Source organism: Idiotropiscis lumnitzeri, chromosome 3, assembly GCF_059441095.1.
Source record: "Idiotropiscis lumnitzeri isolate Australia: NSW breed Sydney's pygmy pipehorse chromosome 3, RoL_Ilum_1.0, whole genome shotgun sequence".
Taxonomy (NCBI): domain Eukaryota; kingdom Metazoa; phylum Chordata; class Actinopteri; order Syngnathiformes; family Syngnathidae; genus Idiotropiscis; species Idiotropiscis lumnitzeri.
Window position 1 is genome coordinate 26,375,388 of NC_142393.1, and position 144,179 is coordinate 26,519,566.

The 144,179-nt window shown below is 40.0% G+C and overlaps 3 protein-coding genes across 4 annotated transcripts; 2 read left to right on the top strand and 1 right to left on the bottom strand.

Moving 5' to 3' along the window:
* Positions 1-32,922: 32,922 nt before the first annotated feature.
* On the top strand, positions 32,923-84,830 carry opn7b (opsin 7, group member b). The gene is made up of 6 exons (XM_088291725.1): positions 32,923-33,224; positions 66,202-66,289; positions 69,828-69,990; positions 70,476-70,603; positions 81,743-82,077; positions 82,703-84,830. The coding sequence occupies exons 2-6, from the start codon at positions 66,202-66,204 to the stop codon at positions 83,198-83,200; spliced, it is 1,212 nt and encodes a 403-aa protein (XP_088147851.1). The 5' UTR covers positions 32,923-33,224; the 3' UTR covers positions 83,201-84,830.
* A 37,916-nt stretch (positions 84,831-122,746) lies between these two features.
* Positions 122,747-128,799, bottom strand: spata2 (spermatogenesis associated 2). 2 transcript variants are annotated; one of them, XM_088291779.1, is made up of 3 exons: positions 128,686-128,799; positions 127,017-127,821; positions 122,747-126,634 (listed from the first exon to the last, which is right to left on the bottom strand). In XM_088291779.1, exons 2-3 carry the CDS (start codon positions 127,365-127,367, stop codon positions 125,279-125,281), a joined length of 1,707 nt encoding a protein of 568 aa, XP_088147905.1. In that variant the 5' UTR covers positions 127,368-127,821; positions 128,686-128,799; the 3' UTR covers positions 122,747-125,278. The 2 variants fall into 2 exon arrangements, with proteins under 2 accessions (XP_088147905.1, XP_088147906.1); XM_088291780.1 differs by lacking the exon at positions 128,686-128,799 and adding an exon at positions 128,363-128,453.
* Positions 128,800-132,484: 3,685 nt separating this feature from the next.
* Positions 132,485-140,076, top strand: rnf114 (ring finger protein 114). Its single transcript, XM_088292159.1, has 6 exons — positions 132,485-132,670; positions 135,667-135,817; positions 137,562-137,668; positions 138,391-138,505; positions 138,587-138,694; positions 138,772-140,076. Exons 1-6 carry the CDS (start codon positions 132,534-132,536, stop codon positions 138,835-138,837), a joined length of 684 nt encoding a protein of 227 aa, XP_088148285.1. The 5' UTR covers positions 132,485-132,533; the 3' UTR covers positions 138,838-140,076.
* Positions 140,077-144,179: the final 4,103 nt, after the last annotated feature.

The window sequence follows — 144,179 nt, forward strand, 5'->3', positions numbered from 1 at the left end:
TTATGTTTTAATATCGGCTGCTTTATGTTTGTTTGAAATGTTGTGGCCAGTTGTTGGTAACTTGTCGCCCTTCAAGACCGAAAAGGACCTTAACTTTGGAACGATCTACCTCCGTGCTTTCGCTCTGCCTCATCTCTTGCGTGTTTTACGTCTCTCTTAAAAAGGCATTTCTTTGAAGTGCCGTTCAACATGAGCTGAGTTGCATATTTGCATCTTAATTGATTTAAAATGTACTTTTTTTCTCCATTGCGTTTTTTTCAGAGTGTCATTGTGAATATGTGCGACACTTTGCTTTGGGCGATGTTTATGTCACCCAGCTGTATTTAAATGTGCTATATAAATAAACCTTTACCTTGAATAATAAACCCTCAAGGTTTGTATTGCATGAGTGTTAGCTGGACTTTTAGCTTTTCTGCCCCTGCTTCTATAGATCCAGTATGCTGCTTCTGCAGTAATGGAAGAGCATATTCAAATGCAAATTGATGGACAGATTCTTTAGGGGATGAATTTGGAAAATGTATCATTTTCACACAAAGACTTTACATTCTCCGCTCACTGAGGCTGAATAGTGTAGCGGGCTTATGATGGTGATGGCATATCCGCTGTTGTGTGACAACATTGACCACTGCAGCTGCACATCTCTCCTGCATATTACGAAAGCTGAACTTGTCTGCATTCTCCGTGTGGCTGATTTGCATTCAATATTGTCGGCTAGATGTATTGACGGTGATTTGAATTCGGCACCATGGCTGAAGCCTCTTTCATATGAGCGTGCACACGCTGATGATGATGATGATCACGCAGTAACGACAGCTCATTCGCACGCTAATGGCACAGCATGGGAAGCAATTAGGGGATTCACTTTGTGGCTTGGAGACATTTTGACACTTGAAGTCACTCGAGGATCAAACCAGCAATCTTTTAATTGCAAGAAAGCCGCTCAGCCTCCTAAGTCGCGTCACCACTGCTACATCAAGGCTTTTGCTTTCCTCGTTCAGTCAATTTCAAATGAATTGAATTGTGATGAATATCTGTATTACGAGGGCTTTCTCATCCCTCCAGGATCAGAATCTTCATTGCTACCAATAAGTACCCCACCCTTTGAACTGGTATTTGCATTGCACAACGTAGAACACAGGTGTCAAAGTGAGATGTTTAAACAGCTAAAAAATGCATGATAGCGGCCTCCGAGGATCGGACGTTGACATCTGTGAAGTACTGCCTAAAACTGAAACAACTTACAAGGGATGGTATTGTGTCAAATAATCTACCCTGAATTCATTCATTGCAAAACTATCCTAAAGTTTAGACGTAATAATGGCTGTTGCTCTTTGTATGCGTGCGTGCACACGTTTGTGTGTGTGTGTGTGTGTCACGGGCTGATAAGAGTTGCTTGGACGTGTCCTCTGGATGTCACAATACCCTGTGGGAGAAGGTGTCACAGAGGAGGATATCAGACAGAACGAGCACAGCTCCGCTCCGTGATTGGTGTGTGCGTGCGTGTGTGGGCGTGTGTGTGTGTGTGTGTGGGTGCGCGTTTGGCATCCCCACTCCTCTTTTTATTAGTGTCCCAGAACTGACAGTAAACATTGCTTGCATTGATCCGTATTTCATTCATATTTATGTTTCATATGTGATGGTCATGTTACTGTACTCTGAGTTTTGCATGAAATCAAATTTCTTCAGTTACGTTCGGCAATATGAACAATATTAATCATAATTACACACATCTTACCAGTTTAAAAAAAAACATCTCACTAGGGATAAAATGTCCATTAGTGTTCTTGCTGTGCCATTCAGTCAGGACAAGGATGCATTCAGCCAAGCCCATTTCCACAAAATTTTGTATTGAGGAAAGTATTGGTATAATCAGACAATTAATTCACCTGAATTCTTCATTTAGGAATGTGACGGTGGCGGCTGGTGGCAATTTACAGTCCCACCCTGACTTACTCATCCAATTACATTCAGACAGCTCCACTGCCTCAGCCAGAAATGGTCCAAAAAAAATCCAATTCAAGTAATACAACTTAGAGTGACGACTCTCTACAGTTGCGACTATAATTAAAATGACAGGAGGTGGCATTTGCATTAATGTATCATAGTGACCCCCGCTACATGGATTCTTGTCAAAATGATATAAATTCATGCTGTGCATCAGTAATGGTGTCTGAACCGCATTTGTGACTGGATGACTGAGTCGGGGGAAGAGTGACTGGAAGGAGGAAGAAGAGCGTGCTGGTGTGTTTCTGCAGGATGAAGGCTTGAGTGAAACACGAGCCAGGTATTTTGTTTTTGCCATTCTTACAGCCAACGTTCACTGTTCAGTAATCGACCAACACTCCTCATCTTTTTATCGACCAAGCCGACGTTACCGAATTAGTGTCTGTCTTTTTACTGTTCCAGGAGAGCGTTTGATGAATTTACTAATTTATGACATGAGGATTTATGCTGCTCGTCAGCGTGTGTTTGCAAATGACTTTTCAAATTGGAGTTCATAGCAGTTGTTTTTTGTTAGATTTGTGGATAGCCTTGCATATTTTGTATGAGGCCGTGCTATTTTGTAAAATATTTCCAAATGTTTGAGGCACTGGTGATGGCTTGCTGCACCGGCCAGCCACTTGTTGATTTCTGTCAATGCCAAATACGTAATCAGCGATTAATCGACTTGTAGGTGTCATTGGGCAGTGGTAGGGACTTCGACAAATCGGTTCAACCCCTACAGTCGCAAAGGGAAAAAATGGTTCCAAAATGTTCATCCGAAAATGCTTAACTTGCCCTTATTTGGCATAGTTTCATTGTTATTTCACTTTTAGTGTCTTTATCATGTCACAATTTTGTGTTGTGGAGGCATAAAGTCAACCAAAATGCAGTAAATAATGCATCAATAAATAATTTTCCAAGAAAAAACATTTTTCACAAAAAAAAAGCAAACAAGACAAACAATGAATTCCGTTCATTCTGTCTCTTATTTATACTTAAAATTGTCGGTTCTTTTATCTCTAACAGACTATAAGGTTGTCATTTACCTGACATGTTTCACCGGCAGTCTTTTGCCTTCTTCAGAGTGTCACACTTGTGACTCGTCTTGAACACGCACTGAAGAAGGCAGAAGAAACATCTCAGGTAAATGACAACTGTCTGAGATAATAGAACCAATGATTTCAAGTCACAATGAATTATCAAAATACAAAATGGACAAAGTAGTAAAAGAGGGTAGGGACTAAAAACGCACTGAAGAGTAAAGTGAAGTGACGGAAATGACTAAATGGGGCAGGAGAACAGATCCATTCCCTCCATATTTGTCTTCCTCGGTAACGGACAAACTATCGTCTGTTCGAAAACTATCGTCGCTTCTGTACTTTCAAAATCAGCATGTTACAGAGAGACTGTGATTGACTGACAGACTCTGACACATTCACGCTGTGATCACGACATTATGATCCCGGCGCTCTCATACTGGTCAATGGAGACTTCAGTCTTGCTCCCCTCTCATTTACAAGATCTAACAGCTGCAAACGTGTAACAAAAGGGAATAAAACTCAAAACCTTAATTGCCAATAACCTTGGCGTAATTGGATTGGAGAAGATTTTGTTCGATTTTTTTTATATGATTGTCTTAATCATCACTATTGAAGATTTTTTTTCAGCACTTTGACGCAGCTGCATCTGTTGTGAACGCACTATATAAATAGTGCTGACAAGCGATTTTATTTTTTAACTAATTAATCACAATTAATTCCGTAATTAATTGCGAATTGTGACAGACCTTTACTTGGAAACAATTCCCCAAATTTCTACGTTTAGTTCTGCCGAAAAGCACCACACAACGGCAGTGGTAACATGAGCACGATGTTTTGTTCTGAGATGATGTGCTAAAGATGTACAGCCAATATGATAAAGTCTTTGAATTTGGCTTTGCAAGACATCCACATAATTTCTGAAGTAAATAAAACTGAGTTAATGGTGTTAAAAAGTATTCAAATTACTCTTGCGTTAACGCTTTCATTTTGACACTGGCCGTAAGTCAAACTGACTTTTTTTTCTAAATTACATTGGCCTTTATTCTTGTTGTTATTTATCGATTATTCACAGCTTGTCGATGAAAAGCATGGCAGAAACTTCATGCCCTGCAAAGTGGCAAAAAAAAAAAGAAATTAATTGTACCGGTATAATATTTCTTAGCAAACAAAAAAAAAAAGAAACATGATTTCGCGATACCTTCCCTTCAAATTTGACGGCGAAAAATATTGATACTGTACATGGAACAGGAAGGGGAATTGAATGAAACGACCGAGCCATGAACAAGTTAAGTAATCTTCGAAATAATTTCCTCTGATGTTATTTTATTTTATTTTTTTTGTACATTTCTTATTGGTCATTGTGCATCTCCGAAGATAATCTGAGGTTGCCCTTCACTGATTGAGTCGAGGCAAAACGATGGATCAAAAGTATTCTCAAGTATAAAAAGGAATTTATCAATACAAGTATGAATAATTCTTTTCAAGAGGAATTTGAACATATACACACAAGCTGTTTCAACCACAAATATTGCAGGAAGGCCGTGACTTGAGTTGATCCAGCTTTCAAACAGCATGACAGCACAATGAAGCTAAAATATCCAAAGCGTTCACATTGTTAGGGACATCCTTGGCTGGAAGTCACGCCATGCAGAGACCAATCACAATTTGTCCATTCAAAATCATTGTAAATATGTCGCTAATAATGTCAAAATAACCAGAAGAAAAATAAATAAATAAATAAAGGAACAACGCATAAAGGGACTGCTACCTCCAGAGACCTCAAGGAACATCCAGTCACATAATGCAAGTCTGTTTCAGTAAATTATGACTTGATGTTGCAACTTTTCCGAATTTTGAAATATGTTAGATTAATGTCAATTTACAAACTAAATCATGCCGCGAAGTGCACAAACGACCCATTAACCGATTCCGTTTTCATTGTGAGGGTTGCAGGAATGCTGGAGCCTATCCAAAGCTGTCCTTGGCCAGCAGGCGGGGTCCACAGCAACATCATATTTAAAGCGTGGGGAGAGGAAAAAATAAAATAGTTTTTGTAACCGCTTTTCTATTTAGTCAGGGGAAGAAGGCCTAAAAGGTAAATCGGTTTATTGGCAGTGACACTCGAAAATGCGGCTGAATGCTGGTTAGGATAGAATCGTTCAGGAATACCATCCCGCTTACCACATGACACCAAGGTCTTTAAAATGTTTGCTTACCTGTTTTTATCTTATGATGATTGAGCAGCCATTTAATGAGTTGCAATTTGGGTGCTTTTTCCTGAAACATTTTTCACATGTTCACTTTCAAATCCAAGAGAGCTAATACCGGTTGGCTTGTCATTCAACATACGTTTAATTCCACTAAGTCGGAGTTCAATTTAATATGCATTGCACAGTTGTGTGCTTTGGGCTCTACATGAAGCATTCTGGATCTGGTATGAAATGACAACTTGCATAATTTTAGTCCTGAGAACTAGGACCATGCGTGTGCAGTTGTCTTTGCCGAATGTTGCACAAGTCATGTCATTGGGTGAAATTTAATTGCTAAATAAATACACGTGCGCATCAGCACTAAAAATCCTTATTCAGCTCCATCCATGTCTGTTTATTTAATGTTTACATTATTGATCATGAGATGTCAAATTACTATTGAATGCTGCATATCATCCAAGGCCTCAGTAATGCTGGTCAGCAAATTGACAGCTCAAATTTACAAATGCACATCTATTCATTCATCTTTAGATGAGCTTGCACGAGTTTAACATCTGCCACCCAGAGCCTTTTTCGATGCCATAATGAAAGGCCATGACTGCTCCAGTTCTACAGTGGTATACTTTACGAGTCTTAAAACGGAATTCTTTGATTCTATTTCTAAAATCCTAGTGAAAAAAAACTGTTCACAACAGCGATAACTGGGTCACACAAGCGTATTAAAGAATGCTATCGGTGTTTAAGGGTGCAAATTCGATTGATTACTCTGTTGTGATTGAATGGATTGAGGGTCTCACGTGACTTTGGTCCACAGAACAAGAAGTATTTGCATCAAAATATCTTGGAAGTATTACAATTTGGTTGGATAAAAAAATGACTCGATTATGTGTTAATTCAATAACAAAAGTAACATTAAAGGCAATTTTTTTTCTCACTTGGCTATCTCCATTTCCCGAATAAAGCTTAAAGTAACATAAAATCTTAAATGATGTGCTTTGTCTGAAATGTTTCATATTTCATATCCATATTGAGTTGCATATTGTCACGCTGATAACATAACTGCCAAACTCATTTTTGCATCCTGCTGTTTATGCACTTAGATAAGATGCCTGATTTTCAATCTGTTTTCCTCGCCCTTGCAATGCACAACCCCTGCAAAGAAAGCAGTTTGATGAGTCAGTGAAGTGATGTCAGGGGATAAATTGCATGCCTAGGTTAGCTTTTTTTTTTTGTGGGAAAGCATGATAACATCCGGCATTTCAGACAATGACGCGATAAAAGGAGGCTGTGTGCTTTGACGCAATGCTCCTGTTGGTCATATCACAGTGAGCTGCTTTTTATGCTAAAGCATTAGCCTTGTCCTTTATGTCAAGTTTCCCCATTGGTTCATGGCATTTTTAGGCATCATCAAGCGCGCTTGCCTGCCCTTCATTCTCCCTCAGATGGCCTCACGCAGATTGTCTATCCACGCTTCGGCGCAGCACATGGGTTCATGCTTGGGAGTTCAAGCGTGTGTGGGTGTCAGTGATATAAATGAATAGAAGAAATGAGCAACGTAGCGGCCAGCCAGCCGACTACAGGTCATGGTGAAAGCTTTGATGAATGTGTTCTCAAGCTGTGGCCTTCTCACTCAGCAGATAGGTCACAGGACCAATGTGACCTTGCAGGGCGTCAGTATGCCACTAATTCTTAGTGATAACTGTATATATATTGAACCTCGTGCCACTGCAGGTGAAGCTTCCAAAAAACGCTGGTCTTATACGATTGGGAACGGCCTGAGTTGCTCAGTGAGACGTCAAGCTTCCTTCCACGCCACCTTCTGTATCCAACCATGCTATCTGTGGTTACTTTGTATTTTTGCATAATAAGACTTTTACTTTTCCACTCCTGTGTCCTATCGGCATCAATCACCTGACACATCGCTGCATACAAAGTGCAGTTCTTAGTGTTCAAATTAGTCATACAAAAACAAGGATGGTTAAAACAAGAAATGAATAAGATAAAAACAGTGAGAACCATAAAATGCCAAACTAATGGTGATTCAGAAGCCAAAGAGTACAAATGTTTTTTTTAAGACAAGTTTTAAAAAGTTGAGAATTTTCTCCACTTCCCCTGATGATTGCTGCATGTTTTCCATCTCAGGCTTGATGTACACAGAATGAGTAAATCCATCAATCTGTGCAGCATGTCAGCCGACACTTTAATTTTATTCCATCAAACATATTAATCTGAATTTTGTTTTGATGAGTACTGACACATGAAGTGCCTTTTTGCTTTAATATTTTTTTAGGCGTAATTCCGCTGTCAGGATTGAACACTTCCCCAAAACACTAACCAAGCTTTCAAATAGGAATAATGGCAATGGTATGCATGTTAAAATCCAGCACATCCTATTTAAATCGACTGATATGGAACAGCAATACTGTTGGCTCAAGGGGCTTCGCGTGGGTTTGTTAAAATCCATGTTTGATTCCAAGAGTTGATCATCTCATCTTATTTCATAAGATTACTTGAATGCCAACATTGTCAGAGCAATATTATTAAGAACCTGCAGAAAATCTGATACAAGGCCAAGAGAACAAACTGAACTAATGGATTCTCAACATCACAGTCCAGAGAACACAGCAGTGGGGGCCGATTTCACAACCAATTGCCAATAAGGCCTCTGCGAACGTGCATTCATTCCCTGCACTAAAAGCCACAATCACAAAAAGTTGTCAGGTACATAGATTGTCAAACACGTAAAAACGTTCTGCTTTACATTTTTGGAAACCATGTTTCATATGTTAAATGGTTTTGTGATTAGTCTTGCTCATATGCTAATGTTTCAGATGTTTAACGATCCACACTCAATTTTAACAGTGTCTTCATTCAAAATCTTGTCATTCACTGCTTGTCCCTCTGTCATGCTCGGGAAGTGTGAAACAAAACTGGAAATGAGAGGATGGACCATCATGACGTCAGAAACTGAATTATTTGCTGTCAGGTTGATGATGTTTTCTTTTCTCAGGGCATTACACCGACAGCGAAGGGCCATGCGTCATTATTGCTCATATCGAATTTATTGCCACCAGGAATTAATTAGTTTGGGAGTCACAGACAGTGAATGGAATCACGAGATATGAGCATGCACATGATAAATATTCATTGATCAACGTGCATTAAACGCATCATTATAATACGGCCACTGTGATCGATCAAATGCTTCTTCTGAACTGACTGTTGCACATTTTCACATGACAACGTTCCTTGATTAGGTATCAAAGTAGATTCTTTTTCATAGTTGATCTAGTAGTCATGAATCTGAGCGTCAACACACACGCACACACCAAAAAGAAAAAATGCTGGGTATTTTTATCTATCCACCTGCAATGTTACGAAATGGAAATGTTTAATCCATTTTGGATTTTTTTTTTTTGCTCAAAAGTGTTCAACTTAACATTGGTTATATGATCTTCTCTACCGCTGGGTATGAAATCTTCTGTGCTGTATTGGTTATTTGCAGAGGTGCGCAGGGCCACCTTTACAAATGGGCTTACGTGGGTTTGAGTGTCCAGGGACCTACTCAAGGGCCTATCAAAATTAAAAAAATAAATAAATAAATGAAAAATCTCAATTGCTCACAGGCAATTCTGTGCAGCGCCATGGGCCGTAATAATAGTGTCTTAACATTTTCAATAGTTTCATATTATTATGCCACTTGGTGAACTTTCTGTCAGTCATTTCGTTACTGCAAGCGCAAACTATAGCTTAATGCCAAAAGGACTATCAAAATACGCCGAAGTGGCTAATGTTGGTTCAAATACGGTTTTATGGCGAAATTTACCCATTGTGCTTTTTAATCAGGTGTGTTTTGAACTGTGGAAATTGCAGTAAGTGGATGTGAATATGAAATCAAGACAACTGATGAATTTTAAATTATGAAACCTGTGCCATTAGTCTCTCATCATGCGCGGATGTTTATTTTTTTTCCTGTTGTGAGGGAGGAGGAGGACTATCTGCTAGTCGGCCGCGACCGGCCGGTTGGACACCACTGGAGTAAATGGCAATGCAAACAATTGGGATAAATACGAATGGAAAAACAAGAACAGAAAAGAAAAGCCAGGTAAATATATTCACTCACAAATAGGACGGCAGAAAAGGCAAAAGCGGATGAAACTAGAACACAGAGAAAGACAGCAAAAAGACAGTCGAGCAACAGAGATCAGCAAGTAAATAATCTGACACCTGTGAGCCTCACGCCTCAGCTGTCCTATAAAGATCGCTGATTATAAGCAGACGGAAGGTGTGTCGCAGGAGGAACCACCCATCAACACTCACGCTAGTACTTGTAAAAAACAAAAAAAACACGAGATTGCAGACATCACACAAATTTTAATAGAATGCAACTTTATTTATATAGCATTTGAGAACAGCTTAATGTACATATACAGTGGGTAAAAAGTATTTTCAGTAGGTAAATTAAAAAGAAAAATGGTTATACATAAAAATGCTTGAAAACATTGATCGGGAAAGAACCTATGCATGCGATTTTATAAAAATGAAAATGATTTCAAAGGATGGAGAGCGATATTGTGAATGTGACTTTTGTGTCCATTTGAGTACAGAAGCGGGTGGTGTTAATTAAAAGAGCATATTATTCAATTAAGCCCAGGGCGTCTGGCGTCTCGAATGAAACACGATAATTCAACCACATGTATCGGTATTACTTGGAACCTTCACTTCAAACGGGAGGTCACTCGGTGGACCAGGGATTTCTGTTTCTAAAGTGTAAGGAAAGCGGTAGCCACTGTACCACGCTTTTGCAGGAGTTATAAAGCAACAGTATAGTTCATCAATCATAGTATTCAACTCAAAATGTATTATAGAAAAAGAGGCCATGTTTTCCACCACCTGTGCAATGTCTGCATATGACCCTCACATGTTTCCTCCGCTTTATTTCCTCCATCCCGACAACCCCTTTGCACTCAACATGCATACTAATTCCGTGTGCACGGTTAATGCCCGCAGGCTCAGTAGAATCCTGTCAGGCAAACTGTGCTGGGAGGCTAATCACTGTGAGGCGCCAGTCACTGAGAGCAAAACGTACACAAAGCATTCTTGGATCGCATCAAATATCGTACACTTACACTTTGCACTGTCCTGCTGCAGTTGCTATAACACGTCTGCACAACATCAGCTGTGCATTTAGGAGAATAAGAACTGATGCATGTGTACAGTCAAACATATCGGCCCTTCCTTCCGATCATGAAGTAGTAAAGATTCCAGAACCACTCTGAGGTTATTATAACCAGCGGCAGCGTACTGGCCATTGGCAATTTCGGAAACATGTCTTCATTTTCATGTAGTGGCTGACTGTTGAACCGAATCCTCCTGATAACGAAGCAAAGTTGAAGGCAGCTTCACAGCTCAATTGTTGCAGTGTGAAGTGAATGGAATGAAAGGACTGATGCTATTTATGCAAATAATAAATCTGATCACCACCGGATTTTTGCTGTTGCTCTAATTTATACCCGGGGATCGGGGATTGCGGTAATTACAGGTTACATCTCTCACTACATCTTGTGTGTGCATGTGATTACGAAAGAATTATGTTAATCACATATACATACACAGTCAAGAATGATAGTAAAACCCACGGGAGATACGCAAGTCACCTGAGCTACTCAAACTGAAGCTATGACGTCTGTTTGGTTAAATGCACGGATGGGGAATACTTTTGACGTTCATTGGTATTCCTCTAACAGGAGCAGAGTTGTGCTTGGAATATAATTAAGCATATCATCCATTCAACAGTCTCTTAAGGCTCTGTTAGTTTCAGGATTATTTTTTACACAGTTTGCAGCAAAACTACTCTGCATTTTATCCACTGGGTTCACTTAACGACATGATTCCAGGAACACACTACAATCAGTGCAATCAGTAAGTTGGCCTCTCGGAAAGGCTGCCTCTGGGCTGTTACTGGTGGTCAGCAATCTGAGCTGGAGGGATGACGGCCATTCTTCCGTTTTCCAGGGACTGATTGGAAAGTTCTCATAAGGACAACATCCATCCATCCATCATCTGTACCGCTTCTCCTCACTAGGGTCGCGGGGGGTGCTGGAGCCTAACCCAGCTATCTTCGGGTAGTAGGCGGGGGACACCCTGAACTGGTTGTCAGCCAATTGCAGGGCACACAGAGACGAACAACCATCCGCGCTCACACTCATACCTAGGGGCAATTTCGAGTGTTCAATCGGCCTGCCATGCATGTTTTTGGAATGTGGGAGGAAACCGGAGTACCCGGAGGAAACCCACACAAGCACGGGGAGAACGTGCAAACTCCACACAGGATGGCCGGAGCCGGGATCGAACCCACGCCCGATGCTGTCTCTCACTGTGAGGGCATCGTGCTAACCAGTCGGCCACCGTGCCACCTATGGACAACATGATAAACAAAATTCATATTTGAGTTTGTGTTGCTAGTAGGGATGTAACGATTCACTCAAGCCTTGAATCAATTCGGTTATCAATTTTGATTTGGTTAGATTTTTTTTTCAATAATTAATCTTAAAACCAAAATATGTTTTTATTTTAATTATGTGCATTTTGCCCTTGTTTAACGAGTAATAATTCTTAACTTTACAAAAAACAAGAAAATGAACAAATCTTTTTGACTGTTTCACAGCATTTTTGTCTTAGAAGTGTTTTTTTTTTTTAGTGCCAGAACTTTACATGAAAATAAATAAATGCATAATGGATTTGACTGTTGACGTTACGATTCCAATTTACACATCTATTCTTTTATTTGTTTTTATAGACTGTGAATGTAATTTACATAATAAAACTTGACTAATCACCCCCTCCCTCGAGTCTTTAACCCATGACACGCCCCCTCACAAACATGGATGGTCACGATTCTCAGATACGGTCATTCATAATAGCATTCGACTATGAAAATACATTTTCATGATTGTCAGAATTGATGTTTTTTCTTTGATAGCATGACTTATTTCTAATGGAGTACATGTTTCTCTCATGCCAAATGTCATTAGTTTTAATTCATTTTTATTTTTTTGGAGAGCAAAATCAACAATTAAAAATATCTAAATTTGTTGTCAAGCAGAAATGTTATTAATTCCACATTGCTTAAGGCCTGAGATCCATTTGCTTTGTTTTGTTTTCTACTATTTTGCCTCACTGTTAGCAAACGGGAATTTTTCCGTTTACCAGAAGTGGATTTTACGTCACCATTTCAGAAGCCCAAGGTTGCACGTCAGCCCTTCTGTCTCTGATTGGTTATTCTCCCTCAAGCGCAGTAGTTTCTTGCAAATGCACAAAACGGGGCCAGAGTTGGCAGTCATTTTACTACCAAATGGACAGCTTCAAAAAATATGCCAAAAAGTGATATTTAAAAATATTTAAAGGCTTTAGGTTCCCTGAGAATCTCCCGTGAGACTCGTATTCCCTCCATAGCCACTTGAACATGCATTTACTTCAGAGACGTCTGAAATAATGCAATTCGGGCTCTACACGGTTAAGCAATCTGCTTTTTTCCTCTGATTAGCAAAACCACCTAATCACACCAGGCTCTCATATCAAAGCTAAATGTGAAATGTTAAGCTGCAGGCAATCATTCATCAAAACTGTAGCCTTGACTTTAGGGAGAGCAGAACATGTTTCCACACGTGGATCCTAGGTGTATCGTGGATCCTTTTGAAATGGCAAATATAATCAATGGAGTTAGTTAAGCATGGGTGAAAAGTACGGCGTATAGGTTGCACGATGTTCCCTGCTCTACAGTCTTGTTCAAAGAACATTGTATTGATGGGGGGCTTGTAAAAGGTCGTAAAGGACCGAGGTGGTTTGCGTAGCAATTTTTGTGCAGCATGTGTTTTGTGTTTGCTATCAAGAGCAGAGATCAGAGCCAGTTTATGATTACATCACCCAAGGACACGCACGCTTAGGAGAAAGGCTGAAGATTAAAGAGGAGAGCAACGAGAGCATCGACAGTCTTCTCCAAGTGCCCATTACTTTTGAACGTTTGCCATACCTTACTTACAGTACTTTTCAATTGTTATTTTTTTTTAAATAAATCCAGATGAGTCAATCCATAATCTGACCAGGTGTCATGATTCAGAAAAATTGTTATCCCCGTTTTTAGCACCAACAGAAGCTATATTTTGATTATGATAAACGCAATTATCTGCATCCGGTCCTAGCAAATCTAAAAGCATAAAAAGTCTATTACCTACGGAAGACAAATTTTGGACCAATTCAAATGACTCACACGATTGGAAGCATTGAGGTTGTGGTAAGCAAAGGAGTAATTAGCTGAGAGCAGTCAGCAGCCCTGATTGATTTCAAGTGAGTTCTGGTCCAGGGTCGAAGAGATGCAAATGAGCCGATAGAGATGGAGGAATTTAGACAAGCTGTGACATCAGAAACAAACAGAAAAGAAAGGAGGGAGAACATGAAAGCACTGAAGAGGACAAAATCAGAGAGGAGAGGAGAAGCTGAAATGGCAATCGAGATTTTATGCTACAATGTTGGACTGGTAATGATGTACGGCTTTAGATTTTGTCATTGGTGGAGTGACCACAGGAACTATAAAAGAAGATGGATCAAAGTTCGCATCATGACCCCAATTGCGACCCTTGTGAGCACAAGCTCATTTGCACTTTGGTTCATCCTTCCTCCAAGGATATGTCTCCTCACCCATGTTCAAAGAACTTTTTTTCTTGATCTATATATATATATATATATTTATATATATATTTATAGACCCAGATAAATAATTTCAAAAGGTTTTCCACCATTGACGTGACCTATAATTCATAAATTGGGAAGGTAATTTTTCGAGAGGGACAGTAAAAATAAACCACTTCGATAATATTGTTACACAAGTGGTCTCAACCTCTTCAAACTGGTGATGTGGCTGTGTTCATAGTGAAGCAATCACATTTAAATTTATGTTAAAATGGAAGTCAGCACACAACGGCCACCATTCAAATTGCCTCTGGTTAACCCCAAGTGCGGGTCGGCTTTCCCTGTTATTTCTCGAGTCGCATCGAACAGCACAAGCCGTGGTCCGCAGAGAGTTTCCTCAGCATCAAAGGAATCACGTTGTTCAAAGGCAGGGGTGCACAGCCATTTGTTGACCCAAGATCTACTTTGTACTTTTCAAGCAGCCAATCTAGCGGGATAGATCTTTTTTTGAATTATTTTTCTTTTTGGGTGGGTGCACTCTAACAACAGATTCGACCAAGCTAGTTGGCTAAGCATTTATTGGTTGCATTATCCAATAGATTGATAAGTATTTGACCAATTTGGTTGGTTATGGTACTGCCAACTTTGTTGGTTAGCAAAACAACCAATGAAATTGGTTACAGAGAACATGTATATTAATTTACAATTAATTCTAATTAATTTAATACATTTGAGGAAGTCGTTGATGGTGCAGCGGTACATCCGCCTGAGTTGCGCGGGATTGTTTCCCACTCGGTGACAGTGTCTGTCAGCCCTGTGACTGTCTGGCGACCTGTTCAGGGTGTGGTGCGCCTTTCGCCCGTAGTCAGCTGGGATAGGCTCCAGCACCTTCCTACGACCCTGTGCAGGATAAGCAGTGCGGATAATGACATGAGATGACATTTGAGGAATCTGTTTGGATAATGGATGGGCTGGGTGGATTAATTTATTTAATTGTAATTCATACATTTCATTTAATTTAACAATGAACCCTTGACCCTAAGTCGGGAAGGAGAAATGACACATTGTACAGCTTTATTATAGTATACGTTGTATTGTATTGTTGCTGGAGATAAAGCAATACGGTGAACGACTGTCTGCCTGACAGTGCAGAGGTTGTGGGTTCGAATCCAGGCTCTGACCTTCCTGTGTGCTTTGTTTTTTTTTTTTTAAGTGGCGTGGTTGGTTCCAAATCCCTACTGGATATTGCTTAAAATGTTGTGCCTGTCTATGAATGTGTCTCAGATTACAAACAATTTCTATATCTTTGACAATTGGGGAAGCATGGATACTGGTCTATAGTTGGAGAAATCATGTTCATCTTCATTTTTAGAAATTACTTTGGCACCTTTCATATTTCCAGGTGAACTTCCCCAAATATCATATCCATATCTATATATTCAATTGATACTTTACTTGCACATCTTTTTTCATTCCTTCTTTTTGTACCTTACCAAGAGAAATTGTGACATTGTGGGTCACTATTGTGTTTTATTTGCATAGCCTTTTATTGTAGATGTGTTTTTCTGAAAGACTATGGCCTACATCTACAAAGACGTTAGTGAGGAGAAGCGGCACAAATAATGCATGGATGGATACTACGCTCATTTGCTGTTTAAATTTTCTCAAGAATGTCATTTGTTTTTCACAAAATAACTTGGAAGAGTAGCCCAGTAAATTGAATTACTTTTTGTATCTTCTTATTATCCATGATAATTTCTTTTTATATTTCTTACACTTTTCAACATTTATATCTGTATTTTTTTTCCTTGCAGGCATTTTGTAGTCCTTTGGTCATCAATGATTTGTCAAGAGCATTCTTTTTTAAAATCCTCCATAGTCTATAATGTTTTTCATACAAACCTATCAGTATCGTCATGAATGAATCATAAGCTTGATTTTCCATTTTTTTTCATTGATCTTGTCAGGGTTTTGTGTGGAGGAGGACCCAAATGCAAGGAAGCGAGGCAGGGGTAACTTAAAGGGTATTTAATTCAAGAAAACTGAAAGGCAAAAAAAAAAGAGTTTGGATAATCAAAAATACTAAAGTTCAAAACAATCAGGATCAAAATCACAAACAAATAACGTGACTTGAACATGACTGCAGACAACCAACTGACAAGCATTGAAAGCAAACAAGGAACTAAATACAAACAAAGTAATGATAGAACGTGGAACACCTGGACAAGACGCGAAGGGTTGAAAGGAGCTGATTAGTTCACACTATGGAGTGGAAGGACTTGCACAGGTGGGCACAATTAGGTTTAACAAGACACATGAAAGACAAGGAAAAAAATGAAGCTAAATACTAAACCAAAAACAACTGACACAAACCATGGCAGATTTTTAAAACATTTTTTTTTTATAAACCAAAAACAGGTGAACGAGCGCTTACATCCGTTATCAAGATCTTGCTCACGGCATTTCCACCAACAGCCTTTGTAAAAATAAAATCAATGACAGTTGCATATTCTTGTTGGTTTGGATACTGGAAATAGATTCAAGCTATACATTAAATTTATGAAATCTCTTGTTCACTGACCTTGAGTTTTCCCAAATCAATGTTTACTGCTCCACAATAAAGCACAATCTTGTTCTGGAGCCTGTCACACAAGTCCAATTTAAACAGTATCTGAGAATCTTTTTATGCATGAATTTGGTATATCTATGAACACAAATGATATTTCTGGCCGTTTATTTAATTGTTTATGCTGTGATCATTTCTGTCATACCGTCCACAGCAACAACATTACATGTCAAACTATAAAGTTGACACCTCCACCTTTTTTATCCTTTATAACAGCGGTTCTCAAATGGGGCTACGCGTACATTTCGGGGTACTTGAAGGAACTCCAAGGGTGTGTGAGATTTTAAATAAAACAAACAAACGTGCAGAAATGCTTTCAAAAATAATTATTGAATTAATTAAATGTTTCAGGAAAATATAAGGTCATGAAAAGATTTTTATTTTCTGTAAGTTATTCAATTTCATTATTTTAAAACTCCAGATTCTCCCCCATACTAGAATGTTTTGGATGGATGGATGTCACGTTTGGGAACACGAGGAAACTCAGAATTCAGATCATCTCAAGATATGATGCAGAAGCCTCTTATGTGGAGTCTTTGTTCGTAGCTAAAGACAAGAAGCCATTCACAATCTTTGAAAATGTGATAACAAAGATCTTCCATGATCCAAACGAGGACACTTTGTTGATTATTTTTAATGGACCAATACAAATTTTAATTTGAAAGGTTCTAAAGTTTAATGAATCAGGGGGTACATCACTGAAGAAAGGTTGAGAACAACTGCTTCACAGCTTACAACTCGTCACTCTGCACTGTTTGGGCCGATGGTGCAGAGCGCCCAAAAGATCAAACATTTTTATACTTGGCGCCAATCATCCTGCACACGAGGTGAAATACCGAGTGTGGATGGCGGGTCACGAGTGCCAGGATTTCCAGCAGCAATGCCGCATTTCCATCGTCTGAATTGTTCTAGTTCTTTGAGGTCTCTTATTATCTTAGCCTATGATGTTCTTGTTCTCTTACTCACACATTGCCATGTTGCCTCGTGTAATGCGCCCATTTTTCAAGTTTTCATTGAAGTACCCATTAGAGCCTTTCAGTTTCTTTGCTTGCATTAACAAATTATTCCTCTGCTTTCTACTGAATCTTTGGATGATAGATTTTTTTTTTGGTTTCTCTGTCATTCTTGGTAATGTGGGCCAAACAAAGATATCATTACTTTGACTGTTTGCATTCTTACTGTGCAGAAATACCACCACATGTCGCTCCAGTGTCAGCGGTTCTTCCCGTACGGCATGTGTGACTAGAGCAGAGGGTGGCCGCAAGGCTTGCGCTGCGGGAGCAAGGTCGGAGGGCGGTCAGGGGACGGCCATGGGCTTGTATTCCCATGGCAGAGTCAGAGGGATGGCTGAAGGGCTTGCAACACCTCAGCAAGGTCAAAGGGTGGCCGCAGCGTTTGCGCTGCCAGAGTAAAGCTAGAGGGTGCCCACAGGGCTTGTGCCGCCAGAAGAGATCTGGAGGGTGGCTGCAGAGCACAGTCACAGGGCGGCCGCAGAGCTTGCAATGCTGGAGGAGAGTCTGAGGGTGGCCGCAGAAGTTGCGCCGCTAGAGCAGTCTGAGGGTGGCCAAACCGCTTGCGCTACCATTGCAGAGTTTGAGGAGGCTGCAGGGCTTGCGCTGCAGGAATTACACTTCCCCCGTTCCGGCTCCACCACTCCACCAGAATCCAGCCCTGCTCCAGTGGATTGGATGGTGCTGGTGCTTAGAAAGTCAGAATTAGCAAGAATGCTCAGAGATGGGGTGAATAGAGGGAATAACGTACAGTACAACTTTATTTATATCGTGCATTTCACAACAGCTAGAGCTGTAACAAAACGCTTTCCATACCACTCTGGGGTTGTTTTTTTGGTGAAAAATTTGTATTTTAACATCGCTAAAAGCATTATTTTAACTCTATAGACAACCTTCTCTTCTTTTTAAAAAGGTATTACTTAAAAGCCTGGACAGTGAGTTAAGACAGACGACTTGCATACTCGACCCGCTTCCTGGAAAACTTGTTAAAGAATTGTTTACAATTACAGGAAAAAAACAATCTAACAAAAACAAACAAACAAACAAACATCATATTTAAAATAGGGTTGACAGATGACTATATGCAAAGGTGGGCATTCATCAGTCGTTTGAGGTCTGGGATGTATTTTAGGCGCGCCCAGTCAGTCCAAGTCAGCCAAACGGCATCCAGAAGGACTCACTGGTACCACGTCACACGCGTGTGCCGCACACCCGACACACCAAAAATAAAAAGTAAACACTATTTTATTCCTATCAATCCCTGAGACCTCAATGACATGTCACATATTGTTTTTATTTCACCGATCGGTCAGGTTGTGTTGGAGGTTGAGGAGGAGCCAAATGCAGGGAAGCGAGGTGGGGGTCACTTAAATTGAATTTAATTGGAAATAAAAAGGCAAACAAGGCACTGGGAAAGTCAAACATACAAAAGTACAAAATAACAGGGATCAACAAAACGCAAGGACTTGACTTCACCGAAAAGGAAGCGAGACAGGCAGGAGGAAAACGGACGTGGACATCTGACAAGAACAGCTGACAAGGGCAACGACATTGGACCAACAAGAATTGAAAGCAAACAAGGAACTAAATACAAATAAAGTAACGAGACAATGAGGAACACCTGGACAAGACAAAGGGTTTGAGGGAGCTGATTGGTTCTATATGACAAAATGCATTCATATACAGGACATTGATCATCACTTTAAATGTATAGTGTATGTATTGCTTTTGTTTGTTTTTTATCTCTTAATTACGTAATAGCTGCACCCCAAGGTCAGTTTGTTATGCTGTAAAAACTTAATTAGTCATTAATTACTTAGTTCCAGCGGGCTGAGCAGATAAGCTTCTTCTGCGGGATTTGAAAGGACACTTGGATGAGCTTAACATAGGCACTTATATAATGGGTTTGCTTGTAAAAATTACATCAGTTCTAAAATGACACCCCAAAAGACTCTGAAGTGATTTTTCCTTTTTACCGGTTTCAGCGTCTACGTCACAGTAGGTAGGCAAGCAAGGTAATGTTGCTCCCATTGTCCGTTTTGTTGTCGAAAACGGCGACTGATCGCCACCAAAATCTGAATGCTACTCTTGTCCACTTCAACATGTGAAAGCATAAAAGCGTTCAGATACCAAAGTCTGGATATATTGACATCAAACGTGAGCTCATGTGATCACCTCCACAAAATCAAAAGGCGTGCTGATCGATTCTCCTCTTGCACAGGTTGACAGACAAGAGCAAGAATGCGCACACAAACCCCAACTGGTTATACTTTGGACATGAAGCTACTTAAAAGTCGTGCACCTCTCAGGAGTCAGGACAGCGGGCAGAAGGCAGCCAACAGGCGGACAAGGATCTAGGATTATGCGGGCTTGATTGTGCTTTCTCGAGCCACTTGTCGCATTCAAAGGAATACATTTTACTCAACTTGTGTCAAAATTCGATGTTCCTCAGAATTCAGTCTTGGGGCCATTGTTATCCATCCATTAATTAATAATCTTATCCTTGCGAGGATCGCGAGCATTAATGATGTGTCAAATATACCCAATCAGTGGTCAAAATTCGTCTTTGCAGATGATTCTAGTTTGTTTTATTCATATCAACACCCAATAACTTGAATTTATGTTGTGAATAATAAATTGAACAGAATGCAAAATGATTCTGAATCAATAAACTGTCACTCAATATTAAGAAATCTAAATTAATGTTATTTGGTCAAAGTTCTAAGTCCCTGTAAATATAACTGCATTTATTCATAATATAATAAGTAAAGTTAAATCAGCTAATTTTCATGTTGTACGTCGGAATGAAAAAATTCTGAAAAATGCAAAAATTTTTTTTTATGGTCTAAAATTGTCAAAAATGTTGGAACAATGGGAGTGATTCGCTATTTTCTATTTTAAGCAGTTATACGTCATATTTGTTATTAATGATTTACTCCTTTATCAGTTTTTGTGATACAGCTTGGGGCAATATTCATCCAACGAAACTGGAACAAATTCTACGCCTCCAAAAGCGTGCTTCGAGGCTTTTATTTATTAATTTTTTTTTCATTGAGATTATAACCCCCTCTGCTCCCAGGAGCCATTCTCTACCACTACTCCTCAAACATACTTAATATTCATCAAAGCAACAAACTCCTACTTGCTCAATTTGTAATTGGTTCACAGCTATCCCACACGGACAGCGCTTCAGCTCCACCACACCCCCAATCACGGACCACTTCATTCAAAACATGGAATTCACTTCCTCCTCGCATGGTAAAACTTTTGTCGAAACTTTTTAATGTCTGTCCTTAAAAGTCCGATCTCATATTTGATTGCTTTTAGTGCTTTTAAAAATTGACTTAAGGGGCCCAACTCCTCAACCCCCTTGAGGATTTTTTTGGGGGGGGGGTTCCTGGCATGAATCTTGTCATTTGTATCTTTTTTTATCTCACATTTGTTTTTGTTTTGATCATATGTATTTTTGATATGTGCCTAAATAAATTAAACTTAATGTCCCGACAAGGCTGCAATGTAAATGAGTAGGTGTCAGAGCGATGTTTTTTTTTGGCTTTGAAAATGGTAGTGTGAGTGGCTGAATTTTGCTATATAGCCTCAGAAATATGTCGATTTTGAAACTCACCATTTTACTGTCATGATACAGAAAGAAGACCCATGCCTTCCACCGTAGAATCATTTTAATGCTAGACATCGCACTATCTGACTCTGTAATAAAATTGACGCTTTATCTGCTAGAGCTATGAATGTAGAAAAATTAATCGTGTGTGCTGTCATCAATTCATATCCCACCATGACGAAAGCTGGGAAGGCTTCAGTTGTAGTGTGTGCCATCACTCTGTAGGGCAACAAATTGCCTGTAGTGCAGAAAAGAAGGAAAGGACATCTGCCAGGTGTGCTCTTAGTCCATTTTTTTAGAGTTTGGCTGAGCCTCTCTGCACCGCCGTTGGCCTGGGGGTGATACAAGGTAGTCCTGATATGCTTTATCAACTTCCCCCCTGTGAAAGCTGCAAACTCTGCTGAGATCATCTGAGGCCTTATCTGTAGTGATACCATTACCCACACCCCAACGTGCAAAAAGAGAGGATAGGAATTCTATGACAACTTTGGCCGTAACTGACCGGGCAGGCAGAACCTTGGGACACATTGAGTGGAGGTCATTCGCCACCAGGAGAATTCACTGGTGTTGAGATATGGCTTGGAGTTTACCGCAAATGTCGACCTGGATATGAGTCCATGGGCTGGCTGACCACGCCAGGGGCTGATGATGAGGTGGGGTTTGGCCGGTTTTGCCACTTGTGAGGCATGCTGTACAGTCATTGACCATGGCTTCTACAGTCAATGGCTTCTGCAACATTGCTTCACCCTCACAATAACCAGGTGTCCCTTGTGAACGATGTGGGGCCTCAAGGTGTATGGTACCTCAGTGCAAAGTCCAACAAGAAAGCTCACCAGGTTCCTCTGACACCTTCATGGATCAGCCCTCCCGAATGAAGATGCGGAGCTGGGTCAGAGTGGAGTCACTGCCTGAATTTCTTGCAGTGAGACAACAGCTTGGAGGGGTGTGTGCAGCATGAGGATCAGACCCTGTTTCAAGGTGTGAACCGAGTGGTGAAATATTGCAGTCTCTCTGTACACCTATCCAGCCACAGCGGCATAAACCATGTTATAGTTTGCTAGGATGGGAGAACCCTGCGGTCCATGCGGGGTGTAAAGTCGTCTATTAAGGCCACCTCTCGCATGCCCAAAGAAAAGCCAGGGTCTCCCCCTCCCGAACCAAGTACTTGTTGCTCGGCAGAAGTGAGCCATCTTTACATGAAGGCTACTGGGCACTCAGCCCTATGATGGGCCAGGGACAGTACAGCCCCAACTGCAGTGTTGGAGGCGTCACATATGACGTACAAGCCAAAATGAGTGAGCACTGGTGGGAAAGTGAGCTGTGTTTTGAGTTGGCGGATCGCCATTTTCTACAGTTGGAGTCCTGCTACTCATACACTGAAGTGACTTAAACATAGAAAATAATAATAATTTTACAGACAGCTATGAGAGGGCACTCTGGACTCATGCACCATATCTCCTACTCGGTACAATGATATAAAAAAAAGTAATTTCACAAACACCCACAAGAGGGCACTTCAGATTTATGCAGCAATATCTCTGAATTCTTACAAAGACAAGTGAGAATGACGGAACACAAAGAGAATCATATAGTGCAGATGACAAAGCTACAAGTAGTGAACTTTGCAATGGAAAACCGTTATCTAGCAGCGGAGAAAACGTTTGGAGTGAAGAAGAAACTTGTTATGGATTAGCAAAAAGGCTACTTTTACGGTGATGAAGAAAACATACAAAAAAAAAACTCTTGGATGGTCACATTTCGCCTGTGGCTTCTTAAACAACGTGCTGCGGGTCAGTCTTGCTGAGGTAGGAATATAAATGACTTTATGAGAGGACCTTCTTGGTGCTTCCGCATCATGCAAAGTAACTGCCTCTCTATGAGATCACGGACAGCGGTGTCCCCAAAAAAGAAAAATGAGACTTGCCTGAGCTTAACATTGACACTCATGTAATAGGTTTGCATTAATCATAATATATTCCTGACTAAGTTAGATAAAATTGGTATCAGAGGCATTGTCTGGGATTGGCTTAAAATTAGATACTGGTGTACAGTGAACCCTCGGTTATCGCGGTTAATGGGGACCGAGACCTCCCGCGAAAACTGAAAATCCGCGAAGTAGAGGCACACCTCCAAAAAAAATAAAATAAAAAAATAAAAATACTTATATATACTTCGCACCTATATATATATATATATATATATATATATATATATATATATATATATATATATATATATAGGTGCGAAGTAGTGGCGCACCTTCAAAAATGCTTAAAAAAAATAAAATAAATAAATATATATATATATACACGGGTAGAGAGAGAGAGAGTGAAATTCATGTTATAACAAAAAAAAAAAAAAATTATTATTAAAACTTATTATTTTTTTATTCCCCAGCCATTATTTTTGTATTTATTCAATTACCTCTTTTTGTACTTATTTATTTACTTCGACTTTTACCTGCTGGTACGCCGTCCGGTGTGCCCTGTGAAATGAAAGGTGGGATTTTTCATTTATTCATTCATAACTGACAGCCTCGCGCTCCCTTCATGCCCGGGCGGAAGGTGTTCCTCTTCGGCTTAACTGCCACGCACGCCGGCCAGTCTCCTCTGGAGCTCTCGCACGGAGCGAAATGTCGCCCCGCTAGTGCCCGGGCGGAAGTTGTTCCTCTTCGGCTTAACTGCCACGCACGCCGGCCTCCTCCGGAGCTCTGGTACGGTCCGAACCGCGCGAAACGTCGCCCCAAATCGTGTCCGGGGGAACATGCTCTTCTTCGTCCACTCTCTTCTTCGTCCACTCTCCTCTTCGGCGCACGCCGGCCGTCTAACCGCTCCAGCGCCCCCTCGTGCCGCTCGGCGAAACTACAATGCCCCCGAATATTTTTTAGCACTGAAGCCGCGAAAGGTAGCGAGGGTTCACTGTATATTATATTAACTGGAAGCCACATATTGGACATGTTCAACCTAAAATAATGGAAAAAATATTGCCATCATAAACAAGGTCAAGGACTGTCTAGATCAAAAATCACTCCCCACTCTATACTGTTCCCGAGTTAGACCATATTTACAATATTGCGCTGTGGTTTGGGGAAATGATTACAAGAACTCATTGTGGTCATTGATCATGTTTCAAAAAGAGCCATAAGGAGCATTTATGAGGTTTTTTATGGAACTCAGAAATTCACTGAAGTCTCGCTTCACAAAAGAGAGGTAGAGAAGGGTATGACCGTTCTTTTCAGTGAGCTGAGTGATTACAATCAAAGAAAGCAACAGCCAAGTGAAATTCGTATGTGTATGACATGATCAGTGATAACATATTTCCCATAAAGCAGTGTGAAAAGAATTTGAATTGGAAGGTACTCATCCATTGCGACCCCAAATCTGCTAGCGCAGCGAAAATAACATTTCAAAGTCTTATAAGGTGATTATGATTGAACACTTTGATAAACAGTGTAATGCCAGAAAATTCAAATTGTCCAAACAAGCAGTTTAACACAAATAACTGACTCTGAAATTTGAGTCATCATGTCTTGTTGACAGGACAGGAAGTGGACCTGCTTGCGTTTACTCGAATGTCCCTCCATGTGAGTCATGATGATGATTGATTTGTCCAACAAGTGCTGACATCGTCCCTTCAAAACAAGTCTTTCTCCCCGTGAGAGTCCACATTTACTTCCCTGGCCTAAATAAAGGAAACACAGACTAAAGAGCAAAATGTTTATTACATAATTATTACAGGTGTTCCAATCAGGGTTTCATGCTGCCAACACGATGATCCATGCGTGAGCTCTGCCAATCACTACTGATACCAATCACATGGATTATCTGTATATTTTTATTTTTACAGCTTCAACTAACGATTATTTTAAAAATTGTTTTTGTTTTTCATTGTTATTAATTGACTAATGAGATTTGTTGAAGAAAAACAATCCATCTCTTTCTTCAAAACACAGTCTCCACTTAGCTGTAGCAGACTGTTTCCTGTTTTCTTTTGTCGCCTCTCAAATAAAATGTGTCTCAAATGGTGGGCAACAGACACATGTGGCACAGGTATATTTAGGTAAATGTTGTTGATGTCATGTTTTGACTGATGCGTTCAATGATGCGTGAATTCACACTTTCTGCAACGCTACATTTTTTAGGGGAAAAATAGTCGGCCTAAACTGAAGCTTGTAAAGCTGAGTAGAGCTGTGTTGAGCCATGTCGTTAATGTGCTGTGGAAAAGTGGCATAGATGTGTCCACAATAATCCCCAGAGGTGGGAGTCAGTCACGTATGTGTAAGTCTCCAGTCGTAACCTTCAAGTCTCGAGCATGTCAGTCACTGTGGAAAAAAAAAATCGAGCAAGTCGAGTTGCCACCAAATTTTCAAGACAAGTCATTGCTTGAATTTGAGTTTCAAAAGTTGCATGTTGCTAGTTTCTTTTTATTGGTTTCGTCAAAACGATCATCCTTAAATCCAAAAATGTCCACACGTGTCTTTTTTTCTCCAGAATTGACTGCTAGCAGCATGCTGCTTTGAATCTTTGGCATTCAGCTGTTGATGTCTATGGTGCATAGAAGCTACTTTCAAAGTGCACATTGCTTAACTTCGTTATTAAAGCCCCTCTGTCCCACTGAGTAGCGAACATTTGCGAGTGTTTGCGAAGGTAGTGAATGTTGCGTTCTCGTCTGGGTTCGTTGAAGGGCGCAAATATTCACCAAATGGTTGTTTGACGTTTGCGACAAAATAAAACTGTTGGTGAACGTCTAGCGAAGGTTTTGCGAACATTTGTGACCTTGACCAAACCCTGACGTGAACACACGCGCGTTTTGCTCCCTTTGTCAACAGTTGAAATTGTTCGCCGCTGAGTGTGATAGGGGCTTAAATGTGGGCACCTTGTGGAGTTTTGCATGATTATGCGGAAGGAAACGTTATAGTTAAAACGAACGACTTGGACTTTTTTCACAAATAATCTCACTGAGCTCCATTACTTAGCTGTTCTCATATATTTACAATCACATTATTTTTTTTCAGCGTTTGTATCGCTCGCTAAACTGTGAGGTTAGCCTTTCTGTTTTTCATCTGCGGACGTTATTGTCTCCGTTCCTTCAGGTGCATGAATTTTGCCATCGTGGACAAAATAATTAATTCAAATTAATGATCCTCACGTTGCTCCCATGCTGGTGGTGTTAATGTCACTATACTTCACAATCATAAGTGACGCTGTCTGCGTTGCCAGGTGGCGTTGATGAAGAAAAAAAACACTCTTTGCATGTCTTCCAAAAAATGCAAACACTTTTTAAATAGAGATTTCAAACTATCAACAAGGAGACAAGTCATGCAATTCAAATCCAAGTCAAGTCCAATGACTTAGAAACCAAGTCCCAAGTCAAGTGAAGTCATTCCAGAGTTTTGTGCAAGCAAGTCGTACAAACAGGAATTTGAATCTGACTAGAGTAAAGACATACGCCAGGGAAAGGAAAAAAAAGCGAAAATTCCGCTAATTTGGCAGCACTGCAGAAGCAAGTCGTAGCTCTTGTTCACTACCTCCCTTGCGATGTACTACAGTCCACACAAAAAAATAAAAGCACAACTTTCAAAATAAATGCCCCACATATTTTACGGTTTATTTTTACTTCAATGTGATGGCCGTTCGGAGACTGTGGGTGGGCCGGATGTGGCACCGGGGCCATACTTAATAATAAAGTAAAACATTCATAAATAAATAAATAACATTGAAAATTTTGCAAGTCACAAGCCACCAAGGGTGGTGATCAAAAAGGTTAATTTACAGCCCTACGAGATGTTCGGCGTGATTATGGACTAACGACCCAATGGGCTCAGCAGCTGTTGGTGAGGGCACTGCCAACAGCATGACGGCTAAACAGACCGCAGGATGTACAGCAGGACTCATTGTGGTGATCATGATCATTGAAAAGTGACTTGATGGGTGAATGCCTACTTCCCACGTTTACATCATATTTTGTAATTGAATGAAGCTGCTGTACTGACCACTTTAGCTGCAAGCACTGAAACTCTCAATTTTTGCACAGCTGCTCTCTTTTTCCCTTTTTCTTGGACCAACTACATAACCGCCAGGCATCGATTTGACAAGAATTACACAGCATTGGTTTAAAAAAATAAATAAAAAGAAAAGCTTCTTAAGGCAATGTGGCAGGGATATAAAAATAGAAATGTAGTTTAGATAACACACGCAAAACCTATTCATCAAATAAGCATAAAAACAGCCCTGCAGTTCAAACCAAAGTTTCCGAGAGTTATGATTCCAAATGTGTTGCGCATCATTTCTGTGTTGGGTCAACCACTGTAAGAGTACAATCTTGTCATTCTGTGGTGTATCAGGTCTGTTTGAGAAACTCAGAAGGATTCTCAATCAACACAAACTACCGGTACACTTCAAACCGTGTAAATGGTCACTTGTACAGCACTTTTCTAGCAAAGGTACTCAAAGCGCTTCACACTATTACTTCATCTACCAACTGATGACATACCATCATGACCAACTGGGGGTTCAGTATCTTCCTCAAGGATACTAGGATACTAGTTCGAACCCACAACCTTTAGAGAAACGACTACTCTACCACTAAGCCATGCTGGCCCATGGTAACACCCCAAGAAAAAGGCTGGTACACCTCAAAAAACTGGACACCCCATACTCAAAAGAGCAATCTGGTGTATGCAAGCCAGTACACTGAGGAATGCACAGAAAGAGGAGCTCATTTTTCTAGTGCAAAAATGTATATATTCTTGACGGAGACAGATGGTTTGAAAGAAGAGTGAACGAGGCCATATACGTAACGGTCAAATGTTGAAAAAGAGGGAGTTCACGACACCACCTGTCCCCTACATACGTCACGTCATTTCATCAATTCTCAAGAGACTCAATGATTTCACCTCGAATTAACAATATAACATAATCCAACTTTATTTATATAGCGCATTTCACTACACAAAAACCCAGTCCCACCTGATTTTAGTGGTAGAACCACTAACTGTTTGGAATTCAATGGATTAGAAATGAGGGCAATTAATGTTCCTCACATAATTAAAAGTAGCATTTAAAAACTAAAGAATTAAAGACATTTAAAAGCTTACTAAAATGACTAAGAGAACGTACTTGTGAGACCAAGATTTTGGAAAAAATAATTTAAAAAAAATGAGTCAATGATCATGGGTAAAGCATGGTTTTTAAACTGGATTTAAAAGCATTTAAAGTTTGGGCTGACTTCACTTCTGTTGGCAGCTTCCGTTTGATTGCAGCATAACATCTAAAAGCAAAGATGAAGACATGACCATGACCGTACATCACAATACCTATGAAGAAGAAAAATTGAAAAAAGTTATCTCATATACTGTGTATGCTTAGTGTCCATGAGTATTTGCCTTTGCAAGTCCTCTCACCTCTCTTGATTGTGATCATGGCATCAGATGCCACGTTTGCACCCAAAATGGGGGATATAAGAACACAATCAAAGGAACCGTGACAGAGACAAAGTTATCAGGTCATTGGATTTGCATGCCACTCATAACTTGTCCCTCTGAGGGCATGTAGATTTGACGATTAATCTAATAAATTGGGCCCTGCAGGCATCGCCCGGTAATGCCTCTGCGTATGGAAAATGGCCAATAATGATAAGCTTTACTCGCAAAAACAAGAGAATGGAGAGTGCTGCATGTCCTTGTTGCCCTGTGCAACATAATTTGCAAGTGTACATACAGCCGGTAATAACTTGGCTGTGCGTGTCATCATGCGCTTGTGAATCTGTTTATTGTTTTCCTAAGGACAAAGACTGGGATTTTCTTTTTTTTCCATGTAGTCACACTGACTTGCAAGACACAGCGGAGATGGCCAGAGGGGCGTATGAGCAGCATGGTCCGTCTCAGTTGGATTCCTCCTCACAGTGCTCAAAGGCACACAACAAAGCCACAAACCCGGTGTGTGGAGGCAGACAAGTAAATACTACTCATGAATATCACCCAGCTCTCTACTCCAGCAGCATACACTGACAAGGCATTTTTATAGAAGGTACTCTTCTCAGTATCATTCAACTCAAGGGCTGGATAAGATAGTAGTACCTTTACAAAAGGCACTAACGCAATATTGAGGTACAAATACAATATTAATATTCATACAGAATATTGATTTATACAGTCAGCTTTAATACAACAATTGTCTTATTGCTGTAGTTGTACTTTGGAGAACTACTCTGCATCATACAGAGAGCATGAAAGTAGCACAACAATCAATTATCTATTATGTTGAGCATCACAATTTATAGTCCGTGAGCCCTGTGGATTTATCATGTCGTTTGATGACCCAGTAAAGCAGTCGGAGTCAAATCTTTATTAAAATATTGAAAAAAAAATCTAACTTTACTACCATGGCTTTTATATTACCCTGTCCCTCATTCATTGATTTTTTTTTTTTTTAATAATAATGACATTTTGAAAAAAAAAATTGCAGACGGAAGGAAGCGAGGAAAAAAGGAAAGAAAAAACATGGAAACAAGGATGCAAGGAAGGGAGGAGTAACGAAAAAAATTAAACTAGCAGAGCAAGAGAGGAAGGAAGCAAGTTTTTGTTACGACCAATACTTTATACGGAACAGTACTCACTAATGTGCAACATTTACAACAGTGTGAAAAAGTATGTTCCCATTTTATCAAATTACACCCCCCCACCACAGATAATAGTCACAAATTTGGAAAAAAGAAAGCTATTTTAACCCAACAGCCCAAGGTTGATTATTGTGTCGAATCGCCTCATCATCGTCATCATGATTAAACTGTGCAGGTGTGTATCAAACATAATGTACACGAGCCTTTCTTACTTTTTACTAGTTCATGCAAAAATAATTTGAAATATGTCAGTGATATAAATGATATGTGTGCCCTCTTGATGAACCTGCATTTCCTCCACTCACGCTTAATGTCTGCCTCTTAGCGCACCCAGCGAATTAGTCATTAACCAAATCAATTGACCGAACTAACCAGCTCGACAGTTCCTATCCTGATATTAGATTGATTAGAAAATAGCCTACATAGCAACTGCTTCCAGAGGAGATGACAGCACATCCTTTCTTCAGGAGGAGAATGGATTTGTAGTTTGATGAATCTGTTGTATAATGTGCATAGTATATACCGTAGTATTTCATGAAGCTAGATATTATTTATTAATTTATTTTTTGCAAGCTTTAGCCTCGAACAGAGGTGGTCTTCTTCTGGGAACAGAAGTATTCGTGTTCGCAGAAAGCTATCCATGCAAGACATGTGCAGATGGTGCAGTGAAAGCAAAGGACCCCACACAATAGCAGTGCAGAGAGAGAATTGAAAGGAAGAATTTGACTTATCGTACACTTCTCACGTACGTTGTCGAGACAGTGAGAGGCAAACAAAAAGGTCTGCTCAAACGTGATTTGATTTGTTTAAATTCTTACTGTAGAGATTTAAAACGCTACTGTAGAAACGTAAAACGCTAAGGATTTTTTAGCTATTTAAGCATCATGTAAAATTATTGAATTGATTCCTGTTGGAGGTATTGTGGAATTTGAAAAAATGTTGAAGTTGGACAACAGGGGTGAATGATCATCCATCACTTGTGAAAACTAAACTACCAATTGAATTTTTTTCAAAAATGTGTGTGTGAGCAATTTTGATTTTACCTGATTGTGATGTATGGCTGAATTACATTATTCCACCACAACTTGAGTTTCTCTGTCTATCCTGCAATTTTTGTTTAATCATGAATGAAATAGCATAATTTTGTGTCCTTTAAATAAATATGCAACTAAAAGGCGCATCAACAAAACGATGTGGTGAAAACAAATGTCGATGCTATTTATTAATTAAAGGGGTGGAAGGTGCAACAGCGGAAGAATGACATCTTAAACAGAAATAACATGCGGAACGTAACATGAAAAACAAAGCAACAAAAACATCACTGAAGTATTTATCTTCGGAAACAGACAAGCACACAAAAACCACAACAGAACACAAACGATGAGAAAGGCAAATGGAATACGCAAAATAACAGAAGCTCCTTCCTTCCTTCGCTGCTGCACCGAAATCCTTAACTAATTGTCACAGATCGAAGGTGTGACGCAGGAGGCTCTACCCACCAACGATCACCAAAGAAACCGTGGAAGTGCCAACAAAACGGTGGAACAGGCAGGCAGAGAGCAGAAACGTGACAGGAATAGAACATTGGCCTCAGAAAAGGATCATCAATCTACTTTTCACTGTTTGGGGTTAAGTTTAGGGGAACCCTAACCCACAAATTATTCAGCATAAAAAATTCTCATTTACAATTTTGACACAATTGGACTTTAATAATATTTTGCATCCATGAGATTGCAATATAATTGATAAAATATGGTCTGAAATTATTTGAATTCTTGGCACTTCATTTCTTTTTTGACATATCTTACGCTCATGAATCATCCATTAATTCCCTTTGATGTATTGTATGTTGCAACAACTTCTTCTACCGTCATGGACAACTCAATTCGTCAAAATGAATTCAACCATATCGTGTCGTGACGTGTTTTTCTCCAGTAAGTTTTTCAACAAGTAGGCATCTGGAAGGGTCTCACCCAGACTGTCTGAGGGTCATATTTGTAAATCACTGAATTGACTGATAGATTACTGTAAGTGCTGCTATTGCAACCATTAGAATTTGAGATCAGCACCACTTTTGAGTGGAAGATAAAGATTAGGCAGCAAATCATGTCTTGTTACATTGTTTATGAGGGCGAGAACTGCCACTTTGTTGAAAGGCGGACACGTTTAGGCACCTTACCCACAAACAGTATGTCTGTATGTTACAAAAACAGCATGTTTGTGGTAGGTCGTAGAAACGAATCTCACAACGAATGTTGGCATGGGGAGAAATTAAACCATTTCTTAAGAACAAAAAAAAAAAAGCTAAATTGAAGAGGGTCTCTTTCTCTTGGGAGTTCAGTGCTTACAGTGACACAGGACAGAATATTGTGTGAGTCAAATGTTCTTGTCAGATGGTAATACGGGAACCTCTGCTTTGAAAACAGCTGGCACTGAATGAGTTAATATATGAACTCCTCCAGGCAAAGAGAGAACTGTTGTGCATTCAAAGACGTATATGAATTGGGGTTTACATTCTACCGCCGTACACCTAAAATGAATTTTACACAGAAAGGTCACGCAGTGATTCACTTCCCTCCTTGGAGCATGAGGATGTGTCTTTTGTCTTGTTTTTTTTCTTTGATGAATTGTGCTCGCAGTCAGGTGCTCTGGAGTTTTCAAAAATTGCATTTGAATTCAGCGAGGAACATGCGTATACACAAACACACACAAGCGTGCCATCGCCACTGGCAACTAGTAACTGGGCTCACTAGCTAACATGCATGACATTTCGCTTGCACTTCAAAGCAAAGCCGTGTCACCCTGTGTCACCCTCACCCACCCTGCAGGAATCCTCATGAGAACAGGTTTGGACTTTTGTCACCATCCCGAATGCCTTCGTTGCTGACCCTTTGACCCATCCTTAGGCTTTCCCATGTGAAAAATGAAAATATGATAATGAATCAATAAAGTCTAGCTGCCATATTGAAAGACAATCTGCTTTGTGGGCAAACCACCTCTTAGCGAGAGGGGTGTGTGTGCATGTGAGCGCCAGAAAGAGAGACGGAGTGGAGTGGGAGAGAGAGATGCAGTGTGGGGAATCCATGTGTGTACAAGAAAGCGCTTTAAGTAGAGAGGGGGAAAGAAGAGCAAGTAGCAGAGAGTGAGCTGCAGGGTCGAGGAGAGAGTGCAGCGGCAGCCCGTCTCTCTGGTTCCGCCGGCTCTCGGATCTCCCGAGTTGAGCGCAGCTGTGGAGCTGCTGCCGCTTACTGACTGCGGGTGGATTCCGTGGCTCTGCACACAGCCCACTTTGCCAGTGGCTCTGCACACAGAGTCCCCAGATCTTCTTCTCATCTGCTTCCTTTCCTGCCACACAAGGTTGAAGGTTTGATGCGTTCGCTCTCGACTTGAAACACCAATGATCCCTTGTCAGCACACCCTCTCACTAAGGTAGGCACAATGCTTTGTTCTATGAATCAACTTTGTTTTCAAACTACTATCTATCTGTTCAACTTTATCCAAGAGGATGTTTGCCTTGTCTACCTGCTTCAATTGTCATTGAAGCATCATTTTCTTAATTCATATTCAATGTGATGCAAACCATGTACTTATGTTGTTTTTGCCTCACTGTCCGTCAGTAACTTTGTGGCATGTTCCCAACGATTAACATTGCGAGTTGTCATTGGTTCTCAAGTTCTGTCGATGAAATAAACTCGTTATGGAATTGGAGGAAGTGCATTGCCATTGTGAGCAGTGCACAGTACAATGGACGGCTGTTTGGAATTTGTCATGTTGATTTCTGAGCCTTGGGTGTCAATGTCTTAGTAGCACGATGAGGTGGATGTTTTACATATTTTTGAAAGACGCATTCAGCCTGTACACATTCCTTAAGGTAGAAATCAACAATGTGTTCCCCATCTCCATGCGACTGCTATTCTGCTAATTGAGTCTCACTCCCACAAATAGGGACAATCCTAAAATGATGTCTGCTTTTGAAATTTCACCTGGATTTCCACGGTGCATGTGCGGTACTTTTCCATCCATGTTATAATGAACTTGTGAAGCCCAAACGACTTCTGACACATACTGTCCGTGCGTGTTAATATGAAGTTTTGTATTGCTAGTCTTTGAGAGATTCTCAGTCTCAGTACTGGCCATTATTTCAACAACATCCAAATTAAAACAAACACAAGCGCATACTTCTTCACACCTCTGGTGCTTATTCATTTCCAATGAAGGCCAACGATCACACCTTTGTACAAGCCTAAAACACATTGTGTACAAACATACAGACACAATTGTAATGACAACACTTGTCACAAAGAGCATCCACACTGTTTATTTTGAAAGTCACAATAGGTTTGGAAACAGACACTCCAGTGTTTTACAAGCTGCAGTATAATGATGAAAGCCCTTACCCAATATTCCTCATGAAAGACAAAAGATTTGGCAGTCACCCTGCCAGTATAAAAAGATGTGTGGTGCCTACTTCTGTTTGCCAAATGTATTCTGAATTCCCATAATGAAGACCACAAAAGCCCCTCATAATAAAAAAGCTAGTTTGGCTTCATAGCGCCTTTCCCAGCAAAGGCAAAGCAGGCTTCAGAGTTGAATATAGGAACTGGCAACCATACAACACAAGTAGAATCTCTCAGGGTAAATTACATGAGAGACATTGGATCGTGATGCATTTAAAAATAAGCCATTTCCAAATTTCCAGGTAGACTGTTTGAAAAGATCTTCAACTAGTACTAGAAATAATATTTCAGGTATTGGTGATGAATGAGAATCAGCACCGAATGGTGCTCAGGGTGGAGTGGGGTTCCTGCCCCAAAAGTGGAGATGAATTATCTTTCGGTCTTTTTCATGACTACGGTGAGAATGGAGCGCAATATCGACAGGCGGATCGGTGTCGCGTCTGCATTGATGTTGACTCTGTAATCAGTCTGTTGTGGTGAAGGTGCTGTGCTGAAAGACGGAGCTCTCAATTTATGCGTTCCCTCCTTGAGCTTTGGTCACAAGCTGTGGGTCCTGAGCGAAAAAAACAAAAACGCAGAGGAGCAGTCGTTGCTCCTTTGCATTGAGACGATGCAGATGATCTGTTAAGGATGCTTCCCGGACGATTGCCTGGTCAGGTATTCCTGGCACATCCCATGTTGCCGGCTTGCCCTTGAGCCAACCCGATAACTGGAAGCATATTATTGGATGAATATATGGATGGATGAACCATGGATAATGGAGTTAGACAAAAAAACAATCAATTTGACGACAGTCAATTACACAATTTTCTGCGGATGTTTTGTGGGGAAAAAAAAGGCAATCAAATGATAATGGAGACATAATTAGTGGTGGCAGAATTCATTAAGCAAGTCTAAAGCGATGCGTTCCTGTTACGCGTCAACTGTTAATGTCTTTTGTGTTGCATTTATGCAACCTCGTTATTACTACTGTTCAACAGTTCTCACATCTGTTTTCACGTCAGTGTGGAAGAGAGGATATTTTGCAGTGGCATGTCAGGCCAAGGTCATAAACAAAAGGGTTAATGGATTAGTTCAAGGTGGACAATTGTAACTTGTAACGTCATCAAAGCAAGATCAAACTTTATCAGCTCTCTGGTGATCGTACTTCCCCTGATAACACCTTCCCTTGCTACCTGTTAATGTGCATGCTGTGTTTATGTCATGTTGTTTAAAAAAAAAAAGGTTGAAGATTAAGGCTGGCGCTATTAATCTTCATGTGTAGTTACAGATTCCCACAACCTGATAAGGCGTTTCCAACCAAGAGTTTCACCTCTTAGCTTGATCAGCATCAGCTGATATGAGTGAGAAGCAATCGACATTATACCACAGATCTGCATCATTCAATTATAAAGCTTGATTAGACTTTCATTTCCACTGTGGTTGTGTCGGTGGTATGTCGATAGTGACGGCATCCATATACAGTAGATTGAGTGACTTCAACTGATCCAAGTCAAATTTGGACCATCTAAAAGTAACAGCCACCCGAAACTGTGTGTAGGCGTACATAACTCAGGTGACAGCATCAATGAGGTTAGGTCGCTCTCACTGATGGCCGCCCCGTTGCTTCTTTTTTTATTTAAAAAAAATTAAGACAGGATCCTTGTACCTCAACAATCATCACTTTAAAAAAAAAAAAGGCATTTTCAACTTTAGATTGGTAAATAATTTTTAAAAATAGCATTCACACATATGGGTGACCTATACCGCTATTATAGATGTAAAAAAATCAAACATTTAATTGACCAAATTGTGACATGCGAGCGACCCCGTCATTGAAAACTGCTAATCAATAAACACACTCTATATTGGTCTATTTTTTGTGAGAACGGCATTGACTGAACACTCCAAGTTGATTGTACGTAAATCATGTACAAGTTGTTTGTTTAGTGGCAAAGGCACGATTTTTGCTTTGATGTTGGAATATTTATCTACAGTAGATTACAGTCTTTTATGGAGCTTTGGACTACACTGGCCAATGTTCTAAACAATTTGCAGGAACATGCCATAAGCACATCTATCTCTATATCTCTCTTTGGACTCGCCTTAGTATTTGTGTCTTAAAACAGCACACACATGCAATTAAGTAGCCCAACATGACACATTAATTTCAGGTGTCTTTCAAAAGGTCAGCAAAGCAGATTGGTGATAATCTAAATTATTGGTTGAATCAGTAGCTCAGTGACAAGGTGTCTCTTTACTCTCAGATGAATGAAACCGGAATTAAAAAAAAAAATAAAAGTTCCGGACCTCTATAAGAGGATTAATTAGAGCATTTACAAGTAACTCCATAGCGAAAGCTGGTGCTCCGCATCATACGCATTCTCATTTCAGTGCTTTCCTCAATTCCATTCTTTCATCTGGCAGCTTCGCAATTTCTATCTCGGGTCAAGTTACCATATGTCAGACGGGAGCGCTGCGGACGCCAAAGGACGGTTTGACTGTGGCTAATCGGCTTTACCTTGCTTCGATTACGGCGATCAATAAGTTCTCAGGTTTCACCGGGTCAGGTTTCTTTCACATTAAACTCAGAGTCCCCTCGACTTATCTCATAGTACTCAGACCATTATGGGCATGTGAATTAAGTGACGACATCAGTGGTATGTTGAGAAATAATGACACTGACTTCACTGGCATGGGATTTATGCGGCCAGCAAAATGTTCTAGTGTGACAAAGGCTAAAAATAGAGCAGTTAACAAATTAGCACCTGTACGGGCATACGGTATATATTTGAAGTCATGCAAACTATTAGAGGTGTTGAGAGAATAAAAATGTTCACAGGGTTTGTTTATGAATATTTCAATGTTTTTTTTATACATGAGAAAAGAAGCAAAAAATAACACTTATAGAGATGTGCGGCTTGGACTAAACTATTATTATTATCTTAATTACTAATCCTTCCTGTCCACTCATGTGAACAATGTTAGGACCTTAACGCTCTTGTCAATATTGCTCCACCTTACTTTTACTGAAGTAACGCCACATAAACAACCAAAAGAAACACACACATTGAGTTTTATACTGAACAATAAAATCAGAGGCGAGAAAAGCGTGTAAGCGATCTTAACGCCGCTGTGTGACACAGCCATATCACCCACCACCCACTCCAGTTTTCTTTTGGTCTAGTTTAAAAATATCAATGTGATTACAGCAGGAAGCCATGCGAGCAGCTGCCATCTACTTGTGACTCTGTAGTTCTCGCATTGTCTTGTACTTTATGTTGCATTGTGTGCTATGAATTTAAGCCACTCACTTGTTTTTGTCGTGTCTGTTTTATTTATAGTTTAAAAGTTATGGAAATGTCTTGGTGACAAAACATGATGATTACATAAATGTTGAAATGTTTAATAGAGCAGTTTGCTGTATTAAGGCTGCTAGCCAAATTCGAGTGTAGCCATGTAGCCGCGCACCACATTAATGTCCTCGAGCGATTCACATGGCTACTCATAACTCATAATGGCATCTGATTATGAGCGTGAGTTGTTGTGATTAACAGGAAAAGAGTATGCATATGCATCTTCAAATAAATAATTATATTATAATCATTATTAAGCTAGCCTTAATATGCTAGCATTGGGACACTTAGCAAGCCAATGTTACGCTAAAAAATGGTAAATGTTTGTCGCAAATTCCCCATGTAAACAACATACAAAATTACAAAGAAAACGTTCAACATAGCTGTTGAATGTCATTGAGAACTTAATTGATCTTAACTGTAGTTTGTTTCCCAACAATGGGTGGTCAGTTTACAAGGTATCAAATGACACAGTTTAAAATAAAAAAAGTTTCCAGCAGTTGAAGTGGTCCAAGTCATCGATTTCTCCATTGACCCCCTTCAAAGTTGGTTGTAGAAGAAATTCCCTTACCCATAATGCATCTTCATCCGTGACCTGAAGATCTGCAAGTGGTCTATTAGCCAGGGAGGGAAGTGGAATGAGTGTGCATCCGTCGGAAGCACCTTGCAAATTAATAAATGTAGTGAAACTGCGCGTGCCCGTGACGCATTAACAGCAATGTAGATATTTAATAAAATAAATAAATAAATAAATCTCTCACTCCAGTGTATCAGTCAGTATGATGGCAGTCTGCATCTGATACTGGGGCAAAGCTCGGGAATCCTTGAGCACATGCACCAGTAAAAGGGGTCTGCCGGAGCTTCTGGTGTTGCCTCAGTCAAGGTTTTGGTCAAAATTTCCAATTTATCTACCATGATTTTTGGACAAGTCAAATTAGGATGACTCACAAGTAAAAGTGGAAATAAAAAAAAATCCATTAAAACCAATGTATTTTAAAATTTTCACATTTATAAGGACAATATTAATCAGTCAGACTAGTTTGGGCACATCGAACGTATTGCAAAGAAAAATTTAGACTTGACTACCACTTTAAAAAGTGGACTAAAATCCTTCATCATTAACCAAGAAGATGTTGTGGAGGCTGCATTAAATGACCTTATTTTTCCTGAAGGCACTGCTTGAGAGGAATGGCAGACACCTGTGAAATGTTCCTGCACTCACAATGTGTGAAAAATGAATTTCAGGATACTACGAGTAGATGAAGCAGAGGTTAACATTTTGTGAATGAGCATGGTTAGGCCTTAGGCAAGACATATTCTGAATGACAAGCAAACGCTTCCCCCCAATGTCAGCTATTCTCATGTACGAAATGCATTATGTATGACATTCAGCCAAATTTAGATGTAACAGCTTTACTCTAAAAGCTTGTACGTCTGTAAAATGAGAGAAGGAGTAAGAAGCGGAATTTAAAGTATCAATGGCATCAGCGGTCAATTATATGAATTCCTTACAGGTCTGTCTCAGTAAACAGGAAAATAGACTCAAAAAAATAAAATTGCAACAACTCAACAGAGTCATAACTTTGACATAACGTAAAAGTTGTTCAGCAGCCTTTTTTCATCCATAAAATAAAAGCTAAAAAAAAAAAAATGTGAGCTACCCAATTTAGAGCAATGCGCTTGTCACGATTAAATGCTCAGGCTTCGTAGAAATCTGCTTGTTCATAATTGTAGATTCCTGCAGACTAAAGACTACCCGTCCTATTTTTGTATAGCGCAAAGTACAGTCTAACTGTGCGCTTGGATGGCGTGTTCCTACTTTTGATATTTTCATAGTGTTTGCACCAGTATAATTGGGTGGAACAGGGCATTTGTACTCTTGTGCGCCATTGTGGAATGGAATCTAGCCAAGTTCAGGCCAATTGTAGCGGCACTCCTCATTTGCATTTCAATCATGCTTGGCATTGCAGGAACAGAAACCGACTCGCTGGGGTGGGGCGTAGCACATTAATGCACGCAAAGTGCGTTGATACAGGTGAACTGCAAGACATAGCCTTGTGGACGATGCACGAAAAAATAATATTTTCATTGCTTGTTAAGCTATGCAGTGTTGACAGCAGAAGGGGAATATTTAAAATGACATCAAAGTCCTAATTATCAGGTAGAATTATCGTGTTGCAAGAGGACAGTGACCACCGTTGTAAGTTTTTGCATGGAGAAGACAACATAAAAAAGTTTAATAGTGCTTGAATTTAACACAAAAAATCCCAGAACATTTAGGAGCATTAGTTGAAAAATATATATTAAATAATATATATTAAAAAAAAGTAGCTCTTCCTCTCTACTGGGATGAAATAGGCGTATTTGGTGCAAGTTTTTATGTTGTTTTTTTTTTTAGACTGTGGTATTATTAATGGGCTGGTATTTATTTTCTATATTTCAAAACTATTTGCGGTCAGGAATCCCTCATCAGATGCATTCACATTTAAATAACATCTGTACAGCATACGCCCCAAACATTTATTATGCAAAGGAACCCTCGCCGCTCATTAACTTTGAAATGACGCTCTAAAGAATCTCCATGTTTGCTTTTCTTTCCATCTCTCTTCCCTTTTTTGTTTCGTCAAAAGGGTTATGTCACAGATCCCCTTAATGATTGAAACTTATACTGAGATACATACACAGATCCAATGTCCTCAAAGCTTTACTTTCAGCGGACATCTAACTAGGTGTTACAGCGTTTCTTTCACACTGTTGTATCAGACCAAATGTGGAGCTTAAGATTAAAATGAACAGTTAGTTGTTCTGCCAAAGTTTTGCTTTGTCCTCACTGGCAGTGACGATTCTAGGATTTTTAGAGGGGGGCAATAAAGGGCCCATGCTGTCATAGATATTGTTGCAGTATTAGATGTTATGTTACCAAGAATAGTCGTCCCCAACAGCCGGACCACAAAGATGAAAGAAATTAAAAAAAAACCAAAAACTTTCGTTACTTCTAGATATTTATTATCCGAGGCTGAAAGATGTTTGATTTTGAAATATGATCGGATTCTCTCAATTAAATCTGTCGATGACAGACTCTTCATGCATGGCAAGATGCTTTTTGTCTCGGATGCATAACACTAATACCCCCCCCCCTAAAAAAACAAACAAATAATAACCCAAAGCTAGCAAATTAATAAAAAAAAGACATATTTGGAAAGCATATTTGCAATGAGGAAAAGGCCTTGTGATGCAGTTCACAGACACAGACACAGCTTCTCCAATCAGTCAATGAAGCCTTCAAAACTGATTTGTCAACAAATGTAGGTGCCTTGACCGCTACATAGTTGGTGGCAAACCACATTGCTCAGGCTAAAAAGCCATAAAATATTGGTGGAAAAAAAATACGTATTTGTGTTCATTGTTGTTGCATTGCATTTTGTGCACAAACAAGTACATTTATCATGTGCGGCTGCGACTCGAGTCGCCGTGAAACCATCTGTTATAAAATTTCTGTTGGTATTGTAGTGTGGAGGCGGTGACTTAATGAAACACTTTATTAACCACGTCAGTGAAACAAGGTGAACTTGAACATTTCTTTGTAGTTGTGCCATACTTCCAAAATCCATTTTGTGAACTGTGCTTTTGTTGGCACAGTCTTTTCAGAGGTGGACTACGCAACTCCATCTGTCTTTAAGAAAAGCTTAAAAGAACATTTGATTAAGCTTAACAATGCCACTTATGTTGTAGGTGTAGCCATGTAAAAATGACATCAGTGCTAAAATTCACCCCCCTACAAGACTCTGTAGGGGATTTAAGGGGATTTTAAGATTCACGGCAAATTGGCACGCCCCCCTTTGGAGCTCTGCTTGTTATTTTTTCCTACGTCACAGCAGGGAGGCAAGTGTTGTATTATTGCTTGCTTTGTCACTTCAGTTGTCTAAAACGGCGACCAGTCGCCATCAAAATGCAAATGCACATGACTACTCTCGTGAAAGTATTAAAAGCGTTCTGCACAATAGTTTGGATTTATTGACATCAAACGTGAGCTCATGTGATCACCTCCACAAAATCAAAAATGCTGATCTCTTCTCCACTCATACAGGCTGAAGCGGAAAAGAGCAAGAATGCGAACATGAACCCTGACTGTTTATATTTCAGACATTTAGCTACGCTAAAGTTTGCAAACGCCTGCAGGCAGGCATGGATATTTATTCAATGCAATGAATGGAAATTCAATGAACCCTCCCCCCTCCCATCAAAAATCAACCAAAGTTTTATTGTTTTTAAATGACAACGGTAGAACTCTATATTATTATACTTCTATAATAAACACAGGCTAATGACATAGCAACATTCAATTAAAAACAATTACACAGTTTTTGTAATTTAGGTATGTTCTCCTTCACTTGTGCTGCTCATTCTGGGGTGGTCGCCTTGGACACCTAAGGGCAGTATAAAACATACATACGGATATGCGGTACTAGAGGCTCAGCTCCTGTCTTGTTTTTTCAGTACGGCAGTTATAGTTGTTCTCAGGAGGATAAAGAATATAAAACCTGTGAGTATTGTTGCAGTATATGGTCTGTCTACAAGTGTACCACTTGTGTTCAGCTATCCATGCTTTAAAGGGAACAACACTGTGATGCTAATTGTTAGCCAATGTTCCTCTGGAGTTTCAAATTTTATGTTAGCATTCAGATAGCAGAGGCTACATGTTTGGTTCAAATACACAGCATAACGTTGTCTTTGTCTAAAAAATCTAAAGTTGGGACACTTGAATTTCGAGGCACCGCACTGCATATTTTTTATGTGTATGTGTGTGACAGTCAAAAGTCAATGTTCAATACATCTTACGCTGTTTTTCCAACTTGATGAAATTTGTAATTGAATATTTTTTTACCCCTGATTTATTTTGATAATAATTGTTTTTAGAATTATTTGTTATTGTTTTGTGCTGGAACCAGAGCATCTCCCCACTGTGGGATCATGTAAAGAATCAGGGATATTATGCTTTGACATGACTTTGGATCCCCACATCATATTAATGAATGTTTGTTTGAGATAAGAATTTTAATTTTCTCCTGTCACACCTTGGATGGGTGACAGAAAGGACCCAGCTGTTGTTATGTTGTTGTTTCCCACTGAATTTTACTGTACAGTTAGTTGCATTAAATGACATTGCATCAGAATACAGGAGGCCTACATATTGTTGTGTCCTCATCTCAAAATGTGTTAAACCTGAGCTTGGAGACCGCCATTCATTAAAGCATAGCCCCTCGCTCACTAATGTACAAGAGCATTATTCTCAAACATGGGCATTCATATGTGCAGGCAATTAAAAGTGTATAGTCATGATAAATAGTCACAGAGAATGCATCTTTGGCTTCAACAAAATAGCAGCGCGAGAAATGCTAATCTAGCATTAGCACTGTAAATAAACTGACGTTAACCATGGCTGGACTTTGGTAGCATGACTTATTCATCAAAGTTTTTTTTTTTTTAGCGTACAATCAAAAGAATTATTAGTCAAAGATAAGTGATGAACCTAACTGTTGAGCAGAAATGTTTATAATTTCACATTTTTTATATTTTACATGCTTTCAAGCAAAGATCTTGAAGTCCAAAGTAATGTCCAAAAAAATCCAAAATATTGTTGCAATCACTTTGATATTTTCAAACACTGATGTGGGCATACGCAGAGATATGTATGCAAATTTTATGGTTATAGTTTTCTGACATCAACCGAACGTCCGGGTGCAAAGCTATTCATCAGAACTCCACATTTGGACTACATGTCGGCTCTGGGCCGAAAGGTCCTGAAATGATTTAGTCGAGGGGGGATTGTGTATGCATAATTTAAGTCGACATGCCTTGTACATGTCAGAGCGTTCCCTCGTATCGTTGCATATCGTAACGTGTCCCCTAAAAAGAAGAGACCTCCACCGATAAGTACAACTTTACACCAGCTATCTATGGATGTTATTTGCTTCACTCAAACTGCGTGTGGCTATTCATGCTGGTTTTTGTGAAATTGATGTTTATCAATGAGGCTCATTTGCATCGAGCTAAGGCCTCGCTCCACCAGTCATTCTACTTGGCATCTCAGTCAGTGACAAAGTGTGTGCTTTATGAATTAGACGCGATTTGTTTCCAACATTTTTCCCATTTAGCGCCACACAACCTTTAGAGAATTTGGCCCAGAGTGTTTGTACTTTGATTTATCCGCAATTGGCTGGCAACCCTTCCAGGGTATGTCCTGCCTCTTCACCAAAAGTCAGCCGCAACAGGCAAGTGTGGATAAACTGTATAGAAAACGGATGGCTGGATACAATTTTTAATGTCTTAAGTTTGTTCTTTGGGTTCTGATTCTACACGCTTTTGCCATCCAATGACCAAGACCCATGTGAGCTTGGCAAAATTGAGCGTAGTTGTTTTTTTGTTTTTGTTTTTAACTTTTTCCAGCTCTGCCTCTGACTAGCCCGTCTCGTGATCTTTTTAAGCAGTCCCCTCAACCTCATTAATCTCTCGCAGCTATTTGTCCATCCATGCAGGCTATCACCAGGTCATTAAAACATTTCTCAGAATTTCCCTGACAATTATTTACGCTTTCATTGCTTACTTCTCACTTGAGAATGAAATATATATACATATATATATCTACAGTACCAGAAGAAAATAGGTTTTAAGGCTAATTCTTTTGTCCTTGTTTAGATGTAGATGTTAATATTAATGGGAGGCTTTTATGTTAACTCAGTGGACTTGTCTCACGGATTTTTAGGTCGAGCATGCTTTTCTCCAAACTGATTAATTGGTCTGTATGATCATTCTGTAGCTTGGCTGTTTCTTGTGTTTCTGTTGAAGTTTTGTCTTTCTCTGCTGGCTGACTGTATTGTAGCAGACGGTGTCCCCGGTCAATCATGATACTGTTTGTGATGTCACTCAACTTGTGTACCTCATTCATAAAAAAGGTTTCTAATGCTATTTCTAAGGCGCGAGTCACATGTGAGAGTGAAGAATAATGTGGTCGTTTTAGTAATGCATAGTGTAACAAAATTAAATTTCATTTAATTGACAGTACCAAGCTTAAAATGACATTAACTGGGTGGCATGGTGGACGACTGGTTAGCACAATGGCCTCACAATGCAGAGGCCATGGGTTCGATTCGGGCTCCGGCCTTTCTATGTGGAGTTTGCATGTTCTCCCCGTGCCTGCGTGGGTTTTCTCCAGGTACTCCGGTTTCCTCCCACATTCCAAAAACGAATCTAAATTGCCCCTAAGTAGGAGTGTGAGTGCCGATGGTTGTTTGTCTACGTGTGCCCTGCGATTGGCTGGCAACCAGTTCAGGGTGTCCCCCGCCTACTGCCTGACTGGCTCCAGCACCCCCCGCGACCCTTGTGAGGACAGGCGGTACAGATAATGGATGGATGGATGACAGGAATTAATATTATGTTATATAATATAGTATCGTGGTTCATATTTCAAGAAACGAAATGTTGACCACAACTATATGTACATACTATTATATAGATATATAATGTAAGGCTTATAGATTTTTGTTAGTTTGAAAATGATACAATGATACAATTGACATCCTTTTCCTAATTATATTAGCACAAATATGAAAATGGTCCAAACTGCCTGCCTGACCACATCTCTGCACGGATGTATTGCAGTAATTATATTGATATTAATGTCAAAACAACAGTTGAAAGCCCACATATCATAAAGATTCCAAAGGCAATATGGCAATTTGGGAGGAACAGTTGGTGAATTCATCAAAAGTAAAAGCTGGCTAAAGTTCCCAGTACATCAGAAGACTTTCAGAAGATTTGGAAAAGACCCTTGAGACATTATCATCGCACACCTGATCACGTTAAAAAACAAGTTAGCCCATTCTCAGACTGACAGACTGAGTTTTTGTTAGAGCTCATGCATTGGTTGTTGGAGGTAAAACTTTAAAATTTCCTTCTGACTTTCAAGTTTTTAATCTGAGACTGTGAAAATTATGTGTAAGACCAGCTAAAAAACCTATTTTCGTTCCAAAAAGTCTAGCACAAAGTGCAGTGTAACATTGCTGGAGTTTTCCTTTCCTACAGTTAGAATTGTGCCCAATGGGCCGTTTGCGCCCTTGTGCACCCTTGAGGGATGAACATGGTCTTTTTCCTGGCCATCCCTCATTTGCATCCAAATCTGGCCATGATGTAGTCGGCCGTGCATGTGACGTGGGCAATAGGAGACTGTCTTGAGACCTCGATCGTACGTCTGTGTGTGACACCCTCCATCCCTCGCAATCGTGACTGGGTTTGCTATTAAAATATTTGAAAGATAATGATAATTATAATCTGTTCATTTAATTGAATTCTACAACTATTCAGACGGATTGTACCACACCGGTGTCACATTTACAAATGAAATCTTGGCTGACTTCGCCTGCACGAAAAGCGCATGGGCTAGAGCCTCTCAAAATAGGGTCTGTATAGTTTAAACCAGCATGATAGTTCTTTTTCACATCCCTCTGAAACCATAAAACGACTTTTAACATCATATTATTTGGCAAAATGCCACATTACTGTATGAGTAGATATTATAATTTAAAGGACCTTGAAGGACGTGTTACAATGCCACTCTCATCATATCCACGCAGTTATAGTGAGCAAACAGTCAATCATTCAGAACACAGTCCAGAGGAGTGCTATTTTGATTTTATTAGCTGAAGGAGGTTGCACAACGCTGCACTGTACAAATGCATAAAAGTGGCTGTTATGCGCCCTTTGAACAAAATAATAAATGTAGAGCAATATAATGAAAACTAATTAGAGCCTTAGCACTTCAAAAGCAGGAAAATAAGCTTAGCCACTCCATGCTGAAGTGTTCACCATTTCTTTATTGTTGTTTTCTGGCTCTGCGACAAGCAGATAGATTCATTTTGAGTTGGTCACGCGTTCATGCAGATTCTCTAACTTTCGCAGGAAGCACATGGGGACCTACAGTACAAACATTTGTCTTTCACATTTTATTGTTGGACTTGTAAAATCGATTTACTCCAAAACGAACCTTAAGGATGAAGTGAACTTTGTTGCAGATTCCTAAATGATCTGAAATGTTTCCCTGGAACATTGACAAAATAGTGCCTTGGATGCTCCCTGCCATTGAGGAGCAAAGACGCAATATTGAGCTTGAGTACGGTTGAATTAGAGTAGAAAATATACGTACATGTGATTAACTAATTTCTATGCCAGGTGGTCGAATGATGAGTTTCTTCTTTTTGAAAAATAGAGGACTCGATAATGTGGCCCAGTCTGGAATCCGATTTGGACACTTGCTAAAAACAGCGTGGACAGTCAGCCTCAAAAATGATCTGCATCACAAAACTGTCTACTCTTTATTGTTTTATGTCAAGACTCATAAGTATAATATATATCATAAGTGTGCTTCTCTCATGTGGGTTTATTCAAATTGATATGACTCCAGTACTCTTAACAATAGCCCCAGAGGCAGTGACCTTAATACCCAGTCCTGTGCAAGCTGCAGCGAGGCAGCAATGTGTTTATGTGTATTTGTGCACCATCGTTCCTTTAAGGGACACTTGATTGGGCTTAACATTAATAATAATAATAATAATAATAATAATACATTCAATTTGCTTGCGCCTTTCAAGACCCTCAAGGACGCTGTACATCAATAAAACGCATTTAAAACCAAACTGTTCAAAGTAAGCAAATGTGATTTGAAAAAATAATAATGAAAAATAAATAAAATAAAATAGAGAAGAAGAATTAAAATGATGCAGTGATGTCAGAGTGAATAGGCTCTAAAGTTGACACTTGTATAATAGGTATGCATGTAAAAATTACATTACTAAAGTTCTACTAGAGTTCACCCCCCCTAAAAGACTCAGCGATTAAAGGGCTTTTTTTGGGATAAGATGTACAATGAATTATCACGAGCCCTTTTGGAACTCAGCTCGTTATTTTTTCTGTCTTAGCTGTCTATGTCACAGCAAACAGGCAAGCATTGCAATATTGCTTGGTTCGTCACGTTGTGTTGTCTGAAACGGTGGCCGATTCTTGTTGACCTCAACCTGTGAAAATATTAAAGCATTCTGCACAATAACTTGGATCAAACATGAATTCATAAATGCAAAACCATGATCACCAAAATCAAAAACACAGTGCCAATCGCTTTTAACATACAGATTGAATGTGGATGAATGCACACATGAACTCCGGTGGTTTTACTTTTCGGACATTTGGCTACACCAAAGTTTTGTAAAGTCTCAGACGGCAGCCGGTGTCGCTGCTTTTATGGGCCGTTTTGGGAGCGTCAATGTCAGACAGCCTGCTTGTCTTGCCTTGGAGATATTTAAAAGTTGTACATAGTTGCAAAATCCAGCATGCCAGCACATGACCCAAGTGAGGCTATGCAGTACAGAAAATTAATGGATGGATCGACAGGCTTATTAACAGACAAGACATTTTGGGGCCTATTGGTCACATTTTTTTTTTGACATTATTAGCGAAGCATTTATAATTATGTTGAATGGACAAATTGTGTTGGTTCCTGGTATGACTCCCACCAAATCATGGAGAGAGGGGAGAGGGGCGTGGCTATACTGCTCATTACCAGTGTTCAAGCACCTTAGTTTTGTGTTGATTTCTCCTAAACACATTTCTAAAATTGAAAATGCAAGCTAATATCATTTCTCTGATAAAAAAAAAAAAATCAATAATTGAGCATGTTGTTGAAAAGTGGACCGTCCAGGCTGGATGATACCTTTAAGTCAAAAGTAATCATCCATCAACTATTTATGATCAGCTCATCAGCAAGCTCTGAAGAAGACTGCTAAGTATCCTGCTCATTTGAATCAGGTGTGTTTCAGCCGGGAGAGATTGAAAGCATGCAAGAAAGCGTCCCTCCAGTTTGACACCTGTGCTCTAACATGCCTTTTGACTTCTGGTTCAGGTTCAGCAGATTAGAAAATGGAGAGACGGTCACCTCTTAGAATATTTTCAACAACAATAGCTCAGATTTTAAGAACATGGCTTTTGTAATGGAGGGCAATGAGTTCAAATCTCTCTAGTCACAGGACAGATGTGCACCGCTGAGAAAGCCTTTGGAGCACTTAGGCAGTCAGTCTTAAAACACTGTAGGACACACGTCCCCTCACTCTGACACCACTTCTCAGTTACGCAATTAAATTTATTTCATGTATTAATTTGATCAAGAGCTGCTTTGACTGTGCTTACAGTCTTTGATGGAAAAGTTCTTTACAAACTCACCTTAAGTGGCCTCTTGCATTTTCTTTGAATTAATGTTCTACGCTATTATTCATCAAGACTGTGGAACTGAATAGATTATTCCAAGTGAATACATTTAGAGAATTACTGAAATATGTTAACTAATTAACAATTTATCACATTTGCATTCAGTTAATGAATGGTGCAAAAAATCGCTGACAGGAATTTGGCAAGAAGGGCACCAAAGCTGTAATGTTGAAGTCTGATTAGAATGTTAAGAATCACTCTCTGTCGGGTTTGTCGACCCTGAGGATTTTTAGACTCACCTATGTGCCCTGCGTATCCGCTCGGTGATAAAGGTCCACCAATGAAGTGAAAATGTGCTTTTCATTAAGTTTCATGAGCACAAATAATATACTTATTGTCCATGAGTGAAGGCATTATTTACAAGACTAATAAAAAAAGACCTCCACAGAGTGTGACTTTACTGGGCTTATGGGAGTCCATGAGTGCATTGTGGGGCTTGACGCTCACATAACTCAAACCCCACTTGCACTACATGGAGTGTTTTACGCAACTTTTAAGGCATTTGAAATCCGTGAATGCAGTTGAAAGGTGAAAAATAAGAGCAGGAAAGACAATGAGATAAAATTAACAATAAATTAATAAGGACAGCCTCGTGACCCTGAAGCAGATAAACAGTATCGAAAATGGTCAGAGATGAAGCAAAAATCGTGAAAACAATGCCTGGATCAGACTAAGACAAATTTTCCCCAACATAATCTTCACTCACATGGAGTCTGAGTCAAAAGAAATACCCAGTATTTATTCTCAAGTTTACCTCAAAATAATTGTTGCTGGAACTATACAATGAATGTGTTTGAGAATAGAGACAATCAATGCTGTCAGTAAAGTGATCACATTTCCAAATAGAGGATGACAGATAAATTGAGTAATGTTTGCAAATGTCCATGAAGTCAGCTGGAGGGCTTCATGCCAAGTTCAATCTACGGAGCTGCGGGCGTCCCTGAGGCAAAGCATCATCTCAGGAAACAGAGGAAGGTGGCAGCAGACGCAGCTTGGAACGCCATTTTTAATGAAATATGTGCACAAGCCACTCACGCACGCCTCGGCTCTAATTAGCATGACGTAGACCTGACTATAACGCTAACCAAGGAGCAAGGGTGAGTTGACATTGCGAGATTAGTAATTGGTCAACATAAAGGAGTCATTCTCCTCAGCATGCTCTGACAGTTTTTTTTTATCGTAATGATAATAAAGTAGGACAAATTTTCATTTTACTACCCTGTCATAAAATGCAGAGCCATTGCAGCCAAAATTTTCAAAGCAAAATATTGGCTGACCGACGGCCTATAAATACATTTTTGTTAGTCTGAATGTCTTTTGTCTGATAGTGGCAAGAACAGCCACAACAATGACATTCCTCCTTTTCTTTTCTGTCCTGGATGGTGATTATCACCTTTCTGACAGCTTTTGTGTGTTCGCTTTTCAGATGAAAATGTATGCCTGGAATACACAATTTCATGTCAGATTTGATTCTGACAGTTGGGCGACTGGAAGGGGATAACACAAACAGAAGCCAAGCACGTTTGAATGCCGCTACAGACTGCTGTCTGGCACGAGGACAGCACCGGTGATTTGACTGCCGCATTTGGACGACGGAATGGTTGTGGGGCCAAAAAGTAAATGCAGGAACTAACAGTTATGCAAAATTAGATACTGGTGGCAACATTCTTCGTTTTGTTTCACCTCAACAACAGTTAAGATGCGTATACTCATAAGGATTTTTTAATTTTCATTTCTTAGACCAAGTATTTAACAGTATGGGTCGTATTGTGTGTGAGGTGCTCCGATAATCTCAACAAAGCTCTCTAACACATATAATGATTATCTTCAGCCACTCTTAAAAAAAATTAAAAAATTCAATTTAAAAAAAAAAAAACTGTGGCGAGAGACGTTCATAACTTTCTCCATCTTTATCCTATTTTAAAAATCTTCATATTCAGATTCCTGTTCTCAGAAAGCTTGCTGAAACACAGAACCTGACGACGTAAAAACTATATCTAACTCTCCGGCTGTGTCCAAATTCACAGTCAGCGTCCTTCGAAGGCCGTATTTTTGGCCACATGAAGTCAGTTCCGACGTGACTCGACCGCACATGGTTTCCAAATCCCAGAAAGATGATTCACAGGCAGGGTCCTTCAACGCCTTCAAAAGCTCCTCCTTATATTGACTTTGTGGACGGCATAAACCGTGGTGAATTTGTACAGCCTTAAAGTGAATTTGGCCACCACAAGCGGTCGAGTCGTGCCAGAAGACCCAGCCTGTGAATTTGGAAATAGCCATCAGGTAAGCCACCGATATACGGAGCCCTGAAGTTGACATTTAACAAAAGAAAAAAAAAAAAACCTTTGTATTCCCTTGCAAAACATTTTGCATTCCCTTGCATTCTTTGGCTTCTCTTGCAACGATTTGCATTCTCTCGCAAACATTGCAAGATATGGCAGTTCTTGTTTTGTTTTTTTTGCAAGGAAATTCACCAATTTTTTGTTTTAACAGATTGTTTATGTGCTTCTGGGTCAGTTTGGCTACTGTATCCTCTAGTGCGCTTCTTTCTGAGAAACGACGGTTCCTTGGAGACAGGAAGAGTCATGGAGGAGGACTTTGAGTTCAAGAAATGTCCCTCAAATGGACATTAGGTGCATGAACGTAGAATGCTCCATCTTTGTTGCTTTATAAGATAAGATAAGATGTCCTTTATTAGTCCCACAATGGGGAAATTTGAGGTGTTACAGCAGCAAAGATATAGATCACACAGAGTCGGCGGCGTAATGTAGCCGTTAATGTATAACATTAGCAGCAGACATTCAGAAAAAGCATGCAAATATACACAGTATAAACGTATCTAAGTGTAAGGAAACACTCCTAATGTTTGTCCATTATACGGAGGGGGAAACGCTGTAATGATAAAAACTACTGAATGATTGAAAATACTGCAATCATAAAAATATTGCAATGATAAAAGTACTGTAATGGTAAGAGTACTGAAATGATAGAAAAGTACTGCATGATAGAAAATACTGCAATGGTAAAAGTACTGTAATAGTAAAAGTACTGCAACGATAGAAAAATACTGCAATGATGAAAGTACTGCAATGGTAAAAGTACTGCAATGGTAAAAGTACTGTAATAGTAAAAGTACCGCAATGATAGAAAAATACTGCAATGATAAAAGTACTGCAATGATAAAAGTACTGTAGTAGTGAACATCCTGCAGTGGTAGAAATACTACAGTGATAGAAGTATTGTAATAAGAATACTGTAATGGTAAACAAAATACATCATTGGTCAATATTTAAGTACACCCTTGGCTGAAAGTACAGTAGTAGTTAATATTGCATCCTAGGACTGCACAATTGCACTAATGCCCTCCCGTTTGTAGGCCTGACCCAATGTTCTTGTTAAAAAGTCTGACAGCAGTTGGCAGGAAGGAGCGGCGAAATCTCTCTTTGGTACAGCGAGGGTGTAAAAGTCTGTCACTGAAGGAGCTGTAAAGTGTTCTCAGAGTGTCATTGAATGGGTGGGCTGGTTTGTCCAGCATTGATGACAGTTTTGCCGTCATCCTCCTGCCCCCCACTGAGTCCACAGAGTCCAGGGAGCAGCCCAGGACAGAGCTGGCCCTCCTCACCAGTTTGTCCAGTCTCTTTTTGTCTCGGCCCGAGATGCCTCCTGCCCAGGAGACCACTCCATAGAAGATGACTGATGAAACCACCGAGTCATAGAAGTTCCTGAGGAGTGTTCCCCGAACGCCAAAGGACCTCAGCCGCCTGAGTAGGAAGAGTCTGCTCTGACCCTTCCTATAGAGAGCGTCTGTGTTGTCGCTCCAGTCCAGTTTATTGTTCAGATGAACACCCAGGTACTTGTAAGTTGAGACCCTCTCAACGTCTGTTCCCTGGATATTCACTGGTGCAGGTGGAGAGTGCCGACGCTTGCGGAAATCCACCACCAGCTCTTTGGATTTCCCAGCGTTGATTTGGAGGCGGTTCTGCTGACACCAGTCCACGAACCCCTGCGTAACCCCTCTGTACTCCCGATCGTCATCGTCAGTGATGAGGCCGACAATCGCAGAGTCATCAGAGAACTTCTGCAGGTGACAGGTTGTGGAATTGTATTTGTAGTCCGAGGTGTAGAGGGTGAACAGGAAGGGAGCCAGCACAGTTCCCTGCGGCGCTCCCGTGCTGCAGAGGAGCACGTCAGACACACAGTCCTGTGTTCTCACGTACTGTGGCCGGTTTGTGAGGTAGTTGTGAATCCATGTGATGAGGTGGTGGGCCACTCCCGCCTGCTCCAGCTTGTCTCCCAATAAGGCGGGCTGGATGGTGTTGAAAGCACTTGAGAAGTCAAAGAACATGATCCTCACCGTGCCCCCCGCCTTCTCCAGGTGGGAGAGTGAAGTGTGGAGCAGGTAGATGATGGCATCATCCACACTGATGCCAGGCTGGTATGCAAACTGGAGTGGGTCCATTGAGGAGCTGACCAGGGGGCGCAGATGGACGAGGACCAGTCTCTCCAGGGTCTTCATCAGATGAGACGTCAGCGCCACTGGTCTGAAGTTGTTGAGCTCCTTCGGATGGGGTGTCTTTGGAACCGGAACCAGGCAGGATGTTTTCCACAGCTGGGGGACTCTGCCCAGCTTCAAGCTCAGGTTGAACATGTGCTGGACGATTCCACACAGCTGGTCTGCGCAGGATTTGAGGAGCTGGGAGCTGATCCCATCTGGGCCTGCCGCCTTCCTCGCCTTCATCTTCCTCAGCTGGTTCTTCACCTGAGATGTTGTGAGGAACAAGGCTGAGCAGGAGGAAGTGGTGGTTGTCTGATGTGGCTGGGAACTGGAGCCTGTGGAGAGAGAGAGGGGCGAGAGAGGGGGAGAGAGGGTCTTGTTCGCAGTGGCAGGAGGGGTGGGTGGGGGCTGCATCAGGGAAGCCTGAGCGGGGTCAGACATTTGATCAAACCTATTGAAAAATAGGTTCAACTCATTTGCCCACTGAAGCCCCCCCCCCTTCTGGGTCTTACCTGCTTGTCCGTGGCCTGAGATGGTCTTCAGGCCCCTCCAGACATCCCTGGCATTGTTCCGCTGCAGTTGTTCTTCCATCCGCATCCTGTAGGACTTTTTCCCCTCTCGGATCCTCCTTCTCAGCTGACGCTGCACTCTCTTCAGCTCGTCCTTGTCGCCTGAAACAAAAGCCCTCTTTTTCTCCTTCAGGAGAGCTTTAATGTCCGGTGTGATCCAGGGTTTGTTGTTGGAGAAACATCTTACAGTCCTGGTGGGAATGGTGTTCTCCATGCAGAAGTTAATATAGTCTGTAACTGTGTCTGTTAGACCATTAATGTCCTCACCGTGAGCTTCGCTGAATACCTCCCACACAGTTGTGTTGAAACAGTCCTTCAAGGCCTCCTCGGCTTCTCCGGACCATCGCTGAGCTGTGCGTGTCACAGCTGGCTGCCTGCGGACGAGAGGTTTGTACACAGGCAGGAGAGCAACCAAGTTGTGGTCAGCTTTGCCCAGCGGGGGGAGGGGCAGTGACGTGTACGCCTCCTTGGTGTTGGCATAGAAGAGGTCCAATATTTTATTGTCTCTGGTTTGGCATGTTACATATTGTGTGAATGAAGGCAGAGAGGAGGAAGGAGAAGCATGATTGAAGTCACCAGAGATAAGGAACAAGGCATTTGGGTGCTGTGTTTGTAGCCTGCTCACAGCTGCATTCAGTACATCACAGGCTGTCTCACCGTTAGCAGAGGGAGGCACGTACGCCGCCACCGCGATCACATGACTGAACTCTCGCGGTAAATAGACCGGACGCATGCTAACAGCTATCATCTCAATGTCCCGACTGCAAAGTTGATCCTTAACAGTTATATGCCCAGGGTTACACCATCTATCATTAACAAACACAGCCAGCCCTCCCCCTTTTCTCTTACCGCTCTCCAGTGTCCTGTCCGCACGTAGGATTTGGAAGCCGTCCAATTCCACGACGGCGTCCGGCGTTAGCTCTGTTAGCCACGACTCCGTGAACACCAGCAAGCTAGCCTCCCGGACAATCCTCTCGTGCCGGGTTAGCGCTGTTAGCTCGTCCATTTTGTTGGGGAGGGATCGAACATTCCCCATAATAACGGACGGGAGGACGGGGTGATATCGTCTCCTCCTTGCCTGGCGTTTAGCCCCCGCACGACATCCCCGTCTCTTCCTCCTCAGCTCGCGGGGAATATCGGGTCTCGCTCCGGGAGCACACGCGGGGTTAGCACGGAGTGCTAACAGCTGATCTCTTGTGTACACGATCGATCCGTAGCTCCGAGTTTCGTCTCCGGACACGATCGCGCAAAAAACAGCCCCCAACAGTAGTAAAACCACCGCAAGTTGGATGTCCATTGCTGAGGTGAGGTAAAAATAAAATAAAAAGGGTAAAGGGAAAAAACACACGAAAAAGGCTCAATAGTGAGCCACGCTGCTGTAAACAGGCAGCCACTCGCGCGGCGCCGGAACCGCTGCACATAATAAATGATGCACATAATAAAATTGCGCGCCCTCGCCTTTGCGTTACATCCCAATCATTGGGAGGGTACTTTTTTTTTTCCCTCCTTCAGTCCATGTACGGGGCTCCGTACCTACCACCCGAAGATGGCTTGGCTTGGGTAGCCTCCATCATTCTCGTGACACGAGTGATGGAGGCCAAGCAGTTCAGATTCTGAAAATGGACGGATGAACAATGGGTAGGATTTTACTCTTTATTTTTTTGTACACTGGCATGTCCTTGCTCATCAGGCTGAGGGCTTCTTTGATAGGTTACATTGCCTCACGTCGCAGTTTGAGGAGTTAACTAGCTCAGGAGAACTCCACTTCCCCCTCACACACATGATGATTTGTGCTTGTAAATATCAAACACGTTTATTATTTACAATCTTCGGGCCAAAATTCAGTCTCCAATTCCACAGATAATATTGCTGTGATGTTTCTAATAGTATCACTTGCGCTAAAAACTCGACTTAAATAGAGCGGAAATGAAACATTATTTGTGAGGAGAGTTGAGTGAGCCATACAATGGGTCATTGACTTTTGTAATTATTTGTTTTTTGTGTGTGTGAAATAATTTGTTGTGCCTAATTTTAGAGGTCCTTGAAACCATCATTTTCTGTTTTTTTTTTTGTTGTTTTTTTTAAGAAATGAGAGAGAGAATGTTCCTCTTACATTTTACAATCCAAGGCTAGTTGAGCTTATGAAAAAAAAAAGTAAATCATACTCTGGTACTGTAAATGCGAGGTTAGAAGCAGCAATGTCAAACTGAGTTTAATCTCCAAGATCTGAGCAAGAGTTACAAAACTGAAAGCCATTTAAAATTTGATGAGAAATGATGCTCAGATGCATTCCCTTGACTGATTATATTTCTTTATGAACTATGATTCAAATTGGATATTATTTAATTTTAAATTTCCTATTCCTGAAACCACTGCATGAGACAATTTCACAGCTGTTGTAGTCACAGCGTTGCAATACACCATCGCAAACCATCAAGCATTAAGCAGTACGGTTCATAAAAGAGAGCCTTCGACTGAATGGGGGACAAAAAAAGAATACATAAACAGAGGGCGCTGAGATAACTCGTGACTCATGGGATAAATTGTGCAGGACGAGCATTTACTTTCCACTCTGAACATCTGATGTCGTTTCAACATAAATATGACATCAAACACCATTGACAAATTGCCATCATAATTTGGTCAAAAACGTAAATCAACATGACATCAATTGTTTCCAGGCATCAGATCATTGTCAATTTGATGTCAAATTTTGTGCAGTAACGTTGTTTTCATCTGAAATATATTGATTAACAATGTATGATGCAGTAATTGGACGTGTGATTGATTCTTTGCTTGGACCTTTTTACGATCAGAAGAAGGTCAAGTTTCTGTGGGCTATTTTTCATGGTAGTCAAAATCTTCAACATCTAATTAATGTCATGGTGCCCTAATGCTCCAATCATAGATTACAAGAAAATATGTATACGGTAATATGGATGATGTTATTATAGTTTTAGTTTTAGTCTTTTGTTAGTCTATTCTTTAGCTTCCGACTCAACATGAGACTGTCACTGTTCTGCTATTCTTCTGGTATCTATTAAAAATGTAATTATGTGTTTTAATTTGTGTTCTAATTACCCGCTAATTTATATGACACCATATGGAAAGCGCTTTGTTACAGCTCCAGCTGTTGTGAAATGTGCGATATACATAAAGTTGTATTGTATTGTACTATATTGTATTTTGCCCTAATAATCTTTCAAATTAAAACATAATACAAGTTGCTTATTTATTCAAATGGGATTTTCCATGAGTATTTTTTATTATATCAGTCAAAAAAACATTCTATCTGGAAATGTCTTGAGACTGCGTTTGAATGTGGAAGCAGGCTTACATCAAGTAGGCAGATGGAGGGTTGGAAGGAAGCATAATTGCTCGAGATATTAAAAGGATAAAAAAAAAACACAAAAACCTCCAGAGAATCTGCATTTTTGAGCATAGTGCTGTTTGAAGCTCATTTGTCAGTGGCAAGCGGAGAGGTGAGCAGATGGACGTATAAGTTATTTGATTGGTCCACAAATTCAAACGCAATCTGTTGTTCCACCTTGGATTCGCTCAGATATCGCCTTCATTTTGCCAATGAGAAATATCCATCCATCCATTTCCTGTATTGCATTTTCCCGCAAGGGTTGCAAGCAGGTGAGCTACACACGGGACTGGCTTGCCACTAATTCAGGGCACATATGGACAAAACCATTCACACTCATGTTCACACCTACGGAGAATTTAGAGAACTGAATTATTTCTCATCAGTTTAAACAATTAAGAAACTTCATTTTCAAATTTTGAAATCTGGAAAGTGTAAAGTGTATGAAAATCAATGTAAGAATTGGGAGAGCATGCAAACTCCACACAGGAAGGTCAGAACCAGGATTTGAACCCACAACCTCAGAACTTGAATAGAATATGCTAACCATAACATGGCGGTGTGTTTCTTGCCCCACTGAATTGAGTTGACATGTCATCTATCTGTTCCACCCTCTAACAAAAAATACTTGGTGTTTTTTAAATAAGGACAAATAGTACTCTATAACGGTGTATTTTATAATAAATAAATAAAAGTGAATAAAAATAGAAGGTAAATAATTAACCACGTTATGAATGACGATTAAATGCTGCAATCCAATTTATTGTACTTCTCCTTCAGGTGTGCCCATTATGGCCTCTTAAATTGTAATTACGACTGCAGTTGACTTGCGCTGCATTACAGTGTAATAATCACGTTGTTTGCTACCAAAGATAGAATAGGGCTGAATAATGAGATTTCTCCTTAAAATGCACTTCAACATGAAGGTAAAAGTGTCTGCCTGTCGTTCTGGCTGTTTCCAACTGAAAACAGGATGCAATCCTGTCAGTGCAAATACGGTCTGCATCCTGACATCCACTCAGTGTGTCTCCTCATTTATCCGTTTTCTTCCCACATTGAGTGTGAAAGACGTTTCTGGCCGGGTGCGCATGGGCAAGTGTAGCTAGCTGCTGCAACAATACATGTGCTAAGTATTTGTTAACACTTGTCTGTGTGATAAGAAATTGCTATGTAGTCTCACATTGGAAAGCAGGTTTATTGTTTTTTTTCTTGTTTGCATGACAAGGAAGTACAGATATGTCATGCATCAAGAATTGCAGGTGTTCTTTCTGGAATTTATAACGGCAGCTATTCTGTTTGTTGTTAATAAGCTAATTATATGATGATACTGGTGCCTGATAGCCACCATGTATACTGTTAACATGGAACAGACAATGCACTGCTGAATATCCTCATAAAAAAAAACAAAAACGCCTGGCTGGTAATATTAGACGATCTTTAAAAATAATTCCAAGTTTAGACTTGTTAGTGGTCGTCTAGCAAGATACAAAGCTGATTTTAAATGCACAGTTGTGAATGTTAACAGTTGTAAAATTTAAATTATTAACAACAGTTATTATTATTATTATTATTATTAACAGCAAACTGGATAGCATACTTACAAATGATGAAACAATAAAATAATGATTGAAAAAATATAATTCACACAAAACATGCATTTTAAATGCTATTAACACTCCTCAGGGCCGCAAAGCATGATGGGAGTGCGACTCATATTGTCACACGAGGAAAATTCACAGATGAACTCGGACAGCGGTTTCACTGTACAGATGACTGGATTTATTGAACTTTATCCCTTTGCTCAAATCAAACGCAACTTCCATCCATCCATTTTCTGTACTGCTTCTCCTCACTAGGGTCGCGGCGGGTGCTGGAGCCTACCCCAGCTATCTTCGGGCAGTAGGCTGGGTACACCCTGAACTGGTTGTCAGCCAATTGCAGGGCACACAGAGACGAACGACCATCCACGCTCACACTCATACCTAGGGGCAATTTAGAGTGTTCAATCGACCTGCCATGCTTGTTTTGGGAATGTGGGAGGAAACTGGAGTACCCGCAGGAAACCCACGGAGGCATGGGGAGAACATGCAAACTCCACACAGGAAGGCCATCATTGTATTTGTATTTTATTGTAGTTATTTATTTTCACATAGGCAGCAAAACAAAATACATACATGCAAATGCTTACACATACATATACATATACAAAATGAAAATAAGCTTAGTACATTAAAACCATACAAGGAAAAGACATTCTATTCAGTCTATTGCCAGGAAGCTTCGTGTCCCTTTTTTGCTTCAGCTGAATTACAAATGGTCTGTCAATCAAAATTGGCACAGAGAACAAAAGAAGGTGCAAGAACATCTTTAATTGACTGAGAAGTGATGCCATGGAAACGAAGATTTTGCTGCAAAAGGGCTGTCACTTGCATAGCGCTTTTCTACCTTTGGCACTCGAAGCGCTTGACACTGTTACCGCTACCTGCTGATAGGAGCAACTGGGGGTTACGTATCTTGCTCAAGGACCATCATTCTCCATTTACCATAATCAAGATAAAAAAACAACAACAACAACGTGGCACAATATCATTGCGGTCGGTGGGACAGAGAGGTATGCAACACAAAACGGAGCGTGAGGATGGGAAGCGAGGAAATTGGTGTACCTGATACAAAAATGGACGGACAGATAGATAGATAGACTGGCATGATTGTGGCTGATTTATAGTTGTGTTGTATGTTGGTCTATATAAATAAATATAATCCAGTTATGCAACAGCAATATTGTACAAATTGTGCAAAATGAAAAGTGTAATATTGGCAGTGATATATAATGACATATTGATGAATTATAATATACTCAGGATGCACCTCATAAGAAAAAAAAATGTTGATATGCATCTGTATGCATAATGTTCCACATTGTAAATCATATTTGAACAAATTGCGAGACATACATATGGATAATCGTATAAACTGTGTAGTACTGTATTATTGCAGTGCCCTAAAGCTCTTCTCTCACACACAATCGGGAATTGCTACATAAATGAATGGCATAAAATCTAAAAGGTTGTTTCTGGCAGGAAAGCTGAGTCTGTCCTTTGGAGAAAGCTCCCTAACTTCATCATCAAAAATTGACATAGATAGCGTTTCTGATGAAGAGGCCCCTGTCAGACTTGCTACTCGCCAATCTTGAGATTAGAATCACCACCAACACATACAACAGCACTCATTTGCTGGCTTGAAAAGAAGTTTAGCCTTGTGCTCCATGTATCGGTGACAGTTTACTCCTAGTGTCACTCCCCCGCTTGGGTTATTCATATTTGGACAGGTTTTTGATTGCAACAGTGGGATTACCCATCAAATCTGAACATGTTTGTCGCATTTCTCCTGCAAAGAAATTATTAGTACGTGTTGCTGTGGTTTCTGAAACCGTGGCAGTGAGAAAAGATGCAATTATTTACGGGTCACAGAGTACAGGATGAGTGGATTTGTAAGGCTAAGTGATAGTTCTTTGAAAAAGAAATAGTGAGCAGTTGTTGATTTGTGTTGGGAAAAAGGCTCAAGGCTGTCTGTATCTTTTAATAAATAATCAGTCACGTCCCATTTACATAATCTTACTGTTGTACACAGCTCCAAGTATATCTTTCTGTGCTCTTGGAGATACAGTCTTTGCCAATTACTCTTGTTCTTGTATTTTGCTTGCTCGTCTTTCTAGCTCACAGAATAACACAACCCCATTTCTGCTCTTTTATCTGGATTTTAATGGAGAGGAAATGCCAACCAACAGCACTTTTAAAAAGACAATGTGCTGGCCGATTTGGAGGGTACTGCTTGATCAAGCGCGTGGAAAATGAACCTTTGTTTTGAGGACGAATTGTTGATGAGTCTGACAAGAATTGAAATTGCAAGCCTGCAAATTACGTAACTGTAAAAAAACAAAACAAAAAAAAAACAATTGTAATGCAAGAACTGAGTGTGTGTTGTGAGAGTGTGTGTGTTGTGTGTATGTGGCGCACACTTCTTATGCAATCATCTTACAGTATGTTGCACACAGACTGGGAAAATACAGTCTCTTTTATTATTTCTCATCCCTAGAAATGCACAGAATTCATTTCCGATCTCCAGCTATGACCAAAGGCTGCTGCTTTGCTCACACAAAAAATATTACAGTGATGACGATATCGCCCATGGCAAGTTGGAGGCTGGACATAATGTCATTAAATGTCATCATAAATTTAATGGGATAATGTACTCCTACAGTTGTTTGACGTGAAATTGATGTTCCAAGTCCACCTCCTCCTGATAAATGACAGCCAGGCTTGTTATATGTATTTTGTTTGCCCTCACATAGTTTAGTTCAATTCTAAGAGTCTTAATATGTGAAGATTTATTCACGCCACGTATGAGGATTTGCCTTTCTTTCTTTTTTGTTTAATCTCCCTCAGTTTCTTCAAATCTCCTCAATTAAATATTGCCTAAAGTGACAGGCACAATTATAATAGAACCAAGGATAGCCAGAGTATTTTTGTGTATTTGACATTGTCCACTGTACTCCAATAACATGTCAGATGGTTTGTGTAGTAACAAGTTTGTTTCAGAGATTTATCAAGCATGAATGGCATTTACAAGCAGTCATGTGAACACTGCCAATTGGATTCACTGCCAACGGCCCCAATCTTTCACTTTAAATTCAATGCTGGGGAGGCGCACACATGGTCGACATAGTGGAAAGCAGAGCTGACTCGTTGCAGTCCATGCAGGAGATCGATGTGTGTATAAAGTACGATAATAAGAACTGCAAGATCCCCACTTGCGGATGGTGTAAAGTTGGTCCCCTTGAAGTGGGCACTTTAAGGCCGCCTTCTACGCCTGATCTTGCGTCCCTGTTGGAACAAATTCCTAAACATGTGAAACTAAACCCCAAAATTAAGAGCACACATCAGAGCACACATGTGCTGTCGATGAAAATAGTGCTCATTGCTCCAAAAATTCACTTGACATTCGTAAACAGTCAAGCAAACAGATGAGGATCAAATGTTGCAAAGACTGTGGTGGAAAGCAAAACAAGAATCCGGCAACTTTATTTCACTTCTACTGTCCTTAAATGCCCAGTTGATTGTCGCAGTCAGCAGATGCGGAACCGCAAGCGCCGCCCACCAATGCTTACCATGGAGTTGACTGGGGAAAATACAAACATTAACCGGAACACAAAAGGAGACAAAAAGGAACATAACATATGGCATTTGTGCATGGGTTTGTGACCATGAATCTAATTTTACCCAAATACATTTAAAATTAATCACAAAAGATCATGTATGATATAAATTGGCATAGATGAAAACAAAGGACACTGTTGTTAAATATTGTTTTAGTTCCGGCAAGACTTTTAGAAACATAAAATGTAGATTTATTTTAATTATTATTATTTTTCGACACACTCATTGTTATTTTATTTCATTCACGTAAAATGTATTTTCATTTTTTTTTTAATCCAGGAATTCACGTTTCATCATTCGTTAACTATACTCCGATCGATCGTGGCCTAGGACAATGATTTAAGTCAAATGTGTTAAATTAAAGTCTTGCATGAGTCACAAAAAATGCAGAATATATCACAAGAGATTATATCACTACATCATCAAAATTAGTTAAACCCAGTAGAAATCCGGTTTTAAGGTTATATCAGCACAACATCAAACCACAGAACCCGTTTTTATTGCTTATCCGAGAAATGAGGTCGGATCCAGCTGACTGTGACACTGCTGGACAACACTCTGGACTGGTCACAGGACACACATAAAGAGATGACTATTCATACTCACAATCATGCCAATGGTCACATTGGCTGCATGAAAGAGTGAGGCAAGGGGGCGTGTGAAGGCTTCTTCTCTGAAGACGCACTCCGGCTTCTCCAGGGGGATCCACAGTCCTTGGTGAGCGGGATGAGCTATATAAGCCTCCCGTGCATATGGTGAACATGTTGGATCAGTAATCTTACTCATTCGCCTTTCAATCATACACCGCTGACAGGTTCAGATCTGGGTTATTGCTCATCCCTCATTTGTCCTCCCACATTTGTTGCAGCCTGCCATTCTTTTATAGTCATAGTCTCCACCCGCTCACTGTCCTTGACAGTGTTGCCCTGTCCGCTGTGTTTATATGTCTGTAAATTTGTAAACCAGTGAAGCGTGGTTTGTCACAGAGATCCCTTGGAATCATTCATGAATGCAAAATTTTCTCCATAAAAAGGTGATGAGTTACTCAGATTCCCACATGTGAAGCTTTCATTTCATGCAAACTGTCAATCAATATATATATATTATCTTAACCACTTCTCCTCCTCACTGTATATATATATGTATATTTTTTTTTCCACATGTACGTTCAGTCGCACACGAATGTTCCTTGCACTCTCTTTAACTAAGTAATTTTTCACACTGCGCTCATTCATTGTTCCATGAAACAAATTTCACTGATATCCAGAAACAACACACAACACATCCGCAAAACACGCAGGACCAAGTCCAAGTAAAAAAAAATGAGGTTTTGCTGAGCTTAATTGATCAGTTAATGTCTTTTTCTTTACCATTAACTTGACTTGTATCTCACGAAGTCAGCTGGGGCGGAGAGCTAAAGTGTTTGACAGCAGTGGTGACGGAAGTGGTTGAAATGGCCATTTTGACGTCCCTTCTGATGTTACAGAGGGTCAGCCTCGGAACAGCTATGGAAGCATCTCTTTCTTGTCCGGGGACCCTGAAAACGTGGGCGTCTCGGTTCTGAGTGTGTAGCCCAATTGTTTAAAAAGCTTTGGTCAAAATATGTCGACCACATAGAAATAAGTGGGAAGGGTGCACCACACGGCAGACTCCCTGTATGGATGAGGTTAGCCTTTGAGTTGGGTCAGTCGATTGTTTATAATTTTCAATGTTGAATTAAGTGTTGGCGGCATGGTGGATGACTGATCAGAACGCGCGCCAGTTCAGAGGTGCAGGGTTAAATTCCGGCTCCGACCTTCCTGTGTGGAGTTTGCATGTTCTCCCAATGCCTGTGTGGGTTTTCTCCGGGTAGTTCAGTTTCCTCCCACTTTCCAAAAACATGCATGGTAGCTTGATGGGAAACTCAAAATTGGAGTTTTGAGAGGAGTGAGAAAAGGAGGCGCCTAGTGATCAAGAATCCTTTTGGGCAGAGTCAAACGTTTTGGTGGGTTGACATTTCTGCATGGAGTTTTCCTCTGTTGCCGACGCCGTCAGCTCCTGCCAGTCTTGACGTTTAACCGGGAATCCCCTCAGCATTCTACCTGCAGCCATGAATTCTGCCTTTGCATGCTCTCCTGTTTGTTTCTGACTGTACATGACTTGGGAACAAAATCCTTCCCAATTTTCCAAAGGCTTTCTTTCAGGTCTTTAATGTTTATACAAACTGTGAAGTTATCTGCATGACTACTAATGTCTTATTTGATATCAGGATATAAATTTTTGGGGACACCGCAAGTCGCGCGCATTTGGGTGGAGTTGTTTTATTTCTCCCTTTTTCCCCCTAAATTTGCACAAATATAACGAAGAGGGCATTTGCACCATGGTGGGATGGACCACAGCCAACTCCCTGCCGATCGAAGTGGCTCCCCTCATTGCCTTTAAAAGTCAGGGCAGTTGAGCTGCCCACAGTGCTTGACGTTACGGGTGCAGAAATTGACTCACTGGGGTCCGTCCATGCATTATATTGGAGTGAGCAAAGTGTTTTTATTCGGGTAAACTGGAAGATCTTCCCTTACGGATGAGGTATTCGGCTGTGCATGTGTTGTGGGTAATTAGAGACCACTTTGCAGCCCCAATGGTAGATCTGTGCGTGTGTGTGTGTGTATGTGAGGCAGCTCCTGTGACCGAAGAGGAGGATGCAGTTATAGACTTTTCAGATGAATATTGATCCACGTTTATACACCATGCACCAACCTGCTTCCATATTTGATCATCCTGGACATTGAGAGCCACCCCCTTTTTTGGGGTCTGTTGCAGTCTGTCACAGTCTGTCACTTACGCCCACATTTTTAAGGCATTGTTTACGACTCCATCATTGTGAGATTGTTTTGATATGTGTCCATGCAAAACTCTTGACCCTGGAGGGATCTCCCATTGCCAACCCGGTCTGCCCTTGATCTTCCTGCCATGCTGCCCCCCCCCCCAGGCTTCGGCGCCTTCCTCGAGTTCTGCCTTAGCACATTTTCCTGTCCTCGTTGCTATTTACAATGACAACAAATTATATGTGTCTCCGTCCAGTTAATTGTGAATTACAGATACAAGAGACAGTGAAACGGGGGTTCCCCTGTTCCACTTCCTGTTGCAGAGCATTACATGACTTGACCTAAAACCCTCTCCCGATCTTCTCAGGCTTTCTATCTGTACTTTGAAGGTAACTGCGGTGTGTCTGGATTGTGACATTATCTGTGTGCCTACTCACTCATTTGTCGGTGAACTGGCTACAGTTAATGGATGATAAAAGCATTTTCCCGGTGGTTTGGTGTGCTGCTCTTTGTTTCTACATCACCCACGCCTGTGACAATGGGTGACACGGCAAGGTTATTGCAGGTTATTCCAGATATAATTTAAAAAACTCTATAACCTGAAACTGAATACATGCAGTCAGCGCATATATTATTTAATTAGAGTGCTTTCTGAGACTGATTGAGGTATGTTCCTCATAGTTTCATGAAGAAAATTGGATCTGCCATGAAGTTTATAGCTCTCAATTATGGAGACGGTATCAGTGTGTAAATTCCTCAAAGAAGTTGCTTGCTTTTGTTAAATGCCAGGGGGTGAAAAAATATTTCTAATCATTTTATCCTCCATTGTGTCTGTTCTCCCATTTTCTTTCAGATGGGAAATGCCTCCGAAACGTATCTGTTTGTGTCCAGAATATCAAAAGACAATGACTTCCTCATGGGGACGCTGTATACAATCTTTGGTAAGGGTTTGTTTCTTTTTCCTTCATTGAATACAAAGAAGGAGTCTCAAGGCCACCATGAAAAAAGGGAAATTGTTGCACTTACAGTACATTTACTATTATTAGTATGACTTCAGATTGAAGAGAAAAAGCCATATAATTACAAGAACAAATGTATCCATCCATTATCTGCGTCTCCTCTCCTCGAAAAGGTCACGTTCGTGCTGGAGCCAATCCCAAATGTCTTGAGGCAGTAGGCGGGGTACACCTTGAAGTGGTTGCCAGCAAATCACAGGGCACACACAGACAAACACCAATTCACACTCACACTCACACCTTGGGAGAATCTAGAGTGTTCAATTAACTTACCATGCATGTATTTGTAATGTAGTGCGAGGAAACCGGAGTACCCGGAGGAAACCCACGCAGGCGTGCGGAGAACATACAAACTCCTCATGGGAAGGCTGAAATGAAACTCTGGACCTCTGCACTGTGAGGCGGATGTGCTCACCAGATGACCACCGTTTCACACAGAACAAATGTCATTTCAGGAAAATGAGTCATAATATAAAAATACACCAATGCTGTTCTAGATCTACTAGTAGTGGTTGCTTCTGCAATGTGCAAAATGTGCAGGCACAACAGGTGGAATATATAACTAGCAGTACGGCAAAGCACCCCCACAAAAATACATAAAATGTTTTTTTATTGGCACCATGACAATTTGTGCCCCCTTTTATCGGCATTACAAGGGCTATGCAAGGACTTTGTTCATAAATGTTGAGGCGAGAGGTGATTGATATCAAGGAAGTACATCTTAGACGTTCACAGACCATCTGTATTTGGAGGAGGAACTAGGTTTGGTTAGTTGTTGGTTGAATGTGACAAAGTGTTGGGGCCGAACACGAATGTTCTTGCTTTGCCGAGTGGCTAATTTAAAATACAAGCTAACCAACGACACAGGTCTTGTCTTTGCTTGGCAATCGATGATTGAGTCGGACCAATGCATTTCTTCATTTGCATCTTCCTGGCTCCTCACTGCTCTGTTCGTGTTAGCTCCTCCCACCAGAGAAGCCAGGTAGATGAGACAAGTATAATGAGAGATGAGTGAGATGGGGTTAGGAAGAAACGCTTGCAGAAATTAAATGATTGTTCCTCGATGTCATTTCATGGAGACTGCAAGTGAAGATGACGTGACGTCATGACACAAATCATGTCCACTGATCATGCTTGATGGTTCAAATGGAAATTAATTAAAGTCGAACATGATCAACACTGTTACTCCGAGCAACTTTGCAGGAGAAGAGATGATCTTTAGTGGTCTTCTCCAACAGCACAGCACACATTTGGAGTGACTTGTAAATATGTATACAGTGGTGATATTCTGCTTGCTATGTAGAACCATCAACGTTTTTTTAGGTTTGCCAAATAAGGTAATTGGTTAGGTGTAGTAACCATGAAGAAGTCTAATTAAATCATTTTAGTAATACTGCAAAAAATAGAACACGCACTCAGCAAAATATGTAAAACAAAAATAATCAACGAATGGCAAAAACTGAAGGTTAATTAAGATGAATTTTGTTTCATTAAATCATTGATTACCAGAATTTGCAAGCCCTGCTGTGTTTACTGTCAAGCTGCCTTGGGAAACTCCCATTTTGGTGTCCAAGTTATAAGCAAAGCTGGGGACTTGCAACTTGCACTCGTTAGATACTTATACTCGATTTAGACTCGCTCATTTAAGACTCGAGACTTGACTGACTCTTTTTCTGGGACTCATGAATTTTATGAGTCTATATGGTGTGGTTTATACTAATTTCCAGCCGTGTGTCTGCTTGTGCGTGTGGCTCAGGTGCATGCGTAATTTGAATGCACGGGGGAGCACACCCATCACTAGACCTCAGTCTTTGGGGTGGGGGGGGGCACATGAAATGAATTGGGCGGGTGGGGACAAGCTGTTGCATATTAGATTCCCATCAATCAAACAAAACCCCCTTGTTTCTTTACATTTTTAATATCAATGTGATAAACAATTCAACACTAGCATTTCTCAACCCCAAAATAGAAACTCTGATTGTCGGCAAGTTCTGCTACTTATTCACTGAGTCGGGTAAATGAGCCGTCTTCCCAACAAGTGTTGGCCAAACACCACCGAGGCCGATTCAAAATGATCCCCTAATAATACACATGACAAGTGTTCGTCTCTCCGTGTTCTACTCTAGTTTTCTTCATTGAATTGAGTTCTATCCTCATAAAATATTGGTACACTATTCTAGGTTAAGGATATTTGGGTATGATTGATTGATTGATTTGAATATGGATTATGGGTATGGATGTGTTTATGTGGCTTTTCCTGAAGAAAGACACACAACAGGCCAATAAATGAGTGTACACAACATAGGTGAAGACACTTTCACTGATTAAACAAAGAACGGTTAAGATGGCAAAATTTAAGCAGCAAGTTAAGGTTGGTGCTACTTCCGCCGCCCGATTTTGCGATGTGATAACATAACGATCACAACGCGGTAACGCAGGTACGTAGAAAATGTACAAAATAACAAAACATTTTGGTGGAACAGATTATTGCCAATTCCAACAATGTGCTTACAGACATGGAAATAAGAATCACACGACTTAGCAGTCATCAATGCACACTGCTAAACAAACTCGCGACACAACACATCCGTGCCACACAGTCCGTCTTCAGTCCTCGAGCCATATGTCACATCGTACATGACTAAGTCATGTGAACTCACTTTTCACATAAAATCGTACAAATTATGAAAATTAGAAAAAGAATAAAATTTAATCAAAATTAAAAATTACTTTTTTGAAACTCATGTGGGGGGTCACAAGCAACTTGGTGGGCAGGCACGCCCCCTATAACCCACCCTTGGTGACGGGTCTGAGTTGCACTTTATTTTGTTAATGACAAGATTGGTTTTTGTTTAATGAAAACAAAGTTAGCTTCATGAAGATACTATCATCGAAAATGTTCACGTTCACTTTTCTCTTCAGTTAAATATCAATTGTAGTGTAATTACTTTATTGGGATTGAATTTATAACTTAAATATGACTTGAGACATCGATTTGCATGTAAAGAATTGTGAGCCCCAAGACTTGACTTTGACCTGGACTCATGGTCAGGGACTTGAGACTTGACTATGACTTGTGGGTCATAGACTGGCGATTTTACTTTAACTTGGCCTTAGAGACTTGTGCACATCTCTGGATATAAGTGTCTTGCGTGGGCAAGGGCATCATTCAAGATAGAGCCTCAACATGGGCGTTATTCAACTCAAAGAGAGATATAACTAGATGACTTTACAGTTTATGGCAGATCTCATACCACACAGCTGTAGAAAATGAAAATGAAATAAAATTTGCCTTATTTACATATATTGTGAGGGTTTTTTTATGCACAAAAAAATGTATGCTTGTAATATTACACTGTGTCCACAAAATGATATACTACATTTGTTGGACCGTGGCTCTAACAAACTGTTAAGATTCAGGAGAATTAACGATTAAATATTGTTGTATAACTCTAACTGGCAGGTGTGCTCTCAGTGCTGGGAAACGGGATCCTGCTGTTCGTGGCCTATAGAAAAAAGTCCTCCTTGAAGCCAGCAGAGTACTTTGTAGTCAATTTGGCCATCAGTGATCTGATGATGACCATCTTCCTCTTCCCTCTTGCTGTACCATCAGCCTACACTCATAAGTAAGTCGACTTTCATCGACTAGATTACATCATTAAGGTCATATGTATATGTCAAGGCCGACTTTCTGTGAATTTAATAAAATCTTGTGCGATGTGGGAGATCCTGGAGGGATGAGTAAGTAACAAAGTATCTTAAACTAAATGTTGACACTGTGTTGCGTTTAGTGTGTAGGTACACAAAAATGTGATTTTGAAGCTTGGCAAAGCGCTTTGGACAACATATGGTTTAGATAAAGCATGATAAAAGTGCATTTCATTTACCAGTATGATCAAAATGGATGTTTCATTTTTCGGCAAAAGTACAATTAGTAATGCATTTACATGGATTTGGGATTTGGTGGTTAAATGGTTTAAAAATTAAAAAACAATAATTAAATTAAACAAAATGAAAAAAACAAGCAGTGATCACAGATTTAAGGTACAAATTCAGCCTCTACTGTGGACGCTTCTTTTATTTGTTTCATATTTTCTTCCTCCTCATCCAGGTGGCTGTACAATAAGACCACTTGCACCGTTTACGCCTTCTGTGGCGTTTTGTTTGGCCTGTGCAGTCTTACTAACCTAACGGTCCTTTCATCTGTCTGCTGGCTAAAGGTCTGCTGCCCAAACTATGGTAAGGTGACTCTCTGCACATTTCTCACACTTTCAAAGCTCTTTCTATCACCCTTAAAGATGACATTGTGTTGAGTTGTCACATTGGCAAGATGTTATGACTTGGGCCTGACAGATTTTTTTTTTCAGGCATATGCCAATATTTCTCAGAATAAAATTCAATATCCAATTAAAAGTTCTTTTGAGTAATAATATATATATATATATATATATATATATATATATATATATATATATATATATATATATATATATATATATATATATATATATATATATGCGGCACGGTGGATGACTGGTTAGCACGATGGCCAGGCGTGGGTTCGATCCTGATCCCGGCTCCGGCCATCCTGTGTGGAGTTTGCATGTTCTCCCCGTGCTTGCGTGGGTTTCCTCCGGGTACTCCGGTTTCCTCCCACATTCCAAGAACATGCATGGCAGGCCGATTGAACACTCTAAATTGCCCCTAGGTATGAGTGTGAGCGTGGATGGTTGTGCGTCTCTGTGTGCCCTGCAATTGGCTGGCAACCAGTTCAGGGTGTCCCCCGCCTACTGCCCGAAGATAGCTGGGATAGGCTCCAGCACCCCCCGCGACCCTAGTGAGGAGAAGCGGTACAGAAGATGGATGGATGGATATATATATATATATATATATATATATATATATATACGAATGGAATACAAGAAAATCAATTTCTTGTTACACATCCGCACACAGTTTGAGCGAGCCCACACACATAAGTAACGTTTTTAAAGTGACTCGGTTACCTGAAGCATGACAAAAATCTCGCTATACCTCAGTGTTATGTTGACATTTCAGCCAAGAACTCCACTTGGAACTTTTGTAAGCATACAAAAGGCTGTATCAGTCTGCGCTTGTCAAATGAATGCTTTGCAGAATACATAAAATGAACCACAGGCCACAAATGCAAACTGCTGTTTTTCCGACGCGCTGGAACTTTCTCTACCTCGTATGCAGAGCACTGAAGAGAAAGATTTAAGTCGGCAGAATTCAGGTTCTTTTATGAGAAATGAACCAGGTGTCAGCCTTGCTGTTAACTGAGTCTGAATCCAATTATTGATATGAAATATAATCCAATTAGATTATAAAAAAATATCCCTTCCTGGTGAGCCTATTGTCTCGTTTCACCCGGAGAAGAGTGCATACAGGCGTTTTTAGTCCAACTTTAAAATTCAGGATTAAAAATGTACATAACGTTTGCCCTTTGTTTCTGGAACACTGGACCAGCTATACATTGTACTGGATGGCGATGGGAGTTAGGCCATGTGCCTTTGGGCTTTTTACCATGCGTCTCTATGCCACGTTGGGGGATTCAACTGTCATAAAATAAGTACTGCATGCTATTTGCTTTCTGTAAAATCTGAGCAGGAATTGGATGGCAGTGAAACGTTCTCACTGGATTGATTAAGAGTGTATTGTATATACAGAAGGCACTGTAAATATTCCAATTGCAATGGGTTGTGCTGTGACATATTTACAGTTGCTCTGTCTGGAGCTCGCAACTTTGAGAACATTCCACATTAGCGATCTACATTCGTGAGCTGTTTTGGAGCAACATGGCATGATGTCGTAATTTTTCCAATAAAGCTTTACTGTGTTAACTGTTTTATTTTCGTATGGTTTATGTGTGGCAATAAAACTGTTACAGAGGTATGAATAAAAGAGGCTGTAAAAGGGAGAACATTCAATATTAACTTTGTATTTAATGAGAGCATTTCATATATTTTGGGGGAACCAACGCATCCCAGATATTGTTCCATGCTGAGGGTTAATGTTTTTGTGTTGCCGTGCAGATCTGGGTGGGCTTTTACATGTTCTGTTCAGCTTTGGCTGTGCTGTCAAATGATCTCCACATTTGTCATCTTTGCTTTCTGTAGAGTGGTGGGAAAGCTCATCTTTGCAATCACTATTCGGGAATTTTGTTTTTGTTTTTTTTGTTCTTAGTGGAATGTTAATTTGTTGCATTTGAAACAATGATCCATATCACATTTTATCTGAGATTGGTTGACATACACTATTCGTGAAAACTGGTGAAATTTTAGAACAAACTTAAACTGGTCTATACCCTTCACAGGGAAGCTTAATTTGACCTCTAAACTTTTGAATGCATCTGTCCTACTGGTCAGTATTTCACTACTTAACTGGTTCCCTAACAAGCACCTGAACGCCAAAATTCCTAACAGGTGTTTTATCCATAAATGGATATATAAATATGCCCGTTGCACATTCATGTTCAAACAGTCCTCTTCATCATGTTGTTCACATTTTTGCAACTTAAGTCAATTCCAACATAGGATGTTCTCAGAGGGAAGTTGCCACTGAGTTTAGAATGTCGCAGTGTCATCGCCAGGTTGCAACTTACGTATTTGAAGTTCATCCTATCGTATCAAAACCAAATACCAAAAGTCCGACATCCCCAACTTTTTGTACGTAGTGCACTGTATTTTTAAACACACATGATAAAAGTAATCAAGTAAAAAAGTGTGCCTGTTTATTTGATAATCAAGTTCATCAGGTGTATCAACATGTATTATTAAGGCCGCAACAATGTAGACAATATCTGCCAAAGATTTTGGCTCAATAAAGTGCATCTTACTAAAAAAGGCAATAATTTGTGTTCTGGGCGCTTGAGTGAGTAATGAGCCACAGCAATAAAATGTGAAGAACTAATCAACAGATTCGGGCATAACTGCACATGGTCACATACTGCAGCAGTGAGTTCTGAAAAGGTTGGCGCATTTGCCTCCAACTCTAATCTGGTGTCCCTTTCAGCTCCAGTTGTGCCATTGAAGTCAAGGCCACATTTTCGAAGGGCTCTTTTTGAAACTTGTTCGCACCCCAGAAACACATCTAAAATGCACAACACGTGACTACAAGACACCCAAATAAAACTGAAATGTAAAAGAGCACACGAAATTATGCTCTCATGACTAACCCACAAAGAACCACGTACAAAAAGAAAGTTGCTTCCAAACATCCGCAAAGCAAAGCTGCCCTTTCGTTCCGACATGACTTTATGCACTTAACAAGCAGCTCCACTGATTTGCAAATAAAAAAAACAGGGTCAGCCCCAAAAATACATTAATCCGGATTCAGATGTACTGTGAAGCATTTTTTGCTCTCTCTATGTCACTGATTCTGCTTTCATCCATATCAGTATTGTGGTGATACTGAAGAGAGAAGGGAATCATTGAAATAAGAGACATAGCGATGGAGCCAATCATATTTAGGTGGGCGGTTCTAGAAATCCCAGAACCCTTCAAATTTGACAGATTTCCTTCAACTGTATGTCATTTGCAAATTTTCCCCATTGTGGGACTATTAAAGGACATCTTTATTTTTGAGCAAGCGACACTGAAAGAAATTCTGTGTTGCTTTTTCACAATTTTAGTTGGTCAATGGTTACATGAAATAAAATTGATCTGGATCCGAATACATTTATTTGTGTAGTAGTCTCCTTAAATCTTATATATGATTTTATTTTTTGCTACTTGACGAAATGAACAACACATCGGGTTTTTTGAAAAATACATACAAGTACAGAATTTTCTGGACAATAAGCCGCTACTTTTTTTGTAGATTTTGAACCATGCAGCTAATACAACAGTGCAGCTTTTCTGTGGATTATTCCTTTACCGGAAGGGGCGCTTTGTAGTTCAGAAAATACGCTAAACAAATCTTGATTTTTTTTCTCTTGGGTCTGTTCTGTTTTAATTAGAAAAGTTGTTGCTATGTTAAAAGGCACTGTTTCAACAATCTGTTCATGTACCTTATGTGCATTCACAGTACAAAATAGTTCATGCAGTAAACAACAAATTTTTTTCAACATAGAAAACGAATTATTATTATTTCTTTTTTTGTTTGTTTTTCCCCCAAAATAGTTGCTGCGGCTTATATGCAGGTAAAATACAGCATTTGGTTGAACGCATCTAAAATACAGCTAATCCCCTTGCCTTACATTTTTTTCCACTCAATCCCTGCCACCTCTCCTCGACTGAGCTCTGAGCGTGCTATCTACACAGCGATGTGCTGCCTTTGAGTCATAAACAAACGTGGTGGAAGTACCTTGCTTAAGCCAGGATAGGAGGAACATTTATTCACATCTATTACTCAATACCGACACTACTACTATCATTCAGTTGATGTTGTTGGGTAGGAGTTATTTGATGTTTTTTTCTTTTTTATTTTGCAGCACGGAACATTTTCAGGTGCTCAAAGACAGCACCACTGTCCTCTGTTTGAATTTGAATGAGTGAAGCTCGATGTTGTCCCTGCTAAACAAAATGCCCAGGCAAACAGCAAAGACCAGCATGCTTGTTTTGTTTGGTGAAACATTCAAATAACAGCAGAGAGACACTCGAGATATTCGGCAACAGGGAAACGCAAGGGCACCCTAATAAACAAACTATGTTCTCTTTGGAGGTGAATGCTCAGGCATGAATGTGACCAATTAGTGGGCTGGCAAATTTGTGTTGTTGTTTTTTTTTTTGCTGGGAAGATTATAAAGGCTTTTTCTGTGGAGTGCGAAGCAAAATGGATGAGAAAAGGAAAAAAAAGCAAATGAGCTGTTAATAAGTTGATGACAATAATGTTTATGTTCATTGCAACTGGAAGGCAAAAACCACAATAACATCTGCGGACAGCGCACACAAGGTTAAATTTTCACGTATAGAATTATTACAAAATGATTATCATAATAAATACATGCAGTCGACTCGTTCAATGAACTTTTAGAGCTTTTGATTTAAACAAGTTGTTAGTATAAAGCCGCACGTGATGAGCCAGTATGTGCTCGGGTGTTTGCATTTTTACACTTGGGATAAGGTGGAGGTAAGAGACACAGAGTGAGCACACAAACTGCAGTGAGAACGATAAATCAAAGGTTGAGAGCAGTGCAATGAAGTTCTCTGCACAGCAACTAAAGTAAAAATAGCTGAGCTTCGAAAAATAAATCAAAATTTGGACACATTTAAAATGTTGGGCTTTAGTCAACTTCTAGGGAAATTCTAGAGAATGAGAAAATGATTTGCTTTAGTTTAGCTCCTGTAAAACTTCTGCATACTAATCACCTCAGTCAACAGAACACATCAATGTCCATCATCAAAGAATTTGTCGGGACATATTGACCAAGCAATCCATGGATAAAAGCTAGATAAAAGGAGATTTCCACTGGCTTTACTTTGCCCCTTTTATAAAATCACCAGATACTTCAAAGTGCATCCGATAAACCAACTCAACATGCAGAGACTTCCAAGATTACCATTTAAATTAACCAGATCTGATGCGACTACCATTATACACAATGACATAGCGGATTAACCATTTGAAGGAACATCACAAGTGTATGTTCATTTATTTGTTTCATGTGGTATTGTAATGTCTTGACTAATGCTGATAAGCTGTAATGGGGACTGATGGGAAGAGAAATATTTCTCCCTCAACCTTTATGACTTCTTTTATCAAGGCCAGAAAAGCTGCCTTACGCGAGTTTTGTTATTGTTCATCGACACCTAACAACGAACAGAATAGTTCACATTCAAACACATCTGCTTTCCATTAGATTTAATCTACAGCCACCCGTGACTGCTGATTGACTTGTGAGTGCGGGATCGAAGTGCACAAAAGATTTGAGTGGGATTAGTCAGAGGCCCCCCTGCTTGTGGACTTAACTCGCCACGTGTTTCATTTTAGGGGCTCTAATGAAAATGAGGAGATGGAAATGGCAGTGACTAAAGAGGAGTTTGCAGCTTACTGACAACATAATCGATACAGATTTCTCTTGTGACGCTAAGTGCATCTGGCTGGGAAAGTGTAGGTCAGGCTACATCTCATTGAAAGAGAACTCAATCTGAGACATATACATTAAAAACAACCCCCCCCTCAAAAAAAAAAAAAAAACGTGCTGTGTTAATAAAAAAAACTCAAACAGACAATTGAACATAATTTAAAAACAATAAAACAGTAACAAAGTTAAAAACAATAAAAACAAATAAGACACTAAAATGAAGGACATGTTATGAGACTGTGGGCTCTCTTTTTGTAGACAGACTCATGTAATTAATTTTCATGCCGCGGCAAGTCTACTTTTCCATATTTGGGAATTTAACAGACCGCACTGCGTCTTGCTGGTGTGTTGTGGCGGACCGTGGGCATTTTGGATGACAAGCTCCCAGGCCCGGCACACTTGACAATTTGGTGATTACAACCAGACCAACTAAAAGGTGGTCTAAGTTTTGGCACAGGTGGTGTTAAATTAATTCTGGTGGATTTGATTGAAGCGTAGGCAGATGGATTCTGCTCTGTAGTCGAGGGGGTGTGGGAGGTGGATTATCACACACAAGACACACGATCGGGGGTGGAAGGCCGAAGGCAGTCTTCAAGTGTCGTTCACAGGTGCCAACTCTACATCACCGGCGAGTGCAGTTCCTTATAAATGTACATTGCACGCTTTGATCTTCTACATGTACTCCAGCGAGTCTGTTATGCTTCCACCATGTACATTAATTACTTAATTTAAAGTGACTGAGACAAGCCGCTTTGATTGGCTGGGATTCAAGTAGGCTAAGTTCATTCCAACAATGACGGAACATCTACGAAGTTACAAAAAAAAATAACAATCCACCCATGTGGTATGTGCTTTGCGTGCTAGACTTGCAATGAGCACAAAAATAGAGCCTTTAATGTCTAATGAATATCAGCTCTTGACAGCTTCGCCTTCACTGCAGCATGTTTAGAGCTGGAGCCCCGTGTTTTTTTTTCAGCAAGACATTTCACCACAGTTGGACTGTCTGCGACGGTACAGCTGGAGGACATGAGGAATGTCGTCAAAGTGGAGGCGAGTGCGTCTCCCAAGAGATGTGCAGAGGAATGAGAGCAGGCGCTTAAAAGCAAAGTGGAGCGAGAGAGTTGACTAAATGAGACTGAAGAATTAAACAATTTCTTTTTGTGGGCAACAAACGATCACCCAACTGTTAGAAAACTGCAGTTGCTTTCTTATTTTCAAACTTAGCTTGCAGCAAACATGAATGTCATCATGCATGCTGTGATTGTGACATCTATAATCCTATTGTTCTTATACTGGTTGTAGGTGAGTTCAATATCTCCTCTGGCATTACTAACGGCTATGCTTCAAAGCCTTTTTCAGAAATCAATTTTATGGGTCAGTCCCTGATTGGGATGTTTTTTTGTTTTTTTTAATAATTCATATATAAAATGAATGAAGAATGATAAAGAGGTTCCGTGCCACTATATTTGTTTCTTGAAAAGTGATGGTCTTGGAGATACAAGGTTTTACAAGAGGAAATAAAATTCTGCGTCTCCTGTATGCAGCCATCATCTATACCGCTTCTCCTCACTAGGGTCGGCGGGGGGTTCTGGAGCCTATCCCAGCAGTCATCGGGCAGGTGGCGGGGGACACCCTGAACTGGTTGCCAGCCAATTGCAGGGCACACAGAGACGAACAACCATCCGCGCTCATACTCATACCTAGGGGCAATTTAGAGTGTTCAATCAACCTGCCATGCATGTTTTTGGAACGTGGGAGGAAACCGGAGTACCCGAAGGAAACCCACGCAGGCATGGGGAGAACATGCAAATTCCACACAGGAAGGCTGCATCCGGAATCGAACCCACGACCTCTGCACTGTGACGTGCCAACCAGTCATCCACCCGCCTCCTGTATGTGAAGTTCCAGGCTGAAAAGTGCTATGCTGTATTTTATTGTAATAGTGGAGGGATTACAATTCCTTCTAACCAGTAGAACAGCTTTTGTGTTCAATTAAACAGGCCCCGATTTCACAATGAGGAAATCCGTTTCTGAGTCAAATGAGAAGAGAGCATTATTTAATTATTCATACTTTGTTGTGGGTGCGATGAGATTTGTCAAGGCCTTGGCTTAGTAAAATTTAGGAATGGTATATCATGTATGCATAAACACGTTAGCATGCAGACTTTTAGTGGAAAAAGATATTGGTACATATACTTAATGTGTGCATGCGTGAGGATTTTCTTTTTGCTGTTGAAATCAGCTCTCTGTGTAAAACAAGCTCAGGTTGAAATTTTAATGTGCTGCCGCTGAGATGATTTAATCAGTGAAAGGATGCTTCACATCAGATAAAAGATATGTATAAGGACAAGCATCACACACACGCACACATGCATTCTGACACACACTCGACAACACGACAGTGCATTGTACGCCGCAGGGCTTAACCAGCCGCCTCCACCCTCAGTTTGGACCATAAGAGGGGCTGACATTCAGCTGAAGAAGCTTGGTGGTGTTGCAGATAAGGCTCAAAATGTTCCTTTCTGCTGTGATGCTGCAATCGGCAGAATCAATTAGTCATTGGCTATGGGTGAGGGCTTCTCTGGTATTTCTCATGGATCGTTTCACACCCATGACTGTAACCGCACTAATATGAAAGGAAGTGCATCAAAAGTCAACAGTTGGGCTCAAACAAAGTAACATGCTGTTTTTTTTTTCATTAATGCAATAGCCTGGTGACAACAAAATTGTTTCATTATCAAACAGAATGACGTTCAGATTTGTTTTCGTACCACGAGCAGTTTACCTATATTGTTGCTCCCAATTTACAACATTATACAATCATCTTTTTTATGTGACGAGTAAACAAGCACCCCACAGCTGTGACAAATTCTCTCCTCACATGCAAACGGATCATTTTGGATTCCTGGAATTAAGAATATTGCTAACTCCACATGTGGTCCTTGTGATCACTCATGTGCCTGCAGTCCCAATCAGCACTGCAATGTAATGGTATTCATGAAAAAAGGAATTCATACCTTATGCATGCGATCAACATAAATGCCAAAAATGCCACTTTTCTACCACCAAGGTACTCGCAGCACTAATAATACCTCATTCATCCAGTCACATACTGTGCAATGATGAATGGAATTCCATGAAATAGTCATTTAAGAAAAATAACCGTTCATTCAGACTGAGCTCACCAGGAGCAACTGGTGGTTCGCTTCAGCCTATGCCGGCAAATTTTGGACAAGGGACGGGGGTCTCGATTGGTTTCCAGCCAATCGCGTGCATGCATGGTTTTGCAATATGGTAGGAAGTGGGAGTATAATCACAGGCAGAACAGGAAAACGCTTTACAGAAAAGCCAGAGACGGATTAAAACCTGCTAACCTCAGAACTGTAAGGCAGATGTACTAACCACTCGGTCACAGTGGTGCCTGGTTTGGGCACGCATCTAAGTTTATTAAGGCTATTCAAGTTCCTGTAAAGTGGAAATAAAAATGTCTCATAAATTTGACACACCACAGAGAATTGTTAACAAGCCTGAAAAAAATTATTGGATAATAAAACGCCAATTATATAAAATGAGGCTTAGAATTCCTGAAATATCAAAGCCCTTGCCTCAGCTCTCAGATGTTGTGGCTATCTCCTCTGAATATGCTGAAATCACATTGTGCTGTTTGTCAACTGTCAATCAAATACATTCCTATGCGTCTTTCTTATACCTACAATCCCTACATGCTCAAGCCGCAACAATATAACCGCTCAGAGCCTCCGGTGGCTGGAAAATTTCCCACGAGTCATCGTGGGGCCACCAGGTAGCTCGCAAGCTAACAAGCGCCCGGGTGTTTATCTCGGCCGGCAAACATGCGACAGGCTCCTTTGCTGTGTCACCTCCTTGCCTGGTGTTGGGTCATTGTGTGGGTCCACACAACAGAAACACTTCAGGGAAAGTCAACTGTTTATTAAACATGACGGCACGCCTTATTCGGCCCGGGGCTAACACTACATGACAGACATTGGAGCACATACTTTCTGCTAGTTATATACCCATAGTGCTTTGCGTTCCAACATATCATGGTAGCCGGAATTACACAAATTACCTCAGGACTAGGGCTGGCCGATATGACTTTAAACCAATATTGCGATAAATTGAGCAATTTTACCTCAATAACGATAAATGCACGATAAATTCCCCCTAACTAGGGTTAGGGTTGGGGTTTCCAACATGGGTTAGGGTTTACAACTAGGGTTAGGGTCTCCAACTAGGGTTCAGATGGGTGGAGTCACGTGACTAGACGTGCTGTAGCCGTCTTAAAGGGGTATGAACATTGCCGCAGACAGAAAAGACTTTTTTCTTTTTTTTTTTTAAACACCGAATTTACTGACATGGGCAAAATGATGCCGGTCATTGTAATAAATTTCGGTAACGGTAAATTTTTGGTTTATTGCCCAGCCCTACTCAGGACATTGAGTTCTGGAAATTGTGGCATCCAGGGAAAATGCAAATCTGAGGTGTAGGCATAGCTAGCTAGGTAACTGCAAGCAATGGTAGAAATGTACGGAATTAAATAGCTCACAATTGCACTGGACAGTCATTTATACGAACATGTGCTCAATTCATATAAAGTCAGAGAAGAGTGACTCATGCCAGACGCAGAATTGTGTCATTTGTTGTTGTTTTAGTCATGCTCCCCCTCAAAAAATGTTGGCAACTGAAATGGTGAGAAACAGTTTAAAGCTAAATCCCCACAATTCAGTACTGCACAGTTCTCAGTCTTTGCACGTTTTCAGCATTTCTTTTCACAACTGCATGATATATCTAGAAACAAATGTCTGAATTCACTTCAAAGGGTCTTCAAGTTTTTTTTAAATGATAATGTTAACATTATATATAACAAGTTCTTTGAATTTGCCCAATTTGTTCCTGCAAATACTGTAATTCCTGTTTTGGATTAAAGTGTTACGTCATCCAACAAAAGAAAGATATCTTTACGTTTTTCAGTAATTATTGATTCCCTTTATTGTCTTTTTATTAAAACATCACGTAACTAGATCCAGTTTGGTTTGAATGAGCTTTGTCCTTGTTTATCTTCCTCTGTCAATCATCCCTCTCACTATAATGATTGATGTACTTGAAAAAGTAATTATTTGCGCTTTGCTGAACTTTAAATGACAAGTTTATTATGATGTCCTCCCCACATCCTGTCATACATGTGCTTCTGCACACACTGTTCTCCATGCTGCACGTCTGTGAGAACACAGCTGACAAGACTGGCTGCTCCGTTGTGTTGGTCTGACCGTGAGACTTGTTTTTCCAATCCGACTCTCTGTTATGCTTTTCCTCAGGCAACAAGTTTTCCTCCTGCCACGCCTGCTTGCTGGTCGCCGGGGTCTGGTGCTACGCGGCCGTCTTTGCTGTGGGGCCACTGTTGGGCTGGGGGGAGTACGGGCCCGAGCCGTACGGTACGGCATGCTGCATCGACTGGCATGCCCCCAGCCAGAACTCTTTGGCGATGAGCTACATCATCTGCCTCTTCTTCTTCTGCTACATTGTTCCCTGCACTGTCATCTTTCTGTCCTATGTGTTCATCCTGTTGACCGTCCGCGGCTCCCGCCAGGCAGTGCAGCAGCACATGTCCCCTCAGAACAAGATCACCAACGCACATGCGCTTATTGTTCAGGTATGTTTCCAACACTCATTACTCAATACGTTTTTACATTGCACATACAGTGCTTATAAAAAGTCTGGAATACTCGGCTTTGAAATTTCAGAATGCCATCCAACATCTGCTCCACCCTACCCCAAGTGAAATACACTTGAAAAACAGGGGTGCACGTAAAAATCTGGGCATGATTCTCAAATGAGAACCAGAGGTTGTTGTTCGGTGTGGAATTCTTTCCTGATCCATCGACCTCAAGGTTGAACTTAAAGACTTGCGTCACATTTGGGCAAGGTTTCTCAGAACTCGTCATTTTAATGTCACTGATCTAACTTTTCATTCTTAGTTTTTATTTATTAATTACAACATGTATTAAGGCTACAAAATGGAAGCTTATTCAAGCAATACAATTTACTGTTTGATAAAAAGACATTAACTCCATACTGCCCACAATTGAATTGCACGGGCTGTTCAAAAAAATGAATTGCCCACCTCTGACTTGCATTACGACACCCTGTGATCCGCTAACTTAACACAGTTGCCCAGGGCAGTGGTTCTCGACCTTTTTTCAGTGATCTACCCCCTGTGAAAGGAGTGTATTATTTTTATTTATTTATTTATTAACTTGCATTTTTTTCTTTTTTAGCTCTCCGTGGCAGTTTGCATTGGTTTCCTGACAGCATGGAGTCCATATGCGATTGTGTCCATGTGGGCAGCATTTGGTAACCCCTCAGACGTACCACCCATGGCTTTCGCACTGGCCGCTATCTTTGCCAAGTCCTCCACACTTTACAACCCTATTGTCTATCTGGTCTTTAAGCCCAACTTCCGCAAGTCTCTCTGCCGGGACGTAGCCCTGTGTAGAAGGTCATTCTGCGGGTGTTTGTGTCAGCACAACTCTACCCAGAAGGGAACGTGCCGGCAACCTCATCACAAAGAAGAGTGTAACTCGACGCAATTTTCCAACGGGCTTCTGGAGAACCACGGTACATGCAGACACTGTCCTTGTCCTGAGATGACGAGTCCTCGGGAAAACTGCGTCGACTACGGCCCTCAGCAGACTGCCGCGATGCTTCAAGGGTCGCAACATAGCGAAGTGACTGTCAGTCAACTCTCCAATGAGCAGCAGAGTGACTTCCTCTAAGGGTGAACTCGCACATAGGAAGCGACTGCAAAGACAAGCGAGTGGGAAGAAAAGACACTGGATGAGAGACATTTCCCACAAGCGCTACACCCGTTGATGAACAAGAACAGGTCAGGACTTCAAAAGGCCAAAGTTTAAAGAACTTATTTTAACGCCTCAAATATGGGATACTGCCAAAACACAGCCCGACATGCAAGTCGATCAAAGTGAAATCAGGTAATGTAAACATGCAACGATCTGATCAGATTCCAGATCAATTTTAAGAGGACTTGTAAAATGCAGATGAGATTTAGAGGGAAGAGCTCTCTATGAATCTACCTTTAATGTAATTATTATGAATAATGTATTTGGTGCTGTGTTTGCTTTATGTATTTATTGATGCATGCCTCAAATTGGAAGACAACGTGGTTGTATTTATGTAAAAAGGAGTACTTTCCTTTGTGCTGCATTGGTTTCCAGGTGTCAGTCCAAGTCAATTGAGGGAAGCAACCGAGCACCCGTAGGAGTTTATCGTATGTCAGTCAGCTGCCGCCAGGAAAACACTGTGACACAACGTCCGTTCTATTCTCGATGTTCTCGGTCGGAAAACCTCAGGATGAGAAAAATAGCCACAATCAGATTCCTTTAGTCAAAACATTTGCTTAAAAGAGCATCACTTTAAATAAGCTTTGCATCTTGAATTGTACAAAAGATGAATTGCACTGTGACAAAAACTAGTTAAATAGTAACATTCTGACAGAATAAACAGTTTGCTTTTCTTGGAAGAATCACAAATATGAATGAAAATGCAAACTTAATCGTAATCTTAGTAATATTTCTTCCAGTAACAATGTATTGACTGTAATTTGCATTTTTTTTTAAATGGGCTTTCACTTATTTAAATATTCTATTAAGCTTTGATTTAAAGTGTTGATGAAAGAGAGAGCTGGCTCTTATTAGCATGCCCGAAGAGTATTCAGAGGGAGTTATGCCAACATATTTTGGCATCAATGAAATCAGGTAGCTATCCCACCCAAAAACAGCAACTGCAGCTGTGGGAAGTTTTTAAGATGAGTTTGTGGGGGTGTGTGTGCGTGCGTGTGTGTGTAGGTGTGGTGTGTGTGTGCATGTGTGTGAGTCAGGGGGCAATGAGTTATTTGTTTTTTGCAAGCATGTTGTTTTTTATGTTTTTTGTTTTTTTTAAATTGTATCTATTTATAATTGTTACACTTGTCAAAAATGCAAGAGACACCAACAAACACAGGGGATTTCAAACGTATTGGAAGAAAACAACACATGAGATTGACTGCTATTAATTTTCATTAAATGCCTCAGTAAGAACCAAAACAAATGAAGACATTTATCTGCTACAAACTATTCAAAAGTAATATGATTTTCTGGCTGTCGATCCCAGACCTTGAAGATTAACCATGTTGAAGCAAAATGGTTGTAATCTAAACAGAATTATCTTTTTAAAATGAACCCTTGTTGTACTTCTGTGAGAGTCTGAGAGACCAGCTGACTTTGGTACAATACAGTACTTTGCAAAGGTTTTTACCCCCTGGGCTATCTGCTCATTTTGCTACATTCTAACCCATAATATTCTAATCTCTCTCTCTCTCTCTCTCTCTCTCTCTCTGGTGGACGTCAAGGCCTTCTCTGCTAGCCTAACATAATCAAGAAATAATGATCATATTCTTTCACATTGATGTATAATTATATCATCGTGTCGTTTATTTAGGTGAGCGTTTTTATCTAATCAGAATTCAGCCAGCACGTGTTGCCAGGCAGGTTTCATAAACACAGTAGCACGCAGTAATCGTCCGAGGCCTTCAGATACAGTCGTGCAGGCGTCTCTTCTGTGTGAAGGGGGTCTTATAGTTAATAGACAGTATCATGAGTTGATGACAGTAAGGCCTTCTCGTTGCCCTTACGTGGACGGTGATTGGATATTTACTTGTGAGGGGGCAGCGCTCTGGAAAGACATGGAGTGTGAAACATAACGCTTGTCTAGTCTTGCACAATATTGCTACAAAGCGGAATGTCCATCTCCAAGATGAGGTCAGTGATGCACCTGAGCCATTTGACAATGAAGACTGGATATTCAGTAAGGGATGCTTTTGTGTTTTCAGAATTCATTTTTGGTTTTGAACAGCCCATTTTCAAGAATTGATCAAATCCATTATGGAAAACGGTCTTTCACTTGTGTTGCTTTTCCACCCATTAAGGTACTCTTAGCACTTCACTCTGAGTTCGCATTCATCTACTAATGGCACAGCATCAGGTGCAAATGGGGGTTCAGTATATTGCTTAAGGTCACTTTGACATGGTCACAAGAGCTCGGGATTGAGCCCACAACCGCTAGGGTGGGAGACGACCACTCTAACACTGAACCGCGCCGCCCACATATCCAAAGATCTGATCAAATTAGCTTTCAAAAAATTAGTTTTGTGGGATCAGAAATTGTATTTATTTATTTATCCATTTATTTATTTATTTTTTTTTTTAAACCCAGCCACGACTATTATTTCTCAACGATTCATTAGAAGAGTTCCTTAGTCGTCATGGCTGTGTTCGGTTAGTGGTGCCTCTTAGTTTGGTGTTGCAGAATCTGGGGCTTTACACAAAACATTTCTAAATACAAGAAGATTGCGTAACACTTTTGCACACACGGACTTTACTTGTTAAATGAATTTTCAAGGTAATAGGTTGCATCGAGACTTATTTGGGGTTTCAGAAATAATGGGGTGAATACATGTACATGCCAATATTCCGTTTTTTTATTTTTTAAAAATGTTCATGTGTATGTTTAATTTCACTTTATGACTATTTTATGCAGATAGATCAAATACAATCCTGATAAATAATTTTTACATTTCAGGGTGTAAATAAAAAAAGCAAGTGGATGTAATTTTGCAACACACTGTATTAGAAGTATTCAAACTTATATAATATACAGTACACTGTACAGAGAGATTGCCTTTCTATGCACGCATACTGGTGACTTGCAGTAATTTATCTCCCATGGCTAAAAGTTAAGAGTGGAACTGCTGCTAAGTCATAAGAAACGTGAATCACAACTCTTAACAGAAACTTCAAAAGATCTGTCATGGAGGAAAAGAACTTGCAAGACACCTTGCGCCACCAACACAAAACACATTTTGTTTTCAGGGCGCATTGCACTTTTGTGATGGGTTTGGACTTGAACTTCAGACCCACTTGACATTTTTTCTCTCTCAGCTTGTAATTGAATCATTTGTTTTATTGACGGCTCTTTCCTCTAGAAGAGAGTCTGAATATAACTGCTTTTATCAGTTACCTACAATGATTTTTCAAGTAGGCCGACTGTACGTTCATATGTATGTCCATATATTTCTTTTTTTTCCTCTTTTGGCATGACAATAACATGGTGGCCCGCTGTCCAACTGGTTAGCACATCTCCGGTTTCCTCCCACATTCTAAAAACATCTATTGTAGTTTCATGGAACACTCCAAATTGTCCTTAGGTGTTATTGTGAGTGTGACTGGTTGTTTGTCTATGTGTGCCCCTGCGATTGGCCGGCAAACACTTCAGAGCGTACCCTGTCTTCCACTGGGATAGGCCCCGGCACGCACGCAACCCTCATGTGGATAAGCGGCTTAGATAATGTATGGATGCATAACATTAACACAAACTGTGACGTTAATTGCTTTGCAATTTAAACTGCCATTGCAATGCCTTTGCTTGATATACGTCTTGTTGTTTTTGTCATGCATTTATTCTACAAAGCAAATTAGTTTAACAGAGCGAAAAGAGCTGTGGTTGAATCAATTGACAGCAGTCAGGGGAGCAAATCTACATCATACAGATCTACTGAGAAGTGTGATCAAGGTATGTCTGTGACTGCCACTCGTGCATGTAAATGATTTCATACTTGCAAATGTGAAAAAAGAAAGTATTTGCTGATGCTTAACAGTATGTCAAATTGAAAAAGTAATTATAAGCGTCCCTATTTCTTCCAGTGTGGATCTTATACAAAGCTTGCTCTCTGTAGAGTGTAATATGATTTCAGATAGTCGTTAATACCGATTAATCGTACAATATTGTCAGTTTGAGGAATCCATTATAATTTTTTATTATTATTTTTTTTAGTATTATTCTGTTCAATTTAGAAAAGAGTATAACCTCAGCTCTTGAAAGTTGATATAATGCCTCAATTCTTTAACAATTTTCCACCAAATTCTAACAAGCTCATGTGGGTTCCAACAGCATGTGATATAAAAGGTCACAAACGGCTGCACGTTGCAACTTTGGAAACGCTACTTGATTCAAACTACCAAGTTGGTTGTGTGAAAGAATTGAGGATTCATGAAGACTAAGGACCCCAGTTTATATCAGCTTGTGTAAGTCTAGCACAAAGCGCAGTGAAACTGTGCGCATAGGAGGAGTTTTCTTTCATTTGTTATTTTGCTTGACTTTGCACAGGTAGAATTGGGCAGATCCAAGTAGTATTTTGCCATCCAATTTTTGCGACATCTCTCAATTGTTTCAAAACCAGGTTGGTCCAAGCGCAGGACATATGAGTACGCTGTGCTAGACTTTGCAGAAAAAGACTCTGTGGTGTCCGTGCATGATCTTAGAAGGTAAACTGCAAGCTCTCGACTTTTTGAATCCCACCAGTTCTCCATATATTCTTAATTTATAGATCTATTCTTTGTAGACTGTAAAACTAATACTTGAGATAATAACAATAATAGTAATCATGAAAATGAACCACTACATGTTGCTAATATAAAATAATAAATATTCAAAGTGATATATATCATCATTATAAATCCAAATAAAAAAGATTCCAACCCAAAAAAAAAATATATACATATACCAATAGTAACGATAAATATATAAATAAGTACAAATCAGCAATCCTGCCCAACCCCTAAAGTGTGACTGTCTATCACACCTCATTCCATCTGTATCCCGTGAATGTAGAACTTGCAGTATTTAGTTTTGACTTGATTGTACATTGTTTTAAGACCTCACATAGACTGTTGCGTAATTTCATCCCACGGAATGAAATACAGACTCTTCTTCTGTTTGAGCGAATTATGTTAATTTTGACGTTTCCCTCTTAATGTGTCAAAACCTTTTTTGAAGGTAACATATTATTTTTTTTACTTCATTCAGAATCTGTGCTGTTTCAAATTTCACTATATCCATGAATTATAATCATTTTAACTCTAAGAAAAATGAATGGGTGTGAACCAGATAGCCTTTTTGTGAAGTTATCAGTGACCCACCTGAACTTAAGTAGATATCGGATCAAACCAGATTTTCATTTTTTTTCACTCCTTCAGTGATTCAATTGGCCATTTAAATTCTCCCCAGAACAGAAAATATTGGTGTCATTAGGAAACAATAACAATTTCACTACATCCAATTGTCACATGCATGTCCATTTATATAATACCCAGAAACAAACAAAAACAATTGTCTCCGTCTTTTTCTTGACAAATGTTTGTCTTCTCGCCTTGATTTCACGAGACCCTTCTCTTGTCCCAACCACCTGTATTGATGCAGCCAACCACACCACAAGAGTTCACACTGTTGATGTTGGCTATTCAAATATTCAATAAACATGGGAATAAAACGGAGCGGGTGTTTGTAAGAAAAAGAGAACATGTGTTGGGTTTTATGGATATAAAAAAGGCAAAATGCAATTTTGCTATACAGAAACATGTATTTTACATCAAGAGTCCCTTAATTAATAACGCATGATTGACGTGTCAGTTATTTTGTTGTCGTTGTTGTGTTTTGTTTTGGTTTTTTTACCTCTGACGTTTGTCAAAGAATGTATCTGTGTCAACTCGACCGAGCATTTTTCCTCATGTCAATATTGTGTTGAAATGTCAAGAGTATAAAAAGCATGAGCCAGTTATCATGTGGCTCAGCATCAAGAATTTGTATGTCCTCACACAAACAAACAGGCTAGAGTATTATCTAAAATATTCCAAGATATATTACATATTACGGTCTAAATATTTTTTGTTTAAAAAAAAAAAAGCTGAATCGCTTGATTTAATTTGAGATGTAATATTAAACATATGCTACGGTATGCAATGCAATTACTCAACTTTTCTGCTAAGTTTTGTGTTGTGAGTATGCCAAAAAATGTTGTAAAAGTCCTGTACATGGATGTGAAAATTCAAATACAGTTCACAGACTTTTGAAAAAATGTTGTCCTCAATTTTTAAAGGCACAAGCAAGAAAGAATGTGTTGAATGTGAAACGTTGTAAAACATGTATATGTTTGTATATGGAAGAAAACTATATAAAAGTTCATCAGAATATGATTATTGAATTTACTGTTGTGGATAAGTGACATTTAAGTTTAAATTGCACTGTGAAAAAAATATTGTTTAAATTAATGCTTTTAAAAAAGAACATTATCAAATGGATATAGTATTATGCTCCTAAATTTACACATTCTGGCATAATCTGTCAATTGTTCCTTGTTGGTACCATTCTCTTAAGAAAAATTATATGACATTTTAAAATAGCACATTCCTCGAGCAAAATATAAAATAGTCACATTCATTCATTCATTATCATATTTATGTCACATTTCCCCCAAAAAATAATGCCAATATTTGACCAACTCTTTCAGGGTATGTAAACTTTGGAGCACAATTGTATCCAAGGCCAAGACAAGTTCTTCCTTTGTTTAAGGGTGCAATTGAAAGAAAAATAAATTTCATAAAAAATTGCTTGAATTTCACGACTTGTATCATTGATTTTGCTTGAAGAAACGAGAAGGTATATTCTGTTGAAGTCCCAAAATCCGACATATTATTTTGGACAAAATGGAAAGAACACGTCCGCTTTGCAAGGTGCAGCAATGTGAACTCTGCAGTGGAATCAGAAGGTTGCCAAACACTGAATGAAAGGAGGCCTTTCAACATGGGAAGGTTGTCTCTGAGCACAGGACTCTTCCGAATGTTTCACACAAACAGTGGGAAGAAGAAAAACATCACCAACTTCTAAACTCCAGTACAATATTACTTACATTGATTTTTGGAATAGATGCATCAGCCGAAATGACCATGAATACATTTTGAAAGAAACAAACAAAAGCAACAGGAAACAACAGCAGGGTCACCGTTGTTGTAGGTCAAGGCCCAAGTACATTTTGCATAGCCCATAATATACATAGACATTGTTTTCCATTGCCAAGACGCTTCTGTGCTCATCATGGATTGTCAATAACGAACACCATGAGGGCTATCTTCCGACTTTGTTGTCGTTTCATCCGATTTCCGGCTCCATGTCTTGGACACTCGGGTGAAGAGAGGAGCGGAGCTGTCAACTGATCACGACCTGGGGGTCTATTGGGTACCATGGTGGAGGAAGATGCCCAACTGACCAGGCAGACCTAATGTTGAGTGAGTCTCCAGGGAATGTCTGGCAGAATCCCCTGTGAGGAGGCAGAATTTTAGCTACATTTCAGAGGACATGGGGGAAATTGAAAATGGGGTCCAACCGGAGCTGTGGCTTTAAGGTGGTTGGATGGAGTTATAACAATGCCAAAATGAACATGATTCACTCACACCCAACAATTCACAAACACACAGAGTGTGTTTTGCAAGTACAAAACATCATTCACAAACTAATACGTTTCATTTTGCTCAGAAGAAATGTACCCATCACAAGTGCATCCTGCTTCAGAAATGCAGCATGTTCTACACATACAAAGAAAGATTTCTTCAATCACAAATCAATATCCTTCAAGTACAATCTAAAATCCAGTATAAAGAAAATCCTTCACATACAAAATAAAACTATTTGACAACTACGAAAAACTGTTACATAACTTTTGCCACAAATTTTCCTCCTTGCAGATCCACACACAAACTCCAGAAAACTCGCACTCCATCATAGCAAGTGGCACTGTCGAATTAGTTTATGGCCGCCACGACAGTAATATTTTTCCTCCCTCCAATCTATATTCAAGTCCACCAACAGGGTAACCTATGTAACCCACGGACTCAGATATCAATAAAATTTCCTCACAATGAGCAGCCACTTGTTTATAGTTGATGTTACTTAATATACAATTGAGAACTGAATACTTTAAAATAATCAGTCTTCAGGAAAGAACATTTTACTCATCGTGTCAATATCAAACAAAAAATCATTCCTTTCACACTATGGCAATCAAACAACATGAGAAGTCATCGTTTATCATTCCATTTGCACTAGTCACGAGCTCATGAAACACAATTCACACAATCTGACAGGTGTCTCAAGCGTAAAATTAGGTTTAAAATGATGGAATTGGAAGTGTTAGTGGAAGAGGCAAACCTAAATATTATATAGTTACAGAAAAAAAATTGATCCAATGTGTGTGCCAATTGTTTTTTTTTTTATTTATTTATTTTTTTTTACATTGCATCCAAGACCTTTGACAAATTGCTATGAATAATCCTTACGAGACATTTGATTTGCAGGGGAGGGAAAGCGCTTACTTACATTTGGCCCGATTGTTGGTATGTGTGAAGTGTTCTACATCACTCAGCAGCATCGACTTTGTGTGCATGATTTTTTTTTTTTTTTTGTTACAATCGTTCGATCTTTTTCCCATGGCTCCAGGTACAGGGAGCTGTTGGCTTTCCATCCTGCCTTGTCTCAATCACATCCCTTATTCATATACACCCCCCCCCCTCGAAAACTGCTCTGGGAGAGGCCAGCACCACTTGTCAGAGTGTGATGAAATGACCCAGATACACAGAAAAGCTGAGTTGAAACGAGTTTTGTCAGGGGTGACATAGCAGGACTTGTTTTTGTGACTGACTCCAAGTGAGCCCTTAGATCACATGTGTCACCACCCAATTACATTTGCCCCGCAGAACCATTGGATTAAGTGGCCTCCACTGGCTGGAAACATTTGAAAGCATGACACTGCAAAACGCCAAAGTGTCCTTAATATCACTATTCGGGGTGCATAATTCATCACATGTAGAAATAATTTAGCTGGACACGACTAGCTAGATCACCATGTCTGTCCAAAATTCATAACACATCAAAGAGGCAGAATGCTATTCAAACTTTATAATTAAGTAACTACACAGGCACGGCGCCAGGATTTTTGTTTTTTTCTGGGGAAAGCACGGGCTTGACCGATTTCTTTCGGGCTGCGGAAACTGCCAATGTGGCGTAAACATTTATGACTGGCAAACTGGTTTGAACCTATTGATAATATGTAGGCTATATGCTAAAACAGCATTTTTCTCATAATGCCATCAGGTACTAAATAAATTAAATACAAATTTGCATTTGGCCTACATTATTCAAATATGTTCAAAATGTAAGTACATTTTTTTAGGAAGTCTTTAATATTGTGTATGCAATGTATAATTTGCAAATGGAAGTCAATGTTTTAAGCATTTAGCACACACTTGCGTTCAAACAAACTTTGCAAATACGTACGCGTACCAATTGTAACCTAAACTAACCCTGGCCCTGCGCGCCTTCACAAACACACACGGGCTACAGCTGCAGCACAAACACGGAAACAGGCATTGCGTTCCAACAGTACTTGTGAACTTCTTAATATTTTTAAACTTAAAGTGTAAGGGACATGAAAAAAAGTTACCCAAAAAGCTTTTTAAGAGGGAGTACAAATGATAAAATTCCAATGATTACTTTGTTAAAAACGCAATGAAAAGGCCTCGAAATAGATGACGATAACTCAATGTTGTAAGTAAAGGACATGATTACAGTCCGGGACTGCCATCTCGCTTATATTGAAAGATAATGAGGAGTGAAGAGTGACGGGGGTGCTTGTGCCTATCCCAGGGGTCTACAGGCAGTAGGCGGGGTACACGCTGAACTGTTTGCCAGCAGGGCAACAACCAACAACCATCCGCACTCACGCTCACACCTAGGGGCAATTTAGAGTGTCCAATCAACCTGCCATGCATGTTTTTGGAATGTGGGAGGAAACCAGAGTACCCGGAGGAAAACCACACAGGCACGGGGAGAACATTAAAACTCCACACAGGAAGGCAGGACCTGGAATCTAAACCACAACCTCTGCACTGTGAGGCCATCGTACTAACCAGTCGCCCACCGTGCCGCCGTTTCTTCTGAACAGATATTATTGATTGAGAGCGTCGTTGACGTCGTGATTTTGTGGTAGAAATGTTTATCATTAACACGTACAGTATACTATAATTGTAGGACGGAGTATTTTTTTCCCATGAAGTAGCGCGTTGTATATACATGCACATTACTTGTTTGTGTGCATAAATTATAATAATAAAAATCTAGAAGTGGTATGACATGTCACTGTGTGTTTTAAATGTGTCTGATTATAGTTTGTCAATATTTCATTCTGGGCCAGTGTCTGCCCAAAAATTTTAAACCAAGGTAAATGGCTAATTATTTTTCACAAATCCGCTAAAAACTTCAATATAGGAATCCTGACAGTTAAGGAAAGCAGTTCGATACACTTTGGCATTGTTAACTGATACGTTTGTAATTGACTGTCAGACAGTAGCCTATATTCACTTTGCATCAGCAGTTATTTGCTACATGTACTGTAAAAATTCTTTCTTGGTTGATGGTGTGCGCGTGTGTTACTAGATTTTAATTGTTACCTCTTTTCTATCTCTTTTGTGAATGACTTTCGATTGATGCTTCTGCCCAGAAGGTGCAATTACATGTCTTCCTCTCACCGTCCTCCCGTCGGTTCAAACAAAAGCCAGCAACGCTACGTGGCGACATAATCCAAGTGAAACTAAAAATAAAATGAATCAGAAGAAAAACCACGACAAGCACACTTCATAGCCTGTAAGTCAGAGACGTGCCTCCATTACATCATATGTGCCGCCGTCACAAGTTCACCGTGGCGCTGGCCCCATTCGAAAGTGTTCCAAAGTGTAACACTAAAGCTCTTAAAGACTAAGGAGTATCAATTCAAGAAACCATTCATTGTGACGTGGATATTTTATTGTTCAATGCAACATATTCAAATGTGTACAAATAGTTTACCTTACACTTTAAATAAATACTCAAATAAATTGCTGGCGGGCTATAGCACCCGAGCAGCAGTGTAGCGGTGTGCATGTAACTATCCTAAAGCATGGCCACTAAATCCAATCCCAAATATAATAATCTAAATCTATAACACTTCACTATATATTTTTCAATGGTACAACATTAGCTTAAACATTCCTGCGAAAGGCAGGAATTGATCCCACGCTGCCCATACAAGTCAGGCGAGTGTACCACTACCCCATCACGCTGCTTTAACATAAACTACAAGTATTTGTCGAAATGTTTTTACTCAGACACTGTGGCTGTTACTCAAATAATTTCATGACTATGTGACTCAAGATCGTCACAATATTATTGTGTCGTTACATCTGAGTTTCTTCACTGATGGATGCTGCAGTCCTTTGGGAGAACATACGACTTTACATAACAAACATAAAACATGTTGCCAAGAAAAGATGTCTGGCTCTGATAAAATCGCAACGTTACCCCCATAGGATTATTCTGTCCCTCTTATGACCTTCAAATATTAAGAACATTTTTAAAAAATCTGATCGTTTTCAGTGCCCCAAGACAACTCTGAGATGACGGGGCACTGCATTGGTGCTGAGAAGAAAAAGAGGAGGAAAAAACGATTCTGTCAGGATTAGCAATGTGTCATGTCGCCGTGGCTGCCCAGGGTGCACCTTGGTGGCCATGCGTCAACGGCCTGCTGAACTGAGTGGAGGGCGCCGGGCAAATGAGCTGGAAATTCCCGCGCCATGGCAGCTATTGGCCTGGGGCTAGAAGGCTGCCGAGGACTGCCTCTCTGGTGCCTGTGAAAGCGTATGGAATCAGAGAGTTTGAATTTACACAAATTTGGCAAAGGGTAGAAAATGATACAGCTGAAGAAATTTTGTTGGTTCCTAAGGTAGTATATTTACTTTTGGTGTTTTGGATTTGAGCCTTGCTTTCCTCATTTTTAAGTTTCAGTTTTGGCCAAGTATTTTCATTTCGGTGCATCCCTTGTGAAAATGAATAGACATTTTCATCAGTTGAAATGAAAATGTAACTCAAGATAAAATTACTGAATAGATAAATGGGAGACAAAATTCTAATAGTTAAATTACGACATGCATTATTCAACAAAGCCTTCTTGACCTGCAATTTTGTGCCACTCCGAATAGAGGTCGTCCATCTGACCTTCATTTTTTTTTGCGAAATTAAATCTGGTGTTTCTGTTCATCATCCTATTCTATACCTTTTGCTTGCGAAATTAATCTGCAGTATTAATCTTGCATTTTTGAGAGGATTTACTCATCATGTACGCACATGGAGGCAGACGGACATGATCCGAATGCCTCGTCTGTCCTTGAGGAACGCCATCTGCCATAATAGAGTGCAAGGTGGGTAATTATGTGTTGAACTACAGTACATCCATTTGCTTTGTTTGTCACTTAAGAATTTGACCCAGTATAATAAAGAGCACCGCCTGTTTGTAATTGGTTAATTGACCCTAATTGACTTGGCAAGTACTTTGATTATTTTACCAGAATACAAATTGATTTTTGCCTTATGCTTTCTTTGTCGTTCTTGTCGTATTTTGCCACTGATCTTAATTATCGTGTTTCTGGTGGGGCCAGGCAGACTCCCTGAAATGAAACAGTCCAGCTCCACAGTCCTTGTCTTTGCTCCCACAGTCTGCATGGGAAATTGAACCACGTAACACTGCTTTGCCAGTATAAATAATAACATTTTTGTACATTGTAGCCTGTCTCCCGCATGTGAACGTGCCAACCACTCACACAGGATATTAGTCGTGTTTTATTTTTGGTCTGACATGATAGTTAATTCAATTAGAGAATTCCAACATCAATATCTTTTTTGCAAGAAAATAAGGAAATCCTGTTAAAGGTCACGTGATGATCCACTTTTCTTTTCGCTGCTCATATGACTCAAGATATTTTACTTTCTTCATAATTTACTCATGACTGCTTAGACATGACTTGAGAATACTGATATGACCACCAAAATAAATCTATTTAACTAGTTTGGTTTCAGATTTCTTGAGAGCTGAGATTTGATGACACTGAAGTACTCCCACATGGGTGCAATTACTAGACAGTAGCGTCCTTTTTTTTTTTTTGCATCTATGACTCAGAGGTGATGGATTATTTTTTTTTAACATAATAAGACTGATGTTGATGCCGGAGGTGGTCTATAGTTGAGGCTGTACTAAAGAAATCCTGGGAAAGAAAACAGCAATAATAAAACTCACTTTTCCAGAATATTATGTCACTTGTGTTTATGCTTGCTTCTGGTATACTTCTGTTGCTGTCCGGTTGAAATCAGGTGATTGACATCGTCACTAAAGACAGTCTTGCGTTGCTTTTGTTGTTTTTGTTTCATCGTTTTATTGCACTCCACACACACTCCAGCCACTCTTAACTCTCTCGGGACAGTTCTTATTCTACTGTCCTCATATGGATGCCTAGCCCCCTCTATTGATACCTTCTCTGTTTCAACAAACATTTCCGTAGGACGAATTTCAAACACCACGGCTCGTCCCCTAAAAAGCTAAAAAGTTGTCAGAACAGATATATATATTCTAAGTACTCCATGAGAATTTGCCGCAAATATCAATAAATTCAAGTTAGACTCACTATAGAGAGTTAGCTGGATGCCGCGCATGAAAGTCATTCCTCTCATCGCCATCGTCTCATTTTTACTGACATTAGTCCCACTTCTCAACCCCACCTCTCCCCTCTGTCAACCTCCTAATCACCTTGATGGAATTTCTGGTGGAAGGAGCTAGCATGTATATAGAGGAGCAAGGATGATGCAACGAGAGAAATGTGATGCGCCCACTGTGTCTCACATCTTCCCCACAGCTCATTTCATAGACAAGAGTTACCCACAAGTGCATTGTAGACTTTTTCATGGAAAGTTAAACAATCATGTGCTCGTCAATGTACCATGCAGGTTTTTTTTTTTGCTATAATTTCCTATTATAGTTACATAGCGTATCTCTCTGTTATACCCCGATAAAGTCAAACATTCTATTTTTATATAACTGTTATATTATTTGAGAATTTTGTTTCGTCCTCCTGACAAGCCATAAATTTGTTGTATTCGGCAGAGGATTCATAAACCACACAAAACGATTTTAAGCATTCTACGGCAAAAATTATATAAAGGTAAATTAAAAGAGCAAAAATGCCTTGAACTGAAAAGTAAGTGCTCCCGCACAAAGTGACTTTTCCCCCCCACTTGTGGCTCATTTATGACAGTTAAATATCCAAAGGGATTTAAAAGTGACGCCTTTATTTCAGGAAGATTAGAGAATGGATGTGTCTGAATGTAAAATCCATTCCAAGAAAATGAGGCAGAATCACATCGCTATGGTAACAAAGAGCTGCTTGTGTCATGTCTTATACAACACTGCATAGTCACCAGGTTTCAAGAGGGAAATGCAACTTTGTGACCATTGTATTTGCATTTGAAAGAAAATGGTGATATGAAATAAAACAAGCACAACACTCACAACATTGAAAGCTTTTTAAGATCAGAGAATTTGGCACTGACGGTGGTTCAGTCTGCGAGGACTTTGCTTTAAAGATTTGGCTGCCATGGTCCCCAAAAGCACAGGAAATTGGACGTTTTCTGGTTGGGAGTTGCGATGCCAGTGTTCTTTCAAGCAGTACGGCCCTAAGCAAGGCACTTACCTGTTTACAACCAACAACATATATTAATTTCTTTCACGAATATAGCAACAGGAAGATTTTACGTCATCATTTCATTTTAATTAGAAAGGTGGAGTTTGCAGTGATTAAGAAAAAAAAAAAGCTTTTGTCATATGACCTGTCAATATTATGAAAATTTGGGTGGTAATCCCTCTCGGAAACCATTTTATGCCAGGGCTAGATTGCCCTTCTGGCATAGAGGGCAGATGCTCAGTGGGTTTTCTTTTGTGGCCGATTTAATTATTTCTGCATTTGGTTGTTTTCATCCATTTTTTGCAATATAGACAGCAAACTGAACCAATTAACTTTAGTGGGAGAGTGGTATCCACCGGTCGTCAGGACCCATGCCTGAATACAAATTTTATAATGATCTGTCTTTAGAATCGGACTTTTGATTCATATAGGCAGTTTTCACACCATTCCAAGAAAACAGCATGGTTGACAAGTCACTGTTTATCCTACTGCCTTTAACTACTGGGGCTAAGCATCAAATACAGTATTTTATTATAGTATTATAATATTCCTGATGGGGTTATTTAACTCATACCAAAAATATAAAGTGACTGATCTTTGGGCATAGGCGGCGTACACACTGGACTGGCTTCCAGGCAATCGCAGGGCACGCAAAGATGAACAACCATCCGCGCTCACATTCACAGTATCATTGGTTCAAATAGCAGCTGCGCAGTTGTACAGTATATTCGACAACAACGCCACAACCGCGATATTGATAAGGGCTGCACACACTTCATGTGAGTAATCTGCCCACTACTGGGGATTTTGACGTTTATTCTCATTAAATGACATTTATAAGGGTAAGTACATTTAAAAAAAATGTGGATTGACCTTTGATAAGTCCCTCAAGATATCAAGTTAATGGTGTGCAAGCGGATGGCCTGCTCCATCACCATATTAGTAAATATTCCCAAAAGGGTGTTTAATGTAAATGTTCTCCTCATTAATTGGGGAGAATATTAAATGTAGCTGCCCGTCTGTATACAGCTCACGGCTAGGATTTGTGCGATAAGCGCTCCCTAACAGTGAGTCTGATTCCTACAGGCTTATGCTACTTGGATAACTGGACAGAGAAAAACATAATTTGACCTAGAAAAGTGATTTAATTGAAATTCATGTCAAAAGAATGTAAAGTTAAGTCGGTGTCAGGCTTCTTGCTAGCTCAGTGGGATTTGGCCTGGCACTCTTGGTAAAACCTCTGGATCAGGTTCCACTTAAGATTCCGTCAGTCAAGCAACTTTGTAAGAAATGAGTGAATTGAGGGAATATTTGTCCTCTGCCTCACTCTGTCACATCTCAGGGGCCCACATGTCCAGGAGCTAATACGATTCAATACCTTGTAAGATATGATTTTGGAGTAGCTCTTGACACGGGGCCATGATGTCTGGAAAGTCAGTGATTCTCAAACTTGGGTCCACAACATGTAGACTAACTTGTGAATTCGCAAAATCATTAGGAAAATCCCCAAATACAGAGACTTTACAAGTGATGCATCACAGCCATAATATTTTATGAAGACTGGACAGTTAGAAACTTTGGGTTCCTCTGTCAGGAAAATATTTTGGCTAATATTTATTTTTCAGCATCAGTTTCTCAGCCTCACTTCAGCAAAGTTAAGAATTTATTGTTTTGTCAGTTATGAGGTCGCAACATTAGTAAAATTAGATTAGATGAGATTATCATGCTCATTTACGAAATTGGACACATTCAATTTGTGTGACCATCTGGCCAACGGCGAAGGCTAAATTCCATTGCACTCTCTTATTTATTTATCTAATTTATATATTTGTCTGTATTATTGTTGTATTGCACTGGAGAGGGGAGCCCTCTAATCTCGTTGCACACTTGAGTACAATGACAATAAAGGGATTTCTAATTCTAATTCTAATATGCTAAATTTATAGTACTTAGTAGAAATGTGTGAACTTTATTGAAATTCTCAGTAGTGAGAATAGATTGGCGCACATTGCATGTCCATGAGCTGCCCTCGCATTCACAGCACTTCATGGACAAATATGACAAAGCACATTCTCCACATTGGCTGTAGGGATGCAAACATACCAAATTGGGAACTGGAGGACTCACACAGACGCTATCAAAAGAAAAACACATTCCGAAAGACATAACAATTGGAGATCGGAGCACATGCACATACGCATACACACACACAGACATATACATACACTTGCACATACACGCGCGTGCACACAGACACGGATACATACACGTGCACATACATTTGCACATACACACGCACACATGCACACCGACAAGATTACAGAAGAATGCCAGCGGAGCGAGAGACGGAGGGACGGCCCGCCGGAATAGGCCAGCCTTGGCGTGCCAGTCTTGGGGACCAGACGGGAATCAACTATCCAGACGATGACTAACCTGGGGAAGACCTTCCCTTGGACGTGGACCCGTGCCGTGGGAGGGAGCGAGGACGACCGATTGAACCGATTCAACCTACATTACCCTTGACATAAAAAAACTCCTATAAAAACTGAAGCTGGGCTGAAAGATGGTGCACATTTTTCGACTGTGCTCGCCCGAGTGCAGTTTTCTCGTGAGATTAAGAAAAAGCTGCCCAGATATCTGTCTTTGTACTATTTCCTGAACTCCAGAAATTGAAGAAACTAAATATCAGAACTCTAATCAGTTGTTGAGTCTTTTTTTGACCCTTTTCTTCTTGAGTACAAAAAAACGAACACGCATTGGAGTAAGTTTGGCTTTTAAAGGTTGATTTACTAACTACTTCTCATTTCCACGGTGACTCGACTCCAACACCGTATGTGACCCAAAATGCTCCCCGCGTGGGCGGAGGGAGAGTGCTGGGAGAATCTGCAAAGTTGTTTTGAGTAATTCTATTGACTTTATCCATCCATTATCTGAACCGCTTCTCCTCATGAGGGTCGCAGGGGTGCTGGAGCTTATCCTAGTTGTCTTCAGGCACTTGGCGGGGTACACCCTGAACTGGTTGCCAGCCAATCACAGGGCAGTTCACACTCAAACCTAGGGGCAATTTTAAGTGTCCAATCAACGTGCCATGCATGTTTTTGGAATGTGGGAGGAAACCGGAGTACCCGGAAGAAACCCACGCAAGCACGGGGAGGACATGCAAACTCCACACAGGACGGCCGGAGCCCAGAATCGAACCCACGACCTCTGCACTGCGAGGCCATTGTGCTAACCAGTGCAGATTTTTCTAATTTAAAATGAGTCTTGGCTCAAGAAAAGTTGGGAAACATTGCACCAGTGACAACATTATACTGGAAGCAAGTTCAATACTGTTAATATAGCTTTTACAAGGGAGTAAATGATTAATGCGGTCGAAAAAAAAGAATAGATGGATGACTTCATGCAGCTCTTTAGCCCCAAGAAGTTTATATAGTGAGTAAGAATCTCTGCTGTTAGATTCTTATTATGTGTGGGATTTAGGGGCTATATATCAAGGCCAGACAGACATATTCTGAGCTTACTAGAATAATGCTGTAGGTAAAATGCTTTCGTCTTACTGAAAACTTGCAGAGTGACAGATCAGAGAAGGCAAGGTATTTAATTCCTCACAGTTTGACAAGCATATCTGGCAGCTGTCTGTTCATCATGCCTGAAGTCAGGCGCTTATGCAGACTGGGATGCACAGGAGGCATCTAAAGCACAGGAAATACTGACCATGCATAACCATATTTATCGTTTCAAGCAGGTCAGGAAGGAAAATCTCTCAGGCACACTCAGCAGGTCAATGAATCATTAACAGAATCGGTTCGATTCATGGTATATGTGAACTGGAATTCCCTACCAGTGGCAGGTAATGCAAAAGTGGCTTCCTCCATCGATGGGTTTAAAGCTCAACTTCATAAACTCTTGTATTATATTTTGTTAAGCATGTATGCTTCTTGCAGGGATGTTTTTTGCTGTAAGCTCAAGCGAGAATAGGAGGGCAATCGTAAACGTGTAGACAATTAATGGTGACTCAGGAAAAATGTTTGCATTACTCCTGCTCACTTCTAGGGGCACCATGTCAGATTTTGGTTTGTTTTGAGGGTAAATGACAAAAAACCTTAGGTGTGTCTCGGCCCACCATCCACCTTTCATGGGTTGGTTGAGTATTCCCTCAATTCCCTCACCTCCTCATCCATGGGCACGTCTCCATTCATGGTTGCCATTGGATATCTCCTTTAGCATTTGTTTTCCTTACACATACAATATATTCTGCAAAAGGTTCCATATGAATGAAGCTCTTCTTCCTCTGGTTGTTCACTTGTACTGCAGCAAAAAATTAAGACCATTATCATTGTCACTAGTGCCGCTTTCAATCCGGTGTTCTATGGCACCAATAACGGATGTGAATTGCAGAGCGTCGTAGAGAAGCCTTTTGACTCTTTGCTTGGTATTCTGTGACACTGGCATGCTGAGAGACCAAACACTTGTCCCTGTTGTTCTCTACTATCTTTTATTTTGAAATGAACCCAGCGCACTTCCCGTCTTGACATTAGAGCTTTCCTGATTGTGGAGCTTGCACCGGAAGCAAACTCATCTAGAGGTCTGCAGTCAGGTACACGTGGCTACTGGAGGCTTTAAGATCAGATACAGTTTCTTCTTGAGACTCAAACATGCAGCTATGTGTAAGCTTAAGAAAGATGCAAAGTTGTAGTTGTGATATTTGAATGACAGTTGACTGGGGCGTTGTTCTAGTGCATTCAGAGAGAACAACTTGACTCGAAAGCCTCATTTTATTGACTTAGCAATTTTCACATTAGAAAATTGTGCAAGGTTGTTATTCAATAATATAGTGTCAGTGTTAAAAGGCAATTTAAAACAGTCATTTTTACTTAAAAGGGATCATCCAGCCAGGATGGTCCATCTTTCAATAACAAGCTCAATTTATGTATTTATGCAGGAAACCTATATTAGCTTGCATTTTCTGTTCAATCAATTTGTTTTGGAGAAATCAATACAAAACTAAGGAGTTTAAAAATGCCTTCTGGTAAAAAGCATTATGGCCATGCTTCCTTCTAATCCCTCCATGTCTTGCTTGGAGGAACAGGAGGGACCGATCACAATGTCAAAATAACGGGACCATCTGGCCCCAAAATGTATGTCGGCATCTCTATTTCTGATGCTGCAACCTCTGAAAACATCACAAAACAAACCGTCTTTCAACAGTTTATGGGCACTTTCTGACATGTCTTGTATGTTTTCTTTAATAAGTCACCAAGATACGCAAATACAATGAGTTGCGATTATCTTTTTTTAAGGTTAATTATTAGTAGGCAAAGTAGTTATATATTCTTTTTTTTTTTTTGCCATGTTTGTTGAGCTCATTTTAGCAGGACCTGAATATATATGGAAGTGACAAATTGTCCAACCCAAACATAATGGAGGTGATAAATTTCCATTCTTTTTCCTGATGCATCCGTGTAAGATTATTTTGTGCTGCTTGTCGCCTCATTAACAGAGGACTCATTGCAGTCATTAAAAATGATCTCCTAATTATCATGCCATAGTGATCTAATAGGATGTCCAGCTGTCAGCAGATCTCTTCCATCGAGAGATTTAGTTCCCATAAGGCTCTTTTTTCAGTTTCATAGAGAGAAATCCCTGGTCCTGATCTCTGTCCTTATATCTAACCATGACATTTATCTGCTTTTCATCAGTAACGTCCATCGTCATAATCCTTTTCGCCCTGAGCCCACACAGAGGACACGCAAGATGACAAGTTTGAAAGAGGAACTGTTCAGAATGAGCTAATTCGTACATTAGTATTATACGAAATGAACATGTCTTCATGTCTAATTAATGATGCACAATTACGGCCTTCGAGTGCTCACAACTAGACGTTCTTTGGGATTGGGAAATGTTCTACAGTACAGTTATAGTTTTGAGAAGACTGTCAATTACCTACATCACCATGGTCACTGTCATGTTATCAAGCATTTATTTATTTATTTATTTTCTGTACCACGCATTCCGTGCAGAGACAAAGTGGGTGCAATCTTGTCCAATAATCAATCGGAAATGAGCAAAGACGGCGCCTTTGAGTTGACAGCCCACAACAGATCTGCAAACTTTCTCATGAATGTGTGCATTTTCACCCTTTTTTTGTTATTTAATGTGGACTTTTTTCTTTTTTTTCTTTTTGGGGCAATGACATTTTTGCCATTTGTTGTTTTGTGTCTTCTCTGGAAACATGTTTACAACAACATGATTTGAATTTTATTGAGCAGAGAATATAGGCACTACTAAATGTACTGTGGCAATACTTGCGCCGTCACCCCACACCAACTCGGGCTTCGAACGTCTAACTCTACTGCGCCACTGGCTTGAAAGTTGAGTACTTAAGATGTCTTAAATTTGTTGATACAAATCAGATTGCCTAAGAACAAAGCAAAATCTGTATCAAATGTGCAGACATCTGTCGTACGCACAACAGTAAGTTTTGTGTGGTGATGAGTACCAGATGTTCTGAACTGCCACATCTAGCCTCATTTTCATTGCAAAACACCTCTTAATGATCGTATTGAGAAGCAGCATTCCCTTCAAGAAATCCAAAAGTATTGCAAAGTGGACGGGAAAAATCACTGAGAGCAAAATTAAGGTATACTTTCCGAGAAGTGGACACAAATAAATACTTTTTGGAACAAATAATACAAGTGTTACCAATAAAATAAAATGAACCCCATAAAAAAAATAAAAATAGTTAAAAAATAAAAATAAAAAGATAAACATATCCCAGCTCACAGATGAGAATTATCTATGATAGTGGAACACGAACAAGTTATTTCGATCCTGTATTGCGGGCTGGGAACACGTGATATCACTATCTACTGTCTACTACTACTAATGTCAGCATGCCTCAGCTTCTTTTTACAAGCGCACATCCGCAGAGCTTTTCTGTAGGATGAATGAATTGTGCATTAATTCGTCCGGGCCATGTAGATTGCAGATTTGTGCATTGATTGAATGAAATCATTTTCTGTTCAAGTAGCTTAATTCGTTGTGCGGTGGTGCTTTCAATAAATGTGGCTCCAATCAATCTATGGCTCCAAGTGTTCGGGAACCCCTTGTTTCATTACAGCTTGTTGGCCTGCTAAAGCCCTTCTATCTGTAATTACACTGTTCTACCACAAGGTTGTGTGTGTGCACGCATGTGTGAATATTTACACACACATGTCCAATTGACAAATCACTTAGTTTGCATGGGAATGTTTGTATGCACACTTCTGAGCATAAGCGTAAATAAATATAGACGTCTAAATATATATGATAAATGAGGCGCCAGGCCGCAAACCTTTGAAGACTCAGAGGATTGAGGTTTGACTAATGTAAACTCGTGCAGCACAAGTTGGTCATTTGGCATTGAATTTATGCCTCCTGCCTATAACGCTAGAACCAGTTAGATTAGATAAAAGCAGAAACCTATTTACAGCAGTATATTATACTTTCAGTAAAAATAAACCACATTGACATATAGACCGTATGTCTCTATAGCTCTTCAGACAACACTTCCAAAAAGTACAGTGTGAATGTGAACCGCACCAAATGAAAAAAGATCAAGTGCGCTTTTGGTCCAGACTAAACAAGTGGACCAAAGGACGTTTCTGGTTTGAACACCCTAAATGTGCTCTGAATATAAACTGGCAATTTATTAGTTTTTGCTTTTAAGATGATTTGTGCTGCTTCATTTTCTATTTGATCCGTGAGTTTTAACATCAGTAACTGAAAAAATAACAAGCGTTCACGGTCCCTTGCACAATAACACTGCACAGTATGTTAGATGTGGAGAAACAAATGAGCAGTAGAGAATGTCACACGATCTGTTCACCAAGATCTGTTTTGCTTTGCATAATACTGCAGATGTTTTGGGAACCTGCCAAGTCAAATTGTCATCATTTATTACTTCAATACATGTTTTCTGTTACCCTTTTAATATATTCACTTATGTTTGCATATTTTTTTTTAGATTCCCAAATAACATTTTGTTTTGCATTTGTAATATGTATTTCATGGGGGTGGCACAGTGGGCGACTGGTTAGCACGATGGCCTCACAGTGGAGAAGTCGTCGGTTCGATTCTGGCTCCGGCCTTCCTGTGTGGAGTTTGCATGTTCTCCCCGTGCCTGCGTGGGATTCCTCCGGTTACTCCGGTTTCCTCCCACATTTCAAAGACATGCATGGCAGGCTGATTGGACACTCTAAATTGTCACTAGGTATGAGTGTGAGCGTGGATGGTTGATGGTTGTTCGTCTCTGTGTGCCCAGCGATTGGCTGGCAACCAGTTCAGGGTGTCCCCTGCCTACTGCCCGAAGATAGCTCCAGCACACCCTGCGAACCTCGTGAGGAGAAGCGATACAAAAAGAGATGCTAACGCTTGTGTAGTGACCCACTTTCTATCAGTTCAGCGATCAGCATGCTATTAACTTGTTACAACAGCACAAGAGCTGCAACTGCCGTTCTAAGTTGCAGTTCAGCTCAGAGACGTAGGTGCCGGCCATCAAAGGCAATGCCTGTGCTTTGAAAATAAGTCATAACTTATTCATTTCACAACCGATTTCCATGAAGCCTACTTTTGTCAAAGCCAAAGTTTGTGTTATACAAACAGCATACGACCATGGAACCCTGCAAAACTTTGCTCGTATGAGGTTTAACATCACTGAGACTGATGGTGTAGTGCTACGCTCCCCTGACTTGTGTGCGGGCAGTGTGGGATCGCTTCATACGGTGTCTATGTATGTAATTCTTTGCATTTATGTCATATTATATCTCAGTGTTATATTTTTAGGTGAGAGTTTTTCTCCAATTGTAATTCAGCTAGTGTGCATTTGATACTCAGATATACTTGCAAGGCCATATTCAAGACCTGCATGTCAAATACATGGCCCGCCATTGTAAAAAAGTGACAATTTCTGAGCATTGCTTGAAAAAAAAAAAAATAATAAAATAATTAGAATTATTATGTTTTGAATGTCAGGTCAACAGAATTACCTGAACAAATTCATTAAAAATAATTCAAGCTTCTAGGTTATGGGAGAGTTGCTTGGAATAAAAGAAGAGTTGTAGTTACTTGTGTACAACTAACATCCGCCTTTTAGCCGGTTTTGATCAGCTCATTAATTGGTCGAGCCCTACTTATACTTCACTTCTTAGTCATCTCGCAGACCGGATTAAACTTTATTGCGGGCCTGATCCGGACCACAGGATGTACGTTTGATACCACTGATCAATTGAGTCAAAGGTTTTTGGTGGATAAATAATAAAGATGCTCACTTTATTTATTTAGTCTACGGCATTCGTGATGTGTTCAGTTGAATTAAATATTGCATTCCAAGTAACGTGGATCTTTTTTCCTCTGAGACGATAACATCTGTCAGTGAGTAGATGAAATTCATCTGTGAATTCTTCTGGCCTAATTAAATAAAGTATTGCAGCAGTAGTGCAAAAGGTGTGTAGTTTGTGAATAAGTGCTTGTTGCCAGACCTGCACAAATGAATGACCTTTGCCATTTTAATTTGAACTGGCAATGTACGAGATTCAAATGATATGATACGGGTAAACGTTGCCCATGATTGCATTTTTTATTCCCATCATATCGATAACATCATAATCAGCTGACTTTTTACTTCTAGATTTCTCAGTGTTTTCAGTTAATTCGTTTGCTGGTGCAAGAATACGTCCTTTTATTGCAACATGTTTAGGAATTTCTCTCATGATCAGGTCCAACATTCACAAAATGATGATTGAGGTCATTTAGAACAACAGCCCCATATCATATATTTCATTATTGTAGACAATAGCGTAGTTGGGATAACTTGACTCTGCATTCCATGCAGTCCTTTAATGTTATTTCAATTATGGTATAGTATTTTCTTGCAATATATATATATATATATATATATATATATATATATGGTTAATTTCTTTTATTATATATGGCCAACTTAATATATGTCATTAGCCTCTCTGGTTTTCTTGAAATCTCACTATCTCTGTAAAATGGAATTTTCTTGTTGCATGCGTCTTATACGCCTTTTGAAATCCGGGGACCACAAATTTGTTGACGCTTCCTACTGATTAGTTTTGTGGGACAGGTTTTATTAATTATTTATTTATTAAGTTAAGTAAATGTCTTTAAAAATGTCCACAGTGTACACCACTCAGTCCTGTATTAAGTTATCACCTCTACACATTCATTAGTTTTCACTGGTCTGTTATCTCCTCTCTTTTTTCTATCATTATCGACACCAGGGCACGAGGAGTCCACAAAAGTCAAAGTTTACTTTTCTTTCAAAGTTCCTAGTCAGCATAGAAAAAAACAAGGTGCCAAAACTTGTTCACAAAAGCATAAATCTTTCCCTTGGCAAGCTAAGTATCCAATCAGTGCATCCTTGGTTTAAACTAGCTGATAAGAACAACATCCGGATACTCAGTGCATTCTTGGTTGATTTGTCTTTTCAATTGGAACATTACTTGGGCCGGGACTGATGACCTTTTACAAGGACGAAAGAATAGAGAACAAACAAATTGTGAAACATCTCATGTCTCTGCTCCTTCATTCTGTCTTTTTGTCAATCTACCAGGCCTGCTTTATTTAAGTGGCTTAAGCAGTGGTAAGGGTTGTGAGGTATTCTGGGGGATGTATCGTGCCTGAATAGGCAGCTATTTTGTTATGTTGCACCAGTTTCTGCAGGGGAATGTAACGTCTCTCTACTTCACTTCCCAATGCCACAGTATAATATCAATTCCTGATTCTGGACAGTGTTATTATATTGAACAGTTAAATTGTGCCTCTCCGGTTAATGCGGATCACTGTTTAAGTTCTTTCTTTGCTCATGGCTCACCATGCATAACACCACCCGCACTCTCTGTTCCCGCAGTTTTATGAGTCGGCACTACTTTTGGTTGACTGTATATTAATCTTTCTGCCTTAAAATACACAGGACTGAAAATGCCAAAATTTAATAAACAAATACAACATGAAATGTTTAATTAAAATTGTCATTAATTAATTAAATGTTTAATTTGCTTATGAAATATTATATTATTTTATAATAATAATATATTATAATAAACAATTAATAATATTAGTGATATATTAATAATATTATTATTCTTAATAATTATGCTAATAATAATAATACTAATAATAATAATACTAATAATAATAATTTAAATAATATTATTAAAAATCTGAATATTAAAGTCAGGAGCTCAAGTATACAGGTGGTCCTTGAATTACAAACGTGTGGCATTGTAACACAAATGTCTGCGTTCATCAGAATTAAGGCATTAATACCCCATGAATCTCTCCCCAAAGTGAACCGCATGCAGAGAAGAAACAACGTCACTCGCAATATAGTATTTACGGAAGTCAATGATATATATTTTTATGTCCACTTTATCCTTCATGTTTAAAAATGGAATTGACTTATAGTTAAATATAAAGCCAATTCCATTAGTCAAAACAACTTTAGATTCATGGACAATCAAAGAGTCAGTATCCCTTACAAGAGGTCGGTGACTCCGCACTCAGCACATGATTATGGCTCAGTCGGCTATCTGCGACCTGGCCTTGGACCACGTATGAAAGTGACCCAGGTTGAATTTCAAACAATCGGAATTGAGACGGTCCGATAATCTTGAAAAAAAAAAATCAGATATAGGTCACATACGGGTAAAATCCTCTGATCTAGGTTACATTTGGCTGCAGTGTGAACCTAAAATGCTGGACGAGATTAGGACGATGTAAAGTCAAAACATTGTAGGTCGAGTACCGCGTAACCCGAGGCCCGCCTGTACTGTAGAGTAGTACAGGGTAGCTATTTTTCTTTGCCGATTTCAACTGTTGTTGTTAAGTAGCACTTGAGTTTTTATTTCCCCCACCCACACACATACAGACACACACCCACACACGCGCACACACACCCACACACACAAACTTCCATAACCGCTCATCGATCACGTTTGTTTTTTCCGACTCATATACCTGATCTTGTAACCCTCTATCTTAAAGTATTTCCATCTGACTAGATTCAACCACATATCATAAATGAAATAAAACCAAATGATTGGAAAAAATGTGACGGATTTTCCATGATGTGATCGAAATTTCTCTTTCGGACTCTGCTATTAAAAAGGATCATTTCAAATTCCAAATCCTGCATGTTGTAATGTTTATATGCAAATGTTTTCAATTCCTGGCCTTCTTATACCTTATCATGCTACTAATACTGTCATCGCCAGTGTCTGCCATTATTAAAATTAGAGCAAAGTATACGTTTAACTCTTTTTACATGTTAACTTCCCATGTCGAGAGTGACATTGAAAGAGGAGAAGCAACTTGTTTATCTGTTTTCATGCTTCATGACTCAGCTGCAAGTCCTACCGGAGAGAGCGCCACAAGGTTTAGTTTTGTCAGCCCTCCCTCTTTTTTCCATGTCCAACCACTTGCTCCCCCACCCATACATCCATCCTCTCAGTCACTCTGCCTCCACCGCTGTCACAGCTCATCTCGCTCACTGCCACCAGATGTGTCTGATTCGCAGTCTGCTTGTGTGAATCAATCAGCCCTTCAAGCCGCCCAATTTCATTGATCTTCATCTCCGTGTTCGTCCTCATTTTCCGTCATATTACTGAAACTTCCTTCCCTCCGTTGCATCACAACATTCGTCATCCTTTCTCATTGCCGAATTTTATCATCAAGTCAATCAAAACCCAACACTCCCTCTAGTATACATATGTGCTGGTCCTTTAATGATCTGACACTTTCAATTGTGACGTCTGGTGAGGAGAACGCCAACATGTAACGTGTGCTCCGAGGCAGTGCTTACATAATTCTCTCATTACATAACCATTTACAAAACATTACTTTTGTTGTCTTGGTATTGGTTTTCGCGATCAGTGCAGTATCGTCATGGTACGAACCAGCTGTTGTACCCTGTGGCGTGGTGTGGAATGAACATGTTCATATTATGTCACTATAATTTGCCAAGGTCAAGTTCCTTCTGTTGCAACTTCATGCAACAGCAGCTCGAATAAAGCCCCGCGATGATTTCATTATGCATGATGTGTTCAAGCGAAAGGGTGAAGGAAACAAAATTTACAGCATAAATCACTCAGTCTGTGTCTTGACACTCCGTGTACGCACCGCTTTCGGTCTCAAGTATTTCCCAGTAATTGTTTCCTCTCAAAGATAACATTCACTTCGTGTGTGTGTGTGTGTGTGTGTGTTTGAATCACTGTGCAGCAGTTAGTTTCGGTTGCAACACAAAGGGTCTGGTTTACCAAACGTTTGTGCATGAAATACGAGGGGCAAACTTGATTTCCCATGCAAACAGATGTGGAAGCTGATCTTGCAGCACATCTGCCAAATGTGCAAATTTGCTCCGCGGTTCATTTTGCGCGTTCCGGAATGAGTATATGCTAATAGATACATTTTCTGCGTGCATTGTGATTTAGCAAACCTGTGACGAATCGCAAAGGCTGATTTTGCATCTTTATATGCCACATTTGAAAGGTAGACGTAAACGGCACCGTTGTGAAAAACAATGATGAGGAAGTGCAGGTTAAATGAGGGTTTGCGATGAGATGGATCTTTTCTGCTTGTAATTTGAAATGCCAGAAACAAAAAATACCCCGACATTTGGTCTATTTCTCATGTTTTGGTTTGAGTTTGTATTTGTGTTTGATTTGAGACAATTACAATTGAGTACTTTGTCTCGACTCTAGTTGCTGTTTGTTTCAGTTGTATTTTTCCTTCAGTGTCCTGATTCTTTTTTTGTCTGATGTTCGTTTTGCAGCACGTACATTTGTGCCTTGTTTTGTGACTTGTGTAAGACCAATTTGGTATTGAGACCTGATTGCTGATTTTCTGGTGCACCACTTTTTGTTAAAATGTTCATTTTTCACTCAATACACTGACCTTTTGTCTTTGTCATTTTTTTGTTACCTCATTTGTAATTGTTCACTCTTGCTCTACGCGCTTCCTTTGTTACAATTTCTGTTGTTATCCAACAGTGTCCTGATCCCAATTATGTGTAGTAGCGATTCTGACTAATGCAGCATTGCAATTTACAAGCTCCTCAATCATCTAAGCTTGAATTGGAGTGAGTCTCCTATGATGAAATTCTTTTCAAATCGCTGTTTTCTCACGTCTGGGTCATTTCAACACAGTGAAACAGTTGTCTTCACAAACACTGTAAATGAATTAGTCTCAATGTGTTACTGTGGTCTAGATGTTTTTAATCAATTGATTTTATGTTATCACCAGTTCAGTTATAATTATTACTCTCAAGTTGGACTCAAAGCTAATCGACAAGTAAAAATACTTCACGGAATCTTCTGAACAAAAGCATTGCATACCACTGGCTGGAAATGAAAGGGCACCAACCCAATGGGTGCTGATTAAAGCTCTAATTAAAATGAATAGTACAGCGGTAAATTATGCTTCTTCATCCATAATGCTGCCTCTACAAAGTTACATTACATTAAAAAAAAGAAAAAGAGAAAAATAAAGACAACAAAAGCTTAAGCATGACAGAATTGAAGAAATTGCAGGTCATCTCATTAGACTAGGGGTCAAAATTGGAAGAAAAATACAATAAACCTTTTGCATGGTTTGCATGGTTAACAAAGAAAAAAGATGAAAGAAATGGATTGAACTCTCGTAATCTCTCTCCTAAAACCCATCTAACATTTTATTTGCTTCCAAATGCATTATGAATAACTTGCATCACTATTCACAACTTCAGACAAGAATGAATTTAACTTCAACTGTTGCTCTAAGCAAGGTGATAAAGTACCAGCAGGGCCAACAATGTAGACATTCAAACCAGCATTTTAAATGCACTTCAAGTGACCTCTGAAAGCCAATAGTGAAGAAGAGAAATAAATACACAAGGGTGACAGAAGGTAACTATCGAAAATTGCACCATTAAATCATAAAGCAAGCTGTCAGAATGTCTCAAGTGAAGATACCAGTTTTATACGGACACAGGAGACAAAATGAATCCAATTTTTTCGAAGTCTTTCTTAAAGACTCTGACCCAAGTTAAGGTCACAGAGGAGCATTGGGCAGCATGTGTGTCACATCACTTCTACAACTTTAGTTTCACCATATTTCTAAAGGTAGTACAACATGTATGGAGAATAGTTCAATATGTTTGCCTTATTGCCTTTCTTAAATCTCTTTACAGTTGGAGCAGACAAGACATGAACATATGACACAAGAAGACCTAAAATGAAGCAAAACGCAATTGGATCTAAACAATGCAGAAGTCCACACAAACATAGATCTTGAGAGTCTGTGTGTGCAATCATTTCAAGCAGTTTAAAAAAAAAATCAAGTAATACAGTTCACGGTATAGCCCAACTTTAAGTCTATCCAGCCATTTTCTGTACCGCAAATCCTCACTCTAAGATGATTTATTCTTTCAAGGATGTCTATATTTGTATAAATCTATTTGAGTTTTTTATTCAGGAGGACTATTGTTATGGAATTGTATTGGCGGAGGGATATTGATTGTGAGGTGTAAAGTGGTGACGCGAGGCTAGAGAGTTGAGGCAGGCTGTCGAATAAAGTCTCACGTGGAGCTATTCTCTCCCCATGTGCTGGTCTTTCACCCACGAACTCCGATTGCAGAATAACACTCACCAGCCCCAGGAAATAGAGTGCTACACTAGTACATATCCAAAACGTATATATATTCATCTGCAGACAGAAAGAAAAGAGACTGATTTTCAGGTGAGTCGGGTCAGAATTGGATTCTGGCTCCAGTGGCACAAACACATAGGCATGTGTAGGTAGAGGAAAGTTGTTGCTGAGTTTTTGACACAAGTGAATCATTCAGTTTTTGTTAGTGCTGGGTCGGAACGTGTTAGAAAAGTAAGCAGACTCTTCCCACTCAGGAGGCTGAGGTCTTTTGGGGTTCAGGGGTTCAGGGGGCACTCCTCAGGAACCTTTATGACTCAGTGATTGCATCGGTCATATTCTATGGAGTGCTCTCCTGGGCAGGCGGCATCTCGGGCCGGGAAAAAAAAAAAGAAGCTGGACAAAGTGGTGAGGAGGGCCAGCTCTGTCCTGGGCTGCTCCCTGGACTCGGTGGAGTCAGTGTGGGGCAGGAGGATGACGGCAAAACTGTCATCAATGCTGGACAACCCAGCCCAACCCCCTCCAGGACACTCTTACAGCACTCCACAGCTCCTTCAGTGATCCACCCTCGTACTGCAAATGAGAGATTTCGCCGCTCCTTCCTGCCTGCTGCTGTCAAACTGGCGGGCATTAGTGCAATTGTGCAATCCTTGGATGCAATACTCAACACACCTTACTACTATAGTTTTATTCATTGGAGTATTTATGTTGACCAGTGCCATATTTTATTTTGATCTTGTAGCATTTTTTATCACTGCAGCATTTTTTTTTATTTCCCCTCTTAGGCATGGACAGACATTAGGAGTGTTCCCTTACACTTGTATATGTTGAGGGATGTAAGCGTGTATATACATGGGGATTTGTGTATACACGAATATACTGTGTATATTTGCATAGTATTGCTTTTCTTAATGTTTGCTGCGAATTTTATAAATGAATGGCTACGTTATGCCGCTGTCTCTGTGTGACCTATACTTTGCTGCTGTAACACTGCAAATGTCCACATTGTATGACTAATAATGGCCAACTTTATCTTTATTTGTAATGCACTACAGTAATACATTAATGTGTGGCATTAAGAAAGTAATATAACAAGTTAGTCACCACATTTTGCAAATGTTATAAATGTGCAGTTACTGAGCACAGAAATTGGAACCACAAGACAACATTTGAAGCATAAAATGTTTAAAGAGTAAACAATATACAATCTTCACATTGTACATAATTAGGTGTCTCAATCATCACAAACAGAAATCATTTACCTGCTGATAGTTATCAGGATTATAGTTCATACTTAGATACTAAAGTCTTCTCTCTTATAGATTTATTTATTGTTGGAAGACCACTAGCATTAATGGACATGACTGAGAAGTCATTGTTGGTCAGATCATGCACCCACATGGTTTCAAGAAATAAAAATGCAAAACACATTCAAAGTACAAGCAGGGACAAACCAAAGTAAAAAGCAGCGTTTACAATTTGAAAAGACGTTTTTTCGGCATAGGCACAGCAATTCTATAGAATGTAGTCAGTTTCTAACTATTTTGGTCAAATCTGCAATGAATTATGGGTAATATGCTTCAGCCGAAGCTTGGAACAAGGGTGCAAAAGGGCTTCGGTGACAGAGCGTTTTGGAGAATTGCGACACCCTAGACCAGGAATCTTCAATCCTGTTCCTCGAGGGACGGTGTCCTGCGTGTTTTTCATCTCTTCCTGCTGCAACACACCTGATTCAAATGATCAGGATCGTTATCTAGCTTTTGCAGACCTTGCTGATTATCTGATCGTTTGAATCAGGTGTGTTTCAGCAAGGAGGGATGGAAAACAAGCAGGACACCAGCCCTTGAGAAATAGGAATGAGGACCTCTGCCCTACGCACTCGCACCTTCGACGAGAACGCGCTAATGAGGGGCAAGAGGGTAGAAGTGCGAGTACTGAGAACTTGCCACAGTCGAGCTCTGAGCGTAAGACCTCGGCTGGCCGATGATGCAAACATTACGCCAACTCTAATCGGACCAACTACATTGACGCCTCTTTAACTAAAATGATGCACTCGTTATTATTTCAATTAAAATTTTAAAGAAAAAGAAAACCGATATACTCAGGTCGGGTCGCTCTTGGATGCTTGGTCCGTGTGTCTATCTGTCTGTCTGTCTGTCTGTCTGTCTGTGTGTCCAACCAACACACCACATTTAGTAACATTGGGCCGAACTCTCCAATAGTTTATGATGTAAAAAGTGTTGTGACGTGTATTGCAACTATAAATTAGTCAAGGAAAAAATAAAGTCAAATCAAATCTATTTTTATAGCCTTTGAAGACAAAATAGTCTCAAAGGGCTTCACATGCACTCACTGATAAGAGCAATATTCCCTGATCCTAACCTCACAGGAGTGAAAGCAAAAGCTAAAAAATTGAAATAAAATAAATAAATATTCTGGAGAAAATGACAGGAAAAGAACAGAGCAAAACTATTGGAATGAAATGCCCCCAAACGTTATGATTAATAAAATTAGCATGGTGGAACATGTACCAAGCAGGCATGCCTCTAAGGCAATGATTCTGGGTTCAAATTTCAAGGTACTGCTTTTTATGTGGAATTTGCTTTTTGTATGTGTGGCTTATCTCCGGGGACACAGGTTTCTAAACACACTACCAAAACATGCCCTTTAGGTTCATTGATAGCCAATTTCAATGAAAAAGAGCACTTTGCTTACTTAAAGACAACTCATACAAGAAATTGTAGTGTAAATTAGGTGTAAAGGTTTTAACCACTTCAAAATCTAATACTTGCAAAATAATTTACTACGCTAAAACCCTACTTCATCTAATTTAGAGTGATGCTTTCAGAGTTTAGGCAGGGATTACAAAAAGAGGCCCTTTCAGCTACGCTCAAATCCATACTTTGAATATGCACTAGATTTGACTTCGCCGGCTCATCAATAAAGCAGCGGATGGTAGAAATTTAAGACTCCACTGATCTCTTTCAAGTAAACCAGCAGTGGTCTTTTTCCTAAGAATCAATTCAAACTTGAGACAAAATGCCTCAAGATGTGATTTAGCTGTTTACCAAGTGGCCTCCCGAATGACCCAAGATTTGCCTTCAGTGAAACGCTCTTCTTTGTTGCCTTTCAGTCACATCACGCTTAAACAGTGGAGTTGTCTGCTCGACTGCACTTGCTATGGCCTGCAACTGTAAATCCTTTCCCCCAACTTTTAATTACTGTATGTCACATATCGTATTCTTGCGTAACTCAACCGGGATTATGGTCGAATTTAAATGATTTCTCCATTTTGTAACCATATGATTTCTTGAAGATGTGTTGTGCAATTAAACAAGCAGCAAATAACTCCCCGTGTCGTCGTAGTCAATTCATGGGATTCCACAGCATATTACATTACAGTATATTGTATATTTAATTTCCTGCGATTGTGCGATAGGTTGGTTCAATCTAACTATGTATCAATCATGCACCTCTGTGCTGAAATTGATAAAAAAAAAAAAAAGGATCATATTATTATGTGGATCTTTTCTTGTTTGAGAGGCACTGTTTCTTACAGTCTGCATGGTAAGGTTCACCCCCATTAGTGTGAGCTTGTCAAATGCAGACACACAATAAATATAATTTCTTCATTTCCGCGATGTGAATGTCATGAGGGGGAGGAAAGATGTGGATGGATGTGTGCTGAAACAGCGCTTCTGAGGCAAGATTTCAAAAACTTTCAGTCTGTGGGTGTTAAATTCGGCAAACTCAACAATCTGAACCTTGATAAAACTTGAATTAACATCATAGCTTCATATGCAGGAATATGTCAAAATTTGTTTCATAAGTCTGATGTTTTAAGTCATCATAAAGGATTTAGAAGAATGTTGGCATGTGAATAGACAAAGTCATAGTCTACATTGAATAACACAAAAAGAAGCTATGTGAACTGTTTACACTGAAATATTATTATTTATATGCTAAAAAATATACTGCTCCACCTTTGCCATTTTGTTTTGTTTATTCGATTATTATGGATTATTCTTCAACAAATAAGATCAAATTCACTACTGTAATCATATATGTCAATGTGAATTGTCTGTTGCATCCAGAAGTGAAGAAACGGATCCATGCAGGTTGGACCGGGTGGAGGAAAGTGTCAGGTGTGTTATATGATTAGACGAGTTTCTGCTAGGATGAAGGGAAGGGTTTATGAGAGAATTGGGGATGGCGGAGATGAATATAACGGTTCTCTTCAAGTTAATGGAATATGGGATTTGTCGAATCAATATTCCTTACAGTATCTGTCTACGAATTATATTTAGCTATTGTTATTAGAGTTGAAATCTGATTGGGGAGGGGGGGGGGTCATAATGGAAGCTTGGCACTCCAAAAGATGACATAGAAGCAAATCATGAGGGTATAGGCTGCTTGCTTATTAATACAGTTTATCTGGCTCATTTCTTAATAGAAATGGCGTTCTTAAAACTAAAATATAATTTAGCCAAACAGACTTGTAGATCTGCACAAGAGCTCATGAGCAAAGTTCATATCTCTCCAAAAACTGTTCACAAATACTTCAAACTAGGTTCTTTTCTCATATGAGGAGTCAGTACAACCAAAATTGTGACGATCCTTCTCAATGACTTTGGCTCATTTGCATACACTGAGTGCTTTTGTCCAAAATTACCTGGTGCAGCGAAACCTGCATAAGCTCATTTCTCTCCCAAAACAGTTTACCCATGTGTCCAAACTAAATTCCATCCTCATATAGTCAGTGCCCTCAAAAGGCACCGTCTCTTTGGTGTTGTGTAAGCACAGCAGGTCATGGCAGATGTTGAGCCAACAGAATACTATGACGTATAAAAGAGGAAAAAAAATTTTTTTAAATTGGTGATGGCACAATGAACTAGAACATCAAAACATATTAGTGTTTAAGTAAACTCTGTCAGCAGGTAAAATTACATGAGGGATTAGAATTGCATTGTTCTTTATTTAATGACTTGTTTTATTCTTTTTCTATAGCAAAAACGGAGAGACAACAACCTGTTACGGAAATTGGAAAATAACGTTAATCACCATCATGTACAGTGAAAAGCTGCTGTAGAGTGTACAGCACACCCACAGCTCTGTGAGGACATCACGACACCACCATTTGCATATATGTGTGCGTAAACACTGTCATAAACTGTGTCTGTGAAAAGCAAATAAGATGACGACTGCAAGCAGAGTATTAAGGTCATGTGATGAAAACTGTCAAGAAATTGCAAGTAGCAAGTTGACAAATAACAAATAATGACTATCTGTGGCCAGAGAGTTTTCATGGCGACAGGGCTTTATTTTTTCCTTTTTTAAACTTAAAAATGTCATCGGTAAAAGTTTTCCCATTAAACTAATACTGCGCAATTTTAATTGGGTCCGTCAATGGCGACAACTCATGTATAAAAGCGATACTTTTTTTTTTCAAGACTTTCCACCTGGGACTGCACAAGGCATACAATTCAAAATCAGAATCAGAATGTCCATTATTCTCATTATACTCAGTGTACAACGAGATTGGATCAATGCATTTTCTGTAAAGCTTGTCCTTATTAGGGACATGTGTAAACTGTGTAAAACCACTGTAAACAAGAGACAGGGTTCTGAACTGTTTGCCAGCCAATTGCAGGGCACATTAAAAATAGTAAGCCACAAAAATAACGAAAAAAAACAAAAAACATGATGGACTTGTATTAAAGCCTGAGATGAGCTGCGTTCTGACTGATTCTGAGCCTAGTTTCACCATTCTCACCAAAGCCAATGACGGCCAGATTATGTGAAGGCTCTATCCTAACAGATTATCCTGCGGTGCGTTAATAAAGAGAGATTTAATAAATAATATGAGATTAAAGACTGACTTTCGCTCCCTAGTCTTTTTCAGAAAATCAGGATCAGGATTACGGCAATCATAAATATGAAAGGTTAAATTCTACCACAACAAAACAAATGACATGGTCAAGCAATAGCAAGAAAGGATCACAGCAATGTAGAATTACCCTAAATTTTTGTTTTTTATGTTTTCTAGCAGTCTGAATGCCCCGTGGCACCTGTGACCACTGCCTTTAACACAGGGGTCTCAAACTCAGATCTTCAAAGGCCACTTACCTCACGTTTAGCGGTTTCCTGCTGCAACACACCTGAGTCAAGTGAACTTGCTGATGATATGAAATTTGAATCAAATGTGTGGCAGGAAGGTAATTTCTCAAATATGCAGGAACGTGGCCCTTAAGAACCCTGCTTTGACAGGTCACAGACGGTGGACATAGGTTGGACAGGAAAAATAGAGTAAAAGTGCTCATCTTTGCCACTACCAAATGTACAGGAAGCGCAAAGTGTTTCCATTTATAGTCAATGGGACCAACGCTGCTCCTAATCAGAAAGAGAGAGAGAGAGAGAGAGAGAGAGAGAGAGAGAGAGACTTGTGAACGTGTAGCACAAATAGTGTATTTTCTTTTAAATAATATTGCAATCAGTTGATGACCTCTCTCATTTAGTTTAGGTTAGGGTGTGATATTGTGCAGTACAGCAGAGGGCAGTGTTGAATATTTTGTTTGAATGGACTGTTGGCGAAGTGAACAAGAGCAAGAATCTCTGGAAGAAGGAGCTGAAAAATGTGTGCTCTGTTTGTCATCTCAAGTACCACACACACTATAAGAACAAGAATCAGACATGCATAATGGCATATATGGGCTAACGAAACGATCATGTAGTTTTATAACTCTCTAGACAGATAACTTAATATTACTCACATGCATATATTCTTTATCCTCTGCTAAAATACGATTAACATGACTGCATTTTACGGAGTAGTTGTGACCGTCTTCTTTGTATATATTAATGCCTATATTATACTGCCCCCTGCTGGTAAAGATACACACACAAGGAGCAACACAAATTTAAGCATACAGTAATATCATGATGCACTACCTTTATAATTCATTGCGTTCTTATATTATGTATGTTATTCTTTCTTTATTTTTGTAAAGTACATACAATAAGTCAGAGTTAAATTTTTCTTAAAAATCATGTGACAGAAATGTTTCATGCTGCTCAATGGGTGCATGGATTAATGACATTTTCATTCCTTTCAACAGGGAAAGATAACTTCACGTATGACAGTTCAGTTACAAGCGAGGCCACAGAATGAATCAAACTTGTAAGTCTCCTTTATGTGCTTATCGAGCTTAATGTGAATATAATGATTGCATTAAAAGTCCAAGCAATGTGCCACCAGTAGTTATATCTCTTTCCAGCTCTACAGTATTTTTTCCCCCTTCCGTTGGGTGGCTCAGCCTCCCTCTGGGCTGTTTGTCAGCACAGTTGCGACTCAACCCTGAGGAGAGGATGATGCAGGGCATTCAGACTGGCACTCACGCAGCATTTCCATCAATGCAGCAGTCATTCTTATGTCCATGTCTTTGACCTTTGACTCGCTCCTTGCAGATAATTATAGCTGCATCAGGCCCCAACTAACATCGTGGGGGTGGGGCATCGATCTTCACCAAAGCCAGTTTTTGGGGTTGACTGTAAAATGTTTCTGCCCTGGTAAGCAGTGTTTGGTCCATGATGCATCCCTACGAAATATATTTTTTATAAGAGCCCTCCTGGTTCATTTCTACAAATCCTGTATGGAAATAAATCTGAATTGGCAGAGGTAATTATTCTGTTGGCATCAGGCAAGGGTTCAGTTTATGACCTAGTTTTTGGTATGTAATGTATATTTACAGTTCATGGGTGGTAACTTCAAGCATCTAATTTGCTTAGACACTGTGATCTTAAAACAAGCATCTGCGCGTTTATCCTGAGCAGCTGCCAAATTCAAAATGAACATCTTGGGCTGTAGAGTCCTGCCGTGTAAATCTGTCATACAACCAATGAAAAATCATCTCAATTAGAAATTTTGCTCATTATTGCTTTGACTCTAAGTCACTCAATTGGTTATGCATTATTTACAGTAATGTCCACTGATGGGACCTAATTATGTTTGACTGTCTTTATTAGAATGCATTTACTTACACTTTTAATTATTGCTTGACAGCATTTAAAGGAAGCTTTTAAATGTTGTTGACTAATTATTTGTGAACATGTTCAGCCACACGTCAAAATTAGTACATACTCTATGTAGGGCTACTGCGTTTCAGCCTGTGGGTATTTAGCGCCATCTGATGGCGGTAAAGAATAACTACAGCAATGCCGATTAATTGCTCTCTGTATTATAAAAACATAAATGGCAAAATCTAAAATGAGTAATTATAAATATTTCTCTGCACACGTTTCATTCAAGCTAAAAAAAACCAGAGCAACCCTTTTTTCCCAGTTTTTATTTATTCCTTAAATTATCTTATAAAATATCATTTACATTTGTTTTAGTCATTTACATATATATTGTCACCGATTAACAAGTTTGGCTATTTTCCCATTCCACCCCCAAGCATGGCCACACATTGATCGTAGAAGGTCCATCACCTTCACCAAAACATTGTGCAATGATCTCCAGTGCCAAAGTGAATGGGAGAGGAGGGCGGTCGTGAATGCTAGATCACAATTATCTTTAAGTCAACCACACAGAGAGGTAAAGGGAGTGTCGACCTCCAACCAATAGCGCTCAAATGTCCCAATGCAATACAGTATTCCACACCACAAAACAACAAAGATTGTTTGTCCAACATCAGCAATTCATGCCCTGTGACAAATGTAACAGATCCTTTCCATCATCAAATCCAGCAGCAGCCCTGAAAACTGTTTAGCCCTTTGGTGACCTTAATGATCAGTGTTGCTGTTCAGAATTGGGGCGCTTAGGGACATTGATCAGTTCTCTATGAAAAGGTTTAAGGTCGACAAACAAGTCTATACTTGAGCAAAACCACATCATTTACTGAATGGAAAAAATGACAAGACATCCAAGGGCAGACCGCGGGATTTTATCCTTTTATCATTTGTTCTTCAGTTGGCAATATTATGCTTGCAATACTTCTAAAAGTCACCTCTGCTGCTGGTATGACTCACAATGACAATAGTTGGACAACTAAATAATTGTGTGTGTGTGTGTATACGCACAGATGAGAAAATGATTGCACATCTCCTAATGTGACTGGAGACAGTGATACACAAGTTTTCCCCAGTTGATAATAATTGCTAATGGAGATTTATTCTGAAATAAATTTCCAAACCCCCCAGCACAGGCAGAACATCTCCTATAACTTGATACAGGATAAGTGCCACCAACAGAAATAAGAACACAACAAAAAGTTTTTTAAAAGGAAGAATTCAAAACAAAAGTGTGTTCAATCAAAACATGCCCTAAAACCAAACTTGGTCTATCGGTAAACAAAGACTTCTGATTTTGTGAACGACCACTAATAGCATTCTCAGAAACACTGTGCTGATGAATCCACACTTTCGGGCGATCCCGTTTGAGAACAGAAGAGGCAGTAATTAGTTCATGGAAACGGCAGATACGATTGTAAGGCAATGAGAGTTAAACGACTTAACTGAACAGAATGGCCAATGTGTGCTGCCAAAATAAACATTCAACACATAAACTGTATTAACAAACGAAAAAACACCGCATTAAATATGGGAACTAAATTCTAAATGTATTGTACAAATGGGCTTTTGGAAGGAAATCAGTTCATTGGAATCGGCTCGGTTTGTGGCATATGACGTGCAACAGCAATCCCGAACTGGTGCGTCTGAGCACAAACCATACCACTAAAGTTAGTCGTACTTGCAAAATTGGCCAGAAACCGTTACAACACATGTATGACGCGAAATGTGCTTAGATTCCTGCTCAAAAATGTTAATTGTAGATACTATTTTATGTGGATAAGAGATATTACACAGGCCGGCGGGGCAGAACCAACATACACAAAAAAAATAACATCTCACATTAGTCCGGGTGTATGTTGCCATCTCAGCAGCACATCAAACTGCAGCCTCTTCATGACTAAAACTCCACATGGAGTAAAAGATTCCATTCTGAAGTTTCCTTTACCATCATCTGTAAACAAACCCCAAATGTCCTTCAAGCGACATTTTTCCAGTGTAGAGCAGAAGCAATTAAGTGATGGTTAATATTTAGTGTCAGTTGACGGCATATCAGTTATACAGATTTCTGGGGTGGAGGGAATACATTGTTATACATCACATCTTTTAAAACTAAACTAAACAAGTTCCTACATGTGATGGTCTCTTCAGATTTGAATTTTGTAAGAGCCTTCATGCCCCCAAGTCATCACAAAAACTGACAAAAAAAAAGGCATGCACTGAATAATTTTAGTCATAATTAACTAATCATGGCATCAGTGGTGATTTGTTCTGAAGTGCACAATATTCTGAATTACAATGGATGCAAACGTCCATCCAACACCGGTCTAAAAACGATAATCCTTCAACCACGTAAAACATCTGAAGCGTCACCGCAATTCATTTACAGGTGTTTGTCAACATGCACTGTTTCGACTGTGATCGGGACAGATGCAAGAAGAATGTTGGATCGGAATGAAAAATTTGCACTGTTTTTAACGATCTCCTATTGGATAGTTTTCTCGGGCTCTGCGGGGAAACAACAAATTCCACATTTCAGGAGGTTAAAAGTCTGGAAAGTCACACTGGCTGGAGCGCTTTGAGGTAGACAGAAAGCATGACAGAACACTTTCACATTATATACTCTAAAACAACAAGGTTCATACGCTTGAAGAGAATCTGCATGCATTTGATTTGTGGCCCAGACACTTGCCGTGACTCCACCTGAGACTTGACAGGTAACCTCTGATCTAGCGAGGGAGGGCTGCAGCATCCTGGACCACAGAGGTTCTGAGATTTGAAACGCGGCTTGAATGGGCTCGACGCATACACCCTCGCACACACGAACAAGCTAATCGATAGAAAGGAGTCAACATCTCACAATGTCAACCTCTCAAGTCAACAGCAGCATGAAAACATCAGCCCGCTGGAAACCATGGAGGGACGCGGCGGGGGTCATTTACAAGGCATGACTTTATAAATAGTTATGGCATCTGATCATTGTCTCAATAAGTCCTTTTGAGATACAGTACTTCCCACCTCTATTTAAAAGTCTCACATTGTTCTACAGAATCGAGATTTAAAAAATATATACTTTGACATTACTAATTCCCAGTGTATCTTTTCTTACCATTTTTCAAGTTTTAAAAAAAGTTCTTTTTTTTCTTCATGCTGCAAGATCAGGTCTTTTCAGCACAGACACACACACCCTCACACACACACAAGATATATTCTCTCTATATATATTTATATATAATATTTGATGATTTTTTTTGTTGCTTTAGCTGACACGTAAATATTCTGGACTTCATTTTAATGAGAAGTAATTCAACTTTTAAACTCCAGGTTTTCCTTTTAGGGGACAAAAGTGGAGGAACTGGGTAAGCACTACATTATCACATGACTAGTCAAGAGCAGGGAGCAAGGCAAAATGGAGTAGTAGTAGATTTGATAAAAGGCTGGAACTGAAAGCAGACAACATGACCCTACCAACCACCAAGTGAGGGAAAATGTATTATTTGGAGTTCAAAAAGACTTGTCTGTTTGCAAGCAGCGGCGCTTGAGCGACAGTGCGCGGCGATGCTGCCCTTTAAAGGTGGGGACAAAACGCGGAGAAGCAAAACCCTCGGGCGACCTGGATCATCGGTAGACCATGTGCGATATGGTGCCAGATTTGAAATTCAGCTGATGGTTGGGCACAAACATGTGCTGTGGATTCTTCCGCGTGCACATGTCCTTGCCATAAAAGCCCATGCATGAGTCACATGACACCTTGGAGCAGTTGACGCAGGTGTTTGATGCGCCCGGCTTGTTGCAAAAGCCGCATCGCGATCCTCCCATGCTTAGGCGCTCACTGCTGCTTCCTTTTGGAGTCGTCAACGCAACCGACTTGCTTGGGAACAGCTTGGTGGACAACAAAGGTTTGTCCACCATGTGGGGGTGAGGGTGTGAGTGCGTGTGTGAGTGGGTCAGCGCCAAGGGGTGGGGGTGGAGATGCGAGTGGGAGTGCGTGTTCGAGTAGACTGAGAGCTTCTCCTTGACGGGAATGTAGCCGTCGATTGGCCGCGTGGATTTCGGGTGGTAGTCCTGCAGGCTACAGCATGGCGAGGGCTCGACCTCGTGACACGCGGGGCACAGGATCATGTCGCACCTCTGGCAGGAGGCCATCGATGAGCACCCCAACCCACAGCCCTGACACTTCACGCTGCCGTGGGATTTGAGCAACCACCCGTCTCGCGCGTCTCTCGGCTCTCGAGAAGGAGGCCGCGCGGGCGTTTGCCTCCCGCCGGTGCCGCCCCCACCCCTCTCTGTGTACAAGTCAATCTCATCCAGCGATGAAAGATGGTAGGATGTGTACGCATCAGCTGGGGGAGGCGACTGTGTGGGGAAGAAATCGGCAATTGGGCTATAGGAAGGCGGTGCCGCCACAGAAAAAAGAGAGATGGAGGTGTTGGGCCTGATGATCTCATCCTTCATATCTTCCTCGGCATCCACGAACAGAGGCTCCTTCCTCAGACTCAATGAGGCTTTCAGGATGGGTTTACTAACCGCTGCGTGCCAGTGACCCGCCCCATCTGTCACGTCAACCGACTTTGACGGTCGGCTACCTCGCCTCAGGTGGTGAGCATGAGGCCTCTCGATATCCAGAGGCTGCACAGACAGGCGAGCTATATCTGCCCCGAGGCTGTCGCGTCTGCGGAGCGCCTCAGCGCAGCCGGCGGCGTCATCTCTGCAGCCCCTGCGGAGTTCCAGGGCCTCCAACTCAGAAGCCGAACCGCGGGCCAGGGCCACGACCTCCCCAAGAAGACGACACTCCGCTTGGGCCAGGAAGAGCTCGAAAGCCAATTGGCGCAGATGAGCCGAGCCTCCCGGATGGTCCTGGAAATAAAACTGTGAGTCGTGGTCACAAGTGTAGCCGATTGAGTGCATCAGAGATCGAAGCTCGGGATCAGAAATGGCGGACTTCAGGTGGTACACATATGGGCCAGTGAAAGTCTGAAAGGAGGAGGAGGAAAAAAAGAAAAACAAGGGTGATTCAGTTAATGATTTATGCCATAACATGTCAGTCAACAGAGAAAAAAGTTCATCATTGTATTCCAAAGCCGATACCGATGTTTGCAAATGTCTTAATTTGATTCAACACCAAAGACAATCGGATTGCTTTTACGAAGATTTCTAGTAATCTGAGAATATCCACTGTTGAAAAGCCTTTTTACTATAGACAATGGCTCTAACAATAAATATCTATACAATTTACTCATGGTTAATAATGTGATCAATTAGTTGTTGATTGATCAGTTCATTGTGATAACTCTAGAAGTTAATAATTTAAAAAGACATTTTCATTATTTTATCAATTTAATTATTATGGACATACCTTAATACATCTGAACTCTTTCTTCCAGGGGAAGAGTAATAGATTGGTGCATATGGTTTCCAGAGTGTGGAAAGCTCGCTCCAGGCTCCTGATGTTGCCTCCTCTTTGGCAGCGAAGTGAACCTTCAACCACTTCATAAAAGCGCACCATGCGGAAACGCTGTCCTGGATCTGGCTGGTAGGCCCCGAGGAGCGCTGTGGCTGTAGAAAGTAGGGCCTCGCTGTCCTTGTGCCTCCCATTGTCCCCTTCATGTGAGTTTGCCATGCCGTGTTTTTCCCCTCCATCTTGAAGGCGCCTCTCCAGTGCCCCCACATATCTCCTGAACAGGTCTTCTTTTAACTTTGCATCCATTATATGCAGCAGACTAACAGTCAGCTGATTTGCTTTTTGGAGAGCGCATCACTCCCTTTGCATAATCTGCACAAGGATGTCACATTGAAGCATCATTTTGGTGCATCAAAATTCACTGCGTGCAGCAGTACACACTCGCTGTTAATAACGTGGTGGGGGGAGTAGATGAGAAACAAGACTCAGCAGCACAGCCATACAAGAGTTGACGCTTTCAATTGCTGTACTTCAGATGCAGGCTGCATGGACGTCTTCTTACGGACATTTCCGATTGAGGCTAAAAGCCTGATTTGACACACATGCCAATATTTTAAATTAGGTCAGAATGGCTTTTGCTGCAATGCTTGTTAAAGAAACGTTGTTCATCTGTTGGAAATGGCATGTGCAGGTTCCAAGGTCACTGGGACTCATCAAGTCAACAGTCCCAATGGTGTGATTGTCCCAAGCCAGCACCAAGCTGTAACGATACAGGGCAACATTTCAAAACACACTCAAGACAACGTGAAATTCTCAATTTTTTGGACGGTTGTGATAAGTGTTAATCTAATCGTAAAGGAAATCAGAATACACGAAGATATTCATGTTCACTTGAAAGTGAATTGTAAGCTTCCATTAGTGCTTCACATTAGATGTCCGAGTGAGATGACAGCGAAACAGAACTGCGTGAGCCGTAAACTGGATGTTTTCACGTGATTCTCAAAACATTTCCTGTAAACACAAAGCTGTATGGTTCAATTATTGGTTACAAGAATAATGGGAACGTGTGGCCTTCACTGGTCTTGCGCAAGTAGGAATTTTATGTGTGCCGATTGTAAATACGCCTTTGCAAGAATAAAGAGGGCGCATATTGAGTCAGAATAATACAACGCAACCGTCCAAAAGGTTTGGACTTGTGGTCATTACATTCCACACACCAAACCTAGCGAACATGCACTGACGAGAAACAGCGAGAGAGAGCAAAATCGCAAGCTAACGCACTGCGCCTTAGCATTCCATACCATCGCTCCATCCATTCTGACACTCTGACAAATTAAGTTTAAATGCCATGAATGCCATCGCGAATTTCGCTCAAAGCCGAAATGACCACGTAATGTGGCAGGCCCGCCCCAAATGAGCAAAAATCAGTGAACGCCCATTTCACCGTAGCTGTTTAGCGTTAGCTACTATAGGGTAATCTTCACATTCAAAATAAATACATTTTGGTTTAAAGTCATGGAACTATTTAGCATCAATAAATGTCAGTATTTGCACGATACAATTTGGCCTCGGTTGACACGCGCAATGTTTCATAACGACAGAGGCCACTAGCAGCACATCTTACCTTTGACAAGTGCTAGCAGTGGCTAGCGAAGCCTGCTCAACTGTTGGAAATTCCCATCCGCCCAGTGCGCATGCGCACCAATGCTAACGTCATACATCACGTGCTGTTAGGAGGGTAGGAAGGAGAGGAGGCGAGGAAAGACTGGCGAAGAAGGAAAATACTTTGCTCTGTGTGTCTCACACGTTATTCCATTTTTTTATTTCCCCACTTTCCCGTCATCTAACGATTTCCTTATCTCGCAACCGATTCCAAACATTCCGACTTCAACATACTCCAAGATTTCAGGGGATGTCTGGCGGTATTTTTCTCACTCAAAACATTTTCCTCAATCACACATTCAGTTTACATCACATAGTTCTACATTATAATTACCATTCTCAAATTTAAAAAAATGTGCACATTCGAGTCACCGTGGGAAATTTTCATCAATCAAATAATTCCCACATTTTAAAAAAATCCAGTATTGCACATTTTGCACATTAAAATTGTATTACATTAAGACCTCTTCCATTTCAGTCACTTTTTTCACATCAGAACGCGCATTTATACAAGAACTCATAAGGTTGGTCCCTATTTCCTACCAACCAGCACGTTCTGTATCTTCCTTCAACATTTCTTGACTGAGTCAAACCATCAAAACTGACAAAATATTTTCCACATTCCAAAAATTCCCACATACTCAAAATTATACGTTTTTCACGTTAAAATTGATGAGGATACACTCGTTGCATAAATCTCTCCTAATTCAACATTTCATTAATTTATTAATAATTATTCGACATTATATCATATTATTTCATATTATTCCTATCATTCCGCATGTTTTCCAAATAATTCCACAGCTTTTTACAATTCCGCGTTTCAGTTCAGATTCAGATTTCAGATGCATTTTTTCAGAAATGCATCACCTAGGTATTGTGATTATTATTCCATCCATCCATAATCTGAGCTGTTATCCGCACGATGGTCGGAGGCGTGCTGGAGCCTATCCCAGCTGTCTTCATTTATTTGAGGGGGTCAGGCACCCTCTTGTCCCTGCCTAGGCTAGGCTGGAATAGAATCGAATAGAATAGTGTAATACCCTCGTATGTGGTAAAGGATGACACAGTTGCTGATGCACTTCAGTCACTTAGTTCGCATGAGCGATAACAGAATACATATTCATGCATTTGCGATTGGCTGGCAACCAGTTCAGGGTGTCCCCCGCCTACTGCCCGAAGACTGCTCGGATAGGCTCCAGTACTCCCCGCGACCCTTGTGAGGAGAAGCGGTACAGATAATGGATGGATGGATGCAAACACAGATCCATACAAAGAACACGAGAAAAAAAAAAGATTTAGGTGTGGCACCAATGCCGTCTAACCTTAAAAGTAAACCGATAAAAACTTTGAACTGGGCCGACGGGGGCTTCAATTATGTTTCGCTGACAGGTTGAGCCAACAGATTAAGCAAAAAGTCAGCTGCCGTAGTATTGCATTAAGTGATCGTATTATTTTAGACACAAATAATTGACTAGCACCATGCCTTTTTGGTACTCGAAGAAGGAGCCTCAGTGCATCATTATGGGCTGCTTTTGGCCTCGGTAAACGTGACTTCTTATAGTTGAACCATAGCTGAACAGTATAGAGTGGTGTAATTTGTCTTTAACAAATAGCACTTAACAAAATCAGAGCACATTGAAAACTTTCTTCATTCGAACAAACTCCTTAGTTGAAGCATAAAAATACAGATGACATAGAGGCATAGATACAATAATAAGTTTTATGTTTTTGTTTGAAACCAAACCGGGTATCAGTTGAAGGAAGAAACATTTACAGCTTTGCGAACAGGATTCTCTCCAGCACTTTAGACAAGATACTGGCTAAAGCAATTACTCGATAATTGTCTACTTTCCCACTCTGGTCTTTTCGTACTGACAATATTAGTCCAGACAGTGGAGTCTTGTTGTTATTCCTGACCTTGACCTCTTTCCATCAATCACAATTTGAAGCTTCTTAGCAAGCAAGTTTGCTCTCGTTAAATTACGTGCACTTTTAAACCTAGCATTTGTGTGCTTCCTATTATATAATAGCGCACCCTGCCTCGGTCTGACTGCGATTGACCAGAGTCTAAAGGCTTCTCTAGCAACAGCATGTTTCTTAGCCACAAAGTCATTCCTCCCGACCTGATGTTGGGTACATTTGCATTTAGATTTATAATAAGGTGCAGTGGAAGCATTAAGTCAGTTCACAATATCATCATACATAGTGCAGAGATTTTCGGTATAACCTTACAGCTCACATTTGAGCACATTAAGGCCTCACTCTGCAAAACAAACTATTAAGTAAGATGTCAGTCAACAAAGACTATTCAGCTCAGAAATTCCTGCTCAGAAATTCATCCTAATTCCCTTTTGATTCATAGAGCTTATAATAGTAAATTGATTATAATTAAACTCTAACCGCATGGCCCAGTCAACATTTAACAGTAACACCTTCACCAGTGGGTCATATTTAATTTTCCATCTGCAACAGATACACAATAGAATAAAATAAATGATGGAAATTAAAAAGATATTCATCAATACACTTTTATTAAATACATTGAGAAAATTAGAAATATATAGTACATGTGATAGTTAACTGTAACAGATGTAATAAACTAAAAAGGATGACAACAAATCTTGCAATATCTTGAATATAGATTAATAATTCAATGTTATAAGGTAATATGAGGGTGACCGGTTCAGAAAATGGATGGGTGAGATATATATCAAAGTATGTACATCCATCCATCCATTATCTGTACCGCTTCTCCTCACTAAGGTTGCTGGAGCCTATTCCAGCTGTTTTCGGGCAGTGGGCGGGGGACACCTTGAATTGGTTGCCAGCCAATCACAGGCCACACAAAGACAAACAACCATCACACACTCTAATACCTTGGGGCAATTTAGAGTGCCCAATCAACCAGCCATGGATCTTTTTGGAGTATGGGAGGAAACTGGAGTACTAGGAGGAAAGCCACACAGGCACAGGAGAACATGCAAACTCAACACAGGAAGGCCGGAGCTGGAATCAAACCCACAACCTCTGTACTGTGAGGCCATATTGCTAACCAGTTGCCCACCGTGCTGCCATGTACATACATACAATTGTAAAAATACAATACATAAAATATACAATATATTTAAAATTTGGACATCTTACAAAAATAGCAGTTGTTACGATCAAGTGCAACAGTCCAATGAATGAACAAAATACATATCTTCAATAACAACGACAAAAAATAGCTGAAAAAACATAAATAAATAACAAAACAACCAACTTAAAAAAAGGGGAAAACGACTAGAACATTTTTTTCCCCAAGTTTCCATTTTCTTAACTTTAACAAAGGAGTCAACCTTTAGACACATTCCCGATTTGGTCGGGGGAACAGCAAATGTTTCAGTTCAATGTGACAAAATAAGTAGACTTATTTTTCACGAGGGGCAAGATATGAACATATGAATACAGCTCAAACAAAAAAAACCGCATCGAGTGGAGAAGAATTTTTCCTCATTAATGTGCACTTTCACCAATAGTAAAATGATATTCATCGCATACCTGAGTGATACATTTTCAGAGTCAAAACCAGATATACCTTTTGGCTCAATCGTTTTACATTTGCCAGTTTTTTAAAAAATAAAAAGTCATTTAACTCCAAAATCACTCCAAAATGTAGATAAATAAATATAAATATATAAAATATACAATACAAGAAACCTGATTTCAATACGTATATGACGAAAGCAGTAGGCTCCGCCCCGCGCAGGAGCACATATGACGAGATCACGTGGTTGGTGGCAGCCGGACACAGTGGAGAGAAAAGAAATGGCGATGCTCGGAGGCTTCAGTTCGACACAGCACAAGAAAAACGTCTCTGACGTGAACAGCGACGTGTCCGAGTTTCTCTGTCCTGTTTGTCTCGAGATATTTGACAGTCCTGTCACAACACAATGTGGCCACACGTAAGTACTTTTGTTCTGACAGCGATTCGCTTTGACGTCGTCTATCATTTGCGATGCGTCGTATTAGGAAACCGATTTGAACAGAAATGGTTGTTAAATCATCTTATCTGTTCGTCTTGGCCTCACTTTTATTGGTACCTTCTATTTTTTCTTTGAAGGCCTTTGTACACAATGCTGACGCGCGTTAACTGTTGAACCTTTTCTTTCCTGCTTTCGCATTTATTTGTTCTAATCAAACCCACGCCTGTACACCCTTCGGTGTAAACAATGAGGGAAATATCATTTTTTTGCTGTCTTTTTAGCCTTTCTAAGGACTAGAGTTAGAATACGTCAACGTATGTCCATGCTTTGTGTGTTACGTCGTCTTGGTCCTTTAGCAAAATCGCTGCTACTTTGCACAGTATCAGTTTTGTTTACATCAAACAGACCTGTCATGGGAGTTGTAGTCCTTTTTTGCTAATGTGTAGATTCCGTCAAACGACTACAAGTCTGTGCCACATACTATTGTTTATGCTGCACTGTAGTTGTAATTTGAATGTGACTTTATACCATATAACGTTGTAAGTGTGCAAAAACAAAACTAGCTTTAAAAGGCTTATTGCAAGTCTAAAACGTTGCGTCACTTTAAAGTGCTTTTGATGTCCGAATCAGACTCACTCAATCATCATAAAACTCAAAGAATAGTGAAACTCTGAGGTCATATTCTAATCAGTTGCACACATTTCTGTAAAATGTATTCATTGTAAGCTTTGTTGTTGTTGTTGTTGCTGCTGTTGCTATTAGTTGTATGTGGTTTTGGCATGCTATGTCCCACAAGCTGCTCCCCTAACTGATTAATTGAGTTGTTTTTTGTTTGTTTTACTGTCCACAATATGGTACTTGATAAAAGATGTCTTCTTTATGTATATTCTGTTTCCAAGATTATGTTGATTATTTAGCATGCAGGTATGGAAAAACGATTTGACCCCCCCCCCTTATTTCTTCAGTTTGTTTTTCATTTGAAATGCCTGGTAGAACTAATGGTACCTTTGTTTGGAATAATACAACGATGACAACAGAAAATACCTGTATGAATTGAGTTTAATTTAAGCTCCGATATCTACCCATTTTCCATGGTTCTCTTGATAATAACCACAATCTCCCCTCTCTGAGCCGTCACCTGATTGTGGTGGAGTGGTTTGTGTATTCCAATGATGGTAGAAGCTAAGATGTCTGAGATTTATCCCCATGTCAGGGTCAGCCATGGCAAAAAGGTCATAGGAGAGGCACCAGACAAAGTAAGGCTCACAAGACCCCTACAATGACTAATAATAATGGAAGACGCTTCCTTTGCCCGGATGCGGGTCTCCCGGGCACTCATAGGGGACAGGTGCAATGTGAGCTCTGCTCTGGCTGCGTCGGTCTACATTCCTACCCTCACCTATGGTCACCAGCTGTGGTGTCTGGTCTCTTACTAAGAAATAAGGTGAGAAGATTGGTCTTCTGGGAGGGATTCACAGTTGAGCTGCTGCTCCTCTGTATCGAGAGGAGCCAGATGAAGTGGCTCAGGTATTTGGTTAGGATGCCACCTGGACGCCTCCCTGGTAAGGTGTTCCGGGTACGTTCCACCGGAGGTCCCGCGGACGACCAAGGACATGCTGGAGAGGCCGTCTCCCCCGTCTAGCATGGGAACGCCTTTGGATTCCCTCAGAAGAGCGAGACAAAGTAGCTGTGGAGAAGCAAGTCTGGTCTCCCACCATGATCCAGCCCCGGATAAGTGGAAGAGAATGGATGAATAACCGCAATCTAAATATTTACCTCATTTACTTTAAGTTGTTACGTCAATAGCAATGGCATTTCTCTACCAAAGACCATGCTTTTAGGCATTCTATATTTTATTTGTTTTCTGTTAGTCACATGACATATTTTTAGTGGTACCAGGCATTAAAATGAACATGTCACTGAAGAAAACAATATGGTTTGAAAAAATTTTGGTCCTAATTTCTTGTCCCTGATTTTGCCATTCAGCCTGTTACTATGGAGGAATGACTTCTTCACAAAATGCCTTTGTCATTAACCAATTAATTAATGCGCAACATCACAAGATTTCCTAGAAATTAAAGTCTGTCAAAATACTGAGTCTGGTGGTGGGAACCATCACCTAAACCTGTGTACATACACAAAGAATGAAAAAAGTCGGATGGTAAGGTCTTCAAATTAGAGTAAACTGAATAATTATTTCTCAACATACAGACTCTCGACCCTTTCCTTTTCTCTGCTTCTTGGGAAGCTCTTTTCCAATTGACTGTTAAATTTCAGTTAAAAGTATCTACCAATAAGCTCATACAAGCCTAAATTCTGAGATGTTCTTCAAATTGACACGTCAAAGTAACTTTGGGCATCACTTGGCATAAAAACGCAACTTTAATAGCGTAAATTTATTTGTGTGAAGAGCTGTGTGGGTCGTGGACTCGGTCATGCACTTTAATAATCAGTTGTTTTCTTTCCTGAATTTATTTGTTATCGATGATTTTTTTTTAGGTGTTTCATAACATTCATTCATAACAATATGTGTAGTAGGATGTTGCCAAAATGAACATGTCCATTCTGTTTAGTAAAATATCAGTTTTGAAAACATTTAAAAAATTGGCAATATATGTTTATAAAATACTACACAGTCAACTTATTAATGTTGCTAAGTGAAGGTCCAGCATGTGTTCAGAAATGCTGCATCATTAGCCCAACAATGTCAACACTGTCAGCAAGCTGGGAGAAATGGGCAAGTACAAAATAAAGGGCTTTGATCAGGTCACTAAGCTGCATGTTGGTCAACAGCTGTTGATGTTATATATAGTATTTTAGGACTATTTTTAAATCACATCTTCTGAGCTGGGTATTAATTGAAAATTCTCCAAATTGTTGGATGTCAGTTTATTTCATAAATCCATGTTCTATATTAATCATTAGAGCGGACTTGAGAATCATCTATAATCATCTTTTATTTGCCTTCCCATCAGGTTCTGCCAGAGCTGCTTGCAAAAATGTTTGCGTCCACAGAAACCCGCATGTGCTGTGTGCCGGGCTGCGCTTGGCCATTGCACAAAAGCTGTGGAGCTTGAGGCCCTGATCCAATCATCTGTGGCAGCGTGCAAAGGGTGTGGAGCTCAGGTATGCTTTGGTTAACTTATGACTTTTCAATGTTGTCTTAATGCTGTGTACAGTGGTGCCTCTGTTTTGTTCTAAGAAAGTACTTTCACACTTTGACACTTATTGAGCTTGTCATGAATGGTGACTATTGATTTCTGAATTTTTAATTTTTTTTTGACTTTGCGGCAGTGGTTCCCAAATGTTGTTACCCAGAAAACCCACAGTTTGCTGTTGTCGCCAAGTAATGACCCACTTAAGATACTGTCAAGTCCATAAATATTTGGGCATTGAGACCATTTTCTGCATTCCACCTTTGTGCAACACCATGACGGATTTGAAATGGAAACCATAAAGATAAGCTTTCAATGCAGACTCTGAGCTTTAATTTGAGGCGATTTACATCCAAATCAGGTGTAGGAATTTCAACACAGTTTATATTTTTCCTGCCTCTTGTTTAACGCACAGAAAGTAAAACAAACTAACACTAATAAATCAAAATGTGACTTTTCAATTCTTTGCTGAAAATCCTTTGCAATCAAGGATAGCCTGAAGTCTTAATATTACCAGACACTGGCTTTGTTTCTGGTGATGTCCAGACAGGCCTCTGCTGCAGCTGTCTTAGCTTCCTGCTTGTCGTTATTTGGACATTTGAAGCATTTGTCGTAGTATTCCGCATGCCCACGCCATAGCACCAACACCACCACACTTCACGGATGAGGTGTTATGCTTTGGATCGTTAACAGTTCCTTCCCTTCTTCATTTATTTCTCTTTCTATCATTCTGATACATGTTGATTGTCAGGAAACCTCTGCATTTCCCCTGGTGAAGTCTTCCTTTAACTGTTGACTTGGTCAAATACACCCATGTCTTGGAGAGTGTGCTTGATATGGCCAACTGTTGGGAAGGTACTTTTTCTTGACTTGGGAAAGGATTCATCTGTCACCCTGTAGTCTTTCAGATCTATTGGTGTTGCTGAGGTCACTGGTGTTTTTTTTAAGAACCAAACAGTTTATTTGGCCACACCCATTTTTTGCTATCTCTCTGATGGGTTTGTTTTTATTTTTCAGCCTAATGATGCATGCCTGACTGATAGTGATAGCTCTTTGGACTTCATGACCTCACCTCAGTCCAAATGAATATACCATACTTGAAATGAACTCGTGACCTTGTATCTGCTCCTTGTTGCGAAATGAGGGAATCATGATGCACAGTTGTCCGTGGAACAGCTGAATAGCCAATTGTTCAGTTACTTTTGGTCGCTTATAAAGGTGAAATACTATATCAAATGTTGCAATTTCTACAATTAAAGCTGAGTCTGCATTTAATGCACATCTTGATTGTTTCATTTCAAATGGATTATGGTGTTGTACAGAGCGGGAATGCTGAAAATTCTGTCCAAATATTTATGGACTTGAGCATTTGAAAAAATGTATATCATATTTTTATACACTAGTGCACTTGCTTACATAATCAAAGTGCTTTTTGTAGTCCCTTAAGAAATGACAAACATGTACAGGAGATGGTTTTAGTAAAATGATATATCATAATTGAATAAAGTACAAGCAAACCACCACCACTTAGCACTGATCTTTACTTTTTAGTTAAGTGCTACATAAATGTCTTTTTAGGTAATAAAGGATGCAACTGCAACCTTTTTCTACCAGTTGCATATATTACTGAACATTAATTAGATGAAGGGTAAAGTAGCTAATGCTGTAACTATATGTACGAAGATGGGTTCTTGAAGTGTTTTCTTCCTCTTTAGGTTGGTCTTTCCCAGATGAGACTTCACACAGGTGCTTGCCCAAAATACCAGGAGTACATTGAGGAAGGAGTTAGGACCACTGCTCAGAGTCAGCCTGCTATCATCAGGTGAAGAAATGACACAAAACTCTCTCAAATACCACTTGCACTGGATTCTGCAAGCTGTAGTAAATTGATATAATAACGTTGTTTCGGCACTGCAAATTAGCCAATATCTAGTCCCTCTCAGACAAATTAGAGATTTGATACTGCCTTCCGGCAAATGCCGAAGGTCTTGTTGAAATCCAAGGCGCAGTTATGCAAGGACTTCATAGAGAAACAAACCTGCTTGATCCAGAAAGTACAAAAGAACGTAGTGTTGTGTTTTGCTCATTCTTGGCGCTGATAACAATCTCACTGATGCGTTATAGTCCCACTAGCTAAAGAGTAAAGTTAAAAAAAACATTATTGTATAATGTCATAAAAACATACAGTATTGAGTACTGACCATTGCAAATAGGCATATGCACAACATCGTGGCACTGCGCCAAAGCGATGTTTGTTCACCTGTACTCATATGATAGATGGCAGAGGTACTTCACTGATAGGGCTCCCCTCTGCTCAGTGATTGTCAGCACCCACCAACACATTTTTTTAATTGGCCAAACTGGTAAATCTGGTGAGGCATCTCAGGGTACCACTATAATTCTTTCAGCGATAGGTGGATCCTCAATGTTGTTTCTACCTCTTTGATTGAAATCACGCCTCTGAGAAGCAGCATTGAGATCTGAAACGGGGGTGGGGGGGAGGAACAAGCTATGTGACCTAAATAGTTGTTTGTGTCTTTACAGTCCAGTGCCAAATCGTTACACTTTTACCTGCCCTTACTGCAACTGCCAGAACCTCGATCAAGACGGCCTGGTTGAACACTGCACTACCCAGCATGCCCGCGATGCACGACAAGTGGTGAGAAGTCATTTTCCTCCTTCTTCATCAACTGCAGTTTTTGCACAGCTGAAACGTGATTTAACCTTCACGTCCGTCTAGGTTTGCCCCATCTGTGCCTCCATGCCGTGGGGGGACCCAAATTACCGGAGTACCGACTTCTTCCAGCACCTGAAGATTAGACACACTTTTTCATATGATACCTTTGTTGTAAGTTGGTGCTTTCAACATGCCAGTGGGCACATTGACTCCAATCCAAATAACATGCTTAATCATGTTTTGCGCAGGATTACTCGACAGATGAGCACACAATGATCCAGGAGGCTTTACAGCGCTCCCTTCTGGACAACTGAAATGTGAAGAAGAACAATCTGGAAGAGGAAAGCGGCAAAAGGGAGGATGGGGATGTGATGTCTTCAAAAGGCAGAGCAGCACACTTATTTGGTCATGAATGATGAAATGGTGGATGGTTAATGAGTTTCACATGGGATTGTACTCATGACCTTAGAGGTTTATTCTGACAGAAATAAACCGCGCAACACACTGGAAGATCATATTGTCTGATTTAGGTGTGTTGCTGGTGTCATCGTCTCATATCTTTCTATCCGGTGCAGCCTATTGAATATTTACTAACCAATAGAGCAGTTCACTAGTTAATGGTATAGTGTCATCACACCTCTGATTTACAAATCACATTCCTTGTTGTCAGTACAAGGGTTGGGTACTACCAGTAGATGGCTAACTTGTCAGAAAACCTGACCTGATTGAAGCGTTAACATTAATAATTAATGGCAATTTCACACCGAGGGTGGTTCGACGGTTAGGAAGAGGGTCTTATTTTTATTTTTTTTTCTAACACGTTTTATGTATAGTGTGTGTGTGTGTTCTGGAAATAAATACGAGCGGGTCAAGCTCACAGTTTATTTCTTCCTTGTCATTGTGCCTGTTGGTAGATCTTTTTCCGCAGTTCCAGAATCACAGGGCTAATGGTTCACTCGACCAACTTAATGCAAGTGTGGCAGATCACCTTGATTATTTTCACGTGGCGAATATTTGTGCATGTATTTTGGCCACTGGAGGGCGGTAGCATCCCACTCTTGCAGGCCAGTGGACAGTTGATCCCGTACTTCTGTTCTTAAATGTGCTCTACTGCTGCTCTGCAAATTATCTATCTCGAAGTAGTCTGACTACAACGTAATTGCACGTGCAGTTATTGATCTAGCAGAATAACAATCGCTTTCTCTTGTACTTATTTTACAGGGAATCAAAATGTATCTTACTCTTTGGGTTTGTTTTGTCATGTTGACCACTTAGGTTGCTCGGGTCACACTTCATTACTGCTGACTGTTGTGGAAAATTGAAAATAAACAATAGGCCAGTCTTGTGCTTCCCTAATAGTGGCAGCGAATTGTTACACGACTGTTTCAGTTTAATATCACCTTATGTCAATGTGTCTAACGTCCAATGTGGTTTTCTTTTCTTTGCTATAAACACCTGTTTTCCTTTTCCAATTACTTGTTTTCTGGATAAATCTATCAAGAGGTTATAATAACTCTGCACACTGCACAATAAACCCAGATGAAGTAGCTGTACAGCTTTTGATTATTCAATGACTTGAGTTGTTGGGTGTTCTACATTCAAATTTAGATTAATTTGGTTTCAACGACCCATTCACTATACTGTCTGAGTAATCACACATTACCGGTATGACAACTTGCACACTTTAATTAGGCAGAGCCCCCCTCCCACACCACCAAAAACAAAATCTACAATCTCTGGTTTGATTGAGACATACATCAGTGAGGCACTAATTTAACTTGCTAAAATATGTTTCTTAATGCCAGAACAGTTTGTAGTGAGAGTAAAATTATTCTGATCATAGGGAGTCTTGTAATATTTTGATTCCATCATAGATGGAGAGCTCTCAGTATGATGCACCGCTGCAAATACGAGCGCAACAATAATATTGTTATACAAAATTAAAGCGTTGAAACTGTGGAGATTAATCTAAAAAATGTAACTCAGTTAACTCAGTTTGATTTACTTCAAAAATAATTGGTAAATATTGTACCATGTTAGCTGTACATTTTTAGCACATCTCAGAACAAACACTGTGCTCAAATAACCACTGGGTCTTGCTAACCAACACTGCTGGAGTGTGGTGCTCGTGGGCAGTTTTAAAAAATGTTTCCAAGATAAATGTCTGTCAAGGTGTCTCTGTTTAGATCGTATTCAAGAATCAAAGAAAGTTATCAGAACAGTCATTGAATTAATTATGCTTCATATTTGGTGATGCATTAATTCCAATATATTCAAGTAAATATCAGTTACAAGCTTCACAAAAAAAATCTTAGCCCTGGAATGGCTAAAATTCTTGATAAATTGCATATATTTTTAAAGTTTTAAATCACACCTTGATTGTTTTATTTAAAATCCACTTTGGCAGGGTAAAAAGTCAAAATTATAAAAATTCAGCCTTCGAGACCTTACTGCATCAGAAAAGACAGGAGCACTCAGGGCAGTACAGTCACACCAACAAATATGTTGCGTTGATTGTATTTATTGCACATAGTTGTTCTAAATTTATGATGCAACTTAAGCCCTTTGGTGTGTGTTGTCTATGGGGAGAGGAAACTGTCTCATCTCTATGCTTTTCTATGCAATTATCTTTGCTAAATGACATTAGACTTTCTCACCTAGCTCTGCAGAGAGTCTCACCCGCCAAACTTCTTGATGTAGCCCCCCTTTCTAGTTTTGCTCTCGGCAGAGAGAGGGGAGACGTTAGCTGTGAGAGAACTAACGAGATACACCAGTGCTCCTGGGCAGGAAGGAAGTGGAGCCGAAAAACATGGCAGCAAGAAGTCTTTCTTGTCTGTTTGGTGGCGGAGCTAAAATTGGAGAAGGGGGGCAAGGTAGGGAATAGGAAGAAAGACAGGAAAAAAAGAAGAGAAGTGAACACATTGAATAAAAATTTCATAAAGTTCAGTGTGCGCTGTCTTTGATGCAAGCCTTCGCTACTGTGTGGAGTCTGCAGGCTCTGTGGAGGCAGCAATTAATGCTACATGTAGCCAGAGGCCTTCTGCAAGAGGTGTGTTGTCCCATTACAAGCCCCCCAACCCCCACAGCGTGTCGCACCATCACTCCACATCGAAACACCCTGCCTCCATTAACCTTTTGTTGTCTATTAACATCTAATTTCCTCCACCTTTTCTCCTCACATGTAGATTGTGACTTCAACGGTTTTTGTTCTGCATTTTTACTTATGTGGACCCACACCGTCCAAAAAAAAGTCAACATATAAAACTACTCACGTATATACACACCTGCACTTACACGTATGCGCACATCTGCCTACATACATGCAGTACATAAGTACACACTGGCATTCTTATATATTGTTTTACTCCATGCTCATGATTAATATTATTTCATTGCATTACACTCAATCTAATTAACTGACTTATGAATGATTTATGTAGTTTTTGGGTACCATACTTTAGAACTTTTTGAACACTGCATACCTTTTTGGGTATTTTTGAAATTATTCCACAGTTTAAAAGAGAAATACACCTTTGCTTCATGATTGTTCTGGCACAGACTTGTTACCCTTAAGTTATAGCAACTTTCTCTAATTTAGAAGACCATCTGAGTATTGTGGCAAAATGTACTTTGTACATTATGTGTACTATTTTAAACTCAACCAGATCATAAAATTTCAATTTCGTAGTGTTTAATTAGATAAATATTAGATTTGTTGGTATATATATATATATATATATATATATATATATATATATATATATATATATATATATATATATATATATATATGTATATATGATCAATTAATAATTGTAACAGCTTTTTCTGTAGTTTGAAAACAGGGACAGTATTTGTTTTATAGTCGTTTCCCCCCCTGCTTTCCACGCAATAAATTAGGTATGGAAATAATGATGAACATTTTAAAGTGCATAAGTGTTTATCTTCTCATTCAGGACATCATTGGTTTTGTACAGGATCCCTTTGATTTTTTCCCCCCTATTTACTTTTGACATTATCCACATGAGACTTCCAACATAATTTTACAGTAAATAATAAATGGCTGACTTCAGTCCGGCAAGTTTCCAAAAACCCCTGAAAGTAGCTGGCATCAAGCCCCTTAGAATAAAGAGAACGCTGGATGTGTCCTTATTAGTAAATTATAGACGCATCTCAAACCTTCTCTTCTTATCCAAGATTTGTCATCACCCAAACACTTCATTCTGGTATTTCGCAATCACATGTCAATCTTATGCCAATGTTAGACAACACAATGTTGCCTGATTAAAATTTTTAACATTTTTTAAAAATTATTTTAGTGCTTGGCAGGCCAGCTGAAAGAACACAGTGATCCGTATGTGGCCCGTAGTCCATAGTGTGACCACCTCTGTTCTCTAATATGCAAAAATTGTGACAAGAAGCAAATGCCAGAAAGTTCTCTCCATGTAATTTTGCTGAGCAGGTATCTGCCACAAGGGTGCAGGCCTTTCAAGAGGAGCGCTGGGAGTTTGTTCACCGCAAAATTCCTCAAAGTCAGGAGAAACAGGAAGAGCGGGAATCTTGCTACCCGGGCGCTGCAGCGAGGCAAGTTGGTCCTTTCAAATGTTTGAACAGAAAGTGCCAGTGGCTTCCCCGACTTCAGTACTGGATTCTGCACCAACTCCGCTTCCGCTTTTAAACTCTTAACAGCCTACCCCCTTCCTCAACGACACCCACACAAACACACACTCACACACACACTTACTGTATGTTGCTCACCCACAAGCCAGTCCCAACTTTAATTGAAAAAGGCCAGCAGCCAAATTGATTCTGTATCAGCTAAAGTGCAACTTGTGTGGATGTTTGCATTACATTTTGGCAATTATTATGTTTTTATATCCGTCCAAATAAGGAATTGCGAAAGATGGATCGTATTTGAATTGTGACTTTTGGAGACCTCTGTGGGGGGAGGGTGTTGGTGTGTAGGTGTGTGTGTGTGTGTGTGTTTGGGTAATTTTAGGTGCTTGTAAAGTTTCCTAAAATCCTTGCTACTGCAGAAATGTTCTCCTGGAAGTAAAAAATGAACATCAATGATTCATACAGCTGTCAGGAGAATTGCTAATCATTATATCCCTAGTTATTTATTTATTTGAGATCTGCTCTGCTGCTGTACTAATATTTGAAAGTTGAGTCCTCTAGGGTGTAAACACAAGTGGTGGCCCGGGGAGGGGGCAACGTCCCGTGTGGGTGTCACAGTGGAATAGCGAGCAAAGTGAGGCGAATGGATGGAAGTTTTAGTCCCCCTCCCTGTCTTTACCCCAGCAGACCCGGCAAGATGCGCATGTGTGCGTGTGGAAGTGAGCGAGCCCCGGAGCTATTATTCTCCCATTAATTTTTCCATTTGAAATCAAACCTCAGTGGGCCTTCATGGGGGAGTCAGAGGAGGAGGAGGAGAGGACCAGCGTGCTTGATAACCTCATCAAGAGGGGGTTGAACAAATGTTGGTTGTAGCAGCCGGAATGTCCAACAGGGGAGGCCATTTCTCTTTCAAATGAGTCTTCTCGAGTCTTGAATCTTGAGTTACTAGAAAGTGTTCACCAAAGTGGTTTGGTAAATATCCAGAAACCTTTTTAGAAACATTCCACTAGAAGTTTAGATGAGGAATTTAGGAAATATT

Coding starts and splice junctions, on each gene's coding strand:
- opn7b (XM_088291725.1), top strand. CDS start 66,202: ATGGGAAATGCCTCCGAAACGTATCTGTTTGTGTCCAGAATATCAAAA. Junction 66,290..69,827: donor GACGCTGTATACAATCTTTG/GTAAGGGTTTGT, acceptor TCTAACTGGCAG/GTGTGCTCTCAGTGCTGGGA. Junction 82,078..82,702: donor CACATGCGCTTATTGTTCAG/GTATGTTTCCAA, acceptor TTTCTTTTTTAG/CTCTCCGTGGCAGTTTGCAT.
- spata2 (XM_088291779.1), bottom strand. CDS start 127,367: ATGGATGCAAAGTTAAAAGAAGACCTGTTCAGGAGATATGTGGGGGCA. Junction 126,635..127,016: donor AAGAGTTCAGATGTATTAAG/GTATGTCCATAA, acceptor TCCTCCTTTCAG/ACTTTCACTGGCCCATATGT.
- rnf114 (XM_088292159.1), top strand. CDS start 132,534: ATGGCGATGCTCGGAGGCTTCAGTTCGACACAGCACAAGAAAAACGTC. Junction 132,671..135,666: donor ACAACACAATGTGGCCACAC/GTAAGTACTTTT, acceptor CCTTCCCATCAG/GTTCTGCCAGAGCTGCTTGC. Junction 138,506..138,586: donor CCCGCGATGCACGACAAGTG/GTGAGAAGTCAT, acceptor ACGTCCGTCTAG/GTTTGCCCCATCTGTGCCTC.